Source organism: Saccopteryx bilineata, chromosome 1 (assembly GCF_036850765.1).
Source record: "Saccopteryx bilineata isolate mSacBil1 chromosome 1, mSacBil1_pri_phased_curated, whole genome shotgun sequence".
Lineage (NCBI taxonomy): Eukaryota > Metazoa > Chordata > Mammalia > Chiroptera > Emballonuridae > Saccopteryx > Saccopteryx bilineata.
Window position 1 is genome coordinate 114,554,378 of NC_089490.1, and position 139,681 is coordinate 114,694,058.

The 139,681-nt window shown below is 40.5% G+C and overlaps 2 protein-coding genes, 1 long non-coding RNA gene and 1 pseudogene across 6 annotated transcripts; 3 read left to right on the forward strand and 1 right to left on the reverse strand.

Moving 5' to 3' along the window:
- Nucleotides 1-785: 785 nt before the first annotated feature.
- GUCY2C (guanylate cyclase 2C) lies at nucleotides 786-90,355 on the reverse strand. Of its 3 annotated transcripts, none has more exons than XM_066264533.1 (27): nucleotides 89,996-90,355; nucleotides 81,605-81,720; nucleotides 79,421-79,485; nucleotides 75,657-75,872; nucleotides 74,468-74,589; nucleotides 72,975-73,071; nucleotides 70,446-70,563; nucleotides 68,506-68,641; nucleotides 64,042-64,127; nucleotides 60,159-60,270; nucleotides 44,686-44,767; nucleotides 39,727-39,832; nucleotides 38,724-38,786; nucleotides 38,034-38,105; nucleotides 37,478-37,582; nucleotides 31,541-31,627; nucleotides 30,332-30,464; nucleotides 27,472-27,609; nucleotides 26,247-26,335; nucleotides 23,358-23,449; nucleotides 19,591-19,749; nucleotides 14,918-15,110; nucleotides 12,560-12,734; nucleotides 9,019-9,117; nucleotides 7,122-7,216; nucleotides 5,168-5,244; nucleotides 787-4,073 (listed from the first exon to the last, which is right to left on the reverse strand). In XM_066264533.1, the coding sequence occupies exons 1-27, from the start codon at nucleotides 90,207-90,209 to the stop codon at nucleotides 3,899-3,901; spliced, it is 3,222 nt and encodes a 1,073-aa protein (XP_066120630.1). In that variant the 5' UTR covers nucleotides 90,210-90,355; the 3' UTR covers nucleotides 787-3,898. The 3 variants fall into 3 exon arrangements, with proteins under 3 accessions (XP_066120631.1, XP_066120630.1, XP_066120632.1); XM_066264535.1 differs by having other exon boundaries at nucleotides 90,222-90,353; XM_066264534.1 differs by lacking the exon at nucleotides 81,605-81,720 and having other exon boundaries at nucleotides 786-4,073; nucleotides 89,996-90,128.
- Nucleotides 33,233-38,668, forward strand: LOC136327696 (uncharacterized). Of its 2 annotated transcripts, none has more exons than XR_010729859.1 (3): nucleotides 33,233-33,323; nucleotides 36,302-36,530; nucleotides 38,552-38,668. It is a non-coding gene; the product is annotated as an uncharacterized lncRNA (long non-coding RNA). The 2 variants fall into 2 exon arrangements; XR_010729858.1 differs by lacking the exon at nucleotides 33,233-33,323 and adding an exon at nucleotides 33,324-33,411.
- Nucleotides 90,356-103,349: 12,994 nt separating the features above from the next.
- Nucleotides 103,350-105,060, forward strand: LOC136320060 (pre-mRNA-splicing factor SLU7 pseudogene; annotated as a pseudogene).
- A 26,370-nt stretch (nucleotides 105,061-131,430) lies between these two features.
- H2AJ (H2A.J histone) lies at nucleotides 131,431-132,102 on the forward strand. Its single transcript, XM_066264537.1, has one exon. It carries the CDS (start codon nucleotides 131,545-131,547, stop codon nucleotides 131,932-131,934), a length of 390 nt encoding a protein of 129 aa, XP_066120634.1. The 5' UTR covers nucleotides 131,431-131,544; the 3' UTR covers nucleotides 131,935-132,102.
- The last annotated feature ends 7,579 nt before the right edge of the window (nucleotides 132,103-139,681 follow it).

Consider the following 139,681-nt stretch of genomic DNA (forward strand, 5'->3'; position numbering starts at 1 on the left):
AGCAACTGAGCTTTTCTTAATGCCTGAAGCGAGGCCATGGAGCCATCTTCAGCATTTGGGGCCAACTTGCTCCAATCCAGCTATGGCTGTGGGAAGGGAAGAGAGTGGGGGAGTGAGAGGAGAAGGGGTGGAGAAGCAGATAGTCTCTTCTCCTGTGTGCCCTGATTGGGAATCGAACCCGGGACATCCACATGCTGTGTTGATGCTTTACCACTGAGCCAACTGGCCAGGGCCAAACTGTAATTGCAAGATAAGGTACATTTTATCTTGGGACAGATGCATTAAACTGAGATTGCATTGTATGGTATAGGTATAAGCAAGTGCATAAAATTTTATATTCTATCAAAGTACAGAAAAATTCCCCTTTATCCATGGTATAACTTTCTGTGGTTTCAGTTATCCACAGTCAACTATAGTCCAAAAATATTAAATGAAAAATTCCAGAAATGAATAATTCATAGTTTTAAATTGTGTGTTGTTCTAAGTAGCATGATAAAATCTCTCGCGGCCCCACTTCATCCACCTGGAATGTGACATATCCCTTTGTTAGCTGTCCATGTAGCATGCCTATTAGTCACTTAGTAGCCATCTTGTTTATCAGATCTACTCTCATGGTTTGTATTCAAGTAACCCTTGTTCTAGTCTAATGTTGTGTCACAGTGCCTATGTCATTCATCTCACTTCATTTTATCACATAGGCATTGAGTCATCTCATATCATCATAAGAAGGGTGAATACAGTACAATAATATATTTTGAGAGAGAGAAAGAAAAAGACCACATTCACATAACTTTTATTACAATATATTGTTACAGTTGTTCTATTTTATTATTAGTTGTTGTTCATCTCTTACAATGCTTAATTTATAAATTAAACTGTCATAACTATATATGTATATGAAAAAAAACAACATGATATATAAGGTTTGGCATCCACTAGGTGTGTTGGAACAAATCCCCTGTAGGTAATAAGGGGGACTACTATGATGGCATTTTTGGCAACTGAGTTGACCCTTGAACAGCATGGGTTTGAACTGCATGGGCCCACTTATATGTGGATTTTAAAAAATAAATATTGGAGAGTATTTTCAAGATTTCCTTACTACAATGAGGCAATTGTATCAATTATACTAGATCACCATAAAGTAATTATATTGCTTCTTCTTCATTATCAATGCCTGTAATACCTGTAAATAAACATCAATTTCTTTTTCATATATATTTTTGTGTTTGATAATTCTTGAAACTGATGATGACTACACATTTGAAAAATTCTATAATCAATTGTCAAATATGGGCCCTGGCCGGTTGGCTCAGTGGTAGAGCATTGGCCTGGCATGTGGAAGTCCCAGATTCGATTCGCCACCAGGGCACACAGGAGAAGCGCCCATCTGTTTCTCTACCCTTCCCTCTCTCCTTCCTCTTTTTCTCTCTCTTCCCCTCCCACAGCTAAAGCTCCATTGGAGCAAAATTAGCCCGGGTGCTGAAGATGGCTCCATGGTCTCCACCTCAGGCACTAGAATGTCTCTGGTTGCAACAGAGCAATGCCCCAGATGGGCAGAGCATTGCCCCCTAGTGTGCATGCCAGGTGGATCCCAGTCAGGTGCATGTGGGAGTCTGTCTCTCTGCCTCCCGTTTCTCACTTCAGAAAAATACAAAAATAAAATTGTTAAATATAAATCATGCATACTTCATGTACATGGACATCCTGGGTTTGAATTTTTAAAATTGTGATAAAGCAGGTTGAGAGAGGGTATAATTTGAAGGCAGAGGTCACTTGTTAGAACCTGACAGGCAGTGCTAGGTGGAGAGTGCTTGGAGCACTCTAGCACTGTGCTAGGTGCTTGACAAAGTTCAATTAAAAAAAAAAACAACTATGTAACAACTATTTGAGATGGGTATTATGATTCATGGGTTATTAGTAAAACATCAAGAGCTTAGAAGCATTAATTAATTCATTAATTCACAGTTAGAAAAGAACAGAGCAAGAATTTGACCCTTGCTTGGGTCCCATTCTTAGTCACTGTCATTGCTGGTATCACATAATCACATGGCTAAGTGGACAAGCTGAAGCCCACACCTGTTGAAAGGTGTAAAAATGTTTCACAACCATATATATTCTGTAACAGAAGACAAACACACGACCCATCACTTGAGCTGTTTTATCAGAGCCCTGTGGCATCAAAGATGATTTCGAGTTTTTCTGGTTGATGATAAAGTTGCTAAATTTGCCTGCTGTCCAACATTGATTTGTAGCGAAACCCACTTATCTCTTTACATTTCTCTCTCCCTTGTAAGATTCAAAGGTTGGTAGAGATCATGTTTCTATAATTCCCTCAGCATACCCAGTTTCTATAAAATGAGGGGATGTTCAATATACATTTGTTTTAGAAGAGGGAGAGATAGAGAGACAAGGACAAACAGGCAGGAAAGGAGAGATGAGAAGCATTAACTCAGAGTTGCGGCACCTTAGTTGTTCATTAACTGCTTTCTCATACGAGCCTTGATGGGACGGGGGAGGGGGGGCTCCAGCTGAGCCAGTGACCCCTTGCTCAAGCCAGCAACCTTGGGTTTCAAGCCAGCGACCCTGAGCTCAAGCTGGATGAGCCCGCACTCAAGCTAGAGACTTCGGGATTTCGAACCTGGATCCTCAGCATCTCAGGCTGACACTGTATCCATTGTGCCATAGCTTGGTCAGGCTATATATACTTTTACTAAACAAATGACCAGGGAACTTTTATGTCACAACCTTGTTTCTATGCAGAAAGTCTCTTTGTACTGGACACGAAGACACAGATAGATTACAAACATTCAGATTCCAAAGAAGGACACTTGTTGCATATTAAATTCTCAACCTGTACATTAGGAGATAATTTATTTTATTATGTTTTGATTTTCTGTTTTTCTAGGTGATGGACAAGAAATAACATGTTTTGTAATCTCTGAGTGTTTTCATGGCGGAGGCCTGGGAAGGGGAATGTTTTCAAAGCAGTTGTTTTAGTTCGGAAGGTTAACACCAGAAGTGTCACATGCTTGTCTTGCTTTTGCTGATTCTAGTCTACTCAACACCAGAGATTTCAATCAACTGAGTCACACTGGAGTGCCATGAGGAAGGTCAGCAGATGGCCGCTGGAAAGCAGGATGGGGTGTGGGCAGAGTGCGAAGTTCTGTCTTTACAGCTAAATAGGATTTGACTTTATTTCAGACCTGAGATAGCTGCAGGCTCTGCCTCCCACAGTAGAGGGCTAGATACAAAATCACTGCACGGGCAGCAGGCGGTACTGAATGTCAAGGTCCTTAGCTCTCAGCACCAAGGTTCTTTGCCCCCCTTCAGTGTGGGTGAATTTAGTCCGCTTCTCAGCGAGCACACGATGGGGCTGGTGCATTTCAGGAAAATGGGAGGGACAGTTGGAAACACATACACAGGCTCAGTGACCTTTTAACTTTTATTCTTGACTAACATATAGCATATTTTCTGCAAAAATTATGAGTTAAATATAATTTAATGGAGAAAAGATACTTAAAATATAATTGTGACAATTAAAAAAAATCCTATCATGAATATAGAAGGAAAAAGAGCCAGTACACAAAACAAAATAAAAACAAAATAAATGAAATGAGAACAAAACCTCCTCAGCTTTGAGATAGTACATTCATTCCTCCTCTTTCCCAGGTTGACGCTCCTGAGACCAACTGTTGAGATCAGGCTCCAGAGTAAAAAGTAATTTACTTTTCCAGAATGTTCCAGAATATTCTCCAAAAATGTCCCACACTGGGCAGCCAAGGCTTAGTAGAAGGCATTTGAGTCTTCTGTTCTACTGAGGTCTTGGGGACCCCTTAGGCCACTGCCTAACTGTAGCTGTACTTCATTTGCATGCGTCCTTATACCTCATTCAGGTTCAGAAGTAGGTGCTCTCCCTGTCTGATGTGTTCAGCTGCATGTATTCCAGAGTGCCTTTTTTGTAGCTGGCTACCCGTGCGGGTCTTCGGTTTCTTATCCCGGAAGCCTGTCTTTTCTGCAAAGAGTTGGCAATCATGTCTGAAAATTCGGCTTGCAAGCGCTGTTGATTCTCCCTGGAAAATGAGTGGGGAGGGAAAATTGAACTTCTCAGCACTTCATACAGAATATTTCTTAGCTCCAGAACAACCAGTTCACTTTACCAAGCATTTATTGGAGACTTCTTCTGTGCGAAACACAGGAAGTCCAGAGAATACAAAATGAGCCTTGCCTCAGATGAGCTTAAGGCATTGTCATCCTGCTCTGTGTAGGCGCAGAAAAAGCAGAGTATATTTCAAACTGAAAATTATGTTTCAATTTCAAAGTGAAACACCATGCTGCTAGAGTTTGGAAGAGCTGTTTAGTTTACTCGTGCCACTGCAGGGAGGAGAAAGGAAGCCAGGGCAATGCAAGTTCCCTGCAACATAGCCCTGAAAACTTATTGGTCCCACATATTCCTAAGAGTGTGGATCTTGTCTGGAGAGAACTCAGAATGCAGGGAGGGTTTCAAGAATTTGGAACAGACTTGGAGCATTCCTAGTAAGAGGCCATATCTCCTGTGCTCCAGGGAAGATCTGTGTTGTTCTGGCATCTCTACAGGTTTGCCATCTGTCTGGGTCCAGCATCGAGGAGTCTGCAAGACAGTGCTTCTCTACCATAGCAAATGCGACCGCCAGCTGCAAGACTGACTGCAGCAACCAATGTGCAACTGGACAACCATTTGGATCCCCTTTAAGGGAACTGAAATCTGTCAGTTAGATCTGAAACTTTGTCTTCCTCATTTCAGGGAGAACAGAAATTCTATGGGAAAGCCTAAAACCACAGTCCTGGGTTTGGAGGAGGTCCCGTTCAACTCGTGGCCCAGCAGAGAGCTGTAGCAGAGGTGGAGAGGCAGAGTGCCTCTGTGCCTCTGGCATGCGTTACTCTAACCAGAACCAGACACACCTCAGGAGGTGAGCTCTCCACTGTCCTCTGTCATGGGCATGCCTGGAACACCTAGTTTCTAACAGGCAGAGAAGGGAGCTTTCTAAACGTCTCGCATAGGTAGTTCTCATACTCAATATAACATTGCCACTGGCAGAGCACTCGCCAACAATGAAACTGGATGTATGTAGCACGACCTGCCAAGCCACGACCTCCACTCCCCTCCCCCAGCACACCCGCCGCTTACACAGTGGGAGGGGTTGGCAGGTTGTACTCCTGGTCCTTCATCCCGGTCAGCCAGTAGGTGGTCTCAGTTCCTCTTCCCTAGTGAGACAAGAGAGGTGTGTACCAGGGAGGCCAGTGAGACAATTTAGTTCTAGCCCGCTGTTCTGACAAGTGTTTGTTTCCAAGCAACATTTCACTTCTGAGTTTCTGATCCGTGTTTATTTCAGTGCAGCACACATTCCTGATATGATCTGCATTACTCTGGACAGATTTTTATTTCCAAGAGCTTTTTTAAAAACAAGTCTCTTGCCCTGGCGGGGTAGCTCAGTTGGTTAGAGTGTTGCCCCCATACACCATGGTTGCAGGTTTGATCCCCGTTCAGGGCACATATAAGAATTAATTAACCAATGAATGGATAAATAAGTAGAACGGCAAATCAATGTCTTTTTTTTCTCTCTCTCCCTTCCTCTTTCTCTAAAATCAATTACAAATTTTTTTTTAAAGTCTCTCAATCACCAGACATGACTTTTCAAAGTAGAGTTTTCTTTTCCTCCCACAAGACATTTCAAAATATCACTATTAGCAACGTTACAAGAACTCGAAATTAAAAAGGAAGAAAATTGATCTATAGTCTTGTTACGTCAACAAATCCAACTGGTTTTCATTGTTCACATTTCCTTCTTGTCCTTTCTTTCCACAAAGTTTGCTGCAAACATTTTGCCACAGTTTTCCCACCTTGTGTGTAAATTATAAACACATGTACATAATAATAAACATTTATTAAGTGACATTTTTTGGCCTAATTGGGAGGTGATAAAATGAATGGAAACTTACTGGTACTCCTGTTTTTTGCTAGACCTAGTATTTGAAAAGGTGAGTGGATGAATATGTATATTTTTTAAAACCACATCTTTAAAATAGTGATTTCTTTTGTTTGTTTTCTGTATGTGTGTAGTTTTTTTTTCTTCCTCTGTTTGAACTGCAGTAATCCATAAATTTCTCTCACTTCTATTGAGAGAAATGCTCTGTGCAGAAAATGTACTTACAGAGGATTCAAAATGTGAGTGTGATGTTAGGACCCGACTCCATGAAAGGAGGCTTTTCCAAGTTGCAGTCACAGTGTAAAGGCTGGAAGCACTATGGCTACTGGAGGCAGATAATCTTACTGTCAACAGCTGGCTTCTGACCGATTGTGAAAAGATTGTAATGACCTTCAAAAGAAGCCTGAGAGCCAAGTGGAGGCATTTGGTAGCTTCAGAAAGCAGCTGTTGTCAATGTGAGGAACAGCATAGAGAGTCTGGAGCACCTATTCTCAAACTTCAGTGTGTATCACAATCACTTAGAATACTTATTAAAAATATAGATTCCCAGTCTATACCTATAGAGAATCTTACTCAGTCAGCTTAGTGGGAAAGCAGGCACCTGCCTTTTAACAAGCACCCAGATGATGCTGCGTCAAGTCTGGGGCCACACCTTGTGATTCTCTTGTCCAGAACTTCAGAAGGATAAAGCAACTGGTTGAGAGGTGGCCTTCGAGAGTGGCAGCATCTTGCAGTAAAAGCAAGGGTGTAAGGCAATGGGGACCTTGACTTAAGTTAAATTAGTCCTGGACCACGCTGCAGCTCTTATGCAGTGTACATGTGGGAGAAATGGAGGCAGCATTTTATAATATAGCAGTCATAGTGCAAATTTCAAAAGGGCTCTTTGAAGTAAACATTCTTTGAGTTTACATTCTTTGGTGGTGGTTTCTCCTACATGGGATTGTGGGTGATAGTCACAGGGATGGTGGGTGATCATCATGGTGCTAGTTGATGATTATCGTGGGGATAGGGGGTGATTAATTCAGGGCGTCCAGAAAAGGATTCTTCATCTTCTGTTCCCCACCATTACTGACCACTGGGTGTTCAGTTTCAAAGGAGGTGGCCCACAGGCATCTCTGAGTGTTTTATTGGATGCTGTCTCTATGGGTATCTTACCTTTAAATACGTTTCCCCTCTCACTTCATACAAGAACTGGCACTCAGTTCTCCTCAAGATGGCTATGGTGGAGCCACTCACATGAATTCTTAAGGCTGGGAAAGCAAAATAGAGCAATGAAAATCTTGTCTACGTATTTTGAAATCCATTATATAGTCACATTTCTTTCTCTTGATTCAGGAAATTTATTTCAGGTGTGTTCTTGAGAGCTTGGATATTATAGCAAAAGAACACTTAAAAATCCATTCAGTGAGATAAGAAATATTAACACACATGGGCATAAGGAGGTCAGTAAACAGCCAAAATACTGTTCTAACCTGCATTTTTGCAACTTGTGCCCACATCTACCAATGTTTTCATCCTCTCTTGTATGTATTTCTATCACCATCATTGTCATCAATATTTACTGAGCACCTACTACATGCAATACATAGTACCTTTACCTTGCCAAGCAAATGCAATATAGGTTTCTGCATATAAAAAATTCTTATACTTTTCTTTTTTTTTTTTTTTTTTTTTTTTTGTATTTTTCTGAAGCTGGAAAGGGAGATAGACAGTCAGACAGACTCCCGCATGCGCCTGACCGGGATCCACCCAGCACGCCCACCAGGGGGCGACGCTCTGCCCCGACCAGAGCCATTCTAGCGCCTGGGGCAGAGGCCAAGGAGCCATCCCCAGCTCCCGGGCGATCCTTGCTCCAATGGAGCCTTGGCTGCGGGAGGGGAAGAGAGAGACAGAGAGGAAGGAGAGGGGGAGGGGTGGAGAAGCAGATGGGCGCTTCTCCTGTGTGCCCTGGCCGGGAATTGAACCCGGGACCTCTGCACGCCAGGCCGACGCTCTACCACTGAGCCAACTGGCCAGGGCCTACTTTTCTTTACTAAAACTGATTACCAGGAAAATCAAATAAAAGAGGAATAAGGAAGTGAACCAGGTTGAATACCATACCTTAGCCTACTGGATTATTATTATTATTATTATTATTTTTACAGAGACAGAGAGAGTCAGAGAGAGGGATAGATAGGGACAGACAGACAGGAACAGAGAGAGATGAGAAGCATCAATCATTAGCTTTTTGTGTGACACCTTAGTTGTTCATTGATTACTTGCTCATATGTGCCTTGACAACGGGCCTTCAGCAGACCAAGTAACCCCTTGCTCAAGTCCATGACCTTAGGTCCAAGCTGGTGGGCTTTGATCAAACCAGATGAGCCTGCGCTCAAGCTGGCGACCTCGGGGTCTCGAACCTGGGTCCTCCGCATCCCAGTCCGACACTCTATCCACTGCGCCACCACCTGGTCAGGCAGCCTACTGGATTATTTTTAAATTATATGGGTCTACATTAAATTTCATGATTACTCCAAGTAGACCATGCCTAAATGCATTGCAAATGAACCCTAGCAATAGAAACAATTTGAAAGTGAGTCAAAAAATAATAATTATCAGTAAATAGTATGCCTCTCACATACAGGTTGAATTTTAATAATAAAATAAAACACTTAAGTAATAAAAAAAAAATCATCAGGACCCTGGCCAGTTGGCTCAGTGGTAGAGCTTAATGGCTCCATGGCCTCTGCCTCAGGCACTAAGAAGATCTCTGCTGTTGAGCAATGGAGCAACACCCTGGATAGGCAGAGCATCGTCCTCTCATGGGATTGCCGTGTGCATGGCGGAGTCTGTCTCTATGTCTCCCCTCCTCTTACTGAATAAAGAAAAATGCATTGGTAAACCACCACAACAAGCGCAAATGTAGCAAGACCTGGAATGACACAGGCTCACATTCAGTCAATGTGAAGGAGGGTCGTTCTTCATCTCACTGGCACTTATGCATTTTACCCTACAGTTCCCTCCTGCTGGATCAGAATCCTTGTCCTCTAAGAAAAACAATCTCCCTTCTTACGGAGGCCAGTGGATTCCATCCTTGAGGCTGTGTTGACAGTATCTCCAAATAGGCAATAACGAGGCATCTTGATCCCCACGACTCCAGCGGCACAGGGACCTGAAAAAGGCAGAAAGCAGGAAGTAAAGGCAATGGAAATCACAGCGTGGAGGTCAAGTGGCTCAGACTCTCCTCACGGCCACAATGCTGAATACCTCATTTTATGGAGAACTGTCTGAGGGTGTGAATAGTGAGCTTTAAATTTTGCTTTAAATAAATGTATTCAGTGAGGGAGCTGCATTATTCAATGCATGCTTTGAAAGTATTTTTGCTCTGGCACAAAAAAGTACATTTTCACAAAACAAACGGGTATCAGAGATCAGATTGAAAGGTGGGAAGCCACTCTCTGCATTTGAAATAGAAGCAGTCACGAAGGGTAAAGACAATCCCGTTGCTTGCTCACTGTGCTGAGCCACACAGCCCTGAGTGACCTCCTGGAAGCCATAGTACTTGAAGGCTCAATGGCCCAAGTTCGTTTTATTTTATTTTTATTTAGTAGGGTAACATTTCTGGGATTAATAGCAAGATAATGGAAGACTCAGAAGACAAGAATTTGGCATACTCTTCCCTGAACACATCACGTGCTATGTGAATGCAGAGAAGTTGGGGAGCACAAGAACATTTTAACAACAACAAAAGCCAAGGCAAGACTGTGCATGTGGTACACCAGGCCGAGAGGAAGGGTTGTTTCATCATGTATTTGTGTGGAACGACTGAATACAAGGAGTCAAAGATTTTAGAAGTTAAAGATTAACTCAGAAACTGCAAAACCAGGTTTTAGATAGAGTAACTATTGATTTTGGCTGATTTCTAGTTGGGTTTTGATCTTTATGGGTTGAGTTTCTTTATAGGTTTATCCTATGAATACTCTGTGTTTATGAACATTGAAAAAAATCAAAACACTGGATCTTCCCCTGAGTACTGAGCTTTTCCCTTTTAGGTTTGGCACAAAATAATACAAAATAAACAAAAAAGAAGCAAACAAAAAACAAAAAAAGGAAAAAAAAAGCCTATAGCAGGGAAGATGCAGTAGAGACAGCTATTTGATCAGAGGATCTCTTCATTTCCAATATGGAGGAACAGCCTGGCCAGAGGTCTCTGTGGATAGACCACTGTCCCCAGTGCTGGCACGGGTTTGACCCCCAGGCAGGGCACGCAGGAGAAACAGTCGATGAGTGCACAGCTGGATGAAGCAACTGGGTGGAACAATGAGTTGATGCTTCGCTCTCCTTCCCTTTTCCTTCTCCCTTCTTCTCTTTCTTTCTTTCCCCCTCTCTCAAATCAATGGAAAAATTAAAAAAAGAATTGAAGACATTTAAAAAAAGGGGGGGAGATAAAGCTAGGAAGGGCCTGGAAGTGGAAAGTCCCTGCAGATATTATGTCTGTGTTCAACTATCACTATTTAACTCCAACCTTTTAATTTCTTAGGGCTAAACCTATAACACCTAGATATTAGGTATGTGTCCCTAATCTCTATTCTTATTCTAGCCCAATATGGTAGCTCTGGGGCCCTGGTGGTCAACTTAGACATTGAATAGGTCACAGGGAAAGAGATAGGGCGACAACCCGGAGCTCCATTCTCTCTGACTCGGTTCAGTCAGCCCTGTTGCTGTCCCTTCCTCTGGCAATTTGCTGCCAGGAAACAGATGGTATGCTCCTGCCAGCTAGAGTAATGCCCAGAGGTTCCCTTTCCCTCACGTGTGCATGGAAACATCTGTGATGTTTGGCTGTGGACATGATTGGGGAAGGCCACAGCCATGTTCCTGGCAGGGAAAGATGTGGCAGCAGTTTTTGTATTTACTGTCACTTTGAGAATTTCACTGATTTCTTAATCAATAAATATCGACTGTCAGGCTTTGGGATAGGCACTGTGGGCACAGGATGACTTCTGTAAATGCAGTTTGGTCTTTGCCACAAAGCCCAGAGAGATCTCTCTGGTTTTCTATACTCAGGCTCTTCTGTGAAGCTTGGAAGGCAGAAAGAGAAGCAATGACAAGAAATTATACTGAGATGTGATTTAATTTAACATGGGGAAATACTGCCTTATGATTACAACTATATATTTAAAAATGAAGTGAGCTGGCTTCAGAAACAGTGAGTTTTCCGGAAATCCTGGGATTGTTTTAAAAGTGGCTATGTAATTACTTATCTTAGAACCTGTAAAGATAATTTATGTTTTTTTTTCTTTTCTTTTTTAATTCAGTGAGAAGAGAGAAGGCAGGGAAACAGATTCCTGCATGTGCCCCAACTGGCATCTACCCAGCAAGCCCATCTGAATGTTGCTCAGCAACTGAGCTCTTCTTAGCACCTGAGGAGGAGGCCATGGAGCCTTCCTTAGAGCCTGGGGCCAACTCACTACAGTTGAGCCACGGCTGCAAGAGCAGGGAGAGAGAGAGAGAGAAGTGAGAGGGAGAAGGATGGAGAAGCAGATTGTTGCTCCTGTGTACCCTGGCTAGGAATTGAATCTGGGACTTCCACACGCCAGACCAATGCTCTACCATTGAGCCAACTGGCCATGACTAATTTATGTCATATAAAGAATTCATCTAGATGATTTCTGAGTTCCTCTCCAACTATGTTTTTCTCTAACAATTATAACTCATCTTCTCAAATCTCTATGTTCAAGGTTAATTAATTTGTATGGTTTAAAGTGACCCATGTATTTTCTATATCAATGAGGGGGAGATAAATACCCTTTCATTATAAGAATTGGCTAGCTATTTCCCTCCCTTTAGATAATCTAATACATTTGAGATGTCATAATATTTCAGTGAAAAAAAATACAGAAATTAGGAGTAGAGGACAGGGAGGGAACGGGGAGGAGATAAATGAAACAGTAAATACATGTGACTTAAACAGGAAATCTGGAGCTTGTTCTTTTTTTTTTTCTGAGGCTGGAAACGGGGAGGCAGTCAGACAGACTCCTGCATGCGCCCGACCGGGATCCACCCGGCACGCCTACCAGGGGGCGATGCTCTGCCCATCTGGGGCATTGCTCTGCTGCAACCAGAGCCATTCTAGCGCCTGAGGCAGAGGCCATGGAGCCATCCCCAGTGCCCGGGCCATCTTTGCTCCAATGGAGCCTTGGCTGCGGGAGGGGAAGAGAGAGACAGAGAGGAAGGAGGGGGGAGGGGTGGAGAAGCAGATGAGCGCTTCTCCTGTGTGCCCTGGCCGGGAATCAAACCCGGGACTTTCGCACGCCAGGCCGATGCTTTACCACTGAGCCAACCGGCCAGGGCCTGGAGCTTGTTCTTTTAGTAAGTGGTTGGTGTTTATCATTCCAAGCTTCATCAAAGGTGCTGTCAAGGTGTTTCCTAGAACTCTCTGGGGATGGGCCTAATTGTGTCAGGATGTGTAAGGGGAACTCATCTTTGGCAGACAAACTCAAGAGCAAACCTCATGTGAAAATAATCACATTTTTGAAGAGTTTTTATCCTTTCTGACTTAGTTGGTGCACAGAGCTACATATGGCTCCCATTTGCTACAATGCACAACTCCATACCAGAGTGAACTCCAATGCGAATCCATATCGGGAGGCCGGGAAGGTGCTCCAGCTCGAAGGTCCCCATGAAGCTGAGAATATCCAAGGCCATCTTGGCAATGTCTACTGCGTGCCGATTGCCATTTCTCTTAGGCAAACCACTAGCGACCATGTAGGCATCACCAATGGTTTCCACCTGCGGAAATAAATTCTCATCAATAAATCTGCTCCTTCAAAAGGCACAAGAATTAAATAGAAGGGAGTTAATCACATATTGAATGCAAAAGAGAAACACTAAGAGCATACTTCTGTACACTTTTGGGGGGACCAGTTCAAGACCAGCTCTATGCTAATTTCTTCCGGGGTTTTATGGTCTAGTAAAAATGGATGATAGAACAGTTATAAAAGATTATAACAATATGCAAGTACCTCATAATAATGTAAATCAGGGGTCTCAAACTCGCGGGCCGCATGCGGCCCGCCAAACAATTTTGTGCGGCCCGCAGACTAATCCACGAAGTTCAAAATATTTTGGATAAAATTAAGTAAGCCTAGGGGCCTACTTGTATTTTTCATTTCTCTAGCATCCTAGCTAGATATTAGCTTAGTTAACAGCAGTTGTGATGCGAACTACAGTTTCTGGTCGTTTTGTGATACTGAGTAAACTGCATGTACGATTGTGCTTGTTGTACTGATTTTTTTTTGTTTTCAACTGCAGTGAGAAAAGTGTTGCATAACAGTTGCCTTTTGTAGACCTAGTGCGGCCCGCCAAACGGCTGTGATCTTGCTCTGCGGCCCACATGCTGAGTTGAGTTTGAGATCCCTGATGTAAATCATCCAGATATGTTGAAAATTCTACAAATGTTTAAATAACCTGAAGAGCTTTACATAATTTCAGAAATACCTTTAATTACCAGAAAAGTCATTTTCAGCATTTACCATTTTCCACATACTACTTGAAAAAAATTATTATAAGGTCCTCTAATATATAATACACATTCTTGTAGTATGGTGTCTCCACAGACTTCTCTTATAATAAGTAGTAGATTTTTATATGAATAGAACTGCAGAAACATTATTTTTTAAATAAATGTCCTCCCTTTTAATTTTATTTTCACAATCATATGCATAGTTTACATTTATTTGTTATCTAACTTCTTATTGTCTACTATCTCTAAAAAGCATAATTATTTTCTTTCCAACAAGAACTATTGTTAATATGGCTTTCTGACTCACACAGGGAGAGGATTGGGCTAAGGCAAATCCTAAAAGAAAAGTCCTTTCTGTGAGTAAGAACCATTACTATGGAGTGTTCTATGAATGACTTTTGAGCTTTACTTAAGGATACAGTGTTTCAGGCATATTGTTTATCGAAGTAATCTTCACAATAACCCAGTGAGGTAGGTATTATTATCTACCCATTTTACATATAAGCAAACTGAAACTTGATGAAGTTAAATATATTTTATGAGGTCACATGGTTAGTTAGGGGTAACTTTAGGATTTGAATGAAGAGTTCTGTTTCTAAAGTTACTTGTTCTATATGGTGTACTGCTTTTCGACATGAAAATGTGTGAGTTCAGTTCTCCTTTGCTCTTTTGACTCAGACTTATTAGTTTAGAATCCAGTTCTAAACTTACAGAAAGCTCTCCCTATTTTCTTTAGTCTGCTTCAAATGATGGATGCTTGCTTTTTTTAAAATTTTTTTTTTAATTTTATTTATTCATTTTAGAGAGGAGAGAGGGAGAGAGACAGAGAGAGAGAGAGAGGACAGAGACAGGAGAGAGACAGGAGGGAGGAGCTGGAAGCATCAACTCCCATATGTGCCTTGACTAGGCAAGCCCAGGGTTTCGACCCGGCAACCTCAGCATTTCCAGGTCGACGCTTTATCCACTGAGCCACCACAGATCAGGCGGATGCTTGCTATTTTAACAACAACAAGATAGTCCTATTGTATTTTTTTTTAAAGGTTTTATTTATTCATTTTAGAGAAGGGGGAGGGGGGAGGAGCAGGAAGCATCAACTCCCATATGTGCCTTGACTGGGCAAGCCCAGGGTTTCGAACCAGCGACCTCAGCATTCCAGGTCGACGCTTTATCCACTGCGCCACCACAGGTCAGGCCTATTGTATTTATTATCTGGTGTCTTCTCTGCTTCACTGGCCATCAGCCTAAACACTATCTGGTTTTTGAAGATGATTTGAGAATGTCATTTTCTCTAACTTTATTACTTAAAATTCATTTCTGCTGAACTCTATATTGTTTCTTTCAAACACTTCAATTAGGAAGGACAAGACCTTAGAAATAATAGGAAAAACTAGTCTGGGTTTGCTGACCTGGGGCTGTAAAATCATCTTAGCCCACTAGGTGAAGTGGTTACCTTATACACATCGTGGTGATCAACAATCTGGTCAAAACTCTTATAGATGTCATTCAGCATGTCCACCACTTCCATGGGGGTGCTGTACTTGCAGATGGTCGTGAAACCCACAATGTCACTGAAGTAGATTGTAACTTCCTCATATAGTTCGGGCTCCACAATGCCTTTCTCCTTCAGGGACTTGACCACTAGCCTAGATGGAAGTAAAAAAATGTCATCAACTTCAGTAAAGAGACAGTAGTAATTACCCACCAGAAAGTCTAGAATTTGGGATTTCCAAAGAACAGGGTGGCCTAAGACAAAGGTAAGTGCATATACAATATTTATGTACAAATTACACATATAAACTGAAATATATGTGCTTAAACAAAGATGATTATAAGCAGGTGCAGCGTTACTTAGCACTGACTGTTGAACTTAATAAACATATACACATAATTCTAATTTTACATAACTTTAATACATATACAGGGGTGAGCAAAAGAAGGTTTATAGTTGTGAGCACATGGAACACAGTTTATTCTATTATTATTGAGTAATTGTATTATTTCCATACAAACAACTGTACACCTAGTTTTGCCCACCTCTGAACTCACTTCCTCACGTTTTACCTCTCTATTCATGGCTTCTTCTTGATGTAAGAGCTGGAATGACTATAGTTATCTAGACTTTCTCATCTGAGCCAGTGGTTTTACCTCCCTGACATATTTAACATGGCATTGCTTTTATCACTCTGAAGGAATATGCATTTAAAATGAATTCTGATATAGTTTAAACCAGAATTTATCTGATATATTTTGAACCAGATTTGGGTTCTTTAAAAAGCAAAGTCAAAGCAATAAATAAGTAAGAAAACAAATAAAATTTGAAAAATAATTTGAAAAAAATGAAAACAAAACAAAACAAAAAGCCAATGACCATGGAAACAAGTTAAAATTATGCTAAAACTGAAGAACTCAAATAGAAGTAACTTAGACTATCTTCACGCAAGAGATACAAAAGCAGCACATTAGACTCCGAGTCAGGAGAGAAGAACCACGAGAAGGGACCCACATCCCTTTATGTGCCACGTTGTCTTCCCATTTCCCCCAACCCAGCAGGAGGTGCATGCCCCTGTCTGCCTTTGGGGTCACCCTGGAAAGGGTCTGAGTATGGATCCACTAGAATCCGAACCTGAAACCTGGGCAGTATCATGGAGGTCACTGAGAATAAATCCCTTATTTTTACAGACGAGAAAGCTGAGGCTTAAAAGAAAGTATGTCTTTTACAAGGTCCCACAGCTACTAAGAGCAGCTCCAGTCCTAGAACTCAGCGACTTCCCACCCTTGGTCTTTTTGCTGCACAGCACTGCCCCCCCCCATGACCCAGGCCTGGCCAGTCAGGGGGCTGGGGAGATCTGGAAGTGTGCAGACTGTGGCAGAGGGAGAGTGATGGGCACTTCCCTGGAAAACAACCGGTCAACCACAAAAAGTATTTAGAGAACTCCAGAGTTTGGAGGGAAGATGGTTTTTCAACTGGGGCAATGACGGAATTCAGGACCTTTGAAAACATTTGGAAAACACTCCTTTGGTGCGGCCAATTGGATCAGCAAGGACAGTCCTGGGGTGATTGTTCCTGACCTGTCCAGCATCAGCATGCAGATTGTTTTGGAAGCTACCTGGGTATAATGATAAAACTGGATATTTCGATCTTGACCCTTCATTTTACTGATTACATCTGAAGAGTCTTATGAGCTTGGAGAATAGTGAGTGAGAGAGAAACTAATATAGGTAGATAAATGGAAGAAGGGCCAGGATTTCACATGATAAGCTTTCATACAGGTGGTTGCTGACACAGATAGAATTAGTAGTGTACAGAGTAGATGTTTTAGAAGGGCTTCCCAAAGAAGAAAAGAACTTTGATAATTAATCAATTATTTAATTAATTTTTTATTTTGAGAGTATGTTTATTAAAACTGGGGGAAGTATAACAAGGGAGGGCTTAGAGTATAAACAGAAAGCACAGAGAGCCTAGGCGGGTTGCTCTGGTTCACTAAGTCAGAGAAAAGGGGACCTTGGAGACACGTTCAAGGGATTAGCCCCAGCCAAGCTGCCACTGCCCATTGCTTCCCTGGAAGCAAGACTTGTGGGGACCCTTAGAGTTTAGGAGATGCCTGCCTGTGGGGGAAGAAGAGGGAGAAAGGAAGCATGTGCTCCCAGGAAGGAGAATATGCCAAGAAAGTTCTATTTTAATCTGTTTAAAAATCCCAAAGAGGGCTCTGGCTAGTGGCTCAGTGGTAGAGTATCTGCCTGGCATGTGGATGTTCTGGGTTTGATTCTTGATCAGCGTACACAGGAGAAGTGACCATCTATTTCTTCTTCTCTCTCTCCCCCTTCTCTCGCCTCCCACAGTCAGTAGTTCAGCTGGTTTGAGCATTGGGTCTGGACACTGAGGATAGCTTAGCTGGTCTGAGCATCAGCCTCAAGCACTAAAAATAGCTCAGTACTCAAGCATCAGCCCTAGACTGGGTTGCCAGGTGGACCGTGGTCAGGGCACATGTAGGAATCTGCCTCATTATCTCCCCTCCTCTCACCTAAAACAAAAGAAAACAAAACAAAACCCAAAGATAACTATTCAAATAAGCATTTAAGTAGTATCTGCTTTCTATATGTGCTCTTAGGTTTACTAATAATTTTGCTGTAAATATTTATTAATTCTTCTATTTACATAAATTGTCAAAGTGAGTTGCAGCTACTGAAGACATCTGTGTCCTACAATCCAATAAAAACATTTACCACCTACTGGTCAAGGCGACACATTGAACCAAAGGGAAGAATAAAAATCTGAGGTGGTGAACCAGCTGTTTGAAATTATTTGAGTGACATTCTTGGTTTAAACAACTAAAGATGACACCCTCGAAAGGCAGCCAGATAATCAAGATATTATTTTTTGTCACAGTTTAGTGTTGAAGACCCGGCAGGAAATTATGCATTATGTAACTAACATTTATGGAGCGCTGACAGAAATGGACTAATCAGTTCCAGCCTATTTCACGGACACCAGTGCCAGTATGTTCCTAGGCTCTCTGAGGACACATGGGGTCTATGTTAGGCTCTCCTGAAGTCCAGATGACAGAGTAGAGCATCTGCATAGCTCTTACCTCTTCATTAAGTCTTGTAGAAGAGAAACTATTTCTCTACTTAGAAAATAGCTCATACAATTTGAAAATAATTTCTTTACTAATGTAGAACTGATATTCTAAATAATGCATGGGTTCAAAATAAAATAACTGACACAAGCTATATATAAAAGTTGTAGTTACTAAATATGTACAAAAATAACAATCATGGATGTTCCAGGCATTGTGCTAAGTAAGTACCTTTAATCCTGCACATTTCAGGGAGTTTTGGAGCCAGCCTGTGCTACCGATACATGGGAAACTGAGGTGGGAGCATTCAGGTAGCTTGCCCAAGGTCGCACATCCACAGTAGGTGGTGGAACCATGGTTCGAAGTCAGGCCTGGCTGATCTCAATTTCCATTGTTTCATCCAGAGCTAGATTGCTTAGATTATCCTTAATCTAATTGGACTTTATTATATTTTAATGAGAAGAGAGTATCACTTCTCATCGTGACAGTTGTGGATGTCCTTGGCTTCCTCTTCTTTCCTAGCTCTTCATATTTTAATTTCTTGCTTATCTAACATTCCTTAGTTATCACCTGAGTACCAACACTTAACAGAACTTTAAACTTGTTTCCTTTCATTTCTATCATGGCTGTCATATTGTTTCAAATGGTGGTCAAGGTCAGCATCTACATGCTCCTGAGAATAGATATCTGACGTGTGGTCTCACCTCCTTCACTAAAACCACTTATACTTCGCCTGACCAGGTGGTGGCGCAGTGGATAGAGTGATGGACTGGGATGTGGAGGATCCAGGTTCGAGACCCTGAGGTCGCCAGCTTGAGCGCAGGCTCATCTGGTTTGAGCAAAGCTCACCAGCTTGGACCTAAGGTCACTGGCTCGAGCAGGGGTTACTCGGTCTCCTGCAGCCCCACGGTCAAGGCACATATGAGAAAGCAATCAATGAACAACTAAGGTGTCGCAACAAAAAACTAATGATTGATGCTTCTCATCTCTCTCAGTTCCTGTCTGTCTCTCCCTATCTATTCCTCGCTCTGACTCTCTCTCTGTCTCTGTAAAAATATAAATAAAAAAAATAAAACCACTTATACTTCTTGACATTTGGCTTCTACTTTGAGGTAGAAAGGAGAAAGCAGAGAAACTAACACTTAGTGCCTAAAAGTGCCTCATAGCTCATCGATTCCAGGGGAAAACTAATTTCTATTTTGAGACTGAGGAGAAACAGTAACTTGCCTATGGTCCCAGACTTAGTAAAAGTGGCACAGAGATGTTGGGACCCCAGTCCTTCCATGGCACCATGTGACCACTTGAAAATAACCTTTTTATTTTTTTTGGGGGGGGGAAGTATTTAGAGTACAAACCAGAAGAAGGTATAGGAAAGGTCCATGCATTTTTAAACTCACTCTTGTTAAAGAATATGCAAAAGGGAACAACCGTACATAGATACAAAGAAATACAATGCTGCACAAATATGTTGATGCTTTCAGCTTTAAGTGTGAGGCATAGCTTTGTTGTTTGTGGGAAAGTACATCAGCTGGACGACCCGCCTTACCTTGGGAGCAACATAAAGTTAAGTCTGTCAGCTCTGTCCCTCTCTGCCTTGTACAGCTGTGTCCTCTCCTCCACCAGATGTTCCAGGTTTCGAGAATATAGCTGTAGGCGCCGGATCAAGGTATCCATATAACTTTCGCTTTTCTGGTCATGAAAGAGGCTGTGGGTAGTAATAGATAAAGAGCTCTTCCACTTTGTTAGGAAAACATGAGCATGTATATTGCCAATGGACAAATATGATGAACAGGTAATTAAAAAAAATGGCTGATAACATAACAAATAAAATAACTCCAGGAAAAAATTAAAGAAATAGAAATAAGATTAAAAAAACACACAAATGTTAGAATGATAGCAATTGATGTGGGTAAGAAGGAGAAATATATACATATAAGCTCCCTGGAGGGCAATCTGGAGACATGTGTCATAAGCTTTAAGAACACACATACCAATCACCCTTGCTTGTAAAGATTACCCTGAGGAAACAGTTATGAATGTGCTGAAAGTTGGCTACAAAGAAAGTCACAGTATTTTTTCAACAGCAAACATTTCAAATAATCTAAATGGGTACCAAAAATATAGTTAAAATAGTATGATATGGAGTATTACTGTAGCATTAAATATGAATTAGAATAAACACAGAAAAATATAGCTCTACCACTCAGTGAAAAAAGCTAATTCATAAAAGAGCAAAAATTATAACCTGATTTTTAATTTTTGAAAACTGGTGGTCATCTACTTACTAACAGGGGATGTTTGTACTTTGTTTGCATATCCATTTTCCAAAAATTTAATAATGAATAATTTGAAATAAAAGGAGAAACTTAAAAAAAATAAAGCTCTAGTGGTGATAAATGGAAGTATATGAGAAGAAACAAGAAGAGCCAAGCTGAGCCTGACATTATCTCTTTAGAATGGAGAGCCAGGGACAAAAAACCTAACTCTGGATTATTTTGTTGGACCAAGGAGACTCAGATGAGATGCCAGTTTTCTGAGACACAAAGGTGTACATAGGACAAGCCTTGGTGCAAAGTTGTGTCAAAGACAAACTGAGTTCCTGTTGAGCTGCTGTGGGGATCAGAGATTGTGTTTATAACACACATGGTACAATGGAAGGGTCTGAATAAATCATACCATTTCATTTTTACAACAACAGTTATAAGGTACCACTTCCACACTCCAAGAGAAGATGGCCTACATCATAATTCCTGGGGTGAGGAGGGAGGTTTGTTAAACATTCAGCCATTCCTGAGTCTTACTGCAGATTTGTAAGACTGAAAACCGCTAGCCTTGGAATTAAGAAACAGAACTTTTTAACAAGTTCCCCAGGGGATTCTTACTAGAAACACTTAGTAGAGAGTTGAGTCTAGATGGTAGAAAGGGTGAGGGGGCTGGTATAAGGGATGAAGTTGGATATCTTACTTTGTGATGCATTTATTCAATTAAGTTTCCTCAGTCCTGGCTGCATATTTTAATCACCTAGCAGGGGTCCCCAAACTTTTTACACAGGGAGCCAGTTCACTGTCCCTCAGACTGTTGGAGGGCCGCCACATACAGTGCTTCTCTCACTGACCACCAATGAAAGAGGTGCCCGTACAGGAAGTGCGGTGGGGGCCAGATAAGTGGCCTCAGGGGGGCCACATGCGGCCCATGGGCCGTAGTTTGGGGATGCCTGAAAGGGGTTATTACAACTCGTGATGCCAGCCTGCTCCCCAGATGGGTTACACCAAAGTCTCTAGGGTGGAGTGTCAAGGGCCCCATTCATCCTCAAACGTTTACCTTTCTTTTTTAATTTTTAATTTTTTTTAATTTTTTAATTTTATTTATTCATTTTAGAGAGGAGAGAGAGAGGGAGAGAGAGAGACAGAGAGAGAGAGAGGAGAGAGAGAGAAGGGGGAGGAGCAGGAAGCATCAACTCCCATATGTGCCTTGACCAGGCAAGCCCAAGGTTTCGAACGGGTGACCTCAGCATTTCCAGGTCAACGCTTTATCCACAGGTCAGGCAAAGCGTTTACCTTTTGTCTGTCACCATACAAGCTTATCTGCTCTTAGTAACAGCTTTGCGGAGGAATGAAAAGTGGGCAACAATTAAATGGCTTATTATTTCCTGCTCCTTTCTCACAAATGACAGTTTAGCTCTACCAAATCAATAGCCTCACTTTTATTAACTTCACTCTACTCTATCTCCAGCCCTGGGCTTTGGCCTTGTTAAGTATCCGATCAATAACTTAACAAGAACTACAGAAAGTTAGAGCTGGAAGGAATTGTAAAAATGATCTTGTTCAGTTATTTTTTAAATTATTATTTTTAATTTAAATATAGTCCATTTTAGTAGCAAGGAACGGACACCGCATTAGGAAGAGGCGCCCAGTGTCCCGCAGCAAGCTGTTGTTAGACCTAGTGTAGAACCTGGATCTCCTCTCTTATTCTAGTGTTGTTTTCTCCTCTGCCCCATATCAAACAGAAACATGAGAAATCTAGAATTCAATCTTACTGGATAAGTATGTTACCTTTTTTTTTTATCCTGAACTATAACCTGGTTTACGGCTCAAGTCTTAAGTACTTAGTGCAAAAGTTGCTGATCTTAAGATTCAAAATATTTAAGAAACTTGCCGATTTTAAGAATTATCCAGGGACTTTAAAGATGTTCAGGACCCATAATAGACTTTTAAATTCTAATTACTTGCAGAAGGGTCAGGGAAGTATATATTTTTTATTTTATTTATTCATTTTAGAAAGGAGAGAGAGAGAGAGAGAGAGAGAGAAGAGGGGAGGAGCTGGAAGCATCAACTCCCATATGTGCCTTGACCAGGCAAGCCCAGGGTTTCAAACCGGCGACCTCAGCATTTCCAGGTCGACACTTTATCCACTGCGCCACCACAGGTCAGGTCCAGGGAAGTATATTTTTAACAGACATATTTATGATTAGTCAGAATATAGTTTTTAATGAGGCAATTTTGTCCATGAGTATCTAACTTTTGAAGAGATTATTTCCCTGAGAAAATAGTCTGTTAGTCTCCATACCATTTTAATTTTTTGAGACAAGGTGTTGTTCTCTGGGGTTTGTCCTCTCTTTTTTTCCTTTTCCTTTTCCTTTTCCTTTTCCTTTTCCTTTTCCTTTTCCTTTTCCTTTTCCTTTTCCTTTCCTTTCCTTTCCTCTCTCTCTCCCTCCCTCTTTCTTTCTTTCTTTCTTTCTTTCTTTCTTTCTTTCTTTCTTTCTCTCCCTCTCTTTCTCTCTCTTTCTTCTTCTTACTTTTTATTGAATTTATTGGTGTAACAGGTTTTTTGTTTGTATTTTTTCTGAAGTGAGAAGCTGGGAGACAGAGAGACAGACTCTCACATGTGCTCGACCGGAATCTACCTGGCACACCCACCAGTGTGCAATGCTCTGCCCATCTAGGGTGCTGCTCCATTGCAACCAGAGCCATTCTAGCACCTGAGGTGGAGACCATGGAGCCATCCTCAGCGCCTGGGCCAATTTTGCTCCAATGGAGCCTTGGCTGAGGGAGGGAAAGGGAGAGATAGAGAGAAAGGAGAGGGGGAAGGGTGGAGAAGCAGATGGGTGCTTCTCCTGTGTGCTCTGGCTGGGAATTGAACCCAGGACTCCTGCATGCCAAGCCGATGCTCTACCACTGAGCCAACCGGCCAGGGCCTGGGGTAACAGGTTTTTTTTTATTAGAATAGGAATTCTCATTCTTAGGTGCCACTGAATGTCCACTATTGTTAGAAAAATCTGAAATCAGTGAGCAAAAGTAAAAATTCCAGCAATACCAAAATATCTTGGCCAGTGTAGTTTCAATTTTCTTGAAATCTGGTCTCTTTTCTGGATCTTCCTCCCAGCAGTGCTTCACAAGCAGGTATACCTGGAAGAAAGAAGGGGTGGATTAGCCAAGGGGGTAGTATTCCAGTTTATTCTCTTCCCTGATGGGAGCAAGGAGACAGGGAATATTTTTAAAACATCTCCACTCTGACAACGAGGATGAGATCACCCAGTTAGTTGTCAGCGGTGTGTCCCAGGCCTTGCCGCCTGCACTGCCTTGCCCATGCCCGTCCCTTGGACACGGAATTAATGCTAAAAGTTCATACTGATTTGGACAAGGCTGGATAGATGAGAGAGACAAAATGCCTTACAGGCATGTGCAGGGTGCATGTTGGGGCGAACAGGAAATAGTGGGGTTCAGGGAGTGGGACAGAGACTGGAGATGGAAGCGAGGCACCTCCGCAGCGGGTTCTAACCACGGCTGACGGTGGAATCGCCCGGGAAAGTTGACAGAATTTCTTTTCCCAGGCCCCACCCACGGAGATTCTGATTGCTAGGTTTGTGAAGCGGAGCCGTAGGGTTCTCAGGTTTAGCAAATACATATACAGGACACCAGTTAAACTCGAATTTCAGATAAACAGTGAATACTTTCTTGAGCATAAGTATGTCCCAGAGATTGCAAGGGCAAAGGGCAATAACACCTACGGGGTGGGGCAAAAGTAGATTTACAGTTGTTTGTATGAAAAATAATATAGTGATAAATAATATTACAGGAATAAGCTGTTTTGCATACTCACAGCTGTAAACCTAATTTTGCCCCACACTATATATTTATTGTCATTACATATTATATAATTATATATAATAATATTATAATAGTAACAACTATATTATAATTACATATAATACCATAATTATAATATAATAACTATAATAATATAATTATCACGCCACATATTATATATATTATTAATACATATATACAAGAGAGATGAGAAGGGGAGGTTCAGAGGAAGAGGGAGATATAAGGAAGCCCATGGAATCATCATCTCATTTACTACCACTTGTTTGCAGCTATTGTTGGATCAAAAAGCATGGTGAAAACCATTTGTTTTATATAAAGTTTGTTCTTTACTCTTGCCAAAAATAGGATCACAAATGGTACTAGAACCCGTTCCTGCCCATGCTCTGGGCCTTGGCAAGTCCACGGGAAGGACTGGGTGCACGGGGTAGCAGCCAGTTGCCTGTAATCGCCACTAGATGGCGTCCCCACCTTGGTACATTATCTACAGGCGGCTTCAGAGAGGCGTGGGCAGAATCAATCCACAACAGGCTGATACAAGCACCGTGAAGTGTAATAGTGGGTGTTCTAGGGGTACCGTCAAGCTTTCTAATTTCAGGTCTGTATTTTATTGGAACGAACAGTAGATATTAAATCTTATTTCTGACTTGCAGTTCCAGAACCATCCAACTACATGAGTGAATTGAGGAGGAGAATGCTTTGGTGAGAAAGGTTGTAAGCAACACATAGATATAAACTCAGACTAGAAAGCAGTATTAAGAAAGGATATGTCTACTTATAGGGACGACTTGCAGGATCTAGAAAACCAGGTTTTGGGATGGGGGGTGAGTCAGGGGTAGAATAAGACAAAAATAGTTTTATTTTAGAGCTTTGGGGCTACAGCCTGCCTTTAATGTTGTAAGAAAGAAGAGGAGAGATAAAAATGACCCATTCATGTTCAGCTAGGCTGGCCAAAAATCTCATCTGGAAGGGTGCTTATAACTTGAAGGAAAATATTTTTATCTTTATCCCACAAAGGGTAAACAAAAATTTCTTCATTTTTAAGACCATAAAAATTTCTTATAAAAGAAAACTTTATTTACTATCTTTGGGGATTATAAAACCTTAGATAAAATTCTAAAAAAAAATAATAAATTAAAATCTTTCCCCATAGGATTTAAAGGGATTATTAAAAAACAGAGTAAATGCAGAAAGAAAAGCTCAATTTCCTTTAATGAAGGATAAAAGGATGAAAGTACACATCTCTGTTGTTTCTACACGGCTCACAAAAATTAGGGGACCAGGGAACGTGCAGAGATATTCCAGTACTTTCAGCCTTTTGTATAGTGCATTTTCACCAATGAAATAAAAGTTGGCTTTACATCTGATTTGCATAATCAAACAACTTCTTTTGACTTGTCATTTGCTTTTCTGATGTTCTTGTTTAGTAAAAAAAAATCAAATGTTTCTTTTTTTATAGCTTCATATTCATTTTGAAATATTCCCTAACTTTTGTGAGCTGTATAGATGTTGGCTCAGTTTTTTTCAATACTGGTTCGTGTATCACATGGACATCTTGCTCTGTTAGCTCCTAAAAATTGAGAATGTGATGTGTGCTTAAGGAATTGGCTTTTTCCTGACTTGAGAGAAGTGGAAATAGACAAAGGCAGGGTGGTGGGCTCCCAAAGGTATGTCAGTGTCCCAACCCCTGGACCCTCTGGATGTTACCTTACTTGAAAAAAGCATCTTTTGCAGGTCTGATTAAATTAAAAATATTGAGCTGGGGAAATAATTCTGGATTATCTTGGTGGGCCCAAATGTAGTCATATGCGTCTATATATAAGAAGGAGGTAGAGGAAAATTAGACAGAAGAGGGGAGGAGAGAAGAATGTGTCCACAACCAAATCAGAGATTGGAGTGATTGGGCCACAAGCCAAAGAATGTCAGCCAGCAGAAGCTTCTGGAAGTAGCAAGGAATGGATTCTTCCCTAGGGCCTTTAGAGGGAGCATGATTTTGCTGACAATATATTTCAGACTTCCTGTCTCCAGCAGATACATTTCTGGTGTTGTCATCCCTAAAGTTTGTGGTCATTTGCTACAGTGGTCCAAAGCAACTCACTTCCAGCTCTTTTTCGTCGGCTGTTTCCAGGAACAAGTCTGGGCGGAAGGGCTTCAATCCTTTTGAATTCTCCACTCTGAAAATCTTCTCTGATGGGACAAGAATAATTCAAATGACAAGAAAGAATGCAGCATGAAGAAACTTTAGCAGTGGTCAGATTCTACTCATTAACTACATGTGGGTGCCCAGTAAGAGTGTGCAAATACTAGACGACTGAATGAGCCGTCTTGTTAAGGGTATCCTATCCATTTACACCCAGGAAAGCTACTTTCAGTGGAGGCTACTAACCCTATAAAACTCAACCCAGATACCACTGCCTTCAGTGGGCTTCCTCTGACCAAGACTCTAGCCTGCAATCCTGATGTCCTTAAGTCACCCCTCCCCGCAGACAGTGAAGAGCTGGCACAAGTAAGTGCTCAGTAAATTAGGACTGAATGACTGGAAACATTGAAATATCCCTCCCACCTGCCCCAAGAGGACATGTGGCAAAAAGTATAGATCTTAGTAAGAATTAAAATATGTATTTTGTCCCACTTGGGTGATCTAGTTCAGGTGTTAGGTGACACATAACAGTTTGGAATCAAAAGGAAAGGAAATTTTTTTTTCTTTTTTTTGTATTTTTCTGAAGTAAGAAGTGGGGAGGCAGAGAGACAGACTCCTGCATGGGCCCGACTGGGATCCACCCAACAAACCCACCAGGGGCGATGCTCTGCCCATCTGGGGCATTGCTCTGCTGCAACAGGAGCTATTCTAGTGCCTAAGGCAGAGGCCATGGATTCATCCTCAGTGCCCAGGCCAACTTTGCTCCAATGGAGCCTTGGCTGTGGGAAGGGAAGAGAGAGAGAGAAAGGAGAGGGGGTAGGGTGGAGAAGCAGATGGGTACTTCTCCTGTGTGCCCTGGCCAGGAATCAAACCTGAGACTTCCACATGCCGAACCAACGCTCTACCAATGAGCCAACCAGCCAGAGATCAATAGGAAATTTTTAAGAAAAGATTCTTTAACAGTAACACTGACAGTCATGACACCTGGCAGTGGTGCTTTGTGGAACAGTCTAACACTCATGCCATCATCTAATCCCTCCAAAACCCTCGTGATATGTGTAGTACAGATATGCCATTGTTTTGCAGCTGAGGGACAGAGATGTGGTCACACAGGCCAGGGTCTCTGTCAGCATAGAATGCAGGTTGGCGGCTCTCAGAAGAGGCAGAAGAAGTGGGCTGTTACCATTCTGGTCCCGGCAGCACAGCGTGTAGAAGGTCTCCTTCCGCAGGATGATCTCCTGAGCGATGATCCCATAGCTGTAAACGTCTCCTTTCTGGGAGATGCTGGCTTGGCGGAGGTGCTCCGGGGCTGTCCACAGGTCTGCGCATTCAGCATAGAGATTGAAAAGTTAAGGGAGTAAGTGGCTCATAGTCTCCAACATGCTTTTGTTCTTTAAGTCCCTATACCACTGACCTCTAATATGAATGGCCTTGTGCTTAAATAGTCCCAGACTTTTGAGTTTATGTTAATAATAATATCAAGGGTGGAACACACACTTACCCTTTAAGCTATATAATGCCAGAATTTGGGTGAGGTCATATGGCAATGTCTTCCCTAAAACTGCGAGGATCATAGTCCTGAACATGCTCAAGGTCTACCTAGAATAGTGCCTGGTGTCTAAGAAGTGTTCATAAAGATTTGTGGGATGAATGTACTAGAATATGAAGGGCTGAGAGGTCTTAACAGCTTATGGGACATATGGCATAAATTTAGGGACACCTTTGTAAATATTAAAATATTTATTTATTTATTTATTGTATTTTTCTAAAGCTGGAAACGGGGAGAGACAGTCAGACAGACTTCCGCATGCGCCTGACCGGGATCCACCCGGCACGCCCACCAGGGGCTACGCTCTGCCCACCAGGGGGCGATGCTCTGCCCCTTCGGGGCGTCGCTCTGCCGCGACTAGAGCCACTCTAGCGCCTGAGGCAGAGGCCAAGGAGCCATCCCCAGCGCCCGGGCCATCTTTGCTCCAATGGAGCCTTGGCTGCGGGAGGGAAGAGAGAGATAGAGAGGAAGGGTGGGGGGTGGAGAAGCAAATGGGCGCTTCTCCTATGTGCCCTGGCCGGGAATCGAACCCCGGTCCCCCGCACTCCAGGCCGACGCTTTACCACTGAGCCAACAGGCCAGGGCCTAAAATATTTATATTTTTATATAATAAAATTTGTTTATATATTTTATGTTATATGGAATATATATATTTACTAAAAGAAAATAAAAGATAGTACATTTAAACAAAGAGACTATCACTGATGTTTTCTAGCTATGACATACAAGCAGCCATTGCCCATGGATGTGTTTTCTTTGGAACCCAAAATGGTCTTTAAAACATAATGCATATAATTTACTCATTTTACTACTGTGCCTGGTACTCCCTAATGCTTCCCATCTAGTCCACTTCACACAAGTGTGCTCCTGTGTTCTGTGTTTGGCTCCTTCTGACACTTGGGTTCTAGACTTGCATCATATATCTCATTTAGTAATAACAGAGCATACAGTTTTTCTCCAACATCTCTTGAAAGTTTTGCAGGAGCACTCAGCTCCTTGTAAAGTTTCTGAGGTTTGTATATTCAACAGTTGCGATGAAAAATCTATAGATTCATGTTGTTGGGTAAGGCAACCTCATGTGGTTTTTCATCCAAATCTTCATTGCTTTTTTGAATTTATGTCTTGTGACTTTATGTGACTTGTGATTCCTGTACAACCGATCCTAATGGTGTGGGGCTGTAGAAAAGTAGGTACATTTACTTATGTTAAAACTCAGGTGACCGACAGCATAGATAGGTAGCTGTAACTGAGTGATGTTTAGGAAGATGGGATTTGACCTGTAATAATTTTCTGTCATGGTGAGTCATCTAGTGAAGGAGATTTGTTCCACTACCTGAAGAACCATGCTTGGAACACAATAGGGCTTCAACAGGCATTTAGTGGGTCTGAATCCAATATCTAGCATGCTTGATGTGTCTGAATAGGGCAAGAATTGCAATTTCCTTCTATTAAGATAAAATTAGAGGAATGCAAAATAGAATTAGAAATTGAATTTACTGTTTGGAGCTAGGTGAAATTTTGAGTCATATGAGTGCTAGATTTCTGAGTCCGTAACCCTGAGTTATAGTAAAGAATGGGTAAATGTTCAACACAAAAACTCTTTATACTTTGAAAATCATTTCTCTTTGTATTACTTTTTTTTTACCCTTATCACAATCTTAAAAGAGATAAGAACATATTTTACTGATAAGAGTGTTTTCTTTATTATCACAGATAAATCAATGGTGTCTAGAATTTGAAAATGGGTCTTCTACCTTGTGTCCTACTGACCTGGGCAAATCTGTTTGACTCTCTAAATTTTAATTCCATCCTTTATAAAGAAAGCACGCTAGACTAGATTTCTTTTTTTCTTCCTTTACTGAGACAGAGAGAGAGGGATAGGTAGGGACAGACAGACAGGAACAGAGAGAGATGAGAAGCATCAATCATCAGTTTTTGTTGCGACGCCTTACTTGTTCGTTGATTGCTTTCTCATATGTGCTCTGACCGTGGGTCTTCAGCAGACTGAGTAACCCCTTGCTTGAGCCAGCGACCTTGGGTCCAAGCTGGTGAGCTTTGCTCAAACCAGATGAGCCCGCGCTCAAGCTGGCGACCTCAAGGTCTCGAACCTGGGTCCTCCACATCCCAGTCCGACGCTTTATCCACTGCGCCACTGCCTGGTCAGGCTAGACTAGATTTCTAAGGTCTGTTAGTACTCTGACCATCTCTATTTTTCACCCAGTTCTGCTTTCAGAAGCTAATCAGTTTTTCATGATTTCGCACTGATATTAAGGGACATGGATGAAGGAAATCAAAGACATTTGTTCAGCTTAAGCAGCACTTGTTGAAAACTGACAAGGGTGAAGTGCTGGAGAACAGTCCTCAGTTGCCTCTCCTGGCTCCAAGTGTTAATTTTCTGACCAGTATCATTGTTTCCTGACCTATTGTGAAGCTTGTGAGAAAATTTTTTAAAAAGACCAGTGGGAAACTGGTTAAAGTCTCATTCTTTACAGACCTTTTCTTGGAGGTAAAATAGAATTGCAGCCGAAATCAGTGATCTTCACCACCATTCTACTGTCCACCACACAGTTGGTGGATTTCAGACGACCATGGACTTCTGTCTTACTTGAGTGCAAATATGACATCCCCTGCAATTTTTCAGATGACAAGAAAACAAAGATATGACAATCTGCATCTGCTTGGTTATTTTAAAGAAAGAAATGGTATTTTGAAATCATTTTAGCATGCAGACAGTATCACACTATCAGAGTTTAAACGTAGCTCCATTCATTTTACTTTAAAAATGTTAAGGCCCTAACATCTGCCTGAGTATTACATCTGTTTAGGTGACCCAGTAACAGGCAATTGTCTGAAGACTCTGATGAAGTAGTTATATATAATAGAAAGCAAAGGGTTGACCCTATTTTCTTATAGTGTTACCGCTTACCACTTATTTGGTCTGTGACCTTGGACATGTTTGGTCCCGTTTCTTCAATTCAAAAATATGCACAATAAGGCCTTGCATCTTGGAAGGGAGGGGTCTGAATAGATTAGTTCTTAAAATTTAATGGTCTTCATTCTATTTTGAATGGAGAAGCCTGTTTTTTGCTGGTATGCTTTCCTCTGCTGGCCAAAGGTAACATTGCAAGCACTGGTGTTCAGCCTGGATCCCAGCAGTTACATGTGGCCAAATGGGCCATCACATAACATTTTCCAAACTGGTTCTGAGCCTATGTGGAGGGAGATTTAAGGCTATCAAATATCTCACTCTCAGAACTGACTTTTTTATCCTTGAACAAGGTTTTGGTTACCGGTATTCCCATGTATGGGACCATACATGTCCAAATTTATGATTGCCTCAGGCAGGATGGTTGCCTGACCTTCATATTTCCTCTTATAAAGTTGAAGATTAACTTGTTCTCCCTGCAGCTTGATATGATTTTGATTTCCAGTAAATCTATGAAAATATGTGCCTCAAAACCAGGGTAGAAACAACATAATAAGAAGACCAATAAGAACCAGTACATATTGAACTTTTATTGTACCAGGCCTTACGTGAAGCATACACATTATTTCATAAAATACAACAATCCTATGACATAAGTACTACTTTTATTATCATTTTACAGATGAAGACACCAATGCACAGAGAAGTCAAACAGCTTACTAGATGTTTTCCTATATTTAATTTTTTAGATGATTTTTGTGTTTATAGGTCTCTTACCTTAGCAATGTCATACAAGACGGAGATCTTAAACTCCCAATCCATGAATGTACCATCAGGGTAGGAAATTGTGTCATTTAAAACTTCCTGAACAGGAGAAAAGAGAAAAGGAGAAGATGAGTTGTCACAGGGAGAGATAGTGTGGAAAGGCTATTGACGATTTTGATGCAGGAACATGTTGGAACGCTGTTGTCCTAGCTTTCCTGAATGTACAGGCAGGGGCAAAAGTAGGTTTACAGTTATGAGTACATGAAATAGAGTTTATTCTTGTAGTATTATTTATTTATTATTGTATTTTTTCCATACAAACAACTGTAAACCTACTTTTGCCTCACGTTGTCTTTCTTTTCTTTCTTACTTAAGAAACACTAGGTGGTTTTCACTATGACGACATGAGCAGGAGATAATCATAGCATCCCAAATCCTGGTTCTTCCACCTGGCAGGGGTGAAGGAACAGGCAGATGAGCAGGCGTCTGCCTGAAGAGTGAGCCTGAATCACAAGTCACTGGGCTGTGGAGCCAGTCTCATCAAAAGTATACCAGTGTTTTTAAATGAGGAACTGCTGCTAGAAAATTCAATCACTAGGCTTATATTTTTATTCACATCCATTGGCATCCATTGACTTTCTGCACTAAGTTTTTTGTTTTGTTTTGTATTTTTCTGAAGCTGGAAACGGAGAGAGACAGTCAAACAGACTCCTGCATTGCCCTACCGGGATCCACCCGGCACGCCCACCAGGGGGCGACGCTCTGCCCCTCTGGGGTGTCGCTCTGTCACGACCAGAGCCACTCTAGCACCTGGGGCAGAGGCCAAGGAGCCATCCCCAGCGCCGGGGCCATCTTTGCTCCAATGGAGCCTTAGCTGTGGGAGGGGAAGAGGGAGACAGAGGAAGGAGAGGGGGTGGGGTGGAGAAACAGATGGGCGCTTCTCCTGTGTGCCCTGGCCGGGAATTGAACCCGGGACTTCTGCACTCCAGGCTGACGCTCTACCACTGAGCCAATCGGTCAGGGCCAAGTTTTTTGTTTTTTAAGTTTACTAAATCCTCTGTCAATAAGACAGAGTTCCTGGATTTTGTGTGAATTTTATGACTTAGAATTTTGAACTCATTATTTTAACATGGTGATGGTTCTAACAAGATGATGGTTCTCAGATAACAACTATTCTTCATAGTAAAATTCTAAAAATGGAACAACAGTTTTTTATTTTGAGAAAGAGGTCAATGTGACCTTTCATTTTAACTCAGGCACTGTGCGGATAATTTCTAGTGAAGGACCAAAGTCTCAGTTTGTTTCAGATAAGGCTGGCTGGACTGTGGGTACCAGGCCAAGGTAAGCAAAGGGAGTTATGAGTAGACATACTCTAAAATAATTCTTTTCCTCAGCACTTGACATGTTTTATATTTTGTTTATATTTATTATCTCTTCACTTCATGAACACGTAAACTCTGTGATAATTTTTGTTCACCGTTATCTCTGTGATATCTTGTTCTGTGTCTGGCTTGGAATAAATATTTATTTAATAGATATTTGTTGCACGAATGAATCAATTGTTCCTAAACAATATTAGTCAAGGTTACTGCATATTTATAAGATGGGAAGCATATTGTCTTTACCCCATCTAGGCAGAAACTTTCTCTTTGTTTTCCAACAAAAGTAGGTTCTGATGGGATTTGCCATGGTTGAAGGATGACACAAGAAGGGGACTGTCATTGTCCTTTGCTTTGAGGTCCATAGTACAAAGGAGTGATTTTTGTAGGAGCGTCTGTTGTTATGTGCGCCCAAGGTGAGTAAGTAATGTCAGAATGGGCTGAGGACCACTAAGGTAACAGAAGTCTCCTACCTGAGGATAGAGTGAGAAGAAAAAACTGTGGGTATGATATCTAAATGTTCACTGGGAATTTTAGAGAATAAAGGATTCTGTGAAACCCTTTGACCAGGCTTTGTTAACTGGTATTCTAAAATTGCTGTCTTATTGAAATTAAATGAATCAGACAACGGTACAGTGCTCATATAATTGTTATCATTAGAAAAATTTAATTTAAATGATAAACTTTTTATTTAAATAATCATTTTCAGCCTCAGCTAAAATGTTCATATGGTCTTTTTCTTCTATGGTCTTTTGATGTGATGCATTAGAGCAGCAATTTTTAACCTTTTTAATCTCGTGGCACACATGAAGTAATTACTAAAAGTCTGTGGTACAAAAAAAAATATTTCTTTTTTGCCAATTTGACAAAAAATAGATATAATTTTGATTTATGCACACCAGACAGCTATGGTTGTGTGGACTGTTGTCATTTTTTTAATTGACATTCTAAAGCAGGGGTAGTCAACTTTTTTATACCTACCGCCCACTTTTGTATCTCTGTTAGTAGTAAAATTTTCTAACTGCCCACCGGTTCCACAGTAATGGTGATTTATAAAGTAGAGAAATAACTTTACTTTATAAAATTTATAAAGTAGAGTTACAGCAAGTTAAAGCATATAATAATAATTACTTACCAAGTACTTTATGTCGAATTTTCACTAAATTTGGCAGAATAAATCTTTATAAAACAACTTACTATAGTTAAATCTATTTTTTTATTTAAACTTTGGTTGCTCCGCTACCACCCACCATGAAAGCTGGAACACCCACTAGTGGGCAGTAGGGACCAGGTTGACTACCACTGCTCTAAAGGAAAAGAGGTTAGTACTCCTGACTAAATAGTCAGTTATTGCATGTTTCAGAGATTCTTGTGGCATGCTGGTGGAAAATCACTGCATTAAAGTAATATTATTTTCCATTAATAGAATTAACCTTATCTGATTGTATACTGCTCACAAAAATTAGAAGATATTTCAAAATGAATATGAAGCAATAAAAAAAAAGAAGCATTTGACTTTTTTTTTTCTTTTCTGTATTTTTCCAAAGCTGGAAACAGGGAGGCAGTCAGACAGACTCCCACATGCGCCCGACTGGGATCCACCCGGCATGCCCACCAGAAGGTGATGCTCTGCCCATCTGTGGCGTCGCTCTGTTGCAACCAGAGCCATTCTAGCGCCTGAGGCAGAGGCCACAGAGCCATCCTCAGCGCCTGGGCCAACTTTGCTCCAATGGAGCAAAGTTGCGGGTGGGGAAGAGAGAGACAGAGAGGAAGGAGAGGGGGAGGGGTGGAGAAGCAGATGGGTGCTTCTCCTGTGTGCCCTGGCTGGGAATTGAACCCGGGACTCCTGCACGCCAGGACAACACTCTACCACTGAGCCAATCGGCCAGGGCACTTTTTTTTTTTTATTAAACAAGAACATCAGAAAAGCAAACAACTCAAAGAAAGTTGTTCAATTATGCATATGAGATACAAAACTAACTTATTTCATTGGTGAAAATACACTGTACAAAAGGCTGAAAGTACTAGAATATCTGCACGTTCTCTGATGCCTTAATTTTTGTGAGCACGTTTCTGATCCCTTAATTTTTGTATGCTCCTTATATGCAACTGGCTTAGAATTAATAGTACTCTATCTATAATTTTTCATCAATATTGATAAATATAGTTTTTAATCATATTTTATTATTAACTTTATGCTAGCTTTGTTGAATGTTAAATGAATTTAGATGTTCATGTTTTTGCTTATCTTTAGAACAGTATTTATATAGACACAGAGAATTATTCATTGAAGCTTAGATTATTAAGCCAAAAATGATATTCTTTGTAATGGAAATTACTATTCCTTCTATTGTTATTAGCCTACTAAAGTTTTTACTTTTTGAGTCAAATTTTCATGACTATATTCTTTCTATTTTTATTTTATAATTTAATAATCTATTCTTTCACAATTGAAAACATTTTTTCATAACTTTATATTTTATTTTCACTTTTGTTTATTTTAATATGTTTTAAGCTTTAATTAGAACTATGAGAGGCTTGTATGCCTTTTAGTTTTTAATAAAGTAAGCAACTCATAAGTGCATTTAAAAATTTTACCTATTTCATAATGTGAATTGTGAAAGTTTCTTTTTCTTAGGCCATAGTTATTCTTCTAAATTTTGTATTAAATATTTATTTTATTTTATTTTTTTGTGACAGAGACAGAGAGATAGACAGAGAGAGGGACAGGTAGAGATAGGCAGACAGAAAGGGAGAGAGTTGAGAAGCATCAATTCTTTGTTGCAGCTCCTTAGTTGTTCATTGATTGCTTTCTCATATGTGCCCTGATGGGGGATGAGGGGGTAGAAGGCTGGTTACAGCAGAGCAAGTGACCCCTTGCTTAAGCCAGTGACCTTAGGCTCAAGCCAGCAACCTTGGGCTTCAAGCCATTGACCATGGGGTCATGCCTATGATCCCACACTCAAGCCAGTGACCCTGCACTAAAGCTAGTGAGCCCGTGCTCAAGCCAGTGACCTCGGGGTTTCAAACCTGGGTCCTCTGTATCCCAATCTGATGCTCTACTTACTGTGCCACCGCCTGGTCAGGCTAGATTATTTTATTTTTAAAAAGAGAGAGAGTAGCATTTAGGGCTATGGCTTTTATTCTTTGAAGATAAAGTTGAATTTATGCCATAAAATTTTGAAAGCTACTATTCTTGTTTTTTTTATTTTTTTGATGGAAAATTATTAAAAATTAAGCACTCACTTTTGCAGCATATATATTAAAAAGTTAAACATTTCTAAGACATTCATTTAAATTTTAAAAATTATTTTAAAATGTTAATGAATTATGAATATTTGAACCTCTTTGAAGCCGCTATTGCCCCTAATCCTAGATTCTGCTTTTGTTACAGGGGAGAATATTGAAGTTACAAAGAAATACTAGGTCTGAAAATAGTCTAAAGGGGGGGTGACCACACAGCCTGGTTTGCCTGAAGTCAGTTGCAATCTATTATGTCTGCTGTTCCAACAATTATAGTACCTTCTTTACCCTCAATTATCCTGATAAATTATATAGTCAACTACCCAAAGGTTTTTAAAAGGTGGAAAGTCCTCAAAACACATGCCTAGAAATTGCTCAAGGTGAGGTTCAAATATTTCAATGCTCCTTGAAACCACTGTCCTTGATTCCTTTCTTCCCCTTTCTTTCCTGCTGTTTCTGCTTTATTAACACCTGATTTTGTTTCTTGCAAATGATTGTTTCTCGTATATGCCTGCCCTTCTGAACTATTTAATGACTTGATATTCCTACTTGATACTTGGTTCTTTCCAAAAACTTGACTTCATTCTCACTTACTTTCTCTTTCTGCTTGGAACTTGCTCAGCCAGAGTACCTGACCCCATCAGGGACTACTTGGGCTATCCCCAACCCCCCACAAGGGAAAGAATGCCAGAAACTTACACAGTAGCTGAGCCAAGACTTATGAATAAGTTTCTTAATGCTTATTTAGAACTATCGTAATGACCATTCATTTTTCTTTTAACACATATCAAGTAAATATGCAAGTTTAAAATAAATTTAGAGGTAATTGATCACTTTTCCATGTCTATTTTTCAAGTCTGCACTTCTATGTATTCATTTTACTTTATTATTTTTTGGTAAAGGTATAATGAGACTGACAAAATCTGAGTAATCTAGTTAGTAATGTATGGACCCACCAACTTTTCCTGATAACTCTCTGATATTGGTTCACTGGCTGAACATCTAAAACTTCTACTAGATTTTTTTTTGAGACAGACAGACAGACAGGGAAAAACAAATAAGAAAAGAAAGAGATGAGAAGCATCAACTGGTAGTTTTGGCACTTACATTGTTCATTGATTGCTTTCTCATATATGCCTTGACCAGAGGGCTCCAGCTGAGTCAGCAACCCCACACTCAAACCAGCGACCTTGGGGTTTCAAACCTGGGTCTTCAGCATCCCAGGCTGAAGCTTTATCCACGGCGCCACTGCCTGGTCAGACTCTACTAGATATATTTTTCCCTATGGTTGACCAGTTAAGAAATAGGAAATGATCACGCTCCTTACCCTGAGGGATCCTCTCTCGCAGTATTCGATCACCCCGAAGATCATGGTGTCAAGCTTCACTGTCCCGTAGAATTTGGTTAGGTTGTAATAGTCAATCTGAAGCAACTAAGATAACATGTTTATTTACAAAGCAAGTCAGCCAGAGTAAAAATTAACGTGCTAATAAAAACGTGTTTTAGATCTTTGCAAAGATGCATTGCTTTTGATAGACTGGATGTCAGTACAGCCCTTACTACACACTGAGTTGCATCTTACTGAATAGTCCTTTTGTCAGCAAGGAGACTTGAGTACAAACCTTTAACTATTCTTAAATAATATCAGGATGATTTTGTAGGACACGCCAGTGGATTTCAACATGTTTTACACCATCAAACATCACTCTTTAACATCTGTTGGGAGAATTTTTAACAGGAAAACGTATAGACACACATTTCTTTGCCTGAAGGCTTCTCTAGCACATCCCAAATAATGCCTTGCTCCACCAGGGACCTCAGTGCTTAGGGAAAACACAATGAAACTATGTTTCAGTTAAGGGTTTTAAGCAAGGGACACATACCTTGTTCAGTTCTATCTTCTGTTCCTCAGTGAAATTGCCATCATTGTGCTTGAGATCCTTTAGAATCACTCTCTACAAAGATCAGTTGAAGAAGATAATGTTGCAGCATGGCTATTTATATGCATATTATAATATTGTGTGTGTGTGTGTGTGTGTGTGTGTGTGTGTGTGTGTGTGTTCCTCCTCCCACTGTACTGTAAGCTCTTGAGAGCAGCAGCATTTGGTCCACATTCCTGGTGCAGAGTAGCTGGGATACAAGGAACTCAGATTCAAGTATTTCCTTAAGAATAACTAAATGAAAGGAAGGCAGGAAGGTTGAAAGGAGGAAGGGCAGGAAGAAAGGAAAGTGGGATGGAAGGAATAAATCCCCATGTGGAATTGTCGCATTCTTACTTAATGAGCCAAAGTGTAATACTAGCATTGCCTGGATTGCTCTAAATCTCTTTTATTTTTCCCTTCGCTTCCTACACTTCACCTATCTTAAAAATATTATGTGTTTTTTTTTTTAATTTCCCCAGGATTGTCAGTTTATAACCTTTAAAGAAGAGCTTCAAGAACAGCCCATGGGAGCAGCTCGGGCTCCCACCCCACCGTGGCACTGCCAGCATCAGAAGTAGGCAATGAAGAGTTGGAACGCCCAGAACATTCCCCTAACCGAGAGGTCAGAGGAGCAGGGGAGACCATAGTTACCTTTTTGTCGTATTTGCACTGTCGCTGTCTCTGAATTGTATCTCGTCTCTTATCATCATCGATCTGGCACAAAAAAAGGCTGATTATTCCAGAAGCCTCACATCTTGTCCCATCCACTGCCAGGCAAAGGCTCAGAGGCTCTGCGAGGTGGAGTAGCTATTCACTCACAGCATGCTGGCGGGCTCCCAGAGAATCCGTTACAATGGTCTGTGTTTCTCTTTCACCACTCGCCTTTCCTCGCCAACATATCTTCTTTACAGGCATCCACTCCTCTCATGCTTCACTCTGGGTTTTCTCCCTTCCTCTCAGAGTTCCACTGTCCCTCTCCTTCTTGTGGCCTACTCCAGCCAGGGGTTTTCTGGCCCCTTTGTCCCCATCCCTCCTACTAGGAATCATTGCCTACAGCTACACAGTTATTCTTCGGGGAACATGTTGCATGTGAGTTGCAAACTCACACCTAAAGGCCCAAGTGGCAACGCAAGCGAGGGCCCTGGACCCGGTGCCTGAGGGGGCCTGAGGGGGCAGCCCATCCGTTCCGGTGCAGCCTCGACTTCCCGGATCATCTGAATTGTCAGAAGAAGCTGATAAAATGAATTTTTTATGCCCTTTCAAGATTTTTGTAAATCTGGCCATTAATTTTATTTTTATTTTTTTGCCATTAATTTTAAAAGATGATAAATATGAACACACATACACACACATGCTTGCAGGCCAGATATGGCCCTTCATCTGCCACACTTCTGGTGTAAAGGCAGAAGAAAGGTTGAGAACTGTTGTATCTCTCCATTTCACTCTCATAAAAACCTGTGCTTTATTAGAATATTGGTTAAAATTGACCTCTGGGGGCCATTTCAAACTGAGCCAAATAACATCTAAGTCTTGGATTCTGAAACAAGTGATCTCTGCTTGACACATTTTCCTCCACGCTACCAATGTTTTGTCAAATACCTGGCAAGTAGCACCCGCTCCTGATAGAATTCTTTGAAACTAAGGTGTGCCTTACCTTCAGGCTGACATGATTGGTCTCATTGGTCTCCAGAGGATAGATGTTTTCAGGAGGAATGTGGGACCATTTTTTTTGACGAAGTTCATAATCTTTTTTATATTTTCTGTGATAGGAATTGAACCAGTCAATAGGTTTTGACAGTATTCATGCCATTCAGTTTCTGAACACTGGGAGAAGTTTACAACCTTGATACTCTCAGGTAGATACATGGTGAGTGAGGCTAGCCCAATTATAACTCTGTTTTCCAATCTGGCCAGTGTTGCTATTAGCGAACTTATAAAGATTTCTGAAGGCCCTTTTTTTTTTTTTTGTATTTTTCTGAAGTTGGAAACAGGGAGGCAGTCAGACAGACTCCGGCATGCGCCCGACCGGGATCCACCCGGCATGCCCACCAGGGGGCAATGCTCTGCCCATCTGGCGCGTTGCTCTGTTGCAACCAGAGCCATTCTAGCGCCTGAGGCAGAGGCCACAAGGCCATCCTCAGCGCCTGAGGCAACTTTGCTCCAATGGAGCCTTGACTGCGGGAGGGGAAGAGAGAGACAGAGAGGAAGGAGAGGGGGAGGGGTGGAGAAGCAGAAGGGTGCTTCTCCTGTGTGCCCTGGCCGGAAATCGAACCCAGGACTCCTGCATGCCAGGCCGATGTTCTACTACTGAGCCAACCGGCCAGGGCCTCTGAAGGCATTTTATATTCCCTTTTGTTTCTTTTCATTTCACTATTATGGGTCCTTCGATAATACAGTCCTTCACTATAATAAGGAACCTGAATTGATCTCATGAAAAGAGTCGGGTAGGAAAAGGAGAGAAAAAGATTTTAAACTGAAAACTTTGAAAGGCAAAACATTGATTTTTAAACCTACTGAGAATATATGATATTCTTAAATAAGCCTGTTCCTCTTATGCATCTGTGCCTTTTAAAACATATTTATAAAGAATATACAAGAGACAGAGAAATTGTAATGACAGGCATCCCAACATTCAAAATGTCAGTTTTTAATTGTTTTCCCTGGAAAGTATGGATAAAATAGAACCTTTGGGTTGCAGGAGATGCTCACTTTCACATTTACAGATATTACCAAACTGTTGCCAAAGGTAACCTCCCACTGTAAGAATTCCTGTTTCCTCCATATTTTAAACAACACTTGATGGTGTTAAATATTTTTTTGAACACTATGATGTATGTGAAATGGTGTTTAATTGTTGCTTTGCATTTTATTTTCTTGATCACTAAAGAGATTATTTTTTAAAATATTTTCTAGCTATTTTATAGATTGTATGGGATTATATAGAATTTTTTATTCATAATTTAACCTGTTTTTTCCATTGAATTGTCTTTTCATTCTCTTTTAAATAAACTCTTTCTAAAAAACTGATTTGAGAGAGAGAAACATTGATTTGTTGTTCCACTTATTCACACACTCATTGGTTGACTCTTGTATGTGCCCTGACTAGGAATCAAACCTATAACTTTGGTGTATTAGGAAAATGCTCTACCAACTGAGCTACCTGGTCAGAGCTATCTTCTTCTTATTAATTTATGTGAGTTCCTTATATAGTCTGCATAACAAATCCATCTCCCTGTTGTGTGTTGCAAATACTTTCTGGTTTGTTAATTCTAACTTTGTTGTACAGAAAGTTTTGATTTTGTTATGTCCTTGGTTATATTTTTTCTTTTATGAATTTCTTTTTTATCTTGACTGAGAAATACTTTCCTAACCTGAGATCATAAAATCATTTCTTATTAATTTTGTTCTAAGTTTTGAAGTTTGATTTTCACATTTTGGTCCTTATCTAATTAAAAATCTATATAGAATTGACTTCATCTCTGTATATTGTTTCAGGTAGTGTTTTATTTAATTTTTTCATGTTGGAATCCTACTGCCCAATGTCACTTCCCAAATGACTTGTAATGTCACCTCTAAAATATTCCAAATTCTCATGCTTGTTTGTGTCTGATTCTAGAATCTATATTCTTCTCCACTGACCTATTTATATGGCCATGAATTTGCCTTTGCTTGTGGTCATTTGATAAAGTCCTACTCACCTTCTCAAGGTCATTCATGATACCTTTCTTAATGTGCCTTAAACAGAAATTACTATTCCCTTCCTAAAGCTTCCATTTAATTCTGAGTAATTTCCTATTAAATACATATAAAATAGCACATTATTGACCAATAATTGTGACTCTAAGACTCAAAGAAAAGTAGGATAACTATCAAGGCCTTGAAGGTTACCAAGCTTTCATCTGTCTACCCCAGGAAACTCTTGGGACTCAACAGGGCCAACTGTCATTCATATAGGATTAAGGGATGCCATAAATTGTCGCTGCTTTTCTTGTAGAGGCTATCGTAATGGAAAGCTAGAAAACTAACATCTGTATTTCAAATTTCCTAATGGACACACTATTACTATAGTTATTAGGAAGCCCATGGACACACTATTACTATAGCTATTAGGAAGCCCATGGACACACTATTACTATAGCTATTAGGAAGCCCATGGACACACTATTACTATAGCTATTAGGAAGCCCATGGACACACTATTACTATAGCTATTAGGTAGCCCATGGACACACTATTACTATAGCTATTAGGAAGCCCATGGACACACTATTACTATAGCTATTAGGTAGCCCATGGACACACTATTACTATAGCTATTAGGTAGCCCATGGACACACTATTACTATAGCTATTAGGTAGCCCATGGACACACTATTACTATAGCTATTAGGAAGCCCATGGACACACTATTACTATAGCTATTAGGTAGCCCATGGACACACTATTACTATAGCTATTAGGAAGCCCATGGACACACTATTACTATAGCTATTAGGTAGCCCATGGACACACTATTACTATAGCTATTAGGTAGCCCATGGACACACTATTACTATAGCTATTAGGAAGCCCATGGACACACTATTACTATAGCTATTAGGTAGCCCATGGACACACTATTACTATAGCTATTAGGTAGCCCATGGACATACTATTACTATAGCTATTAGGTAGCCCATGGACACACTATTACTATAGCTATTAGGGAGCCCATGGACACACTATTACTATAGCTATTAGGAAGCCCATGGACACACTATTACTATAGCTATTAGGAAGCCCATGGACACACTATTACTATAGCTATTAGGTAGCCCATGGACACACTATTACTATAGCTATTAGGAAGCCCATGGACACACTATTACTATAGCTATTAGGAAGCCCATGGACACACTATTACTATAGCTATTAGGAAGCCCATGGACACACTATTACTATAGCTATTAGGTAGCCCATGGACACACTATTAGTATAGCTATTAGGTAGCCCATGAACACGCTATTACTATAGCTATTAGGAAGCCCATGGACACGCTATTACTATAGCTATTAGGAAGCGCATGGACACACTATTACTATAGCTATTAGAAGCCTATGGACACACTATTACTATAGCTATTAGGAAGCCCATGGACACACTATTACTATAGCTATTAGGAAGTCCATGGACACACTATTACTATAGCTATTAGGAAGCCCATGGACACACTATTACTATAGCTATTAGGAAGCCCATGGACATACTATTACTATAGCTAATAGGTAGCCCATGGACACACTATTACTATAGCTATTAGGAAGCCCATGGACACACTATTACTATAGCTATTAGGAAGCCCATGGACACACTATTACTATAGCTATTAGGAAGCCCATGGACACACTATTACTATAGCTATTAGGAAGCCCATGGACACACTATTACTATAGCTATTAGGAAGCTCATGGACACACTATTACTATAGCTATTTGGAAGCCCTATCTCTGCCTCTCATGCTTAGAGAAAATGGAAAATGCCTATTTACACCTGCTGCTGTCTCCTACCTTGTGATCTACCCTTATCTTAAGCCGATACCTACTTACACTTGGTTTCCAGGTCACATCTGTGACCCTACTATTGACTGGATTTACTTTTTCCAAATTTTGATTTGTGGTCACTCTCAACTGAATGGTCACCACACACTGTAGATTATCTCTTAAATTTCTAAGCAACACAGAATTGGAGAAACTTTCAGACTGAAGAGAATAACCTACTTCCTTTCTTGGTGCTGGCTGGACTCTCATTATGAGAAAGTATAGTGACACAGACCAAAACATATGATGTATAGAGAAAATTGTTGTCTGATTTGGTTAGGAAGTGGAGTGACCCTTATAATGTCATAGGATAGAAAGTTCTGTGTGTTTAACATACATACAGATTAAGATGTTGTGTGGTTTTCATTCATTAATTTATATATACTACAAATACTCCTGAGTACACACTATGTCTCCGGCACTATGCTAGGCACTTCATATGTCCAAGTTAAGTAGAACGATCATGGAACTGCTGGTCAGAAGGCCTGAATGTTAGTTTTGGCTCTACATACTACCTAGAGATGTGATTCTCCCTTAGTTATATGGCTCCCTCTCTTACCCCATGTAAATAGGAAGTTTGGAATAGATGATTTATAAGGCTTCTTCTAGCATAAACATTATGCAATATAGAAACTTTGATATTTCCCACAATATAGCAATAAAGCAGCAAAGGTAACTATTTCCACTTATAAAATGCCAACTATATGATTGTCACTATCCATACTTTAATTCAACTCCTTAAAGAGTACAGATAATGTTAATGAAGCTTAGTAATATGTTTGAGTTGCTAAGTAATATGCTTAGTACACCACAACTGATAAGTCACAGAACTTGGATTTGAGTTCAGGTGTCTTTTACACCAAAACTCCAATCTATCCACTCAGTAATATTCTGCCCTTGATTTCATCATTGAAACAGAATGCCTTCATGATCTTACAACTGTCTGGAGACCTCTTTGTTACCTACATGATCACCGACAGACATTAGAAGCCCCCCCCCCCCAGTGATGAACACAGCAGGAGAGGGGCGGTAGGTACCTCAGCACCAGGAAAGCAATGAACAGGAGCACCACCACAGTGCCGGTGAGAGTGAAGACTGCGATCATCAAGATTTGAGGTCCTGTCACAAAAAAAGACAGGGACAAATCCATAGTAAGGCTCATTGAAAAGAGAATAAAAACATTTCAAAAATTCTAGTTGTGGAATGTAATTGGGGAAAGGAAGGGACCCCTTTAAAAAATATTTATCCGTGACTCATCTCATCATTGATAATACAAGTCCTTTGTTCGTGGTTTCTGAAGAAAACTGTCTGGAATGTGCCCAGGAGAAGTAGTTTAATTTGAGCTCTCCTTATAGTTTATATATCTTGTTTCTTTCTTACAAGAACTGCCAAATGTTATAAGACGTAAAATAGTTTCCAGCACATGAACAATTTTAGTGGTAGAACTCCACTGGTGTTCTTGAAACCAATACACCAAAAGAGAATTCAAAGAGGAAGACAGAGACAAGTATTTTTTTAATACAGAGCACTAGTCAGAAGAAGAGTAAGCCGGTGCTGGAATAGTAAATTACCGAGTTGCTGGCTGGTTTTTTCAAGCTCTACTAGGTCACTGTGGGAAGTCAATGAAGAATATAAGCAATTTTATTAATTAGAACACTAGTAAGTGGGTGCAGTCATGGTGGTGGGGTAATGTGAGAGACTCACAGAAGAGTTAAGTGGAACCCAGAAAAATGTAGCTCCAACCCAAAGAAACACTGAAGCAGAATCGGAGTATGCAGAGGAATAAGCTGAACTGAGCCGGACGACAGCAATAACAAACTACACGGAAGCTGCAGTGCATTTAAGCCACGATGAGTCTCTATTAGATTAAAAAGTCAGTGGGTTGAAGAAGAAAAAAAAATAGGATTGATCGCAAGCAGTAGACAAGAGTGTGTAAGAAGCAGGAAGATAATAGCAATATGGTAAAAGATACGTGTTTCTTCTTACAGCAAAAATAAAAGAGACCCAGTCAGAAATTTTAGGGGAAGATGTTCAAGGAAGGTGAGGTCTGCAAATGAAACAAAGTAAAATTTGACCTGATTGTGAGAATTTGGAATTTATTTGAAAAGTTCATGGGGTTTGTTTTGTTATGTTTGTTTGTTTGTTTTGTATGTGTGGCACAGAAGGGAGACACTGGACTTATACAGAAAGACATGATATTGTGGAATGCTGTTTGGCTTCATATAACTAGTAATAATAATGATGAAAATGTTTTCAACTTACAGAATATCAGCTTATAGGTAAATGACAGAATGCTTCATTATGATTAAAATTCTACCAGCCCCGACAAAAGAAAAATGCAAGAGAATTTGGGAGCTGAGAAGGAGGTTGAAAGACAAATGTGGGAAAATTAACGACCTCATCTTACAAAGTTGGGAAGCAAGAAGTTTTACATATAGTTGATAAAACAACCTTAGAAGCTTATCTATATTAATTAAAATTACGAAGATACCCAATATATAAATGTACTGACAAAAGAGATGACTAAATTGAAAAGAGGGTACAGAAAAGCAGCAGTAGTGGAGACACAAAATCTTCATTTAACAATGCAAGAAATAAATAGATAATATCTAAAGCCTATGAATCAAGAAATATACATACACTATTTAAAAACAGGCAAAGAACTAAAAGCAGAAGTGACTGAGAGACCAGGAATGCACAGAGGCAGGACCAGGTACACTCACTTTTCATTAGGAATGTTTCTGCTATTGGGTTTTATCACCAAGTGCATGAATTTTTATTCACTCAAAGCATAATTAATAAAGGTGGCCCTGGAAAGGTGAGAGATGCCAAGACCTCATTATTAAAATAGCACCTTAACATGCTCACACTGTTCTTCTCATGGCACCATAATATAGACCCATAAGGGCAAGGTCCATTTCCTCCCTGTTCATCTGGGTACAATTAGCACCCAGCAGTAGAGCTGGCCCCTGGTAATGAATCAATAAAAAATGGTTGAAGAGATAAATAACTAAATAAAAACTGAGCCTCACTCCTCTGTCTGAGAAGAGGCAAGGAAACAGTGGCTGAATGTTAAAATATGTAAAACAAATTCATATTAATGAAAACTTCTTGTGCTATATTAAACTTACCTCACACATCACATGTATTTTTCTTTGAAGTGAGAAGTAGGGTGGCAGAGAGACAGACTCCCTCATGCACCCAACCAGGATCCACCCAGCATGCCCACCAGGGGGTGATGTTCTACCCATCTGGGGCATTGTTCATTGCAACCAGAGCCATTCTAGCACCTGAGGTGGAGGCCATGGAGCCGTCCTCAGTGCCCGGGCCAACATTGTTCCAATGGGGCCTTGGCTGCGGGAAGGGAAGAGAGAGATAGAGAGAAAGGAGAGGGGGAAGGTTGGAGAAGCAGACAGGTGCTCTCCTATGTGCCTTGGCCAGGAATCAAACCCAGGACTTCCACATACCCAGCTGACGCTCTACTGCTGAACCAACTGGTGAGGGCCCATCACATGTATTTTTAAACTGTTTTTGTTTCATCACATTATATACTTCCAATGAACTAATTATTTTTTTTCTTTTCTTTTTTTTCTGAGGCAGAGGGTTTAGCTTTCTCTAAGGGATAAACTTGAAGGATTTCTGCTTTGCTAACATATGACTTTGCCTCTGCTTCTTATCTTGTTTTGTGCTAAGGGGAAACGTTTTAACAGGGACATTGTGAGCTCTGGGTTTCCATTCTCATCAGGGCAAAAATACATCAATAGGTTGGAATTGGAGTTGCATTGTGGGCATATCTGACTTTAGTGAATTCTGTTTATTATGTAATTACCATTTCCATCACCACCACACTGCCACAACCATCACTCTCATACCCCCAGCCAGAAAACAAAAATGAGTATGAGATGGACACCTGAAACTAACATAATATTGTACGTCAACTGTAATTGAAAAATATTTACAAAATCTGTACACTATTACAAGTTAAGATTTGCTTATTTTAAAGTAAATTCTTATACTTATGTTTATTTTATTTTAAAAAGTGAGTATGAGAAATACAATTTTAACAGGGCAGGTAATTCTATTCATCAGTTTACTAAAACTACAGACCCAGAGCATAAGTTGGAAGGAATATGGGGTGTCCCATCTGCTGGGTCCTCAACCCATCTCAGTTGCTATCTGCTTCTCATAGCGTGAACATCTCACTACACTAAATATAACTATAATCTTTAAATATACTAAATGCTAATTAAAATAGTATTTAAATTTTATTTAAAAATTGTTTGACAACTGGCAAAATGAAATATATTCTTATTCCATTTTAAAATTTATCAATAAGACAAATAATAACAAGTGTTGGAGAGGTTGTAGAGAAAAAGGAACTCTCATTTACTACTGGTGGGAATGTTAACTGATATAGCCACTGTGGAAAACAGTATGGAGATTCCCCCCAAAATTAAGAATAGAGTTACCATATGACCTAGCAATTCCTCTTCTGGACATCTACCAAAAAAAAAAAAACAAAACCTTGAAAACGTTTATTTGCAAAGATATATGCCTTTTTGTTCATTGCAGCATTATTGATGGTAGCCAAGACATGGAGATAACTAAAGTATCCTTCAATAGAGGATTAGATAAAGAAGATGTTATCGGTGACGTCCAAGAAATGGCGCTGTGAGGAGCGCTCTTGATACCTCTCCCCAAAATTTCAACAAGTTCTATAACCAATGACAGAAAAATCTATCCTTGGAGCATCTGGAAGTCCTACACACTGAACACGAAGGTATGATGGAGCGAAAAATTAACTAAGTATATAATCAACCCTGTAGGAAATAAGATGGAGAACGGAACACTCCGCCTTCCTCACTAACCTGAGCAAGGGCTGCTTTCACTTGGAACTGAGAGAGAGTGGGGGCTGGGAGTGTGGAAGGAGCCAGGCTGTGCACAGACGTCCAAGCCGAGGAAAGAGTGTGCCCTGCGGCGACTTAGCCCACGAGCTAACGCCCTCGCTGGACCCGGCAAAGGCGGGCAAGTGGCAGCTGCCATTATCTCTGATATCCTGGTGGGAGAGCGCAGACAGTGTGTGAGAGGTTCCTCCTAGCGCCCCGGGAGTGAGATCCCATGTTCCTGGACAGAGGGGCAAGGTCATAGGCCCCTGCGTGGGCTGCGACCAGAGTCTTGGTGTGATCCCTGTATCCCCAACAGCGCACAGGGAGTGCGCGAAAGTGAACTTCCCTACGCCCGAACTTCTCCGGGCGGGCAGGGTGCCTCACCCAGCCATTCAAGCTAACATCTTGGGGAAGAAAAAATACAGAAGCACTAGGGGGAGAGGCGGGCAAGCAGTTTGCAATCTGTCTCTGGAGCAGATCTGCGGATCCAATCACTGAAATTAGCTTAACCCACAGTCTGCTCACCTCCCAACTGGCTTATGTGGCTCTAATTGACAAGGTCTCTCTCACATCAGCAATCTAAGGCAAGAGATGTGATATTTTTTAGTGTCTCTTGCTATGCATGTAGGGGCGGGGCTACTTCCTGTCAGCCGATACAGGATGAAAAACACAGTCCTACAGAACAAACCTCAGAAAACACTGCAGAAGTTAGACAGGATAGGCTGTAGGCTTTTTAACAAGGAAGAAGCATGCAGGAAACAATCCCACAGAATGCTAAGGCCAATTTAACTAGATATACCTGGAGAAATGAACAGAAGTCAACACGCCCCCCTACCTGCTTAAGCTGGTGGCTCTGATTGGCAGAGCTTACATACTCAGGGCTGTACATTAAAAAGAGGGACTTGGCAGCTTTTAAGACCTCCTGTTCTACAGGTAGCGACTACGGCATCTTCTTCCCAGCCAAAACAGTTACAAAGTGCAAAAAGCCTGGGGAGAGTGGTCCCACAGAGTGCTGAGGAATACTGGACATGCCATGCTCATAGAAAGGCACCTTGAAAACAATTGGCTCCCAGCCCTGCCTGATTACACTGGTGGCTCTGACTTACAAAGCCTTACCCAGAGCCCTGCACTGAGTGGGGATAGAGTGGGTATTTGCCAGCTCTTTGAGCCTCTTATTCTCCAGGTGGAGGCAGCAGCAACCTCATAGCTGGATCATCAGGCTGCTAATTCAAGAAGGAGAGACTAAGAGAGAGGCTCTGGGAAAATGGACTCTCCCATTGTTGGAGCCTGCAAATGCTAACAAGCCCCGACTACCAACAAGACTGAAGCCTAGTATATGACATCACCATAGAGACTCATCAACTACAAATCTCTGCCTAAGCGTGCCACAGGGGCAGAGCCTGGGGTACAGAGCCACTGACCAGGAAGAGGGAGAGGAAAGAAAAAGGAAGAAGATAACTTCTCAAAATAAAAAAAAATCCACAGACTTTATAACTTTTTCCACTTTTTTTTTTCTTTCATCTTCTTGTCTTTATTATTATTTTTCTTCCACCTTGGTCCTTTTATTCTCTGCTCATCTTATTCTTTTCTCTTCATCTTTAACTACATTACCCATAAGTGTTACATTTTCCTTTTTTTTCTTTTCTTCTTCTTTTCTCTCTATGAGGGTAACATTCCAAAACCCTTAACTCTCTCTTTTTTTCCTTTTTTCTTCTTTTCTTTTTTCTCCTTTTCTCTTAGTTTATTCTTTTCTCCTTTAGTTTTCCTCTCATTTGATCCTCACTCATAAACAAATTATTTTATTTGGGACTCAAATTTTTTCTTTGTGGCATTTTGGGTGCTTTTTATTTTGCTTTTTAACTCATTAGCATTCCCCCCAACCCTGGATCTCCATTCTATCTAGTTTTTGTTCCACTTAATACAATAGTAATTTTTTTTCCTTTTTCCTGTTTCCTTCTTATCCCTCTCATTATATCTCTTAGTCGACTATCACTTACAAGCAAATCATTTTATTCTTGACCCCAATTTTTTCCTTTTTTGCATTTTCTGGGTCCCTACCTCTTTTTTTTTTGCCCCTTTATCACTTCTCCCCAACTCAGGCCCTCCATTTTAGGTAGTTTTTGTTTCATTTAGCACAATATAATTCACATTTTTTCACGGTATTTTCTCAAGGAGGAAGGGAAAAAAGGAATAAAAAGAAATAATAAAAAATTTTTCTTTTTCTTCTTTATAAATTCTTATTAGTGTTATTAACAAAACCACCTTCAGATGCCATTAAGGAAAAGGAAATTGAATATCATGGATACAAAAGTGATGTAGCACAGATAGATGAGGAAAAATCTATGGAGAAAAAATTTAATAGATTGGAAACCCTGGAGTTAAATGACAGAGAATTTAAAATAGAAATCTTAAAAATACTCAGAGATATAGAGAAAACACAGAAAGGCAATTTAGGGAGTTCAAAAAACAACTCAACGAACACAAAGAATATATTACCAAGGAAATTGAAACTATGAAAACAAATCAAACAGAGATGAAAAATTTAATTCATGAACTGAACAATGAGGTAACAAGCTTAGCTAATAGAACAGGCCAGATAGAAGATAGGATTAGTGACATAAAAGACAAGCAACTTGCACAACAGAGAGAAGAGAGAGACTCAAAAATTTTATTTTTTTTGATTAATTTATTTACTTATTCATTTTTAGAGAGGAGAGAGAGAGAGAGAGAAAGACAGAGAAAGAGAAGGGGGGAGGAGCTGGAAGCATGAACTCCCATATGTGCCTTGACCAGGCAAGCCCAGGGTTTCAAACCAGCGACCTCAGCATTTCCAGGTCGACACTTTATCCACTGCACCACCACAGGTCAGGCCGAGACTCAAAAATTTTAAAAAGACCTGTGGTGGCGCAGTGGATAAAGCATTAACCTGAAAATGCTGAGGTCACCGGTTCGAAACCCTGGGCTTGCCTGGTCAAGGCACATATGGGAGTTGATGCTTCCAGCTCCTCCCCCCCCCCCTTCTGTCTCTCCTCTGTCTTTCCCTCTCCTCTCTAAAATCAATTAAAAAAATTTTTTTTTAAAAAAGAGAAAGCCCTACAGGAATTGTCTGACTCCATTAAAAAGACTAACATAAGAATAATAGGTATATCAGAAGGAGAAGAGAGAGAAAATGGAATGTATAACATATTCAAACAAATAATAGATGAGAACTTCCCAAGCCCGTGGAAAGAATTAAAGCCTCAAATTCAAGAAGCAAACAGAACACTGAATTTTCTTAACCCAAACAAACCTACTCCAAGGCAATATAATAAAATTGGCACAAACCAACAACAAAGAAAAAATTCTCAAGGCAGCCACGGCAAAGAAGAATACAACATATAAAGGAAGACCTATTAGATTATCATCAGATTTCTCAGCAGAAAATCTACAAGCAAGAAGAGAGTAGACCCCAATATTCAAAGTTCTGAAAGAGAGGAACTTCCAGCCAAGAATACTATACCCATTAAAGCTATCCTTCAAATACAAAGGAGAAATTAAACATTCACAGATACAGAAAAGATGAGGGAATTTATCATCAGAAAACCCCCACTTCAGGAAATAGTAAGGAAGGGTTTCCAACCAGATACAAAGAACAAAACAAAAAAAAAACCCAAGAAAATCTCCACCAAGAACACAATAAAACCAATTTAAACTGTGACAACAAAAACAAAAAAACAAAAGGGGGAGAGGACAGAGATTAACAGTAGCAAAGGACGATAAAGTGCAGAAGCACTCATAAGATAGTATACTACAATGAACATGGTAGGTACCCTTTTCATTACTTAATTGTAACCACTCCTGAAAAAACCACCACAGAAGAACATGACTTGGCCCTGGCCAGTTGGCTCAGTGGTAGAGCGTCGGCCTAGCGTGCGGAGGACCCGGGTTCGATTCCCAGCCAGGGCACATAGGAGAAGCGCCCATTTGCTTCTCCACCCCTCCGCCGCGCTTTCCTCTCTGTCTCTCTCTTCCCCTCCTGCAGCCAAGGCTCCATTGGAGCAAAGATGGCCCGGGTGCTGGGCATGGCTCTGTGGCCTCTGCCTCAGGCGCTAGAGTGGCTCTGGTCGCAATATGGCGACACCCAGGATGGGCAGAGCATCGCCCCCTGGGGGGCAGAGCACCGCCCCTGGTGGGCGTGCCAGGTGGATCCCGGTCGGGCGCATGCGGGAGTCTGTCTGACTGTCTCTCCCTGTTTCCAGCTTCAGAAAAATGAAGAAGAAGAAAAAAAAAAAAAGAAGAACATGACTTAAAAAAGGTAGTAACAGAGAAAAGAAGTATGGATTACAACCAAACAAAAACAAATGATAGAAAAACAAAAGAGAAGAATCAAACAAGATACAAAACTAACAGAAAGCAATTTATAAAATAGCAATAGGAAACCCTCAAGTGTTAATAATTACACTAAATGTAAATGAATTAAATTTACCAATAAAAAGACACAGAGTAGCAGAACGAATTAAAAAAGAAAATCCAACTGTATGCTGCCCTCAAGAAACACATCTAAGCAACAAGGATAAAAACAAATTCAAAGTGAAAGGCTGGAAAACAATACTCCAAGCAAATAACATCCAAAAAAAAGCAGGTGTAGCAAAACTCATATCTAATAATGCTGACTACAAGACAGCAAAAGTAATCAGAGACAAAAATGATCCATTTTATAATGATTAAGGGGACACTGAATCAAGAAGACATAACAATTCTTAATATATATATACCAAACCAAGGAGCACCAAAATATTTAAGACAGCCATTGATTGACCTAATAACAAAAACTGACAAAAATAAAATCATACTTGGAGACCTCAATACATGATCTGATGGCGGACGGCTCTAGATCATTCATCCAAACAGAAAATCAATAAAAATATATTGGCCTTAAATGAAACACTAGAGCAATTGGATATTATAGACATCTTCAGGACATTTCATCCCAAAGCGACAATGTATATATTTTTCTCTAGTGTGCATGGAACATTCTCAAGAATTGACCATATGTTGGGCCACAAAAATAACATCAGCAAATTCAGAAAAATTGAAATTCTACCAAGCATATTTTCTGATTAGAAAGCCTTAAAACTAGAATTCAACTGCAAAAAAAAGGTTAAGAAACCCCACAAAAATGTGGAAACTAAACAACATACTTTTAAAAAATGAGTGGGTCAAAGAAGAAATAAGCACAGAGATCAAAAGATATATATAGACAAATGAAAATGACAATATGACATATCAGAATCTCTGGGATGCAGCAAAAGCAGTAATAAGAGGGAAGTTCATATCACTTCAGGCCTATATGAACAAACAAGAGACGGCCCAAGTAAACCACTTAACTTCACACCTTAAGGAAGTAGAAAAAGAAGAACAAAGACAACCCAAAACCAGCCGAAGAAAGGAAATAATAAAAATTAGAGCAGAAATAAATGAAATACAGAATAAACAAACTATAGAAAAAAATTAGTAAAACAAGGAGCTGGTTCTTTGAAAAGATCAACAAAATTGACAAACCCTTGGCAAGACTCACCAAGGAAAAAAGAGAAAAAACTTATATAAACAAAAATCCAAAATGAAAGAGGAGAAATCACAACAGACATTATAGATATACAAAGAATTATTGTAGACTACTATGAAAAACTATATGCCACCAAATTCAACAATCTAGAAGAAATGGATAAATTTCTAGAACAATGCAACCTTCCTAGACTGAGCCATGAAGAAGCAGAAAACCTAAACAGACCAATTAGCAGGGAAGAAATAGAAAAAACTATTAAAAACCTCCCCTAAAATAAAAGTCCAGGCCCAGACAATTATACTAGTAAATGCTATCAAACATTCAAAGAAGACTTGGTTCCTATTCGACTCAAAGTCTTCCAAAAATTGAAGAAGAAGCAATACTTCCAAACATATTTTATGAGGCCAACATAACCCTCATACCGAAACCTGGCAAGGATGGCACAAAAAAAGAAAACTACAGTGTGCGGGGGACCCGGGTTCAATTCCCGGCCAGGGCACACAGGAGAAGCGCCCATTTGCTTCTCCACTCCCACCCCCTCCTTCCTCTCTGTCTCTCTCTTCCCCTCCCGCAGCCAAGGCTCCATTGGAGCAAAGATGGCCTGGGCGCTGGGGATGGCTCCTTGGCCTCTGCCCCAGGCGCTAGAGTGGCTCTGGTCGCGGCAGAGCAACGCCTCGGAGGGGCAGAGCATCGCCCCCTGGTGGGCAGAGCATCGCCCCTGGTGGGTGTGCCGGGTGGATCCCGGTCGGGTGCATGCAGGAGTCTGTCTGACTGTCTCTCCCTGTTTCCAGCTTCAGAAAAGTACAAAAAAAAAAAAAAAAAAAGAAAAAAAAAAAGAAAAAAGAAAACTACAGACCAATATCTCTAATGAATACAGATGCTAAAATACTAAACAAAATACTAGCAAATCGAATACAACAACATATTAAAAAAAATAATACATCATGATCAAGTGGGATTCATCCCAGAATCTCAATACGTAAAACAGTTAACGTAATACACCATATCAACAAAACAAAGAACAAAAACCACATGATCTTATCAATAGATGCAGAAAAGGCATTTGATAAAATGCAACACAACTTTATGTTTAAAACACTCAACAAAATGGGTATAGAAGGAAAATATCTCAACATGATAAAGACCATATATGATAAACCATCAGCTAACATCATATTAAATGGCATAAAACTGAGGACTTTCCCCCTTAAATCAGGAATAAGACAGGGTTGTCCACTCTCTCTATTCTTATTTAACATGGTGCTAGAAGTTCTAGCCCGAGCAATCAGACAAGATAAAGAAATAAAGGCATCCATATTGGAAAAGAAGAAGTAAAGGTTTCACTTTTTGCAGGTGATATGATCCTATGCATGGAAAACCCCGAAGACTCCACAAAAAGATTACTAGAAACAATAAATCAATACAGTAAGGTCACAGGATACAAAATTAATATACAAAAGTCCATAGCCTTTCTATATGCCAACAATGAAACATTAGAAAATGAACTCAAAAAAATAATCTTTTTCATGATTGCAACAACAACAACAAAAAATACCTAGGAATAAACATAACAAAGAATGTAAAGGACCTATATAATGAAAACTACAAAGCATTATTAAGGGAAATTGAAAAAGACACAGTGAGATGGAAAAATATTCCTTGTTCTTGGATAGGAATAATAAATCTAATCAAAATGACCATATTACCCAAAGCAATATACAAATTTAATGCAATTCCCATCAAAATTCCAATGACATTTTTTAAAGAAATGGAACAAAAAATCATCAGATTTATATGGAACTATGAAAAACCCCAAATAACCAAAGCAATCCTAAGGCAAAAGAACAAAGCTGAGGGCATTACAATACCTGACTTCAAATTATATTACAGAGCCACGACAATCAAAACAGCATGGTATTGGCAGAAAAATAAACACTCAGACCAATGGAACAGAATAGAAAGTCCAGAAATAAAACCACATATCTATGGCCAAATAATTTTTGATAAAGGGGCCAACAACGCACAATGGAGAAAAGAAAGCCTTTTTAACAAACAGTGCTGGGAAAACTGAAAAGCCACATGCAAAAGAATGAAACTCGACTACAGTTTGTCCCCTTGTACTAAAATTAATTCAAAATGGATCAAAGACCTAAATATAAGACCTGAAACAATAAAGTACATAGAAGAAGACATAGGTTCTAAACTCATGGACCTTGGTTTTAAAGAGCATTTTATGAATTTGACTCCAAAGGCAAGAGAAGTGAAGGGAAAGATAAATGAATAGGATTACATCAGACTAAGAAGTTTTTGCTCAGCAAGAGAAACTGACAACAAAATAAACAGACAGCTAACTAAATAGGAAATGATATTTTCAAACAAAAGCTCAGATAAGGGCCTAATATTCAAAATATACAAAGAACTCATAAAACTCAACAATAAACAAAGAAACAATCCAATAAAAAAGTGGGAAGAGGACATGAACAGATACTTCTTTCTCCCAGGAAGAAATACAAATGGCCAACAGATATATGTAAAGATGCTCAGCTTCATTAGTTATTAGAGAAATGCAAATCAAAACTATAATGAGATACCACCTCACACTTGTTAGATTAGCTATTATCAACAAGACAGGTAATAGCAAGTGTTGGAGAGGCTGTGGAGAAAAAGGAACCCTCATCCATTGTTGGTGGGAATGTAAAGTAATACAACCATTATGGAAGAAAGTATGGTTGTTCCTCAAAAAACTGAAAATGGAACTACCTTATGACCCAGCAATCCCTCTACTGGGTATATACCCCCAAAATTCAGAAACATTGATACGTAAAGACAACATGTAGCCCCATGTTCATTGCAGCATTGTTCACAGTGGCGAAGACATGGAAATAACCAAAAAGACCTTCAATAGATGACTGGATAAAGATGTGGCACATATACACTATGGACTACTACTCAGCCATAAGAAATGATGACATCGGATCACTTACAATAAAATGGATGGATCTTGATAACATTATACGGAGTGAAATAAATAAATCAGAAAAAACTAAGAACTGCATGATTTCATACATAGGTGGAACAAAAAACGAGACTAAGAGATATGAACAAGAGTGTAGTTGTTGGGGGGGGAGGAGAGGGAGGGAGAGGGGGAAGGGGAGGGGGAGGGGCACAAGGAAAATCAGATAGAAGGTGACGGAGGACAATCTGACTTTGGGTGATGAATATGCAACATAATTGAATGACAAGATAACCTGGAGATGTTTTCTTTGAACATATGTACACTGATTTATTGATGTTACCCCATTAAAATTAATAAAAATTTATTTAAAAAAATAAATAAAAATAATAAAAAAGATGTTATATACAATAGAATATTAATCAGCCATAAGAAATAATGAAATACTGCCATTTGTGACAAATTGATGGACTTTGAGTATATTATGCTAAGCAAAATTAAGTCAGATAGAAAAACTAAGAACCATATGATTTTACTCATATATGAGATATAACACTGAAACTCATAGACACAAACAGTATGGTGGTTACGAGGAGTGGAGGGGTTAGTAAAAGGTAAAGAGAGGTATAGATATTGTGATGAAGATGATTTGATTTTGGGTGGTGGGTACACATGTATCAAAGAAATCTAAACAATCTTGTTAACCACTGTCAGTTCAATAAATTTAATAAAAAAATTAAAATCTAGTTGAAAAAATTGTTTAGAAAATTTATTTTTAGATTAAAGATGACATAAAATATTATATTAGTTTCAGGTGCACAACATAGTGATTAGATATTTATGTAACTTACAAAGTGATCAACCGTCAGACATCATTCATAGTTATTATAATATTATTGCCTATATTCCCTATGCTGTACTTTAAATCTCCATATCTATTTTTATAATTTGCAATCTGTAATTTTTAATTCAACATACTTTTTTGTTTTGCTTGTTAGATAAGTCACCAAATCACATTAATACTAAGGTTGAGCTTCTGCTGCCTCCTGGTGGCTGCTGGGGTTATCACATTTTTTTTAACTTGATCACAATGAATGTAGATTGAGTTTATAACCCTAAGGTCATAAAACATGATAGTTGTAGGGAACCTTGGATTTGTTAAATCCAATCTAAAAGGAAGGTATTCATGCTTAGAAAAGTATAGATTATGCTGATTAGAAACACTTTATAGTATTCTCCTTCCTTCCTTCCTTCCTTCCTTCCTTCCTTCCTTCCTTCCTTCCTTCCTTCCTTCCTCCCCAAAGTATTGTGTTGAGGCAAGGAGATAGAAATAAAGAATGGACCCTACACATATACCACATGGCATAAAAAGATGTGTAAATAAGTAAATGTGATATAAGTACCCCATATTATGTTAGAAGTCTGTTAGGATAAAAGCAAGATTAATATATTCCTGATATTGAGGTGCTAAGAAAAAGCTTAGGAAAGATGAAATTCAAGTTAAATATTAAGGATAAGTGGTTGTGTTCCAGGTGTATCGGGTAGTGATGACTTCTGTCATAGGGAGAAGAATCAATAAGGACACAGGGCATACCATTACAAGACCCTTTCTTAAGGAAGTAGGAGGAAGTTGAGAGACAGGGGAAGTGATTTCAGATAAAATGAAAAATATGGCTGGAGATGTAGGGAGATCGTAGAGAGTTTGTACAATAATAAGTCATTCAAACTTTGTTCTGCAGGTAAGGTGGAGTTTCCGATTGAAGTGTTAGCAATACTGCAGTAATATGATTGAACTCATCTGTTATTCTGGTGATAGTGTTGGTTGGTGGAAGGTGGGCAGGAGGGACTGAAGCAGGAAGTCTGTCAATGTTATTATAACTCACGAGGCAGAAAATAAAGACTTGGACAAGAACAGAAACCTAATCCGTGTTGTCCATTGCTGTGTCCCAAGAGTTTAGAACATTGCCTTGCACTAAGTAAATCTTTGTTGAACAAATGAAAAGACAGTGATGCTGTAATCTCCATTTATAATTATATCATAATTTTATTAATCATTTTATTGGTGGTTTTTCTACTTTTTTCTTTCTTTTTTTTGTGTGTGACAGAGAGAGACAGAGAGAGGGACAGATAGGAACAGACAGGAAGGAAGGGAGATAGATGAGAAGCATCAATTCTTTGTTGTGGCACCTTAGTTGTTCATTGATTGCTTTCTTATATGTGTCCTGATGTGGGGGGGGGGTTCAACAGAGCGAGTGACCCCTTGCTCAAGCCAGTGACCCTGCACTCAAGCCAAGTGAGCCCTCACTCAAGCTGGTGACCATGGGGTTTCGAACCTGTCCCAGTCTGACAATCTACCCATGGTGCCACTGCCTGGCCAGGCTCTACTTCTTTTTTTTTTTTTGCATCTTGGGACATAAATATTTGTCTAAATTTAAACATTTTTTCCTTAAAATATATCAGTTACATGGAATTACTTATTATTTATTGTGGTAAGCCTTGGCCAACTCTACCAAGAACAGACTGTTCTAAGAGCCCAGGACATACTTGGTCAGCCGTCTAGAGATGGCCAATGTCATACAGTTGCACCGAAACCTACATGGATGCAGGTCTGGTCATGTTAGGGTTTTCCATAACATGATAAGACCTCACCTTAAGTGGGTTGGTAACCGTCATTATAACCCAAGTATATGTCCTATGAGAGAACAGGGGGACTTTAGAGGTCCTGCTCCTTGACCTCCTCCCAGCCTGATGACATCAAGTATTCCTTGCTGAAATATGTATTCTCTGAGTTTACTGTAGTAGAATATAAAAGCAGTAAAAATATATTTTGTTGTTCCAATTATCAAAACTAGTTTCCTATAGAATTATAGGTCAGAGGGTGGGTAGAACACATATTTAAAATAGGTATGTTAAGTGAGAATAAGAATATATTCCACATTTGATCGAAACTGTAATATCATTCATTGTACAGAGAAGTAAAGTTCACATTTACAAACCTGGCAAATACAATTCAGACAATAAACAAGACAAAACAAAAATCACAGACCAATTGCATAAACCATAGAATTTACTTTCTTTATCGGAAAAACAACTTTAGAAAAAGAAAATTCACTAAGGATACCTTACCTTGGCCTGGAATGTCATTAGGAAGTTTGTGATTCTTCCAGATGAATGTGGGCCTCATGTCCACCGGTTTAGTGAAATTTTTGTGAGTGTCATAAGTCAAAAGAAGCTTGTACTGTGTCAGGGCATGAAAAAAAAAATGAACAGAAAAAGATTTTTAGAATGACTTTTAATGAAATGACTGTCCTGTCAAATGATTATTTGAATTTCATAGTAACAGTTCTCAGTGAAACAAGATAGTGTTAACCAGCTGTAGGGAAGCTTGTTAGGATCCATTTATTGCTTCATAGAATGAATGCAGATTTAAGCTCCATGTGGGTCATTTAGTTTTCTGGGGTTTTTTTGTTTGTTTGTTTAATTATCATACACTATGTCTTTGGGTTTTTAGAGAACTGGTTCAAGTCTTTCATTTTATAAATTTTAAAATAGAGACCAAGACCAATAGACCATTGAGCATCTATGAAAAGATGATCAATGTCACAAATCATCGGAGAAATGCAAATTAAAACCACAATGAGGTATCACCTCACAACTGTCAGAATGGAGCTCATCAATAAATCAATAAACAACAAGTGTTATTGAGAATATGAAGAATGAACCCACACGCACTGCGGCTGGGAATGAATACGGTGCAGCCACTGTGGAAAGTAGTATAGAAGTTCTTCAAAAACTTGAAAACAGAACTGTATGATGACTCAGTGATTCCACTTTGGGGTATATATTTGAAGAAATCCCAAACAATAAATTTGAAAGAATATATACACCCTTATGTCCATTGCACTGTTTTTTTGCAAAAGCCAAGATATGGTAACAACCCAAGAGTCCATCAGTAGATGAATGGATAAAAAAAAAGCTGTACGTTTTTGTACAGCTTTTTTTGTACGTTTATACAATGAAATATTACTTGGCCATAACAAAGAAGGAAATCTTATCATTTGTGATAGCATGGACCTAGAGTGCATTATCCAAAATGAAATAAGTCAGTCAGAGAAAAGACAGTACCACATGATTTCATTTATATGTAAAATCTAAAGAACAAAAGAAATAAACAAAATAGAAACAGATTTACAGATACAGAGAACAGACATGATGGTTGTCAGAGGGGAGGAGGGGTTAGAGAACTAGATGTAAAAGGTGAAGGAATTTAGAAGTACAGATTGGTAGTCACAAAATAGTCACAGGATGTAAAGTACAGCATAGGGGATAGAGTCAATAATATTGTAATAACTATGTATGGTGCCAGATAGGTATTTGAAACATCTAGGGAATCACTATGTAAAGTATATGATTATCTTACCACAATGCTGTGCATATGAAACTAACATAAAATAATATTGGGTATAAACTGTCATTGAAAATTTAAAAATGTAAAAAACAGTAAAGATAAAACAGAAGCTAAGAGAAACTAAATTATTATTTCCAAGTTTCTTGAGAAGTGAAGCACCAAAATTTTCCACAATATTAAGTTGCCATTCAAAATGATGTCTTGAGAAAATGCACCACAGCTAAATATTTAATATAAATTTCCATTTGGATACATGTCAAGGGGCTCTGAAATAATTCTACATTTCTTAGGTTCTGTCAACTACAAAATTTACAAATCTTTTCTATTCCTTTCCTCTAATGCATTTTCTTATACATAATACTAGGTTTTTAAGATGAAAGTCTTTTTTTTTTCAAGTAACCTGACAATGGGAATAATAATGTATCTTTAAATTACTGCTATGCACATTGCATCAGCTTTTAAGAGGCATCTAAAAAATAATCCTCTTTCTAAATTCACCACCATTCCCTTAAAACATTCTGTACAAAAATGTTACATCCTGAAAAACACACTCTTACCTTGACAGCAGAATCTATAATTGCACACATTGAGGGTAAGAAATATCCTATATATTAGGGTATGATGCAGTGAATCTCTACTGAGACTTACTCTAGATACAGAATAATAATATACCTGTAGACCTGTGCTTTGAAAATTAATCTCTGGTTTTTCCATATACACATATTAGAAAGCACAATTGGTGGCATTAGATTATTGAAAAATTTAGCTATATTTGCCTTCAGAGAGAATAAATGCACAGAACAACATTTTGTGTTTTGAAGAGCAGCCACCATGCTGACATAGAATCTTATCACAAGTATTTGCTTCTCATCCCGAGTGCAAATAACCTAGAGGGGAGTGTATTTATCTTTGTTGTACTATGAGTAACTGAAGCATGAAGGGGTCTTATTTTAAGGTATTTCCATCAAATGTATGCTAAATATAGCATATTAAAATCCAATATTGTAACTGAAAACTTTGGATTATGTTTTGAAATTCTGCTCCTAAATTTCTGGCTTAACTTTCTTTAGCTTTCCACATTTTCCATTACTGATATCTTTGACAAACGTGGCTCAATATGTACATTCATAAGAATGCCATAATGTGCACACTGGAAAAGTACATGAAAACAAATAATTTTTTTCTCTTATAGTCTCAGTTAAGCAAGGACACAATCTATTAAACACAAAAAGCTTCCACTGATAATTTGGTTGGCTACAACGGGGGTTTTCATAGTTTGGATAGGCACTTCTTAGGGTGACATAAAGGTAGGCATTTTGTTCTCAAATTAAATAATCAGCCATTAACTATGTGCCAGATAATAAGCTAAGCATTGAAAACATGTAGAGGTAAGACCCATTTCTTTTCTTTTAAGAACCTACTAAAGTGGAGAGAAGAAAAGGCATATATAATGTGAATAAAAGCATAGCATTATAGGGCTGTTTATACATGCCAGAGAGATTACACAGTGATCGTTATGAGCATTCAGGTGGAGAGAACAGGAAATGTTTCATTGAAAAAAATTTTTTTTGTATTGTTTTGAAGTGAGAAGCAAGGAGGCAGAGAGATACACTCCTGCATGCACCTGACCGGGATTCACCAGGCATGCCCACCAGAGTGTGATGCTCTGCCCATCTGGGGCATCGCTCCATTGCAACCAGAGCCATTCTAGTGCCTGAGGTGGAGGCTATGGATCCATCCTTAGCACACAGGCCAACTTTGCTCCAATGGAGCCTTGGCTATGGGAGGGAAAGAGAGAGATAGAGAGAGAGGAGAGGGGAAAGGATGGAGAAGCAGATGGGCACCTTTCCTGTGTACCCTGACCAGTAATCAAACTCAGGACTTCCACACACTGGGCCAATGCTCTACCACTGAGCCAGCTGGCCAGGGCTCATTGAAATTTTTAGTTGTGGAAATGAATAAATAATTTTTACAAGAGAACTGTCACCTCTGATTGATATCCCATTAAAAGTTTGGACATTTTTTCTTCTTTTTTTTACAGAGACAGAGAGAGGGATAGATAGGGACAGACAGACAGGAACAGAGAGAGATGAGAAACATCAATCATCAGTTTTTTGTTGCGACACCTTAGTTGTTCATTGATTGCTTTCTCATATGTGCCTTGACTGTGGGCCTTCAGCAGACCAAGTAACCCATTGCTCAAGCCAGTGACCTTGGGTCCAAGCTGGTGAGCTTTTGCTCAAACTAGATGAGCCCGTGCTCAAGCTGGCGACCTCAGGTCTCGAACCTGGGTCCTCCACATCCCAGTCTGACGCTCTATCCACTGCGCCATCACCTGGTCAGGCTAGTTTGGTCTTTATACCAATTTATTCTACGTGGTATTTTTTAATATAGTAAATAGAGTGGATATTCTGAATAAAAACTTTCATGGGTCAAAAGTTTCATGGGTCAAAATGAGCATAACTGTGATCTAATATAAACTGACTTCCAGAAGTTATGTTTATGTAACTTCTTTAATTCCTTCACTATTACTTACCTCCCAAGTTACCCCTCCTCAGCCAATCACTTCAACCCAAATTCTCGATAAGAAGTCACACATACCTTGTTGGTATCCACAGAGGTATACAGAAGTGCCATAATATTATCAATATCACCAAAGTCGTCCAAAGTCACAGGACCCATATACCCTAGAGCAAAATCAGAGAGTTAGACGTCTTTGTTAACTTGCTGACTGAAAGACCAGTTAGATTCTGATGGATTGGTTCTTGGCCCTGAGATTTCTGAAGAATATTTTAATTAGAGATGCTATTTAGTTAAAAGAAAAAGCCTGACCGGGCAGTGGCGCAGTGGATAGAGTATCGGACTGGGATGCGGAAGACCCAGGTTTGAGACCCTGAGGTCGTCAGCTTGAGCGAGGGCTCATCTGGTTTGAGCAAAAGCTCACCAGCTTGAGCCCAAGGTCGCTGGCTCGAGCAAGGGGTTACTCGGTCTGCTGAAGACCCGCGGTCAAGGCAATCAATGAACAATTAAGGTGTTGCAATGTGCAACAAAAAACTAATGATTGATGCTTCTCATCTCTCCATTCCTGTCTGTCTGTCCCTGTCTATCCCTCTCTCTGACTCTCTCTCTGTCTCTGTAAAAAAAAAAAAAAAAAAAAAGGAAAAATCTTTTTTATTGTATTTAGGGTGGCACTAAATGTAATAGGTTCCTCCTGATTATTAGTGAGAAGTTTTTGCTAAGAATATTTATTAATCTAGTATCACAGTGTGTATGTCACTGTGCAATCTCAGATTGTAAGAAGATTAAAATCCCTTCACTATCACTTACTGGTTGAAAACATTGAAAAAAATAAGTTCTCTATGTCTCAGTTTTTTATCTATGAAGTAATAGCAGTGCAACAAACTAATGAAGTGGCTGTTTAGGTAAAAAATATGATCAAATATCAGCAGTTTCATGTGGTTCAATATACTAGCTAGTATTTATTTTGTGTCTATTATACCAGCCTCTGGGCTAAGTGTTTTATATGCATTTATCATTTTATTTTTCTTAAAATATCATGATACAGAAACTATTACCTCTATTTTATTTGATGAGAAATCTGAGGTGAGAGATTTAAATAACTTGCTCCAGGTTGTACAGTTAGTGGATGGCTAATTTAGGACATAAATAAATGTTTCCTGGCTCTAAGCCTGTGTTAGTGGCCATTAAGATGCTTGGCCGAGATCACAAATATGATCAAATTAACTAAAAATGCACAGAGGAGGATTTTGAGAAGATGGTAGAGACGGAAGCATCAGAAATCTATCTCCCCACTTAGATAACAGTTGCACTGGCAGAATCTGTCTGGTGTAACTATTCTGGAACTCTGAAGTCTATCAAAAGTTTGCAACTTCCAGGGGAAGTCTTAGAGAGTATGTTGTGATTAACTTTTGTCCATTTCTGCTTTTAGCACAGCAGCTACTTATTACCCTATTCCTCATTTCTGTGGCAGATAGCTGTGCATGTGTTCTTAGAGCAGCTCATACGCAGCTTGCAGGAGCCAGGGTAAGCAAAAAAGAAAGACCTGTTTTCTAAGAATTGGGGATCTGTGCTCTGATTGCTGTTTGTTGCTTATCATCACAGAGGTGCAGACAAAGAGGTGGTGGCCACTGTTGCTGCACCTCCTGCTATTGCTACTAACCCCACCCCTCTGCTGATACGACTTTCAAGGGGCTTAAAGGGTTGCTGCCATTGCCATTCCCTTTGTTTTTCTTTCTTTTCTCTTTGAGAGATATGCCTACAGGAAATCAGAAGACATACCTAGGGGAAGACATGAGAAAGATGCCTAGGGGAAGTCAGAAACTCAGAAAAGAACTGAGAAGGTCTTAAGTTTACTTCTCAGCATAGAGATAGCTTTAAACACTTAGGACAGAAAGGAAAAACAAAACCCAGCAGACCCTGGGGAATGGAGAATTCCTTAGGAGAGAATTTCTCATTCCCCATGTGGTTTCCAGAATTAGCACATTATTATATTCAAATGTTCAATTTTCAACAACAAAAACAAAATAACAAGGCCTACACAGGAAAACATGGCCCATTCAAAATAAAATAAAATAAGATAACAGAACTGTCCTTGAAAAAGACCTAATGGTGGATCTACTAGACAAAGGCTTTAAAACGGTTTTCTTAAAGATGGTCAAAGAACTAAAAGAAAACGTGGATAAAGTATGCAAAAAATAATGCATAAACAAAATGAAAATAGCAATAATGAGACCAAAAATCTAAACAACAACAACAAAACCAAAGAGAAATTCTGGAAGTAAAAAGTACAATAACTAAAATGAAAAAATTCACTAGAAGATTCAAAGGCATATTTGAGTAGGCAGAAGAAAGAATCAGCAAACATGAATATAGAACAATGGCAATTATTGAGTCTGAGGAATAGAAAGAGAAGGATTGAGGAAAACAGAACAGAACCTAAAGGACCTGTGGAACATTATCAAGCAGATCGTCCTATGCATTGTGGAAGTCCCAGAAGGAGAAGAAAGAGAGAATGAGGTAGAGAGAATATTAGTAAGAATGTCCAAATCTTCCTAAATCTAACCAAAGACATGAATATAAACGTACACGAAACTCAATAAACTTCAAGTAAAATAAATTCAGAGACTCACACCAGATACATTATAGTTAAACTGTCAAGAAACAAAGACAAAGAAAATTCTGAAAGCAGTAAAAGAAGTGATTTGTTACATACAAAGGCTACTTAATAAAATTGTTAGCTGATTTCGCATTAGAAACTTGGAAGGCTTCTATAGTCAAAGAGCTAAAAGAAAAAATTATCAATCAATAATATCTTGTGACATTTTACAACATGGATTGAACTTTGAGGAATGAGGCTCATAAGTGAAATTAGACAGTCACACACACACAAAAGATGCTATATGATTCCACTTATATAAGGTATGTAGAATAAAGTTACAGGGACAAAACGTAGAATAGTGGTAGCCGGGGGCTAGGGCTAGGGGGATATGTGTAACTATTGTTTAATAACTGGAATTGAAGTTTAAAAGATGGAAAGAGTTCTGCAGATGGATGGTGGTGATAGTTGCATGATGATAAGAATAAACTTAATGACATTGAATTACACTTAAAAATGATTAAGGTAGTACATTTTATATTATGTGTTTTACCACAATTTAAAAAATTGGAGAGGGTTAAGAATGTACATAAAGAGTCTGGAAGAACTTGAGACACTGGAGAATATATATATATATATATATATATATATATATATATATATATATATATTTTTTTTTTTTTTTTTTTTTTTTTTTTTTTTTTTGCATTTTTCTGAAGCTGGAAACAGGGAGAGACAGTCAGACAGACTCCCGCATGCGCCCGACCGGATTCCACCCGGCACGCCCACCAGGGGCGACGCTCTGCCCACCAGGGGGCGATGCTCTGCCCATCCTGGGCGTCGCCATGTTGCGACCCTCCTGGGTGTCGCCATGTTGCGACCAGAGCCACTCTAGCGCCTGGGGCAGAGGCCACAGAGCCATCCCCAGCGCCCGGGCCATCTTTGCTCCAATGGAGCCTTGGCTGCGGGAGGGGAAGAGAGAGACAGAGAGGAAGGCGCGGCGGAGGGGTGGAGAAGCAAATGGGTGCTTCTCCTATGTGCCCTGGCCGGGAATCGAACCCGGGTCCTCCGCACGCTAGGCCGACGCTCTACCGCTGAGCCAACCGGCCAGGGCCGAGACACTGGAGAATATTAACGAAACTTTGTCCCTGCCTCCCTCCCTTTCTATTATATTTCTTCAGGGGAGCAGGAGCGATCTCTTCCTATTGTTGTCATACACTGTGGACATTGAAGCAGCTCTTCAGCTTTGGTGCTGCCTTGTCTACCACCTTCTGAAGCCAACAAAAGACTCACTCTGCAGTAGGATAAAGATTTTTCAGAGTAAAGATGTATGGCAAGTTAGAGAACTCAACTATCATTTGTCTTTTATTTAATATACATTAACCTAAAAAAAATTTTTTTTCATAGTATCTGGTTGAGACCTGGAAAATAAAAGGGGTTTCAGTAGGAGCTTGTGTGGAAAGGAAACGCTGATCCTGTGGTTCAGAAGGACATGTGTTGAGAAGTTTTAGCTGGCAGCATTGTGAAAGGCTGAGTCAGAGGGGTCCCACAGGGTCCCTGCCCTCCAAAGGATAGAAAGAGAGATAGGGAAGAACCAAGACCAAACCACAGATATTTTTCTTCTTGCTCATCTCCTAGAACAGTCAGGACATCACAGCCCAGAATAACCTGTGATGAGCTTGTTTATAACTACAGGGCTTGAGCTACATGTTCTTTCTTTGATATTCATAGATTCTGAAATTCTAAAGCATAAACTGGGGCCTAGTTATTGATCAGAGCACACCCAAATCTATAAAATGTTTGCCTCCAACTAAGTTCAAAGGTATTTATTTATCTATTGCCAACCACCCTCTTTGCTTCCCAAAGTCTACCCACTAAGTCCATATTTCTGTGGCTTTCTATAGAAAGTGTTAGTTAAGTGTTGTTGTTTGCTATTACGTCACCAGTACCGTCAAAAGTGAGGTTCTTGAAAGCATGTGCAAATTTGAGGTCGGTCACATCCTCTCCATTTTCAAGAAATATCTTTAGCATATGTCCAAAGAGCAAGATTCCATTCAAATAGGCAAGAGAAAAGTCAGTTAAAACCTGAATAAGAAAGAAAAAATTTTAAATGAATTCCAAAAAAGAGATTCTGGTCTTGAACCTGAAGCAACATGTTCTTAGGGTCAGTAGGATCATGGGAAAGGTAAATGAATATTAGGGGAATTGTAGAAATAATATTACAGGAGAATTTTGGAAAATATTTTATTAATCCTGTGTCACAATTCTGTCTTCTCTTGGGATCAATAGAATGAGACACTGCCTCTAGGAAAGTAACTAAAAGTAGTTGTACTTACTTTTCACGAGGATAAAATATATCATTTTAACCAGGAAAGTCAACATAAAGCATTTACATAATTCTTATAAGATTTTATACAAAAATAATGCTTGTAGTTTAATATTTTCATTAAAGAATAAAGGAGCACAACCACAAAAACATACCCCTGCCTTTGAGTATCCTGAATGGGCAGGAGGAGTTTTGAATGGATGATACCACTAAACTTGCTTTGAAGATTCTGATTGGGTGTTTCCTCAGGCCACAAATGTTTGCCCAGAAGAACAAAAAAGAGAGGGTCAAAACTCCCCTGCAATAGTTGTACGCTGGTCCTCACATAGCTAGGCTATGGGTTAAAAGTTCCGTGTCCCTCTGAGACCAAGTGAGTTCTGTTAGTTGGGAATTCTGGACTGCCCACCTATGAAGAATCACACTTTTTCCAGAACCTAGAAGCTATGCAAGTGATATCTGAATACTACACCTGCAAGTTTGTATATATGCTAGAAAATATAAAAAGGAAAAAATAAAACACCTCCCATTGGTTTTAGGGTCTTTTACTGAAATCATCATTTTATGAGATGCAAAAAATCTAGTTAAGATCCAGACCCATCCAAAAAAGGGCATAGCCCCTAATTTTGGCAAGGTTGTGAATCAGAAGGCATAGAACTACTACCAGTCTAAGAAAAACTGTGAAACTCCTAAAGGTACCCAGCTTTCCTTTTAGAGCTCTTTGCGCCTGGCCTTTGCTCACTATCCCAAAACTGTTCAGGGTCCTCACGACTGCTCCTTCCCTCCTCTTCCCACTCCAAACCTGCTCTCAGCTGTCTTTGACAGCAGACTGCGTCTAATGAATGTGATCACATTAATGTGCAGTGACCAAGCCCACTGTGATGTTAGAGTCAATTGATGTTAGATCACGCTCAATTGAAGCATCCTTTTTGGGAGACAAATATTAAACCAGATGGGAGGCTGGGATAAGAGGAATAAACAAGGACTCTCCTGAACAAATGTGGACAATGTTATTCTAATTACAACAGAGGACAACATCTTTACTTAGGAATGCAGGATAGGCAAATGTAAGTTTACAGTTTTGAGTATGCAAAACACAGTTTATTCTTGTATTTTTATTGATTAATTATTATATTTTCCATATAAACAACCGTAAACCTACCTTTTCTCACCCTTGTATATATCTCTAAAGGTATAATTTTGTTATTGTTATCAGCAGAAAGTTGTTTTAAGATGTAGAAAACTTCATTTATTTAATATTGTTTAATTTCTACCTCCCCTAAGTTACAGGGCTTCTTCTGTCTTCCCACACCGTCACTTTCATTCTTATGTGACAGGAGTGTGAACGGTAGTGCTGCTCCGGCCTGCACACTGACTCACTGTAAGAGTTTTAATAGCAGAATTCCTGCTACTACGCACAGCTGGTCTCAGTTCATACTTGTTGAGTAAATTGGAATAAGTGAAGATAATAATAATAATTGTTCATCTTAGAATTTGAGTCCCATAGAGTAGAATAATATCTTAACCTTGACAAAGAAGATAATGGTATGACTATATAAAACTTACCAGTGACAAATTCTGGGAGAAAGAGGTATTTGAGATGGAATTGTTCGGATACAGTGTCAAAACAAGGACGTTTTTCATATAGTCAGGGGCTGTGACATTGTCCATGAAGTAGTCGTTACTGCAATAAAAGCACAAGTCTCTCAGGAAAATTAGGATGCTCCAAAATAAAGATGGAGCTTCTAGAATTTACACAAACTATAGCATCAGCTTTGCAATAGTTTAAAACATTTTATATTTCCCAGTAACCTGTAAAACTTTCTGCTTTTCCCAGACAGGCTTATTTTCTTCTACACCCGCTAAGCTGAGTAAGAGAACATAGGCAGCTGTACTTAATGTACACAAAGGGAGAAGAAGATCAGAAGACAGATACCACTTTGGGGGAGATTTTTCTGGGTTCTGGACATGTGAGCTCGAGCTTCCTTTCAAGACTTAATGACCCTTGATTTATTATACCTGTCTTTTTCTTAAGTGCTCATAGCAATTTAGAGATATTAAAATATGATATAGAGAAATTTTATGAAAATTACTTTTCAGATGGTGAAACTTAAGAATAGAAAGGCTAAATGTTTTTTTCTAACACTGTAAACTTCTAGACATTTGCTTATATCCTTGTATCCTCCACTCCAAGATAATACTTGACACACGGTGAACTCTTAATAATGTCTGAGATCGCACTGTAAATGGTATCTAAGCTTCTTAATCATTTAAATGAATCTAACATGTTTGAACTGCTATACCTGGGCTGACCATCATTTAATATTCAAACAGTAGGTGAACACATCCAAGAACTGAGAACCTTGTCAAAATTTTTGGTCATATTATCATATCTAATTTTAAAAGTACCCCTACAAAGTGGACATTTTTTGTGTGTGACAGAGACAGAGAGAGACAGAGAGAGGGATGGACAGACAGGAAGGGAGAGAGATGAGAAGCACAATTCTTTGTTGCAGCTCCTTAGTCTCCTTAGTTGTTCATTGATTGCTTTCTCATAGTGCCTTACCAGGGGGCTGCAGCAGCGCTAGTGACCCCTTGCTCAAGCCAGCAACCTTGGGCTCACGCCAGCGACCTTGGGCTTCAAGCCAGTGACCTTTGGGCTCAAGCCAGTGACCAGGGGGTTATGTCTATAATCCCATCCTCAAGCCATTAACCCCACACTCAAGCTGGTGAGCCCACGCTCAAGCCAGTGAGCCCGCACTCAAGCCAGATGAGCCCGTGCTCAAGCCAGCGACCTTGGGGTTTTGAACCTAGGTCCTCTGCATCCCAGTCCAACACTCTATCAAAGTGGACATTTTTATTTTCACTTCACAAATAAACAGATTTAATCTCAAAATACTAACACTCGAGTGTCAAGGGAACTAGAAGTGTCAGAATTAGAATTACAACCCAAGTATGTCTAGTTTCAAAGAAATCTCATGATTTTCCCAAAACATAGCCAGGTGTCCTTTGGGAATAGTGACAAAGGATTGCCAACACCTTGGAGGCTGACTGAGGATTGGCTAAGAGTAAAATTACAACCCAGATACATTGAAGATTCTTTCTAGAGGGCAAAACAATTACTAAAAGCAGCTATCAATGTGGTTGTAGGAATAAAATGTTGATAAGTTGCCTCCTTCCTTCTTATATTCTGCAGCAAAAAGTTAAATTGGTTGATTAAATTATCATCATGAACAACTTGTGGTCAAACAGGCCTGTGGCTCCCATGTGAACTCTCTTACCACTGTGAAAAGTATGTTTAGTGTGGGTTAAATAACTAGGCAAGTATGGGAAAGAGCTAACGCAGTAATAACTTCTGGTCTGAATACAGACAGGTAATAATTAATGATCAAGTCAGATAAGTGAAGCCATGTGATCTAGCTGATGGGGCAAAGGGCACAGCCACAGCAGTGACACCCGCAATAAGCTTAATCTGACTCAAACATGACCTTGGCCCAGTGAGTTTGTGGGTCTCCACATTAGAAGATAAGTGGTAAAATGAGGGATGTGATAAAAAGTGATTTCCGTTTTCTAGAATTTTCTCTCCTTAGTTCCAGTGATTGCTACAGCAGGCAAAGAATAACTGTATAAATCAGATTTGTTTAACTGGAACTTTTTCTATACCAAAAGTGGCTGAAGTAAAAATAACCTAGGATCAAAGGCCATTAGCAATTGAAGGCACAAATAGGACACACATTTTCATAAATAATATTATTGGGTTACAAAATGATTTATCACTGCCTGGGAAAAGACCTTAAAAATGAAGCTGAATACCAGGATAAATATACATGGGGGTTTAATGGGATTTTCAAAAAACTTTGGTATTTAGACATGATAGTGTTATCAAAGGAATACATCTCTACTGGCCATGATTAATTAAATGAGAATGAGGGTATAATATCAAAAGAATGAAACATAGGTTGAAATATATAATATCATCATATTAAACCCTGTATGAGGCTGTGTGAAGCAGAAGAAAAGAGAATGCATCTTCTGGAAATCTTTGGAGTATTTTCTTTCTGAAAGGAGAAGAGTCCTTCCAAATAGTACACCTACTTGAATAGGTCCACTAGAATAATGACAGTGTCTTCAGCCACTGCTCGGTCACCCTTGAGGGAGTGGATGATGTCTGGTTTACCACACGTAACAATCACTGGAGGAGAGAGAGCAAGATAAGGAGAGAAATATACAATGGTCTACACATAAACAGCGAAGGAAGCAGGTTCCTGAATTTGAACCCAGTATGTCTATGCTATGTTGTTTTAAAATTAACACCAACTCCTCAAATTCTACTGCTCCTTTTCTTAAATTTTAGTCATCGAGTCAGATAGAATCTTAGAGCTAAATAGAATCCTAAAAAGAATGATCTAGTTCATGTCCTTAATTTTATTGGTTTTGGGAGATCAACGCTAAGAGTCACAGGGTTAAAGAACTAGTAGATGTCAGAGGTAACTCTAATATTCAAGTTTTATGAGTCTGGTTCAGTGCTTGTTCCATTACACCATTACAAAAACTATTTTCATTGATAACTACTTTCACCTCACCATTTTTAGAGTGGTTGGAAAAAATATAGTATAAGTTAATGTAAGAATTGATGAAGCTTTCCTAAGCAACTTTCCTTGTGGGCTTTGTAGCTTCCTAACTCAGAACTTAGTGATTTCAGTGATAGAGGCCACTCAGATTCTATAATTGCAGCTAGAATTTCAAAATGCATGACTTTATGAGTAAAAGGAGTTGGGGGATACTTCATTAGATTTTTTTAATGTATTATGTTGCCCAGTTGAATTTTAAACCCTTTAGGGACATCAGTAACTTAATACTTTTTTTTCTCATATCTTGGTCAATGTTTAGCAAATATTAATTTCTTAATTTGGTAAATGCTTAATAATGACAGTAGATAATGATTTGAGTGTACCAAAAAATCCTGCCAAGCAAGCATTTTCCCAAAGCAAGTTCCCACAGTTGATTCCTTTACTCATGATATATTCTTATTTATAAAAAGAATTCTATGGGAAGTGAAGCAAATCACCTAATAATTTAGGAGGATGACTTTATCCCATTAGCCTTTCACACTTGACCTGTAACTCAGAGATGGGAGATTGTTGGGCAGATGAGATACTTTGCTTACTTTTGTAATTTCGCCTGAGGCTAGATATCAGTAAACATATCCTTTTAGTCACGAAGGGAGCAGAGTTCAGACTCTGTTTGAAGAATTGTCACAAACCCAATAAAATATTGGATGATGGGTCGTGATATCATTTTGGTTTATAAAAGTTGGATTTTAACATTGCCATTACTTTCTTAAAGTTAATATATTTGCTCAACATTAATTTTAAAATTTTTCTCAGAGGATAAAGTTTTAATCAACAACAACAAAAAAAAAAAACAATGCAATGGAGCTGAATGTAACCACAGATCTCCCAAAAGATAAAAAAAATAAGTCGAGATAATGATGACAACTCTGTTTGGTAGATTTGTCAAAATGACACATAAGGAAGTGGTAGTTGTGGATAAAAAGCTGGTCTAAAGTGATTCTTATATCTTCTTACCATTGCTTTTCCTATTGTGCTTCATTAAAATATCCCTAAACTCCTCCTCTTTTCTTAACATATTCTTGAAGCTAAGTTGCTGAGAAAAGTAGGAAACTCCAGCCTCCAGAGCATTGAGGTACCTAGAACAACAACAACAAATACATAAATAAATAAATTTAAATAAAAGAGAGAGAGAGAGAGAGAGACTATGAGAAACCAGCTTGTTCATTGTGCAATTTGCTCATTGTTTACAGATCTGTCCTGGGACTTGTTCATCTAAAATTTATTTCCACTGTTAACATAATAGATAACAAACCTCATGATTATGGACATCTGATTTAGTGAAAGTATCAAGGAAGTTTTAGGAATCTTCATGTATATGTATACCTAGTAGAGATTTGGCTAGTCCTTTATAATGGTTTCTGGCTATTTGCAGAAGGAAGATTCTACTCTGCTCTATACACCAGCCCCATTAACACAGATAAGTTGAAACCTTTGAATCTATACTACAAAAATTTAAAGATGATAGGAATAATTTCTCCTTCTGTGTGAGATGAACTTATGTGTGGTCTAAATTCACTACAAAGTTTCTAGGATGAGGCCTTTGGGTTGATTCTTGTGGGTGTGCAATCTCAGTGGTGCCCCATTTCAGTCTGCTCCATACTTATGTGGAGAGGACTACAGCACTCTGGAGGTACAAACAATAACCCAACCCTTTGCTGAAGGTGAGTGCACCTTGCAATTTTATTTTAGCAATGTTGTCTCTTACTTTGTTCTCTGTCCACCCCCACCTCCAGCTTATTCCTTTGAAAAACTATGAAATTATTTCTAACTAATGGTAGGTATAGGCAGAATGCACATTCTCTGGTTTTATATCTTTCACCATTTTCATTTTCCTTATCTGTAAAATGGGGATCATAATTACCTGTTCTCTTTTCTTCAGAGGGTTTACTGTGGGAAATCAATAAAACCACCTTGAAGGTACTTTGAAAACTAGGAAGAGTGTTGAAAATGCAATATATGTGATTATATTTATGATACTGTGTTTCCTTTGACACTGCTTTTATTTATGTGTAAGAAAGTGGGCTGGTGTCTACTCTTGATATTGTAGCAGAAGGAAGGTGCATCTGATAATAACCAGTGGCCTGCCTGAGTCAATGGCATCTCTCCGTAGCAAGTTCCAGAGAATGTAAATAATTCTACTTACCATAAACAGTCCTCAGTCTCATTATTATTCTTGTAAACATATGCAGTGTTCCAGGAAAATGTTTTGAATGGCAAATGATTGGCCTTCCAAAAGTTAACCAAGAAGTACATCAACTTCCTAGCTGGAGACATCATCCTGGTTAAAGTGTCTTTGTAGTCACATGTCAATCCAAAACTTCCCACTGAAATCATGGGATAGTCCATATGTGTGTCAAGGCTATGCCAAGAGGGAATAAAAAAAGTCAATATCAAGATTAACTTAAGTAGCACAAATAAGATCCCTCCTTAACCTGTTTCAGCATGTGGGTATAAATGGTAGGAGAGAAGTAGGATCATGCAAGCAGGTGTGCTATATAGATAGGTGACCCTCGCCCTGGCCGGTTGGCTCAGCGGTAGAGCGTCAGCCTAGCGTGCGGAGGACCCGGGTTTGATTCCCGGCCAGGGCACACAGGAGAAGCGCCCATTTGTTTCTCCACCCCTCCGTGGCGTCTTCCTCTCTGTCTCTCTCTTCCCCTCCCGCAGCCAAGGCTCCATTGGAGCAAGGATGGCCCGGGCGCTGGGGATGGCTCCTTGGCCTCTGCCCCAGGCGCTAGAGTGGCTCTGGTCGCAACATGGCAACGCCCAGGATGGGCAGAGCATCGCCCCCTGGTGGGCAGAGCGTGGCCCCATGGTGGGCGAGCCGGGTGGATCCCGGTCGGGCACATGCGGGAGTCTGTCTGACTGTCTCTCCCTGTTTCCAGCTTCAGAAAAAAAAAAAAAAAAAAAAAAAAAAGATAGGTGACCCTCTCACACTGGTGAGCTTCCAAACATTTACTGAGCATATGCTATGTTCTAAGAATGCTCTAGGTGTCTTCATGTTTTTGTGGGTTGGTTACTTTGACTTATTTTAAAATGAGTTGTCATATGGGATGTCATAACATCCAGGCTGGGACAAGTGATCTTTGGGGAGTGGGGATAAGAAAATAGAAGATATGGGCCTCTACAGCTACCACAATTAGAAAGTCCAAAGAGTGTCCTCTACACTTTTTTTCTCTCTTCATTGCATTGTTTCTGACTCTTCCATGAACTACCTTTGAGCGGAGGCGAATTTAACAGTGGACACACTTGGGTGCACCCTGGGCCCCGACTTCTGAAGGACTCTGCAAAACCCCAACTTCACACTTTTTTCTGATGACACCAAGTTTGGTTTCATATGTGCAATTTTAACATTAATAGTATATAGTATTTTCTATTATTTAAAAATATGGTTAACGTGTATTTTTATTTTCCCTCTCTCTCTCTCTCTCTCTCTCTCTCTCTCTCTCTCTCTCTCTCTCTTTTAAGGAGCCCAATATTTTCTTCTGTGCCTGGGGGCCTCAACCGACCTTAATCCGCCTCTGCCTTTGAGCAGACATCAGAGGAAGATTTTAGAGTTTTCCTTCCTTCCCTTAGCATGGGGCCTTCTTGTAGTTCCTTAAACAGATTGGGCTTCATTCTCAATCAGGGCCTCACATACCGGGGAAGCTGTGGCCCTGCCCCCTTTGCCTGGCTGGCTGTTACTCATCCATTGGGTCCTAGATTAAACATCTCTTTATCTGTCAGGAAACTTTTCCTTGATACCTAAGACCAGGCAATTATTTGGGAGAGTACTTGTCTCCTTCACTAGACTGCAAGCTTCAAGTCAAGGATCATGTCTTGCTTGTTCACCTCCATATCTCCAGCCGACCTGGTTCACACGCATTTGATAAAGGGGGTCCCCTTCCATCTGCCGTGCTCCACGGAGAGATTTCACTGAGAGTTCTGCTTCACCTCAAATATGCCATGTCTACAGCCCAATTTCTCTTCTATTTTCACTCTCAAAGTTGTTTCTTATCCTGATTTTTCCATTTCTTTTAGTGTTTTGAGATCACAAAGCCTTTTTGACTGCTTTCCATTGCTCACCCCAACCCCCGGTTACCAAATACTATTGAGTCTACCTTTACGTATCATTAAAAGCAAAATAAATAAATAAACAAACAAATAAATAAGTGTCTTTAAAAGCTCTTCTCCCTGTCCACGTCAGCTGCTTTCATGCTGAACAGGCCTTTCTCCCCCCTGCTGACTTCCCTGTTAGCAGTTTCTCCTTATGTGTTCTGGTCTTTTTTATATACTGTTGTCAATTATTCTTCCCAAAGTTGAGCTGCTTCTTATGGTACTTCCCAGTTCAACCTTAATGGTTGGTGAAATACAACTATATCTAATTAAATACAACAAATTACATATAACTAATAATCTAATTAAATAGAACTCTTTTACCTGGAACTCATGACCTCCCCATATGGCCCTACTGAAGTTTTCTAGTTTTATCTTTATTATTCTCCTACACAGCCCTTGCACACCAGTTAGTACAGACTTTAACAAATTTTCTGTACTTTACTGTTTCTTTGTTTTTATACTTACTTCTCCCTCTGCCTGGCTGGGATACTTACCCTCTCATCTTTAGCCATTAAAATGTTACCTATTCTTCAACATGCAACTTGTATACCACTGCCTTTGGGAAGTCGTCCCCTTCTTGAAGAGTAACTCTCCCAACCAGAGGTGACCCTTTCTTCCTGTGCATCCAGACCATCTGGATAAACTTCTCTGATGAAACTCATTTCACTCAGACTTGTATTGATCAGCAGTGTCCTTGTCATCTTCACTAGGTCACCAGGTAGGGGCTGTGTTTTTCCTTATTCTCTCTATTCCAATACAACTAAAATGCTTCTTTGCACATGGAAAATCCTCATAAGTAGAGAGTCGATTTTCTTAATCCTCCTTTTCCTTTGGGTGCACTCCACAGCATTATCAAGAAGGGATTGTACAAGATGACAATAGAGAATGAGTGAAAGAAAGTAAGATTCTGTATTTGTCTGCATTTTGGTATGAAGATGGGCTCAAAAGTGCTTCTGTGGTGTGTTTATGGTGAGCATCTGAGTCGGTTTGTAGAGCTGGGTGTGAGGTATGAGAAACACACTTTGCAATGGAAATTTCAGAGGTCTAACAGTTACCCTCCAAAATCTATTGCAAGGGCCTCTTCAGCACAGTTTTCTCTGTGTAGGTAACGGAGGATCCTTGATTCAGGGGAAGATTGTATGTAACACATGAGAGGGATCTTGTTTGGGAGAAGGTATAATCTGGCAGAACAAAGTGTTTGTAGTGATGAAATGTAATGATTGCAAGGAATGAGGGCAATTGTCCCAAAGACAGAGAAGTGTTTTCATTCTAGAATATATTGAAAGCTCCTTTCTAAGCTGATAAGAGCACTGGGCAAAGTACTTTAACATGTTATTTCTATCCTCAAATAATGTTATGAAATGAGTAACCTTGGTACTTTTCTTACTTTTATAAACCCAGGGCTAACAAAGAGCCCTGCCAATACCTAAGGGTGCTGTCCTTTTCTTTGTGTTTCTATATGTTCTGCTTATACTTTTGTGACTGTTTCTTTGATTAGGCTTCTCAGATTATCCAAATGCGCTTGCCGGTTTTCCAGCTAGGACTCTCTGACTTTTTACCTTTACTGTGTTTTCTCTCCAGCTCAGTCTCTGTACCTAAACAGCTATTATCATCCTCCCCACAATGCAAAGGTGGAGTTACCTGGATAAAGGAATGATGGTTAGAAGGCATGTGGCAAAATATGAGGGCCTGGACACTCCTGATTGTATTGCCTTGGCTAGACTGATGTTTAATGAACCATTAAAACATCGACATCACATCTGGACTTCAATTCACAGTGGCATTAAAACAACAACAAAACAAACAACTTACTACATCTGGAAGGTGGAATATGTACACGAGGGTCCCACGAGGGCACAGCCCATTGTTTTTTTATTCTGTAGAGAAATAAAAATAAAAAACTAATCTCTAAAACTAAAATTAAAAAAAAAAAATCAAAGGACAAGAAGAGAAATGGCAAGAGGAAGGCTCCCAGAAAGTGAAAAAGTGGACCACTTAAGATTTTAGGCCCTGGCCAGGTAGCTCAGTTGATCAGAGCATCATCTCCATGCACCATGGTTGCAGATTTGATCCCCAGTCTAGGCACATACAAGAATCAACCAACAAATGCATAAATAAGTGAAACAACAAATTGATGTTTCTCTCTTTCTCTCTTCCTTTCTCTCTCACTCTCAAATCATTTTTTTTATAAAAGATATTAGAATTCAAAGCAGAAAGAAGCAGCAAATGGTGCTTTGGGCTGGGCAAGGGGTAGCCAAGGGATACAGAAGTCTGAAAGAGGCAATTTTGTGGGTGGAAAGAAGGGTATTACATGGCTCTGGCCAGTTGGCTCAGTGGTAGAGCATCAGACCAGTGTGTAGATGTTCCAAGTTCAATTACTGGTCAGGGGTCAGGGCACAGAGGAGAAGCACCACTGCTTCTTTACTCCTTCTCCCTCCCTCTCTCTTTCTTCCCCTCCTGCAGCCATGGTTCAGTTGGAGCAAGTTGGCCCAGGAGCTGAGGATGGCTTCATAACCTCCACCTCATGTGCTGAGAAGAGTTTGATTGCTGAGCAATGGAGCAACACCCCAGATGGGCAGAACATTGTTCTCTAGTGGGCTTGTTGGGTGGATCCCAGTCAGAGTGCATGTGGGAGTCTGTCTCTCTGCCTCCCCTTCTCTAACTGAATAAAAAAATAAAAGAAAGGTATTTTTTATTTTCCTCTATTAACTCATTGCTCAACTTAGTTGTGCACTGATTGCTTCTTGGAGGTGCCTTGATGGGAGACTGAACTGGCAGCCTTGGGCTCAAGTCAAGCCAGTGACCCTGTGTTCAAGCCAACACCCCAGATCAAGCCAGCAACCTTGGGATTATATCCACGATCCCATGCTCAAGCTAGTGACTCCATGTTCAAGCCAGTGACCCCATGCTCAAGCCAGCAACCTCAGGTTTTAAACCAGTGACCTCAGCATTCTAGGTTGACATTCTATCCACTGCACCACCACCAGTCAGGGAAACCTGGATTCTTCATCAAGAGGGGGATGCAGAATGGAGGAGGGACTGGAAGATGAGCATATAGTGGTTCTGTAGGCCGCATTAGAGAGAAACTAAATCTGAAGGTACTTTGGAGGGAGTGGGCAAATTTTAGGGAGACCTACATAGTAGGGCTAAAAGAGAGCAAGTGCAATGTGACCAGCTGACTGATGATAAATGTTATTTTTTTTACTATCTCTCAAGGGGAATGTGATTAGAAACATCCTGTCCTTGGTTTTAGAGAATCAGGTTATATCTCCCTCTGTATACCTTGTTTACCCCCTGCCCTCCCAAGATTGAGGATGATTACTGTCATCAGCCACTCCTCCTGGCATGGGTACAGCCTATTGTATCGCTGTGATGTTATTCATTAAAGCTTCAGAGCCAAGGCTCTGTGCCCAGGGCCCTGCTTCACGGAAAGCCCTTTCTAAGATTTCTGTAGTAAAGGAGGCGTCTCACACCCCTACTTGCTTCTAGAGAGCTTGGAACACACTTTAGTTCCATAAAGCTCTTGGTGGGTTTGGGAGTTATATATATATCATTTGACATTACAGTTATTACTTTAAAGTTAAGTTTCAGATTCAGACCTTATATCACCTTACATATGGTGATGACTTGAAACAGAGATCTTGGCTATAGGGCTTTAGAATATATTTTTAACAGGGTATCTCAGGTATTTCTTGAGGAACACAAACCAACATTCAAATTTATAAAACTTTCTGAAATAAAATAATTCCCTTCCATACCACTGAAAGTGTACAGATAGTGCATAGCGAAGGTTCTGCCCACTTTCCTGGATTCCTGGGAAGGCCCTATCACTTGGGAAATATATAGGGATAAAGTTAGAGAACCCTATGTTTATATCACTCGGCTGCAAGGCTAGTGATGACATGAGAGAGGCTCATGGACAGGTGCCCAAGTTTCAGACGATGGCTGTCCTGTGACAAAAAGATGTGAGCACTATCTACAGAGGCAAGCACTTACTAAAATGATCCTGAGTAGGTCGAGGCCTTCACAGGTGCTACTCCGACAGTCACCACTAGCATTATAAATCCCATCCTCCGAAGAGATATAATCTGCCTTCACAGTCACGTTTATGTCTGTTATCCAGGAATGAGGAAAAAGAGAAAGCCAGTGTTATTTTTTAGTAGTTTATATCAGACATAAAATGTATCTTTTGCCAAATGATCCTGGGAAATAATGAAAATCCATTTTCAAGAAGAGGAATATTTGAGTCCTGAGTTTTTACATTACTCTCTGTCACTTCTTTTTTCCTCTCTCTGTCTCTGACCCTCTCTCAACAGCTTTATAATTTACCCCCATAAAAATCACTCATTTTAAGTGTGCAATTCAATGACTTTTAGTCTCTCTCTCTCTCTCTCTCTCTATATATATATATATATATACACACACACACACATACACACATATATATCTGTGCAACCATCCCATAATGCAGTTTTAGAACATTTTTATTTTCTTCATCCTCTTTTCATAACTCTCAACTTAGCAAGTTTCCTATACATGTCTGTGGAAGGTTAGAAAAACAATGACATTGGCATTATTATATCTATTCTTTTATGTTCCCAAGATGCCGGTTCTGTTTGCTGCCAATGTACACAATGGCACCTTTGTGGTTTGTCTTCAAAGCCATAGTGAACCGTGCCCACCCACACTGGCCCAAGCTCTTTGGATAATGGGTCATCTTCAGATGCAGGCAAGAGCATCAATGCTAATATGCCTGGGTATTGGTAGGCATCACATTTTGGAAGGCAATAAAGAGAGAGCAGACCATTTGACCAAACTCTTTTTCTTGCATGTTGTTTTTCTTCCAATAAAAGTATTCAGGACAAATCCTTGATTCCAAAGCAAAGATGTTCCATATTCTGTGAAGCCCTTATACAGGAAACCTGGAAACCTCACTTGCTAGTCTGGCAGTAAGAGTGACTTTCTATGTGTTCTTGCACAAGCCATTTTAATTTCTCTACTAGGTTCACTCACATGTAAAATGGGATTAAAACCAGGTTTGTCGGCCCTGACCAGTTGGCTCAGTGGTAGAGTGTTGGCCCCACGTGTGGATGTCCTGGGTTTGATCCCCAGTCAGGGCACACAAGAAAAGCACTCATCTGCTTCTCCATCCTTCTCCCCTCTTCTTTCTCTCTCTCACTTGTCCCCTCCCGCAGCCAAGGCTCTACTGGAGCAAATGTGTCCTAGATACTGAGGATGGCTCCATGGTCTCTGCCTCAGGTGCTAGAATGTCTCCAGTTGCAATACAGCAATGGCCCCTGATAGGTAGACAATCTTTCCCTAGGGGGCTTCCCGGGTGGATCCCTGTCAGGGATATGCAGGAGTCTGTCCCTCTGCTCCCCACTTCTCACTTCAGAGAAATACAAAAATAAACAAACAAAAAAAACCAGGTTTGTCAAATGTACCATATTTCCCCATGTATAAGACGCACCCTTTTTGGAAAAATTTGGGGTCTAAAACTGGATGTGTCTTATACAGTGGTTATAGACTTTTTTACTTGCATTTCCCACTTTTTCGCACTTGTTTTTGCACTCATTGTTGAAGACAGTGATTTGTCATCAGACACAGCTGAGGACAAGCTAATGGATGGGAGTTTTGACAGTGATGAGGAATTGTATGCATTTTATGATGAATTAAACTTGAGTTCAATAACTTTATGTAATACATTCTTTTTTTCAAATTTCAGGCCCCAAAATTAAGGTATGTCTTATACATCAGAACGTCTTATATATGGGGAAATACGGTAATAATTTTTAATTCTTTTAAAAGAAACTATCAACAACAGAAGGTATTGTTCTTCTGAACATCCAAATTAGGATATTTTAAAAGATAAAGACTTGGCCCTGGCCAGTGGCTCAGTGGATAGAGCATCGGCCCGGCAAATGGTCCACACACATAGGAGAAGTGACCATCTGCATCTCTCCTCTCCCTCTCTCCTTCTCTTCCTCTTTGCCTCCCGCAGCAAGTGGCTCTGTTTGAGCATGGACCCGAGTGCTGAGGATACGTCAGCCTCTGGAGCTAAAAATAGCTCAGTACTCTAGCATCAGCCTCAGACGGGGTTGCCTGGTGGATCCGGTCAGGGTACATGTGGGAGTCTGCCTCACTATCTCCCCTTGCTCTCACCTAAAAATAAATAATAAATAAAAGACATAGACTTGCTTTTTCAGAAAACGGAAATGGCTTTGCACTTCTATAGCCAGCCACTTCAGAGATGTGTCTACCAACTAGGAACATTCTAGCTTTTGCTTTTATTTGGAGGGGGCGGTGTAATTCAAGGATACTCATTCTGATACTTCGTTTAGTAAGAGATCTAAATAAGAAATGACAGTACTTTGCTCAGTAAGACTAGCCAAATAGGGGAGATCAATTCAATAAGACCAGTCAGAGAAAATTAATGGAAGATATGGGATCAATGACCCATGTGCCAACCCTTTATATTCTTTATCTTATTTAATTCTCCTAACAGTAAGGAGAATATAGGTTACATGAAGCCAGAAGAATAGTGTGTGTGAGGCTGTGGCAGACCTGGAGGAGGGAGAGTGCATGTGGGGAATAGTAGAAAATTGGGGTGGAAAAGGGGTTGGAGGCCCTGGCTGGCTGGCTCAGTGGTAGAGCGTCGGCCTGGCATGCAGGAATCCCAGGTTCGTTCCCGGCCAGGGCACACAGGAGAAGCGCCCATCTGCTTCTCCATCCCTCCCCCTCTCCTTCCTCTCTGTCTCTCTCTTCCCCTCCCACAGCCAAGGCTCCATGGGAGCAAAGTTTGCCCAGGCGCTGAGGATGGCTCTGTGGCCTCTGCCTCAGGCACTGGAATGGCTCTGGTTGCTACAGAGCTACGCCCCAGATGGGCAGAGCATCGCCCCCTGGTGTACATGTCGGGTGGATCCTGGTCAGGCGCATGCGGAAATCTGTCTGATTGCCTCCCTGTTTCCAACTTCAGAAAAATACAAAAAAAGAAAAAAAAAAAGGAAAAGAAAAGGGGTTGGAAAGTAGCAAGAGGAGTCAGAAAGTGAAGTGGAGGTCAGTATACAGTCACGTGATGAAAACAGGACATTGGCAAGATGGCCACACTTTTGCTGGTAATATATCATATAAGTTAGCTCTTTCCCCCTCAACCACCTGTTGCTGCAATGAAGATGACCCACTTAAAAATCCTAGGGTCAAGGTAGGCCATGAAGGACAAACAAAACCCAAGTATAAATACTGCACAGGGTCTGGGAGAAGGGAAATGGACATCTATTGAATGAGAGCTAGGACCAGTGATTTCACGTCTGGAAACTCAGTTTCTCACCCATTTATTCATAATATAGAACTGGATGATTTTTATTACTAAATATATGCGTAGCATTGGGTTGTGGATTTTTGCATGCATTATTTCAACTAAATTTCCCCCTGAATCCTATGAGGTTAATTAATAATTTACCTTCCTAATTTAAATATGAGAAAATAGAGTTCTATAGAAATGGAGCTGGGTTTTGAACCTGGAACAGTCTGATTCTAGAACCTGATTAATATGCTATAGAACAGCAGTTCTCCAAGTGTGGGCCATTGACTGCTGAGGTATCTTGAGACTCCTTCAGGAAGTCCAGGAACCTATTCTCATAATTATGTTTAGACATTTTTTGCTTTTCCACTCTCCTTCAATCATGAGCATATAGCAGAGTTTTCCAGAGCCCACATAATATATATTATTGCAACAAAGTACAGAAACAGATATGAAAATCCAGCCCTTTTCTATTAATCTCACTTTAAAGATTTGCAAAAACGTAAATCAATACTTTTCCCACCTACTTTGATTTTTTTCGTTTTGATATATATAGTTTTTTTTTCACTAAGAAATTTTATTTACGTTAACCGATAAAGTGTCTATAGTTGTTATTTAAATGAATCAGCAAGCAAATATTTACAACACTTCTCAGTTTTAATTTCCAATAGAGTAAATGCTGATAAGTGTAACTACATACACAAAGCTCTTCAGATTCCACAATTCTTTTTAAAAATGTAAAGAGGTATTTAGACCAAAAAGTTTGAGAGCCACTTCTGTAGAACACACTATAGTAAGCTGCTGTCTCTCTACATTTTATGGTTATGTGAACTGGTTTTTTTATTAACCCTTTTATCACCCTGAATTCCAAATGGTCTCTAGAGAAAATGCTAAACATTTTTCAAACAGTGGAATGGCTTCCATGGAATAACAAATCAAAGCTTAACTTTTAAAATAAGCAATTACTTAAAAATTTATTTTATTTATTTTAGAGAGAGAGGAAAAGAGAGAGACAGAAACATTGATCTGTTCCTGTATGTGCCCTGACCAGGGATCAAACTCACAACCTTTGGTATGGGGACAATGCTCCAACCAACTGAGCTTTCCTGCCAGGCTGAAACCTATGTGTTCCTATGGAACAATGCCACCCCATTAAATTTAATTTTTAAATAATATTAGGCCCTGGCCAGTTGGCTCAGCAGTAGAGTGTCAGCCCGGTGTGTGGAGGTTCGGGGTTCGATTCCTGGTCAGGGCACACAGGAGAAGCACCCATCTGCTTCTCCACCCCTCCCCCTCTCCTTCCTCTCTATCTCTCTCTTCCCCTCCCACAGCCAAGGCTCCATTGGAGCAAAGTTGGCCCTGGCATTGAGGACAGCTCCATGGCCTCCGCCTCAGGTGCTAGAATGGCTGCAGTTGCAATGAAGCAATGCCCCAAATGGGCAGAGCACCAACCCCTAATAGGCATGCCGGGTGGATCCCGGTCAGGCGCATGGGGGAGTCTGACTGCTTCCCCACTTCTAACTTCGGAAAAATACAAAAACAAAACAAAACAAAAAAAACAATTACAACAAGCATTATTTCTTATTCCTCTCTGGTCTGTACTCTCACCCTAACATGGTATCTCAGGCCTGATACAATGAGTGGAATGCCATAAAATACAGGTTGAGCTCAGAATTCTCTATCTTCTATCTAGGGCTTTGAGAATGGGATTGTACTAAAGTGAATCTGGATACAGTGCTTGAGTCTAGGAAAGCGACACCCTCAGCACATAACAGCACATGGAGGGCATGTACCCAGTAGTTTAGCCATGGAACTTACATTCTTTTTTTTTTTTTTTAATAAATTTTTATTAATGGTAATGGGATGACATTAATAAATCAGGGTACATATATTCAAAGAAAACATGTCTAGGTTATTTTGTCATTAAATTATGTTGCATACCCCTCGCCCAAAGTCAGATTGTCCTCCGCCACCCTCTATCTAGTTCTCTGTGCCCCTCCCCCTCCCCCTAATTCTCTCCCTCCCTCCCTCCCATGTCCTCCCTCCCCCCACCCTTGGTAACCACCACACTCTTGTCCATGTCTCTTAGCCTCGTTTTTAGGAACATACATTCTTAAGGAATTATTGTTCTAAGGTTGAAAAAATCTTTTTCCATGTTTCCCATCAACTCTTACCTATTCTTCAAAATCCACAAAGGTTTCCTAAGTGTTAAGAAAAAAAGATTGATCTCTTCCATTTGGACCTCACCCACATTTGAAGTCTTAATTTTCTTCTAATTAGCCCTTAAGTATATTGTTTTAGAATTTTTTCCAAATAATAAAATGTTTCACCAAATGCAAAAATTGGGGCATTATTGTCTATTCTTTCTTCTTCCTAAAGTTTTCTACTTATTTAATCCATTCAACAACCTCACCATTTATAACTCTATTTCACAAATGAGATGAGTGAAATTTTGAGAGAATAAACAACTTATTCAATTAGTAAATGATGGAGCAATAATTCAAATTCAGGTAATATGAGTTCAGAGATGAAGATCTTACACACTATACTGTTTATTTTATATGCCTGGAAACTTATTCACCTAACAGCAGCAACAGCCTAGCAACAACTACAGCATTAACATCCCAAGAACAACAATACCAGTGATAACAACCAAAATAACCTCCATTTATTGAGTACTTACTATTTTCAGTCAGTGTATTAGGTTCTTTATGTGAACTTTCCCATTTAATTCATACTGTAGCCACATGAGGTAACTACTATCTATAATAATTTTATAGATGAGGGAATTAGGAACAGAAAACTTAAATAATTTCCCTGAGTTTACTGGTGGTAAATGATTGGATAAAAGGCTAAAGTAGAAACCAAGATCTATTTGATTCCAAATCTCTCTTTCTAACCACAATGTTCCATTGCCTTATTTTAATAAGAGAATTAGTTCACGGTGGGTAAAGAGCTTACAGTAGCAAGACACAGTCTTCGGAATTAGATATGAGTTTAAATCTAATTTCAAACTGACAACCTATATGACTTCTGCAAAGATATTAAACTCTGCCAGGAAAGTGTCAACAATGCCAACCTTACAGAGCTGTGATTAAAGAGGTTATACACCTTACTTAGCGAGCACATGATAGGTATTTGATAAACAATAAAACCAAGGCTTGCCTGACCGGGCGGTGGTGCAGTGGATAGAGCATTGGACTGGGATGCGGAAGACCCAGGTTCGAGACCCCAAGGTCGCCAGCTTGAGGGAGGGCTCATCTGGTTTGAGCAAAATCTCACCAGCTTGAGCCCAAGGTCGCTGGCTCGCGCAAGGGGTTACTCGGTCTGCTGAAGGCCCGCAGTCAAGGCACATATGAGAAAGCAATCAATGAACAACTAAGGTGTTGCAACGTGCAACAAAAAACTAATGATTGATGCTTCTCCTCTCTCTCCATTCCTGTCTGTCTGTCCCTGTCTATCCCTCTCTCTGACTCTCTCTGTCTCTGTTAAAAAAAAAACCTAACAAAACAAACAAACAAACAAAAAAAACCCCAAGGCTTGAGGAGATGAAGGAAAATCATTCATCCAGGGTCACAGAGAGAAAGCTCTGAGACAGGGACTCCCATCCAGGTCTTCAGACTTTAAATCAAATGTTCTTTTCATTGATATATTCTGCCTTGGTAAAAAGGGGATTTTATTAAGTGACCTCAAATTTCTTTATTTACATCTGAATCTGGTCTCAGACAAGATTGAAGAAATACATATTGCACAGAAGCAACTTATTACACATGTATGATGTATAATACTGGCTGTCATTATTACCAGTTTTAAATAGAGAAAATTAAAACATACCCTTTTCAAAACCATAAATAACCATTAAGATGTATCAAATAGGACCAACTTGGTAGTTTTACTTCTGGTAATCTAGTTTCAAAGAATGAAAAAAAAACTATATACATGAAAATGTTTAGTATATTATTTTAAAAATAATCATGAAAAATTAAGAATAATGGAATATCTTATAATAAGAAATTTTTAAATAATTTGAGAGAATATTTACTCCAAAGAAGTAAATACATCTAGTAAACACATCTAGTCTCATGATGCTGTGAAAATTCTGCAGCTATAGAAAAGACACTTGTAGAATAATGTAAAGTGAAATTAGAAGGTTAGAAAATTATTTCTATGCCACAGTGATCCCAACCATGTTCTTAAAAATAAGAATCCAAGAAGCATATAAAAAGACCCTGGAAAAATCCAAGTGGCTAGAAATAATCAAGGGTGATTTTTTTCTCATATCTTATATTTTATTCTACAAATTTTATCTAATGTTTTAAAGTTTATTTTAATAATTAAAAGATACAGTGAAAAACTGCAACACTGAATTCTATTAGAAATTTACTATATTGACTATGTCTTATAATAATAGTCACAGGAGAAGTAAAGAGTAAACAGATGGATTAAAAATTCCAGAGAAGCCCTGGCCAGATAGTTAAGTGGTTAGAGCACTGTTCCCATACACCAATGTTGTAAGTTCGATTCCTAGTCAGTGCACATACAAGAATCAACCAATAAATGCATATATAAGTGTAACAGCAAAACCAATCTCTCTGTCTCTCTCTTCTCAAATCAATCAATAAGTTAAAAAATTTTCTTTTAAATTCCAGAGAAAGATTGAGCATCGGTATGAATTTTATTCTTTTAACTCATCTTCTTGACTGGTAACCCTGTGAAATCTTAGGCCTAGACCAAATCTTGCCTCTGAGCAGCTACAAGAGGAAACATGATGCTTCCCTGAAAGAAAGCAATAAATCTGTTTTTTATTGAAATGCTATCTGGGGCATTTCATTGCTGTGAACACCTGGCATTTCCTGAGTTGGGCCATTCCCAGAGCAGGGTGGATTATGAGTCATGTCACTGTGGTAGGGCTCAAATCCTTCTGTCTCAGGATCGGAGGCCTTGAAACAGAAAGGGGTTGCGGAACAGGACCTTAGAGAAGGTTGGTGATCAAGCTAAGAATGCACGGCTTTGACTTAACAACCCTCCCTTTGACCCCAGAGATTGGAACAGGGAGGAGGAGAAGGATTCTGTTACCATATTCTTACCATCCTCATTCAGACGCTTTGTCACTATCTTCACTCCATGTTCCACCACATTTTGCAAGTTATTCAGAGGCTCTAAGAAGGCTGAGTTTTTCATCATCAGGACGCTGATTTCGTAGCTGCCATTGCTGCACTTCTTACTCACCTCAGTGGTTGGAAACATCAGCCCTGGACGGAGGAGCAGTGACCACAAAGCTAAGCCCAACAGTGTCTTCATGACCTTGCTCACCTCAGAACCATACTCCTTCTGCTCAGTTGCATTCCTCTGGGCTTTTAGGGAGATAGAAACACCAGCTGGACAGCCTCTAGCTGGGTCCCTCTGTCCACTTTTCCACACGTTCCTTTTCTGGTCATAACCCACTGGTCACGTGGACCATAGAATACAGCCTGTTTGCCAGTAATTAGCAGCTACATTATGGTACAAGATAAACCAAAGTTCGCTTTGTGTGTTTGTTCACAGAAAGGTCAGAGTTATAAACAAGGAGATTACATAGGCCTCACCCAATAAAAATATATGACACATCACTGAGAAGAGGGAAAAGAGGAAGAGGGAAATATAGTATGTACATGAAAAGCTTTATAATATGGAAAATAACAGCCAAAAGGCTTAACAAAAGCATGGATATGATGGACTACTAGTGTTTATGTTATAACTATGCATTGAAACTGAACCTTTAACTAGGAAGAGCTGTTTTTCAAGAACTCAACTGGCAACTATTTATAATTGAGACTTGATTATCTTTTGGGCATTGACAAGGACACTGGGCATACAGCCATGAATGATATGGGTACATTAATGTCCTTATGATACATGCATTTTAGTAGGGAAGATAAACATTAAATAAATAATTATGAATAACTAAATTCAACAATGAAAAAAGGGCACAGTGTTGTGGGAGCACATGACAGCTTAACATAACCTACTCTAGAAAGTCAGTGAAGCATACCTGGGAAAATATTCGTTAAGCTGAGTTCTAAAGTATGGACAGGAGTTAGCTAGGTGGACAGAGAGGGGGCATGTGAAGAACGGAAGATGTGGGAAGTGGCGTTGATGTTTGAGGAACTGAAAGAAATATGGAGTAGCTAGAGTGGAGAGAACTAGGAGTCCAGTGGCCATAAAAAATGCCAGAAGAGTAGGTAGGGTGGACTATGGGGTTTCTTGCAAGCCATTAAGGATTTGGGACTTTATCATAAGACTCAAATAAAGGATGTGATCAGATGAAAAATTTAAAGCCCACTTAGGCTGCTAGGGAAAGAATAACCTGGAGAGAAGCAAAAGTGGGAACATGGTATAAGTTAGGGGGCTGTTTCCACCATCCAATTCAGAGGTAAAGGAGGCCTGTATGAGGGCAGTAGCAGTGGAGAGGGGTTCAAGACTCATTGAAAAGGTAAAACGGGTTATACTTGATATTGTGTTAGATTTGGAACATTAGAGACAGAGAAGAGTCCATGGTGACCACTGATATACTCAGCTGGGTAGATGGAAAAACTGTTGACTAAGTTCTAGAACTTTGAAGGGGAGCAGCTTTGAGAGAGAAGATCATGCCGTCTGTTTTTGTACATGTTAATTTTAAAGAGACTGTGCAGATGTGAGAATAGTCTCCTTGGAGTTTTGGGAACAGGCCCTGAATCTAAACAGGGATTTGGAATTAAAGTCACATGTGTAGTATGATTGACCAAATAATGGCATTATTTGCATTATTGATTTGATGACCACGTATGGTAAAATTTACAGCAAAAGTAAATGACATCAAAAAGATGGAGGACTAGGAGGTCCCAGACTTCATCCCTCCACAAAAACAATGAATTTACAATTACTCACTGATGAAAATAGCTCTGGGAGAGCTTTGGAGTACAATGAAGAAGCTGCAGCAATGTGTGGAACACAAAACCAAGATGGCCCTGGCAGTTTGAACCGTAATTTGAAATAGTGGTGGAGGGATCTCTCTGTGTGTCTGATTAGTCTTTTCTCTACCTTTCTTGTTTGAAGTTTGGCTGAATTGGCTGGTAGTAAAGCTGGGAAGGACTCAGCTTTCTCACTAGTAGAGAGCCAGTTATGGTTTCTGGTGGGCTGTCTTTATCAACACCTACAGGAAGATCCCAGAAGTCTTTGCCAATGAGAACTAGAGCAGCCCTCACCACACCATGCTTACCCGCAGTGTTAGTGCCAAGGATGCTTGTAGTCTTCACCAATGCTGACTGCTCCCTGAAGCTGACAGAGCTACCTAAAGTCCATACGACTGTGATCCCCCAGAACCAGAGTCACTACATCCTAACATCCACCCAGAGCAGAAGGTCATTTTCCACTGAAAAGTCTGGAAGAAGTGATTGCTCCTTCAAATGCATAGACACTAATGCAAGATTACAAGAAACAGAAAATCAAGGTAACATGACACCGCCAAAGGAAAATAATAAACTTCTAGTAACTGATCCCATAGAATAGAGATCTGTGAAACTGCTTGACAAAGAATTCAAAAAATTGTCAAAGAATTTTAGCAAGCTACAAAAGAACAAAGATATACAACTCAATAAGAAACAATACATGAACAAAAAGAGAAGTTTGAAAATGAAAGAAATATGGGGGAAAAAAAGAAATTCTGTGACTGAAGAATACAATGAATAAAATGAAAATATGCAATAGAAAGTTTCAAACAGCAGACTCCAACAAGCAGAGAATCTGTGAACTTGAAGATAGGCAAAATTATCCAGTCAGAGGAGAAAAAAGAAAAAGAATGAAAAAGAGTGCAGAAAGCCTACAGGCTTTGCGGGACATCATCAACAAACAAAGTTACTCACTATGGAATCCCAGAGGAGAAAAGAGAGGAAAATGAGAAGAAAGCTTATTTAAAAAAATTAATGGCTGGCCTGACCAGGCATTGATTCAGTGGATAGAGCATCAGCCTGGGACACAGAAGATAAAGAATCAAATAAAAAAATGGGCAAAAGAAATGAATAGATACTTCTCCAAAGAGGATATACAGATAGCCAATAGGCATATGGAAAAATGCTCAACATCACTAATCATTAGAGAAATGCAAATTAAAACCACAATGAGATATCACCTCACACCAGTCAGAATGGCGCTCATCAACAAAACAACACCGAATAAGTGCTGGCGAGGATGTGGAGAAAAGGGAACCCTCCTGCACTGCTGGTGGGAATGCAGACTGGTACAGCCTCTGTGGAAAACAGTATGGAGATTCCTCAAAAAATTGAAAATCAAACTGCCTTTTGACTCAGCTATCCTACTGTTAGGAATATACCCTAAGAACACCAAAGCACTGTTCCAAAAGGAGAAATGTACCCCCATGTTTATGGCAGCATTGTTCACAATAGTGAAGATCTGGAAACAGCCCAAGTGTCCATCAGTGGACGAGTGGATTAAAAAGCTTTGGTACATATATACTATGGAATACTACTCAGCCATAAGAAATGATGACATCGGATCATTTACAATAACATGGATGGAACTTGATAACATTATACTGAGTGAAATAAGTAAATCAGAAAAAACTAAGAACTATATGATTCCATACATAGGTGGGACATAAAAATGAGACTCAGAGACATGGGCAAGAATGTGATGGTAATGGGGGGGGAGCAAAGGGTGGGGGTTAGGGGAGGAGAGGGGCACAAAGAAAACCAGATAGAAGGTGACAGAAGACAATTTGACTTTGGGTGAGGGGTATGCAACATAATCAAATGTCAAAATAATCTGGAGAGGTTTTCTCTGAACATATGTACCCTGATTACCAATGTCACTCCATTAAAATTAAAAAAAAAAAAAAAGCTGCCTGACCAGGCGGTGGCACAGTGGATAGAGCATCAACCTGGAAACACTGAGGTCGCCAGTTTGAAACCCTGGGCTTGCCTGGTCAAGGCACATATGGGAATTGATGCTTCCTGCTCCTCCCCTCTGCTCTCTCACTCTCTCTCCTCTCTAAAATGAATAAATAAAAAATATTTAAAAAAAAAAAAGTAAAAAGCTATGGTACATATACTATATATACAATGGAATACTATGGGGTCATGAAAAGAAGGAAATCTTACCTTTTGCAACAACATGGATGGACATGGAAACTATTATGTTAAGTGAAATAAGCCAAGCAAAAAAGAAAAATATCATATGACCTCACTCATTTGAGGAATCCAATGAACAATGTGAACTGAGGAACGGAATTGAGACAGAGGAGAGATCAAAGGGACCAGAGGGAAAGAGAACAGAGGGAAAGGGGATGATAGGATGGGATAAACCTGAAGGGAAGGGGGGAGGGTGCTTTGGGGAGGGGAGCAAGGGAGATGTTGAGGGGAATATGGGGAAGGGGGGATGCATTTGGGGCAACACTAGAATCTATGTAAACACAATAAATTAAAATCAATTAAGAAAATTGGAAAGCTTGAAGAAGTTGTCCTTTTGAAATACATGGGTGACCTTGGCTGTAGACAAAGTCCAAGACAGAGGTAACAGATGAGAGATCAAGAAAGAGATGTCCAGCCTGACCGGGTGGTGGCTCAGTGGATAGAGCGTTGGACTGGGATGCAAAAGACCCAGATTTGAAACCCCGAGGTTGCCAGCTTGAGCACAGGCTCATCTGGTTTGAACAAAGCTCACCAGCTTGGATCCAAGGTCACTGGCTTGAGCAAGGGGTTACTCAGTCTGCTATAGCCCCACGGTCAAGGCACATATGAGAAAGCAATCCATGAACAACTAAGGTGTATCAATGAAAAACTAATGATTGATGCTTCTCATCTCTCTCCATTTCTGCCTGTTTGTCCCTATCTGTCCCTCTCTCTGACTCTCTCTCTATCACTGAAGAAAAAAAAAAAAAAGAAAGAGATGTCCAGCAGGTAGCAGGAAATACAGACTGGGGATTCCTGAGAGAAGGCAGGTATTGAAGTGGAGACTGGAGAGTCATCTGCTGGGAGAAGATCTTCAAAAGCAAAGAATGAAGAGGAAAGAATGGGAAACTATGAACTGAGACTTTAGATTCACCTCCTCTTAGGCATGAGGAAGAGAAAGAGAAAGGAAGAAAGCCAGCCTGGGGTGTTAGGAGGAGAACCAGCACAAGGACTAAGAAGCAAACAGTAGAGAGGTACGTGTCATCGGGTATGAATGTAAGTTTGTATTACATTTGTTTTGTGTGCAATGGAAGAAGTGTGAAAGGACACACACCGAATTATTAGGATTGGTCACTTCTAAGTGAAAAAGAGGACTTTCCCTGTTGTTGTGCACTAAGTTCTACTATTAACTGGCGTTGCTTTTATAATTACTACTCCCCCGCACTTCAGCTACAAAGTAGTAGTGATAAACCACTTCTCTCTCCCACATATTTTCACCTCCCTCTCCAGCCATCCCTCTTAGCTCCTTCTCAGCCAGTGTCCCCGTCTCTCCCTAGCACTGCCCTAATCTCCTCACTCCAGCCCTTTAAACTCTCTGCTCTAACTTCCTCAAAGTGTTGGTCAGCTACTTCTTGCGGAAGAGGGTAAACTGTCCCAGAGCCCATATAAAAAGAAAGTTTGGTACACTTTCTAGGATTTTATTTATGGCGACTCCAGGTTTCTTCCCACCTAGTTATTGTTTCTACCATCAATGACATCTCTACAGGAAGACCTCCAAGATTACCACTATCTGGCTTTGATTGAGGCTTTACTCTGACCTAAAAAAAATTAATGACTGGCCTGACTAGGCATTGACACAGTGGATAGAGCATCAGCCTGGGACACAGAAGACTCGGGTTCAAAACTCTGAAGTTGCCGCTTTGAGTGTGGGCTTGTCAGGCTGGAGCACATGCTCACCAGCTTTTGTGTGGGGTTGCTGGCTGGAGCATGAAATCATAGACATTACCCCATGGTCATTGGCTTGAGCCCAAAGGTCATCATTGGCTTGAAGCTCAAGGTCGTTGGCTTGAGCCCAAGGTCGCTGACTTGAGCAAGGGCTCACTTGCTCTGCTGTAGCCCCCCCCCCCCAGTCAAGGCACATATGAGAAAGCAATAAATGAACAACTATGGTGCTGCAATGAATTGATGCTTCTCCTCTCTCTCCCTTCTTACCTGTCTGTCCCTATCTATCTCTCTTGCTAAAAATAAATAAATAAATAAATAAAAATTCATGGCTGAAACCTTCCCAAATTTTGGGATGAAAATGCCTGAAGCTCAAAAAGCTCCAAACAGAATTGACCCTCCTCCCCCCCAAAAAGACTAAACTGAGACATGTTATTATTATTCAATTTTCAAAAATTAAAAAAAGAAATCAAGGATAAGTGGAGGTGGGCAAAGGGAGGGGGACAAAAAGGGACTTTGCTTGGGTCTCTGGGTGCATGATGCAGTCAGTGTGAAGATGATGTTTTTATTGATTTGTATGCTTAAAACGCCTATGGTTTTGTGAAGCAATGTCACCACAATAAATTCTAATAAAAAAATAGAGAGAGAGATTTTTGTTTAGAAAAAGAAAATTTTGAAAGCAGCAAGAGAATAGTGACTATAAGGGAACCCTTAAAGACTATCAGCAAATCTCTCATCATGAATCTTGTAGGTCAGAAAAAAATGAGGATGATATATTCAAAAAACTGAAAGGAAAAACCTTGCCAACAAAGAATACTATTGTATATCTGGCAAAATTATGCTTGAAAACAAAGAAGGCAAGATCAAGTCTTTCTTAGAAAATAAAAAATGAGTTAGTTTATCTAGACCTGTCTTACAGAAGGGCTTAAAAGAGCTTTTTAAGTTAAAATGAAAACTTGCTAACCTGCAATACAAAAGTGTAAGAAAGCGTAAGTCTCACAGGCAAAATAAATATATAGGCAAATAAAGAATAAAATAACAGTGTAGTGGTGGTACATAAGTTGCATTTAACCTTAATATATTAATAAAAGTTAAAAGGTAAAAACTTGTTAATGGGTACACAATATAAAAAGAAGCACTCTGACTATAAGAACACAAAGTTTGAGAATAGGAGAGTAAAAGTGTAAAGTTTGTATGAAATTGAAATTGTTATTACCTTAAAATAAATGGTTATAACTACAAGATATTTTATACCAGCCTCAAGCTAATCCGAAAGAAAAAAATTATAATAGATACGAGAGAGAGAGAGAGAGAGAGAGAAATCAAAACAAATAATTACAAAATTCATCAAATGGTCAAAGAAGACAGGAAGAAAGGAAGAGAGGAAAAAAACAATAGCAAAGCAGACAGTAAACAATTAACAAAATGACAATAGTAAATCCTCACATATCAATAATTACTTTAAATGTAAATGAATTAAGCTCACCAATCAAAAGGTATAGACTGGCTGAATGAATTTTAAAAACACCAGTTCCAGTGATATGTTGTCTATAAGAGATTTAATTTAAATTTAAAGACACCGGCTAAAGTGAAGAGATAGAAAAAGGTAACCAAAGCCTTAGCCGGTGACTCAGTGGATAGAGCATCAACTCGGCTTATGGATGTCCCAGGGTTTATTTCCAGTCAGGGCACACAGAAGCAACCATCTCCTTCTACCCCTCACTCTCTTCTCTTCCTCTTCCCCTCCTTCAGCCAGTGTTTTGATTGGCTTGAGCATTGGCACTGGGTGCTGTGCATAGTTTAGTTGGTCCCAACATCAACCTCAAGCACTGAAGATAGATCAGTTGATTCAAGCATTGGTCGGCTTCAGATGGGGGTTGCCAGGTGGATGAGTTGAGGTCCATGTGGGAGTCTGTCTCTCTATCTCCCCTCCTCTCAGTTAAAAAAAAAAAAAGACGAATTAATACCAATCCTTCTTAAACTCTTCCGAATAAGAAGGAGAAGAAGGAGGAGGAGGAGGAGGAGGAGAAGGAGGAGAGCGAGCACTGCCAAACTCATTTTTATGAGGCTAGCATCACCCTAATACCCTTTAATACCAAAGCTAGATAAAGAGATCAAAAAAGAAAACTACTGGCAAATATCCTTGATGAAATAAACCCAAAAATTTTCAATAAAATACTAGCAAACTGAATTTAATAGCACAATAAAGATATCTTACACCATGATCAAGTGGGATCTTTCTCTGAGATGAATGGATAGTTCAATATATTCACATCAATGTGTGATACACATTAACACAATGAAAGAAAAAACCACAAGATCATCTTAATAGATGAAGAAAAGGCATTTGACAAAATTCAGCACCCATTTGTGATTAAAACTCTTAACAAGATAGGTATAGAAAGAACTTAACTCAATATAACAAAGATCATCTATGGAAATCTCACAGCTAACATCACCATCAATGGGGGAAATTAAACTATTCTGCCAAGATCCAGTACAAGGCAAGAATGCTTACTCTTGCCACTTCTCTTCAATATAACACTGAAAGTCCTAGCTAGAGCAATTAGGCAAGAAAAAGAAAGAAAAGTCATCTGTAAAAGAAAAAACTTCCTTGTGTTTCTCTTTCATTCTCACACTATTACTATACTTCACTTCTGACAACAGATGTGTAGGTTTTCCATGAGTCAAATAATTCTCTGATACTATATAGGTGAATGTTCTCAATTTAATTCAATTGCGGCACCATATACCCGGAGACAGTGTTAGATCCCACAGGTTAAAAGTTCAGTCCCACAGACTGCTGCCCCCAACTTCTTATGCACATTTGGTGGCCAGTTTGGATTCAAATCTAATTTTCTAACTGTTAATTTGTTGCTATTCTCACTTCCTGAGGTAGGAGAAAGAGTAAATTATTTTTGTTGTGTTTTAATTTGGTCTGGGGATTGCAAATATGAAAGGGGTGGGCGAGGTGGAAAACTGCCAGGTGCTTTTTAGTTCAGATATAAAGAAAGAAGGGAATTGTAGTTCTGGGAATCCCTTGTTGTAGTATGCAACCAGGAAAAAGATTTTCAAATATGAAGGACCAAAGTAACAGTCCTTCCTGGATCCTTTAATGTAAAAATTATGTCTTCTTTATGTTGTAAAACTACTAGCATGTAGGTTATAATTAAAGGGAGACAGGCTCTGCTGGGAAAGTTTCAAGGGTCAAAAGCAAATAGTGGAACACCTGGGTTAGCAGATTTATGAGACACAGTCTTCAGCAGAACACAAAACCTTTAAAGATATGAGAGAAGAAGGGACGGGGCAGCTGACAAGTCACCTTCATGTGCCACTCCCTTGGTTTTGGCAACATTTTGGGTCTCTTTTGTTTCTTACTAAGAGTCCTTCCTCATCTTCTCCAGGACAGGAGCACACTGCACCTCTACACTCTATAGCAGTCTCTTATTTCATTGAAGATGCCCAAATATGAATTTTTCAAAAGGACTTTTACCCTGTAACTGGAACTAAAATATGAAAAGTTGTTTTGGTTTTTTTTTACACTAAGCACAAGGTAAAGGTTCTGATCTAAATTCACTGAGGAAGAGTGGCTTCAATAAAGTATTTCCTAACTCAGCAGATTGACTGAAATACACCCTGAATCACGGAATGCCTGTTGCTCCCCCCAGTCAAGCTGTTTGCTTACGAGGGGCCTCTTGTGTTTGTGTGTAAATTTGCCACATTTTTTTTTATTAGCTTATGTCCTTAATGAAATGTTATGTAATCCGATAAAATATATATGACAACTTCCAGAAATATTAAACAAAGGCAAATTACTAAGAAATATGTTGTGGCAAAATGGCTACAAAACACTGAGAGATAAAAAAAAATTTTACCCTTAGACAGCGTGTCAGTTGCCTTAAAATATCAAACACTAAAAATAGCAGAAGATGCACTAGGGATGGGGTTTACTTAAGAAAACTGAGTCAGAGCTGAAATCTGGAGTCTCAAAGAAAATTTCTTGCCCTGACACCAACCAATTGGTGAATCAATGAACATTAATATGTTTTGAGATAAAGTAAAACATTTAAGTTATAAGTAAATAATTTGTAATGATTCCTGCTTTAACTGATTTTTTTTTTCTGTGAAGGAAACACTGGTCCTATTTGCAGAGAGTAACCTAATACCGGGTGGAGTCCAATAACTAAAAGGCCTCGGTGTTGTTAAGCACTCAATAGGTTTGGAGATGAAAACCCTCTAGTTAGGCAGAGAGTAACATAAATTGCTTTATATAAATGAGGAAGAGTTGAAGTTCCCAGGGCAAATCAGGAGGGAGGGAGAGAGGAGGGGTGGAAAGAGAAAATGGGAAAGAGGACCAGTGAGATGGCAGAAGGCTGGGAGCTGCAGAGAAAGAAATGGCCAGTGACTAAGGCTTTGTGGAATGGGGGCTGAAGACTTCTAAGAACAAAGATGTACAAAATAAATATGAAGTTACTTGTATTTTCCTTGAGGAAAGTATGCCTTACTTAATTTCTTTTATTGAGTGCCCTTTAACTGTTCTCAGCATTTGAGTTATAACACTAGTGAACAAATTTCTGCCTTTAAAATTGTATCCTACTGGGAATTTAAAACTGATAAAACTTGTTAATTCTTCCCAAACCTTCAATCAAGTCTGTGCCATCTACCACCTGCCTGATTTGTAGGAAAGACACCCAGATCTGTGTCAGACTGATGGGGTGAGAACAGAAACAGGGCAGCTAGATGAGTTGCAGAAGCAGGAGTTTCAAATCAGAGATGATAATGGTAACTCAAGACTTCAGAACTTGATAAAATATTGAGGAGGGCCTTTCTTTCTTTCTTTCTTTCTTTCTTTCTTTCTTTCTTTCTTTCTCTCTTTCTTTCCTTCTCTTTCCTTTTTTTCTTTCTGGTTTTGGACTTTCTACAGGTATGTAATGAGAGTCAAGGTAATCTGATCTAGATCACAAGATAAGGTGACCCTATTGACACCCAAATCACTATTGTAGACTAGAGCTGCCTCTCTTGATCTAGCACCAGTGCCTGTGATGCTTACTTAAGGCTGACAGGTTTATTTCTTTTTCTTAAGATACGTACCAGTTCCCTGGAGTCTTCCCCTCCCTCCTTCCTGAATTCATTTTATACAGCATTCCTATGTGCTCCAGGAAGGGCTAGTGCAGGTGATGGTTATATAGTTGCCAGAGGTAGCTGGAAATCTATTAAATTTCCTGGTGACTCTTGGATTAGTAGTCAGTGGTTTCAAACTTTTTAAAGTTGGGGCACATTTAAAATCCTACAAGTAATTGTGGCGCCCTATATACAAATTTCTGAGAAATATGTTATAATAATTAAGTCAAATATTAAGGAAAAAATATAAAGTCCAAATGTGCTTTTATGGTAATTAAATGAAATAAAGATGACAAAATTAAATTTATTCTGACATTAAAAAACATTTTTATGTTACATTTTTTAGTTATGCCTTTTAGAACTCATAAAAAAGGGGTTAAAAAATAAAAAAAGTTATATTTTTATATATATAGATACATTCTTAGGAAGATTTAGTAAATTCAGCAGATCTGGAGCAAATATGTTAAGTTTTCTCATTCTTGTGTTTATGAGAAACATGAGCCTGATGTGTCCTAGTGATTTCTACAATGTTTGTGCATATATTTGAAAGGCAAACTCTCATTTCCTCATCAATACATTGAAAAATTCCTCTCTTTTTACTCTTAATTGTGTTGAATGCAGAAAACCCCCACCATACATATCATCTTAACTTTACATCAAACAAAAGATAGAAGAAACTTGCCAGAAGAAACTTGTCTTTCCGGGAAACATGAGGAGTAGTGTAAACAATCCAGCACCACAGCTTAACAGCCTTTTGCAACCTAATCAGGCAAGTGAGGTGAGAGTTGGGCAGACTATCAGCTCACAGCCAATTCCCCATACCTCTGTCCCCCAAAAATCTAAACTCCAAAAACCCTGTTGTTTTTTGGTCCCCAACAGGCACATATTTCTCTGGAATATCATAGGGCGCACCTGGAAATCTTCTAGGGCACATCAGATTACCCTGGCGCACACTTTGAGAACCACTGGATTGCTTTTCTGTCCAGGTGGCTGTGTTTACATACTCTGGGAAGTATGTGTTGTAGATTATAAGTGACATATTGCAGCTATAATAAAGTTCATTGTGCTCTGGTGTTGCAAGAAAATGACCCCAATGAAGGAGACACTCAGACAACTTAATTAATAAAGGAAGGAGAATTTATTAGTAGCTGGTGGAGCACCTGGGCCTAGTAGCACCAAAGCACGGGCTCCCCGAATTAGATTTCCTTATGGGTTATATAGCTTTCTAGTATCCAAGCAATGGACACATGATTCTTTTGTTTAAGGTTTCCCAGGACTCAAGTGGGGAGGGAGTTTTGGTGGAGTCAGCAAGGAAAAAGGGGTTTCTGGATCACTGGTCTTAACTACATACAGATCCTGCTCTTCTTGCTTTGTGCTGCAAGTGGCTCTAAGCAACCATTTAGAGAACTATGAGATATAGTTAATTTATAACTGGCTGACTCAGTTATCCCTGTTGGCTCTTTTTCCTTGTATTCTTTTGGTTTCTCTCCTCTCAAAGCAGGAGGGAGGCTTTCTCCCTCCTCACTGGGCATAGCTTTATTTGTCTTCCCTTACTTCTAAAACAACAGAAGGAAACAGGCAGTCCATTATCTAGACTTGTCAAAGAGTGGTTAGTTGGGCTGATAGTCCAATCCTGAAAAATGAACTCTATATTATTCCTGTTTCCTGCTCCCCCCTCCCCTTGCTCCTAGGGTGGCTGAAGGATTACTTCCTCACACTCTAGTAATTCAGGTTAAAGTGACAGCTTGAGAAAGAAGGAAAGAGGTCAATGATCAGTTAGTTCCTTGGAGTGTAAACTCCTCATGAACAGACTGTCAGTTTTGTTCATTGATACATTTTTAGCAGGTAGCTGGAAAGGCAGGGCAAGCATTAAAGACTGGTATATCTTGAGATAAAGAAGAGTTTGAGGATTGCAGGCAGCCCGCAGCTGGGCTTGACCACTTTTGCACATCCCTTCCTCCCCAGCCGGGCAAGACTGAGCTCACACCTGGGCCTCAGTGGTGGCCAGCCAGATTCCGCCCTTGCTGACAGAACCGGGCTTCCTCGTCCCACAACCCCCCACCCTCGGGCAAACCCTCAGCCGTGTGGGTGTGGGCGCTGCAGCTCAGACCCTAACACTCACTACTGTAGTCTCGAAAGCTCCCTCCTTCTAAGTGACTCTGCTCTGAGTGCCGCGGGAGAGCTAGTTTGGCTGGTGTCCTGTTTGGCTGGTGTCCTGCTTCACTTTGCTGGGAGTCGGAAGACTGGCAAAACTCACAAGATCTCTCGAGACCCAAAGAGTTTTAGTGCACGTTTCCTGTGGTGGCTGCCGGGAATGCTAAAACAGAAAATAAAAGTGGACGGGTTGGTTTTGTTTCTATCCAGTGGTATTGTGACCCCCCCAAAGACAAAACTGAGAGGAGGCCCGATAACAATATCAGCTGCAGCCGTAGATACCATTAATACTGCCCCTCTGTCGGGGTCCAAAGGAATGAGTTTGGAGGAACCGAAGAAGATGACCAGAGAGGACTGGCGAAAGAAGAAGGAGCTAGAAGAACAGCGAAAACTGGGTAATGCTCCTGCCGAAGTTGATGAAGAAGGAAAAGACATCAACCCTCATATTCCTCAGTATATTTCTTCAGTGCTATGGTATATCAATCCTTCAAAAAGGCCTACTTTAAGCATCAGAGACCACAACCAGAAAAATAAAAACAGTACAGCTCGTCTGAAGAATGGTACAACAGGGGTGTAAAAGAGAATTCTGTAACTACTAAGTACCACAAAGGAGTGTGTGAAAATTGTGGGGCCATGACACACAAAAAGAAAGACTGCTTTGAGAGACCTAGGTGAGTTAGAGCAAAATTTACCGGAACTAACATAGCTCCTGACGAACATGTCCAACCTCAGCTGATGTTTGACTATGACAGGAAGAGGGATCGGTGGAATGGCTACAATCCAGAAGAACACATGAAAATTGTAGAAGAATATGCCAAAGTTGATTTGGCAAAACAAACACTGAAAGCCCAGAAACTCCAAGAAGAATTAGCCTCAGGAAAATTAGTGGAACAGGCTAATTCTACAAAACACCAGTGGGGAGAAGATGAACCAAATTCTCAGATGGAAAAAGATCATAATAGTGAAGATGAGGATGAAGATAAATATGCCAATGATATTGACATACCTGGACAGAACTTTGACTCAAAGGGATGGATTACCATTCGGAATCCCAGGATTCGAGAAGATATTGCAAAATATTTGTGGAATTTAGATCCAAATTCTGCTTACTATGATCCCAAAACGAGAGTGATGAGAGAGAATCCCTAGGCCAATGCAGGAAAGAATCCCGATGAAGTGAGCTACGCAGGAGATAACTTTGTTAGATATATGGGAGATACCATTTCAAAGGCTCAGACACAGTTGTTTGCGTGGGAAGCCTATGACAAGGGATCTGAGGTGCATCTGCAGGCCGATCCTACCAAACTAGAGCTGTTGTATAAGTCCTTCAAAGTAAAAAAAGAAGACTTCAAAAAACAGCAGAAAGAAAGCATCCTGGAAAAGTAGGGTGGCCAAGAACATTTGAATGCCCCTCCAGCTGAATTGCTTCTAGCTCAGACGGGAGACTATGTGGAGTATTCAAGACATGGGGTGGTCATCAAAGGGCAGGAGCGGGCTGTCACCTGCTCTAAGTATGAGGAGGACGTGAAGATCCACAATCACACGCATATCTGGGGATCTTACTGGAAGGAAGGCCGATGGGGATACAAATGCTGTCACTCTTTCTTCAAGTATTCCTATTGTACTGGAGAAGCTGGGAAGGAGAGTGCTAATTCAGAGGAATGTATAGTAAATGATACAACCAGAGAAGAAGCCATGAAGAAACCTCAAACCCTCATGGAGATGCATCAGGAAATACTAAAAGAGGAGAAGAAGAAAAAGAAGAAGAAGAAGCATCGAAAGAGCAGCTCAGATAGTGATGGCGAAGAGAAGAAACACGAGAAACTGAAAAAGGCACTGAATGCAAGGAGGCCTGCCTTCTTCACATCCAGGAGCTCATGCAGGTTGATGAGAGGAAGCGGCCTTACAACTGCATCTATAAAATGCAGGAACCCACCGAGGAGGAAATGGAGGCTTACAGGATGAAGCGTCAGAGGCCAGATGACCCCATGGCCTCTTTCCTTGGACGGTAGGGCCAGTCACAGACGGTTGCCCACAATAAACACAATAGATTAAAAAAAAAAGAAGAAGAGTTTGAGTTACAGAAGACACTTTGATATTCTTTAAAAATAAAAAAATACAAAACTTAGAGCTAGTTTGGAATTTTGTTTGAGCCATTTGCTAAGAATATGGACTTGGGCAGATTACCTAAATTTGTTGTTGTTCAGTTTTTTGATTTATAAAATAAATTTAATTTCTATTCTAACCAATAAGCTTGAGCTATAACCCTCGTTGAAGCTTGAACATAGATAGATGTGTCAGACGATTGATAAGATTTGCCCAGACAATATCCACTTACTTGGGTTTGAAGAGCCATACTGGAGACAATTCATTCTTAGGGAAATAGCCAAGCATTCCACTGTGGAATCCTGTTGCTATGCTACTCAAAGCTGGCATCAGTCCAACCCATCTACCCATCTATACATGTCTTAGTTCAAGGGAGAAAAAGACTTTGGATAAAAACTGAAGGAACAACTCAATATTCAGAAGACTATTAAGCCATAGTCATCATTGCCGAGGAGCCCTCTAACAGGCTCCATCACATAAAGGAGAGGGATGTTGTTCCCCACTTGATCAAAGATTGATATCTGCTCTGGCAGTTTGAGGGGCCTCCATGGTGGTGACAGGGCTTGCTGGAGCTGTGGCAGCACCAGGGGGGTGGGGGGCAGGATGGGACTTTGGTGTATTGATTAATTGTACCTGGCAGGAAGCAGAACCTGCTGAAGACCTTCATGCTCAGTGGGGCCATAACAGTATCCAATCCAATATGCTTAATGGACAATATTTGACATGCCTAATAACTTCTAGAATTACATACTCACAGGAGCAACAACTAATGAAACTTAATTTCTTACTGTTGCTGTGAACTTTGCAGATTCCTGTATGGGGAAGTTTGGGTTAATGAAAATAGAAATGGTCCTATAAATTTCCTGGCACCTAGTACGTGCACAACAACTGTTATTTATTGTTATTCCTTGACATCATTCTCTAAACAGTAGCATTGATTACTCTTTCCTTAGTGCAGAGTAGTATGTTTTTTCTAACTTTAACTGAGAATTTATTTAACTGAAATTAATTTAACTGAAAAATTTAGGCATATGCCAATATCACTATTTTAGAAAAGAATGGTAGTGGAAAAAAATGTCACCTGTATTCAAGAAATATTGATAATTACATGGTTCTAAAACAAATACTTGGAACCTACCACAGGAACAAAAATTTTAAATATATTTATCTAGATATATATTTTGTCTTTATTATCTGAAATATATTTATAGTGAGGCAGATATATTTGAAAGATATATTTGAAAGAATATATCTTTGAAAGAAAGAACAAATTTATATATTTGAAAGAAAGAACAAATTTTGAAATGTAGGGTTTGTAGAGATATTCCTTTTTACATTATATATAATTTAGAAAAAGTTAATTTTTCAAATGCTTGTCAAAATTATTTGAAAGATAAATAAATGTCTAATAAAACAGAATTAGATTTTAACTGATAACTGGGAGAAGAACTTTCTTAACCCTTCAAGGTTGCAAAAACTACCCAAAGCTACATCATATCAAATGCATTCAATGGAGACATGTTTCACACATATCACTCTTCTTTTAAAACTGAAAGGGGTTTGCCTGACCAGGTGGTGGCACAGTGGATAGAGCGTTGGACTGGGATGCGGAGGACTCAGGTTTGAGACCCTGAGGTCGCCAGCTTGAACGTGGGCTCATCTGGTTTGAGCAAAAGTTCACCAGCTTGGACTCAAGGTCACTGGCTCGAGCAAGGGGTCACTTGGTCGGCTGAAGACCACGGTCAAGGCACATATGAGAGAGCAATCAATGAACAACTAAGGCGTCACAACAAAAAACTAATGATTGATGCTTCTCATCTCTCTCCATTCCTGTCTGTCTGTCCCTATCTATCCCTCTCTCTGACTCTCTGTCTCTATAAAAAAAAACACCCCAAAAACAAACAAACAAAAAAACTGAAAGGGGTTTTATAATTTTGCTGAAGTAATAATATATCTATTTTGTCTTTGTAGTTATCTTTTTGTATTTTGGAGCTAAGACTTTTTTCTTTCAGATCTCAAACATCTACATAGGCTTTTTGTCAGAGATCTAGACAGTGACAGAATGACCCCAATTAATAAAAATTTATAAAATAGTAAAAAAGAAGCCAAGCCCATTCACAGCCTGTACCCACAACATCCCTGTGAAATAAAAGTCGAGAGGATTTAAATTAAGGTGTTTGCCAGAAAAGCAGAAGCTAATAGTCAACAAAACAAAGCACAAAGCTGTAAATTCATCAGGAAGAAAATGCAATTAACACTGAAGATGTGAATGTGGAGGATAGTGAGAGCACTTCACAAAAACGTAGGGAGAAAGCTGCCAGGAGACTGCAGCAAACATAAAATTAGCAGAAATAATAACAATGATGCAAGAGGTTTGGACTCTGTCATGACAAATAGCAGGAATTGAGATCAAGAAGTTTCTAGTCTCATTTTCCTGCTGTATAACTGCCACTCAGGATATATGGATCTACTATTGGGGGCTTTGTACATGACCCCTGTAGACAGACTGGAGACTTAAAAATAAAACAGATTATGTTTGTTCTTGAAAGCAAAATGGGGCCCTGGCCGGTTTGCTCAGTGGTAGAGCGTTGGCCTGGCGTGCAGGGATCCCAGGTTCGATTCCCGGCCAGGGCACACAGGAGAAGCACCCATCTGCTTCTCCACCCCTCCCCCTCTCCTTCCTCTCTGTCTCTCTCTTCCCCTCCTGCAGCCAAGGCTCCATTGGAGCAAAGATGGCCCAGGCGCTGAGGATGGCTCTATGGCCTCTGCCTCAGGTGCTAGAATGGCTCTGGTTGCAACAGAGCGACGCCCCAGATGGGCAGAGCATCGTCCCCTGGTGGGCGTGCCGGGTGGATCCCAGTCAGGCGCATGCGGGAGTCTGTCTGACTGCCTCCCTGTTTCCAACTTCAGAAAAATACAAAAAAAAAAAAAAAAGAGAAAGCAGAATGGTAGGAATAACAAAATAGTTTTAAAATTGAATGCTTTTGAGTTTAACTTTAAGAAGGGAGGAAAAGATGACAGTAGTTGAAATGTTTCAAATTCTCCCTCCATTTGAAGGGTTCTTACAATGTTCTTAGATGAAAACTGTCAAAGTAAGAATGTCCAAACCTATAGAGAACTTTTGAGTTTATCTGAGCTAAACTGACGACATGCTGGTACACAAGATCTCAGTGATGCTTCCCAGAATGACAGTTTGAGGGTTTTTTATGCATTTGTAATTAAAAAACGAAAGTAAGGAAGATTTCATGAATGGGGGAAAAGGAAGGCAGGGAAATCTCTATGTTTGGACTACAAGAGAGTTAACAAAACCATGTGTCCTGAGGGTGGATCTGCTTCTGAAGATCTGAAATAACTTTCCCTCTACCCTCTGAGTTCTTAGCCGAGACTCCTGTCATAAAAGACAGATTAACAAGAGAAAAACAAACAGAACAGAAGTTTATTAACATGGATATCTTATGTAGACAAGGGAGATAACCAGAGAAAAATGAGTAATTTTTGAAGTGGCTTAGAATTCAGGATTAAATACCATCTTGACAGGGAAAGGAAAGGGGTGTGGAACCACGGAGAGAAGAGGAAGTGGTTTTTAGGAAAGATGAATGGGCCCTTAAGAGAACAGATGGGAGGTGTGACAGTTGTGACAAAGTTTGTGTGGGTGTGGTATTGACTTCCAGTCTCCTATCCTGTGATAAGAGTTATCTTCCCTGGTTGATGAAACTCCCGTGGAGGGGGCTATGACAATTGAGTTACTTTTGGAATATCCGTTTTTGGGTAGAGAAGAGGAGAACAGAGAAAGCCACTCCCTGCATTTGTTGTTTTTCAAGTGCCTACAGCTCTAAATAATTAATATACCACAGCAGCATGTTTTGGAGAGGCATATTCTGCTACTCACCTCTGTCTACACTTTCTTCCCAAGGAGATCTCAACTGTGGTGTTATATCACCCCTAATTGAACTTAAGTTTCTATCTTGAATTCTGATCTCTTCCTGAACTCCAGATTAAAAACCCAACAATATTGAAATTTCTATTGGGACATGGGATAGAAGTCTTGAACACAACATGTCTAGAACAGAACTCCAGATTGCAACCGCTCTAGCTTGTTCCACTTCCAGTCTTCTCCACCCTAGGAAACGGTGTCCTCCTCCACCCTGCTCTTCATTCAAAATCCTAGGAGCCACCCTTGATTCTTTTCTTCTTTCATCCTTCTCCTCCAATAAGAAACCAAATTCTATCAGCCATGCTGCTACATTTCTAAAACAGGTGCACTCTCTCCATCTCCATTGTTGGTCAAATAAGTTTGTAAACATGATATATATGTTTGCTCGCTTGTGACTTGTATTGGGTGTGGGGGACAGGCTGTGGGCAGGCCAGGTTGTTGTAGCCTGAGGTTTGGTTTTGGGACTGAGCTTTTCCCCACACCCTTGACTGATTGTATGATCTGGGTGGTGCACTCTCATGAGGAATCCAATTATGCCTTGGATAAGTGACTTTGTATCAGAGACTTCCTTGTTTGTATATTGGATTAGGGGTTTTTGGTTTTCTACACTATAAAGTGGGACAGACCAGGAGCTCAGACACACAGTTCCTGCGATCACAATTGCAGGGGCTCCCCTGATCCCTTGCCCTTCATGGGAAGAGCTGGTTTTCTGCTTTTCCCTTGTCTTCTTTTGTGGTTTGCCTGTCTTGGTGAGACACCAATAAATAGGATGGCCCCCCATCCTCTGACTCTGCCATTTCTTTACCGTCTGCCCGAATCCAATGGGAACCTGCATGTGAATGGCCACAATGGCGGCTCCTGGCCTTACAACTGGCATAGTCGGCAGGATTCAGAGATTGGTATGGAGCCACCATCCTTGATGGGTGGGATAGAGTACTGGTTGCTGCTCTGGCTCCCCATGGCTGTCCTTTTAGGGGCCATGGGCTACATGTTTTTTACTCAAGAGGAAACTGCCCGAGGTCAAAAGCTTCAGCATGAATTACAAACAGAATGGCAGAAAAGGCTGGAACTGGAGCGAGCACTGGAGAAGGAATTACGGGTTCAAGAGTTGCAGTTTACCTTGGAAGCTGAACGTCTTCACCGGCAGTTGTTGGAGAAACAACTGTGGATTCAAGAGCTTGAGTCTCAGCTTCTGGCCAAAAGCCAGCAGCCACAGGAGCCTAAACGGTCACCAAAGGAGCAGCAGCATCCGTGCCGGTGGATTGGCTTTGAGTCAGCGGGAGCAGGCGCTTGCGACTCCTCTTCTGAGGATGAGAAGGCTCAGGCTGAAGCTGCCATACGCACACTGAGAGCCCGACCAGTTGTCGCCAAGAAGGTAAAAACCCAGCAACAAAGAGTCCCTCAGGGGCAGCCACAGCCTCCTGCCCAGGTAATGGAACACTCTGTGGTCCGGCCCTATACCCAGGCAGAGCTGATGGAGTTGGGGGCACAATTTAGGCAGAAACCTACTGAATCCCTGGTAGCCTGGTTACTACGATTATGGGATATAGGGGTGGATGGCATCATGCTCTCTGGAACAGAGATGGAGAAATTGGCCGCCATTACCACACACTCTTCCTTGAGGCAGCGTCTTCAGAACTGCCATGGCAACCCAGGAGACCATACCCTATTAGAATGGGTGATGGCTGCCATTCGTATGGTCTGGCAGAATGCTGGAGAACTGCCGGGGGCAATGAGTCGGTGGCAGTGCTACAGTGAGTTAGTAAAGGTCCTTCGAGAACTAGGTATGAAGAATGCTGTTTTCAACCCTGGGTCTCGTGGGCCAGACGAAGAAGTGTTTACGGCCAAAATGAGGGAATTTGTCCTTGCTAGCGCCCCGTCAGCCCTTTTTGGGTCACTTGTGGCTATCTTGGGCCCCTATGTGGGGCAGCCCATCAATGCAGTTACACAGATGGTAGCAGATTTGGGAGAGCTGGAGGCCGCTCAGGATCATAAAGCAGTGAGGGCTGCTGCCTATGTTTCCCCCCCAACTAACAAGGGAAACGGGCCTGTAAAGGTTACCCGAACGCAGATGTGGGTAGACTTGATTGCGGCTGGAGCAGATAAGGGGAAATTGGATGGCCAGTCTAATAAAATTCTTTTGGAGCTTTGGCGGCAGCTTAAACCAGAACAGAAGTTCCAGCCACTGAGACGAAAGGCCCCAGCAGCTACCAATAAAACTTTTGGTGCGCGCACAGCTCGGTTACAAGATTATATGATAGAGACAGCCGAGGGAGAGGGGAACTCCCAAGACCCATTGTACCAGTTTGAATAGGAAAAAGGCCAAGGGACCCGTCTAACAGGGATGGGTGGGGACCGGAGGCCACATGTGGAACTGGCTATCCACTGGTCCCCTTCCAACGTACAACAGGTGTTGGCCTTGGTGGATACAGGTGCAGAATGTTCCCTTCTCTATGGAAACCCAGAGCGGTTTGCTGGGACCCCAGTGGCCATTGACAGTTATGGGGGCCAAACTGTTCAAGTGAAGCCAATAACTATTCCATTGGGGATAGGGAGACTGCCTCCTAAGCCATATAAGGTGTATGTATCTCCTATTCCTGAATATATTTTGGGGGTAGATGTCTTGCAAGGACTGTGGTTGGAAACTACAGCTGGGGAGTTCCGGCTGCGGATCAGGGTTGTGAAGGCAGTATTGTGGGGACATGCATCACATTCCCCTTTGCAATTACCCATCCCTCGGCGTGTGACTAACACCAAGCAGTACCGCCTGCCAGGTGGTTATGAAGAAGTCACAGGGACAATCCTTGAACTAGAAAAGGTGGGGATCATCCGGCCAGCACACAGTCCTTACAACTCCCCAGTATGGCCTGTGCGCAAAGCGGATGGAACCTGGAGAATGACAGTAGATTACAGGGAACTTAATAAAGTTGTTCCCCCTTTGCACGCTGCTGTTCCCTCGATAGCTAACATGATGGATCGGCTAAGCCATGAGTTGGGGACATACCACTTTGTGGCAGACTTGGCCAATGCTTTTTTCTCTATTGATATAGCCGCAGAGAGTCAAGACCAATTTGCCTTCAGTTGGGAAGGGAGACAATGGACCTTTACAGTGTTACCCCAGGGCTATTTGCATAGCCCCACCTTGTGCCATGGGCTGGTGGCTGCTGACCTGGCTAAATGGAAACAGCCAGAGGTAGTCCGCATGTACCATTATATTGATGATATTATGCTAACTAGTGATTCTTTTTCAGAATTGGAGCAAGCAGTCCCTGCCCTGCTATCCCATTTGAAAGCATGTGGCTGGGCAGTTAACGAGAACAAATTACAAGGACCTGGGTTATCTGTTAAATTCTTGGGAGTTGTCTGGTCGGGTAAGACAAAAGTTATCCCTGACGCAGTTATAGATAAGATTCAAGCATACCCCGTGCCCACTACGGTAAAACAGTTACAGGAATTCTTAGGTTTGTTGGGGTATTGGCGAGCATTTATACCGCATTTGGCTCAGTTACTACGCCCCTTGTACAACCTTATTCGAAAGGGGGTTCGCTGGGATTGGACTGAGCAGGCGCAAGGTTCATTTGCAGCTGCTAAGAGAGCTGTCAAGGTGGCACAGGCCTTGAATGTGTTTGATCCTGCCAGGCCCTGTGAGCTGGATGTTCATGTAACCTCGGAGGGGTTTGGATGGGGCTTGTGGCAGCGGACAGAGCGCCTACGGCAACCTATTGGATTTTGGTCCCAATTGTGGAAAGGTGCTGAAGTTCGTTACTCATTAGTAGAGAAGCAGCTGGCAGCTGTGTATGCTGCCCTCCTGGCAACTGAGAGTATTACAAGCACAACACCAGTTACAGTCAAAACAACATACCCTATAGCTGGATGGGTGAGAGATTGGGCAACTAAACCACATAGTGGTATGGCCCAAATGTCTACCCTGGCCAAGTGGGGTGCCTATCTGCAACAACGCTGTGCTCTTAGCACCAGCCCATTGAGGGCAGAACTGCAGGAGGTCTTGGGTCCAGTCACCTATGCGACCTTAGAGTCAGGTGCAACTGGGGCTCAGGAGGCAGAACCTGAGGTCAGTCCTTACCAGGAGGGGCGGGTGCCCATCCCCGAAGATGCCTGGTATACTGATGGTTCCAGCAGGGGCCAACCTGCCAAATGGACGGCTATCGCCTTCCATCTGGCCACTGAGACTATTTGGATGGACACGGGTACAGGCCAAAGCAGCCAATGGGCAGAATTAAGAGCTGTTTGGCTAGTTGCCCATAATGAACCTTCACCTCTGGTGATCTGTACTGACAGTTGGGCTGTCTATCGTGGACTGACCCTTTGGATTGCTACTTGGCACATTAACCAGTGGATGGTAATGCACCGTCCATTATGGGGTCAGGCCATGTGGCAGGACTTATGGGAAATAGGACACCAGAAGCAGGTGACAGTATATCATGTCACAGGGCATGCCCCTCTAGCCCATCCTGGGAATGATGAGGCAGATACGTTGGCAAGGGTGCGATGGTTGGAGACTGCACCTGCAGGTGATGTGGCACAGTGGCTCCACCGGTGCCTGCTCCATGCAGGACAGAAAACTATGTGGGCTACGGTTAAGGCTTGGAACTTGCCTGTGTCCTATGCAGAGGTACTTGCAGCCTGTGAGCAATGTGCAGTATGTTCCAAGGAACATCCTCGGAGACCACTGGTGTCACCTGGACAGATCCAGAGGGGTCATGTCCCACTGACACGATGGCAGATAGACATCATTGGACCCTTACCAAAGTCAGAAGGGTACCAGTATGCAGTCACTAGTGTAGATACTGCCACCGGGCTGCTTGCTGCTTACCCCGCTCGTAACCCTGACCAGAGGGCAGTCATACAGGCTCTGGACCGCCTGAGTGCTGCATACGGGCGACCGCTGGTCCTTGAAAGTGACAATGGTACCCACTTCACTGGTTCAACGGTGAGACAATGGGCTCAAAAGCTGGGGGTGGACTGGAAGTACCATGTTCCCTACCACCCCCAGGCTGCTGGTATCATTGAGCGTTATAATGGACTCTTAAAGCAGGGACTGCGACAGGAGGGGGGCACCGGCTCTCTTACTGGATGGACACGCCGCTTATGGACAGTACTCCGGATTTTGAATGAGCGACCTCGACGGGGAAGCCCAGCTCCAGTAGAGGCCCTCCTGCATCGGACAGCTGCCCCTATTCAGTTGCAGATACGCACTAAGGACATTTTACTCAAGCCAGGTTTCGGACAGCAGGGCAACGTGCTCTTGCCTGCTCCAACAGCCCTTCTTAAAGGACAACGGCTTCAATGGACTTGGCCCTGGACTGTACAGGCCCCCCATCTGAGATGGGTGGCCTTGTTGGCACCATGGGGAAAGGGGTTAGAGGTGGACCTCCAGTTAACTCCTTGGGCAACCAGCACCTGGCCACCTAAGGTAGAAGTGTATTATCCCTTGAGTGCTCAAGGGGACAGCATTTTGAAGGGCACCTTTGTAATTTCTTTATGGCCAATAATGAGTTCCCCTATTTTACTACACATAGAACCAGCAGATGCTGGTGTATTGGCCAATAAGGTTTGGTACGCCTGCTCAGAGCGGCCTCTGGTGCCAGCTACAGTGCTGTCTGCAGATAAAACTCTGGCCTGTATTCTGCCAGAGGGAAAAGATTTGCCTCTCTTGGTGCCACTGACAGCTCTCTCATTTCGCCCATAGTTTTTGATCTGTTAATCCTATTGCTGTAGTTGGTACTATTTCTGTTTATGCAATGTATCCTACTCTTTGTTCAGTGACCATCATGGAAGATGCCTGTGGTTTAGATTGTAAAGCGAGCAAAAGGGGTGGAATGTTGGTCAAATAAGTTTGTAAACATGATATATATGTTTGCTCGCTTGTGACTTGTATTGGGTGTGGGGGACAGGCTGTGGGCAGGCCAGGTTGTTGTAGCCTGAGGTTTGGTTTTGGGACTGAGCTTTTCCCCACACCCTTGACTGATTGTATGATCTGGGTGGTGCACTATCATGAGAAATCCAATTATGCCTTGGATGAGTGACTTTGTATCGGAGACTTCCTTGTTTGTATATTGGATTAAGGGATTTTGGTTTTCTACACTATAAAGTGGGACAGACCTGGATTAAGGGATTTTGGTTTTCTACACTATAAAGTGGGACAGACCAGGAGCTCAGACACACAGTTCCTGCGATCACAATTGCAGGGGCTCCCCTGATCCCTTGCCCTTCATGGGAAGAGCTGGTTTTCTGCTTTTCCCTTGTCTTCTTTTGTGGTTTGCCTGTCTTGGTGAGACACCAATAAATAGGATGGCCCCCCATCCTCTGACTCCACCATTTCTTTATCGTCTGCCCGAATCCAATGGGAACCTGCATGTGAATGGTCACGATGACGGCTCCTGGCCTTACATCCATCATTGCCACCCTAGTCCAAACCATCATCTCTTGCTTCACAGCCTGTCAGAACCTCTATACTGGTCTTCTCTCCGTATAAAGCTGGTAGCCACAGCCATCATCATAGCCGCCCAGCCCATGCAGGTTCCCATTGGATTCAGACAGTCGGTAAAGAAACAACAGAGCCAAAAACTGATGGGCCATTGTTGGGCGGATAAAATGTATTATGCTCACTTTGTTAAAGTTAACGCTGCCCATGTGAGGCTGTCGCCCAGGTGATATTAATGTGTGTTGGGGGCAGGCAGGATCGTTGTAGCCTAGGGCTTGGTTTTGGGATTAAGCCTTTCCCACCCTTTTTGATATGGGGTGGTACAATCCAATCATGCCTCAGAGAAGTAACTTTGTATTGGAGACTTCCCTATTTTGTATATTGGCTTAAGGGTTTGGATTTCTACACTATAAAATGGGGTCAGAGCCTGACCTCTGGTGGCTCAGTGGATAAAGCGTCGACCTGGAAATGCTGAGGTCGCTGGTTCGAAACCCTGGGCTTGCCTGGTCAAGGCACATATGGGAGTTGATGCTTCCAGCTCCTCTACCCCTTCTCTCTCTGTCTCTCTTCTCTCTCTCTATCTCTCCCTCCTCTCTCTAAAATGAATAAATAAAAATAAATAAATTAAAAAAAAAAAAAAAATGGGGTCAGAGCGGGAGCTTGCACTCTTGGTTTCTGAGGTTAGCATGAGAGAGCAGAGAGAGTAGAGCCAGCAGCGGGAGGAGGCCACGTGGAGGAGGCCAGGAAAAGCAGCCAAGATGGCAGAGTGCTGAGTGAGATGCCAGTTCGTACAGAGTATCTGGGATAAGGAAGGAGATGGGGAACAGAGGTGAATAAGTCTGGTGAGCTAGAAACCTTTGATTCTAGGAAATTCGGATAAGTCAGTGGCTTTGTGAGCCCTGAATGTGATTGGGTTTTGGAGCCCAGTGTGTATGTTTTTACTTGCCCGCCGGGTGCAAGCTAGGATTAAAAAGACTATGGCCCATCAGTTTGTGGCTCTGTTGTTTCTTTACTGACTGTCCGAATCCAATGCGAACCTGCAAGGGCCGGGCTGCTGTGATAGTGGCTCTGGCCGTGCCTACTTGCTTTACAAACATGATACAAGACAATATTAAAATAAGAGGACTAATCGCCTCAGATAATAGGATTGCTAGCTAGGGTGACTAATTAAACATTCTTTGAAAACCAGTTTTCTGACTGTTCAAATTCTTTTTTCTCTGTACAAACCTCCTACAACCTGCACAAACCTTCTGCAACTTACATAAACCTTTCAACTTTCATGAACTTTCTTATCCAGAAATAACTGGCTTTCATAACAACTTGTTTTTCCTTTTTCTTTCAAAAGTATTTCTATACCTTATACCTTCTATTATCAAAACCATACAATTCCTTTCTAGTCAGAACTCTTAATTTTAAAACCTTTAACCTTTAGTGACAATTAAGCTGGCTTTTGTTTTACTCTAGTTTCCCTTTTCCCAAAGTCTGATAAAAAGGAGTCCTTAGTGAGTTTCTTCATATATTTGCCATACGTAGATCAACTAGTTTCCCATTTGTGGTTGGAGTAGGGCACGCCAGTTTTTCTACCTTAGCAGCAGTGAGAGTTGTCAGAATCATGGTGTGTGGACCTGTCCATGTGTAAGTCAGTCCTTGGGTGATGTACTTGATCTCCTGGTAATGCTGAAAGCACCTCTTGGACAGTCTTTGAACAGTTTGCTGAGTAACCTGTAAATCCTGCAAGTACTTAGAGAAAGGGTTGTTATGTTTCTTTTACTATTTGATTCATGTAATTTATTTGCCTTGAACCTTTGAGTACCTGTGGGTACAATGTAGCTTTAAATTAGTTTCTAATTAATATTGGGTTTCTTTCCTACTGCTTAGAAACTGTGGACAGAAATGCATGTCCAATACTAGAATGGGCAAACTAAACCTGGAAAGAATTCTATATAGCAATTTCCTAACAATTGTCAATTATTTTATTAAAGTCTATTTTAAACATTTACTGAGAAATTTCCTCTTTTCCCTGTTTTTTCTATAATTTTCTTATTTTGCTTAGTATTCACTTGAACATAAACTAAACATTCAGATATTATGCCTTCTGTAATAGATTCTAAGTTTGGCTTTTCTAATTATATTCCTTTCCTGTTGGTCAAATCCTTTTTCTAATTGGAAACCTTTACCAGTAAGGGTCCTAAGACTCCACTGGTTCTGGGTGGCGTCTATTCATTTGAATTACTATGTTCTGATTTTGAGGCAGACTGGAAAAATATACAATTAACAATAAAATTCAATAGCTAATGTTAACAAATACTATAACAAGCGTCTTAATACAATAAAGTGACTAAAGCTACTAGATTATTAAACAAAAATAAAATTCTAACTAATATAACAGGATTCAAAATAAAATTATTACAGTCACAAATGTTCTTAACATGTTAACGTAATTTCATTAAGTTTATGTTGACACTATTAGTGCTTTATATTATTTGCAAATGTAGCCTAATTTCTATTTCAGTCTGAGAAATGTCCTAAAGAACAGGAGTTACACATATTCAGGAAAAGTCCACAAGGCATTGGAGTTGTGGTCACATTCTACACTTTGCAGCTAGAGTCCAAGTCCTAATGATCACTCCTTCTAGCAGGAATTAGAAGCAGGTCCCAGCCTATAATAGGCATGGGGCATTGAAACAAGAAGAATAAAGGAGACACTATACATTAAATAAAGCAATAAAATCAGACTGTCAATTCCCACAGTAGAGATCTTTGAGGGATAAATAAAACTCATGTATTCAGGCAAGGCATAGTAAATGGCCCTTGTGTTCACAAGAAATGACATCAGTTTACCTGCTACTTGGAAGAAATACCTTAGGCTCGTGAACAATGTTGTGAGATGGGGCCAATGGCCGGCCTTGGGCACCTTTTAGCCTTTAGTGGCAAATCCCAGTATGCTGGGCAATGTCAGGTCACAGGCAGTTGGAGCAGGACTGAACCCTCCCTCCATAGAGCAAAAGGGCAGTTTACCTTCTCATGTCCCTTTTTCCACAGCAAAGACATGTTCCCCAGTGGGGCTGAGAAGCCTGTCAGGCCTCAGTTCAATGACCTTTCTTTCCACTCTTGAAGCAGGGCCCCGATGGAATCTTATGAGCCCCTTTTGGGGCATTGGAGCCTTTTAAAGGGTATATGCCAATAGCTGGTATTTTCCTGATCTCTTTTGGGCCTATTTGCCTTTTCTGTTGCTACCTTGGTCATTATAGACCTTAAAAGCCATGCTCAGAAGATCTTGCTGAGGTGCTTGAGAGCCCTTTTCTGTTTATATAAACTTTTGGAAAAAGACAAAAGCAATGTTATTAGCTGGATCAATTCAAGAAAAACAGGTTTGGGTGTCTCCTTTAGAATTCCAGAGTCTCTTTGCTGCTAAATGATTCAGTACATTAGCATTCAAAAGAAATTTTAACAAAAGCATGATAAAATAGATTTGCAGGAATTCCAAGATATGACTTAGTACTGAACAATATTGTTTCAAAATAATAATAAACTAAACATTACATAGAAGACATTATTAACAATTCCTAACATTTAAATTAAGACTCCAATATTACAGGGCTATAAAACAGCAAATAGAAAAATTAACAAAAAACCTTAGAAACAATATATACATTTTAACACAGAAAATATTTTTACAGAATAAGGGATTCTTGGTATAAACTACCCAGCTGGTAATGAGATATTAACTTTCTTTTGCATGAGGGGCAGGTGGATGCCTGAGGGAGAGGCAGACTCCAAGAACTGAGAGCTTGCTGCTTTTACCTTTTTTTTTTCCTGCAGTTTTTCCTGTAGCCCAGTGGTCCCCAACCCCGGGCTGCGGATCGGTTCCGGTCCGCAGAGAAAGAATAAATAACTTACATTATTTCCATTTTATTTATATTTAAGTCTGAATGATGTTTTATTTTTTAAAAATGACCAAATTCCCTCTGTTACATCCATCTAAGACTCACTCTTGATGCTTGTCTCCGTCATGTGATACATTTATTCGCTCCACCTTGACATTGCCCAAAAAAGGTTGGGGACCACTGCAGTGTAGCCAAGCCTCTTAGCAAGACAATGGGGCTTCTCCTAAGCAGGACTTGAACCAATTTGCCACCTATAAACTAACTGCCTTTCTTTGAGCAGCTAAATACAATTTTCACAAAATTACTTTCCCAATAGTGAGTTGCTTTAGCTTATATGAGGTTTCCAATATTTCCTGCAATTAAATTACTATTCTATTACTTATGATTCTATCACTCCTTCTGGAGCTGCAATTTAATTTAAGAAACTGCCAATTAACTAGCAAGGTCCACACCTATGGTTTGTTAATTTCTAAATTCTGTTTTCTCTCCTTAGAGATTTTTTTTAAAAGCAAAGATCTAATTTTTAATTCTATTCCTACCCTGTAATTTCTAAATGGGCAAAACCTCTTTTGGTCAGTAGGCAGATATTTGAAATTAATTTTTATTCTATATTTTAGTTATTTTATCCTTACTTCATTGTTCTTTCCAGTCACCCCGCACACAGCAAGCTGAATCCTAACCTTATGGTCCGCCTGAAGGTGACGGGGCTTTTCTCTTGGTTTGCTGTTTACTGTTTGCCTTCTGCTCACTCGGGTGCAGAACCTGCAGAGACCGGAGAAGGATGAAGAGGGGAGGGGGCATGTATACGTTTACCTCTCCTCGGCCGTGGCCCCACCCCATCCATCCACATACCGGCGCGTCCCTGCTTGACTTTTCTGTCACTCAAACTGCTTACTTGCTAGTCCTTTTGCTTCAGAGTTTGGAGAAACACTTTCAATTTGTGGGCTCCGCTTTGTATTGAGCATGTCTTAAGCCACTGTGATGGATTCATTATTAAATTTAGCCACTGGTCAATGTATGGAAACTGATCGGGACAACTTGGGTTCCCAATTACTATATTTCAGACTGTCCTTATTATCTGGGGATTAAAATTGCCGGTTGCTATTACTTATTACAAAACTGAAACTTGTTTCAGGAGAATCTAAGAATTAGTGCACCAATAAAACAAAAATATAAGACAGATAGTAACTAGCACCCAGAATAAGAGGGTGTTTGACTATAGAGATATTAATTATTACACACGACAAGGGGAAGAAGCCAACCAAAGAGAATAATTTCCTTCTTAGGAGAAGTCAGATAGAGTGCCCTGAAGGTAGATTTTGAGAAGAAAGTCACTTAGCATAGCCTTTAGTCAGAAGCTTTCATTCTTGACACCAAAGACTCAAACAGACACATTTAGACATTGAACAAAGGACTTATACACAAACAATGTGCACCTATTTCAATGAAATAATACCAGATAATTTGATAAACAAAGAGAAAGCCTCATAGACAAGGGAAGAGCTCCCCTTGTGGCCTCTAAGGTGCACACAGGTCTCTGCAACAGAGATTTCTTAACCAGGGGTTTTAGAAACAGACACATTAAAATAAAGACTGAGCTTGACCAGGCGGTGGTGCAATGGATAGAGCATCAGACTGGGATGCAGAGGACCCAGATTCGAGACCCCGAGGTCGCCAGCTTGAGCACGGGCTCATCTGGTTTGAGCAAAAAGCTCAAGGTTGCTGGCTCGAGCAAGGGGTTACTTGATCTGCTGAAGGTCTGCTGAAGGCCCATGGTCAAGGCACATATGAGAAAGCAATCAATGAACAACTAAGGTCTTGCAACAAAAAACTGATGATTGATGCTTCTCATCTCTCTCTGTTTCTGTCTGTCTGTCCCTGTCTATCCCTCTCTCTGTCCCTGTAAAAAAAAGAGAAAAATAAAATAAAATAAAGACAGATCTTGGCAAAGTGCTCAGAGACTGGTGAAATGTACCTTTGTAATTGTTGAAACTGTATGATTTGTGCTGTTGTTATAATTTGTGTAATGTGCCTAAGTTCCTTGTGCAGAAATAACTGTGCTTTAAATTGTAAGCAAGTAAAAGGAGTGGAATGTGGGTCAAATATATTTGCAAATATGATGTATATGTTTGCTCACTTATAGTTTGCATTGGGTGTGGGAACATGCTGTAAGAAGGCAGGGTCATTATAGCCTAAGGCTTAGTTTTAAGACTAAGCCTTTCCTAACCTTTTGAGGAATCCTGTTATGCCTCAGATAAGTGACTTTGTATTAGAGACTTCTTTGTTTGCATATTGGATTAAAGGTTTTGATTTCTACACTACAAAATGGGGCAGAGGAGCCCATGTTGGAGGAGAGTAGAGAAAGGCCACGTTGAGGAGAGGAGAAGCAGTCAAGATGGCGGAGTGCTGAAGGAGAAGCCAGTTTGTGCAGAGTTTGTGCAGAGAGAAGGAGATGGAAACAGAGGTAAATAAGGCTGGTGAGGTACAAACCTTTGATCCTGGGAAAACTTGGGTAAGTCAGTGGCTTTGGGAGCCCTGAATGGAAAGGGAAGTGTTTTCCCACGATGTGTATTTCTTGCCTGCCATGTGCAAGCTAAGATTAAAGCTAATGGTCCACCAGTTCTTGGCTCCGTTAATTCATTACTTTCAGTCCAAATCAAATGCGAACCTGCATTGGCCAGGCAGCTGTGATAGTGGCCATGGGTACTAGCTTTACACCCTCCCACAGCCAAGGCTCCATTAGAACAAAATTGGCTTTGGTGCTGAGGACGGCTCCATGGCCTCTGCCTCAGGTGCTACAATGGTTTTGCTCACAATGGAGCAATGCCCCAGAGGGGCCGAGCATTGCCCCCTGGTGGGCATGCCAGGTGGATCCCAGTTGGGCACATGCAGGAGTCTGTCTGGCTCCTCCTCCCCACTTCAAAAATATACAAAATAAAACCCCAAAGCTGCTAATAGAAGATACTGTTTTACTGAGTTATGCAGATATTTTAAATATTAACACATTTCATTACTCACTATCAAAATATCACATTTGTTTATCACTGTTGATCGCATTAAAAAAGTCTTTAAGTCAGGAAGATGTTAAGTTCATGGAAGCAGATCGAAAATATAGTTTTCACTTGTGTGTTTGAATTTTACCATTGGTAGCAAATAATGTTGCTTGTATTACTTGAAATGACAGGCTTGATATACTTTGAGAAAATGTCTGCCTAAAACCCAAGTCTGAATAACCATAATCTGTCTTTCAAGGAAAAATAGTTTCCATACAAAAGTGACTAGTTCAGTTTACAACTCAAGCAATCATAGCAATCATACAAATGATATGTGGTGGGTGAATATAATGGCTATTAGTATATTTTGGTACCACTACCTTGATATGTGGCTGAGGTCATAGTAGTTTTACCCCACCATTGCTTTTAAACTATTAACATTAATGTCAACATAGAGAGTAAGGCAAATATTGTACTATTTTAATATTCTTGTGAAAATAGTTTGACTTTGCTGACCCCTTAAAGTGTCTTGCAGACCCTCACCCAAAAAGTTTCTATGGACCACAGATTAGAATCTATGGACCACATTTTAAGAACCACACTATACGTGATAATTACCTTGCCCAATTGAAGATATTATCTCCCATTACTCTGCTTTGCTCACAGTTCCACCCACGTAAGGACTTTGCCTTAACTGTTCTTTCTGCCAGCAACTCTCTGTCATTTGGTGTCTTTATTGTTATCAGATTTCAGCTCAAATGGCACCTCCTAGAGGCATTTCTTGTGATAATCCAGTTTAAAGAACACTCCTCTAGTTCTTCAATGAGATTACCCTGCTTTATTTTCTTTATAAAAGTTACCATCATTTTGATACTACTTTGTTTATTAATTAATTTGCTTGCCCCATTAAAATTTAAGCTCTATCATTTCAAGGAATTGAATTGTCTTCTTCATTTCTGTATTTATATCTCCTAGAATAGTGCAGTCAAAATTCAATAAATATTTATTGAATTGATGAATTTTTAAAAGGACCTTGAGGAATTAAAAGAAAAAGTGAATGTAATTTCTTCTATATTATTTTTAGAGAATAGTGTAAAAGTTAAAATCTATGAAGATGATCAATTTGGAGATATTTGACATCTTTACTATATTGAGTCTTCTTATTCAGGAACATGGTAAGTCTGTCCTTTATTAATATATCTAAATAAAGTTTTGTGGGGTTTTTTTTTGTATTTTTCTGAAGTTGGAAACGGAGAAGCAGTCAGACGGACTCCCACATGCGCCCGACCAGGATCCACCCGGCATGCCCACCAGGGGGCGATGCTCTGCCCATCTGGGGCATCGCTCTGCTGCATTCAGAGCCATTCTAGCGCCTGAGGCAGAGGCCACAGAGCCATCCTCAGCGCCGGGCCAACTTTGCTCCAATGGAGCCTTGGCTGCAGGAGGGGAAGAGAGAGACAGAGAGGAAGGAGAGGGGGAGGGGTGGAGAAGCAGATGGGCGCTTCTCCTGTGTGCCCTGGCCGGGAATCGAACCCAGGACTCCTGCACGCCAGGCCCACGCTCTACCACTGAGCGAACCAGCCAGGACCGTAAATAAAGTTTTTGTATTATCTACGTAAGTATATTGTACATTACTTATTAGAATTACTCACAACTACTACATATTTACATATGTGTAGGTTATTGTAAGTAAACTATAAGCTATATTTAAAAAATCCCTTCTTGTTTATGGATAGAAATTTATTCCTTTTTATATTAACCTTGCATTTGGTAATCTTGTTAATCTCTTATTACATACTAATAATTTATAGATAAAATGTTTTTTTGTAAATGAAAACATATCTACTAATTTTTTCCCTCTTTTTATTGTATTGTTTTAAATAGGAGTGGTGAGATAGTGCATTTTAGTTTGCCTAGGTGGGAAGTAAGACAATCTTTTTTATACTTTTTTTTTAAAAGATTTTATTTATTCATTTTAGAGAGACGAGAGAGAGTAAAAGAAAGAGAGAGAGAGATAAGGGGGGAGGATTAGAAAGCATCAATTCCCATTTGTGCCTTGAATAGGCCACCCCAGGGTTTGAACTGGCCGCCTCAGTATCCAGGTCTATGCTTTATCTACTGTGCTGCCACAGGTCAGGCAGTAAAACAATTTTTATATTCTTATTTCTCCTTCTTTCTTATCTATTCTTTTCACCTAAAAGTAGGTATCTTATTTTTCTTATTTTAAAGGTAATTATTTTTCATATTTCATCATTAAGTATAATGTTTACTGTGGTGTTTAAGTTTTTATTTTATTTTTAGATTCTTTTATAATGTTAGTAATATTTTTTTCTAATATTTTGTTTTCCAAATTTTTAATCATAAAATAATGCTTTTATTGTATTGTTTTTCTGCATCTACTGAGATGATCAAATGCTTTTTCTAGTTTTCTTTTTCTTTTTTTAAATTCTATTTATTGATTTTATAGAGAAAAGGGGAGGTAGCAAGAAGTATCAACTCATAATTGCTTCACTTTATAGTTGTTCATTGATTACTTAGTGTATTGTGCCTTGATTGGGCAAGCCCGTGGTTTCAAACAGGTGACCTCAGCGTTTCAGGTCAATGGCTGTATCCACTGTGCCATCAAAGGGAGGCCATCAAACTGAGTTAGAAACCACCTGGCCTCACTACCAGTTCCAGCTGGCCTGCATGTTAGGAGGGTGTCGGGTCTCTAGCACTCCAGTGGCCTCCAGAAAACACCGTCAAACAGGCAGCCCCTGCACCGTACCTTTGATCACAATCTCCTGGCCACACAACTGGATCACTGGCAGGAGGACTCCGCTACTACACAGGTAAGGTGACCAATCGTTCTCCTTTAGGGAGGGCAGTCCTCCTTTTGTAAGTTCCATCCTCCCTGGAAAAGTGTCCTCCTACATGTCCTCCTTTTTGATATTAGAAGACTAATCTGTAAATGTCTGTATTCGATGGATGCAGAGTCAATGCATTGCATGTGACGTGATGTATTTGTATTCGCCATGGCAATTTGTCAAGGATCAGTACAGTGCCATAAGACACGATTATGAGACGCATGCACTCTGCGCGGGAGACCTTGAGAGAGCACGCGATATACCGAGTGGGTAAATGGCTTTGTGCACTTCTTACTGAAACAGGCACATACGACATTGTAGACTCATGATTATTTCTTTCTCAGTGAATATTCAATCATAGACAGGTAAGTAAGCACAATTCACATTTTATTAATTCATTATCTATATATTTAATAATTTCCAAATACATATAATTTTATTTACAAGTATTTTCCCAAAATTCAAGTTTTTTTTTTTTTTTTTTACAGAGGCAGAGATAGACAGGGACAGACAGACAGGAACGGAGAGAGATGAGAAGCATCAATTATCAGTTTCTCGTTGCGCGTTGCGACTTCTTAGTTGTTCATTGATTGCTTTCTCACATGTGCCTTGACCGTGGGCCTTCAGCAGACTGAGTAACCCCCTGCTGGAGCCAGCGACCTTGGGTCCAAGCTGGTGATTTCTTTGCTCAAGCCAGATGAGCCAGCGCTCAAGCTGGTGACCTCGGGGTCTCGAACCTGGGTCCTTCCGCATCCCAGTCCGACGCTCTATCCACTGCGCCACCACCTGGTCAGGCCCAAAATTCAAGTTTTAAAGTGGAAATCTAACCTCAAACCATATCTATTAATAATGCATTTTGATTAAATGGATGCATAAAACAGACATTTTTTAATTAGAAAATGATAAATACACCCAAATATCACTCCAAATTAGTGGTTTTGTTTGATATTTAGTTTTACTAAATGAGTACTTTTTTCTTGCGATTATTAAAAATTAATAGGCATGTAAGCATAATTACAATATAAACTATTGAATATTACCAATGTTTTTATTATGCATTTATCATATTATAGTGTATTATTGTTGCAATGAATAAAATATTTCTTTTATTTACGATATTGTTTTCTTCAATTTATTTTTGTCCTCCTCATTATAAAAAAGTTGGTCACCTTAACACAGTCTCTCTCCTACATCACTTTCACCCAATGTAGTAGAACCCAACTCCAGCCCATCTGCCTTCCTTACTCCCTCCAGCGGCTTTGAAGCTAGGGTTTAACTCCCAGTTGAACCGGGTCATATGATACAGTCCACTGAGCAACAGCTGGGCCTGATGTTGGGCAGAACAGGACGCTGTCCTTTGCCCCTGACCATACTGTGGGCTCATTCTTGCATTACTCCTCTGGGATTCAGCACCTGCTGCGGGCTACCCTGGAATAGGGACACCCACCGGCTCTGCGCTGCTAACATAGTGTGGACCGCCCACGCCTAGTGCAGGGGCCACGAGCTTGACCCGGCCGCGGACGTCGCCCACACTTGGCCACTTTGCCTTCAGCGTCTGAGCTTGATCACCTCTTATTCAAAGCGTCAGCGAAAAACTTAAACATGAACATTCGGCAGTACTCCAGCCAAGCACACTAGGACTGCATTTCTCGCTTTCTTATTGGATGCTGCAACGTCTTCAGCTCTACGAGGGCAGGCACCCCTGCGGCACAGGCAAAGAACCGCCCCGCCCCCACCCGCACCCCTTGACGCGTGGCTCTGGCCCGCAATCCCAGGCGGAAAGCCTGCCAGCCCTGATTTACATATAAGCCAGAGGCCTGGGCTACCTGGAAGCTGTTTCCCACTCCTCAAACGTGGAATTTGTAAAATAAAGATGCTTGCTTCTCCCAAACAGATTCCAAAGAAGTGAGGCATCCTAGACGAGGCGCTGGGTTCCCCATGCGGAGCTTGACGGCTCACACCAACCCTCCTCCCAAGCCCCAAACATTAAGCCTATAACTGAGGGACACTTTCCAGAGCCATTGCTTCGATGCAAACTTCACTACATTTAATGGCACCTGAAACGTTTCATCAAAACCATTTATCTGTATTCAGATCCGACACTCGCACCGTAGATAGTATTAACAACTCTTTTCTTGACGTTTTTGGGGGCCTTAAAAAGGGCCTTTTGGAGTCTGGAGGTAAGTCGTGGAAGCCACACAGATGGGAAATGGCGTTTCAGGGCATACGCTGCGTCCACTGCTCGGACCATCTTGTGCTTAGTATACTCACTGTCAGTCACCACGTGGCAGATCGCATTCTCCAGAAGCACACTGAGCTCCCCCAGGCTCCTCACAGGTGAACCCAGAGATACACTGACACTGCCTCCTTCAGCATGACCGTGAAGGTGAATAGCAGGCTTCACAATGCCCTGGATTTTTTCCCTACGACCTGCTTGTGGCGCTTGGCACCTCCCTTACCCAGACCTTTACCACCTTTACCTGGACCTTGCATCCTTACGGTAGTGACTCACCTAGACCAAAAAGGAAGCAGCCAACAGTTCTGTGAGATTAGACCAGGGCTTATAGTTCCTTGCAGCGGGATGTGTTTGAAAAACCTCAAGAAAGTGGGCTGAACTCTAGGCTTTGGGAAACCTTTCTTTTACCTCTACAATAGTGAGTCCAGTACACAGAACAAGACTGATTTTTTATTGTTCACTTGTTTGGAAAACTTTTTGTTATTTTTGCCATAAAATTGAGGACAGACTCAATAGAATGTATATTGCCTTTTCTCAATGCTTGAAACAAAGTAGGGCGGATTCTTTGCCTTGGTTTCCCTCCCTCCTTTCTCTGTCCTCCACCTGCTGGTGGGTCCTTCTCTCTAATTCTCATGCTCACTCAAATTCTAATTCTATATTTTTCAAATGGAATGCTTACTGTTATAATAACCATCCCCAGACGAATGTGAAAAGCCACAGGAACCAGCAAGGCTTTATATATCTTGCTAAAGTTTGAAACAATTGCTTTACACCTGTGGGTTTGTTTATTTTTAAGTCACTAGTGGAGAAAAAGGAAACTTTTAAATGGTTCTCTATTTTCTCTTTTGTGGCTCAGTGAAGAAGTAAATTTATTTCAAAAGAAATCTTCTAACCTTCTCCCTTGTCTCCTCCCCCCAAATTTTCCCTTGCAGCTTCTTCTGCACAATTTTTAATTTTTCTGACTTCTTCACTCCGTCACCCAGAGTGTGTACTTGCTTTTCAACCAAAGAACTATTTCTGTAGCTTTATTTAGTTGAATTACTGTAAATTTCTTATTTCTTCAAAATCCGAGGTTCTCACTTCCATTTAAAAATCCAAAGTTCTTGTAAAATAATAGATGCCACGATTGTGGCTATAAACAGTGATTTAGGAGGCTCTCAATTCTTTCTTAAGAGAATCCCTGAAAAAATTACAGAACTCAGTAATGTTACTGCTCTTGGAGACAGGACTCTGTCTTCCCAAAAGGTTTTATTGTGGGCCCTGGCCAGTTTGCTCAGTGGTAGAACATCGGCCTGGCATGCAGGAGTCCAGGGTTCGATTCCCGGCCAGGGCACACAGGAGAAGCGCCCATCTCTTCTCCACCCCTCCCCTTCTCCTTCTTCTCTGTCTCTCTCTTCCCCTCCTGCAGCCAAGGCTCCATGGGAGTTGGCCCGGGTGCTGAGGATGGCTCTATGTGGCCTCTGCCTCAGGCACTAGAATGGCTCTGGTTGCAACAGAGCAACGCCCCATATGGGCAGAGCATCGCCCCCTGGTGGGCATGCTGGTGGATCCTGGTCGGGTGCATGCGGGAGTCTGTCTGACTGCCTCCCCGTTTCCAACTTCAGAAAAATACAAAAAAAAAAAAAAAAAAGGAAAAGGTTTTATTGTGTATTTAAAGTGTGATTTAGAACTCTTTTTCAGGTACTTAACATCTTGAGGAATGAATATTTTTAGTAAATTGTGCTTCCTGTCCCTGGCCTTGAAGGATAAGACTTTAAGACAGAAAAGCTTTATGGTAAATATTTTTTATATATCTAACTGTATATAATTTATCTTTATCCATCCTTACCCATCTCCATAACATAAAAAGTACTTTTTGTTGTTGTTCTTAAAGATGGGTTTAAAAAGCCCTTGGAACACTAGATGGTTGGAAAAAATCCTGAATAGTTGAATTGTACTATATGATTTTAATCCTGGACTCACAGGGAAGAAGAAAAGTCTATCAAATCTTGAAGAGTCAGGATTCTTGTAATGGTAAAATAGGTTGATTTATTTATACTAACCATGACTAAGGAATCCAGGTTAGAACATTTTCAAGTAAAAAATCTCTTGCTTGCAAGAATAAAAAGAAAACATAATGCCAATAATAATAATAACCTGTTAACAAGTTTCCCATGATATAGGCAAAATTTAAACTAAATTTACAAAACTCATTCCAGGAACATCTTGTTAAAAACTGCATCAGAGACTTGTACGTCTATTAATTCAGCTTATCTAACAAGTTACTGGATGTTTGCTAATGTATTTAATCTTTAAAACACTTTGGAATAGATATAGAGAGGGAGGAGAGAGAGAGAGAGAGAGAGAGAGAGAGAGAGAGAGAGAGACAAACAGGAATAGAGAGACCTGAGAAGCATCAACTCATAGTTGGTGCACTTTAGTTATTTGTTGATTGCTTCTCACATGTGTCTTGACTGGGGAGCTCCAGTGGAGCCAGTGACCCCTTGCTCAAGCCAGTGACCTTGAGATCATATCTCTGATCTCACACTCAAGCCAGAGACCCAGTACTCAAGCTGGTGAGCCCATGCTCAAACTGAATGAGCAGGCGCTCCAGCCAGTGACCTCTGGGTTTCGAACCTGGGTCCTCAGCACCAAAGTTTGATGCTCTATCTACTGTGCCACCATTGGTCAGGTGAAAATAATTTCTAATAATAATAAAAAAAAGAATTTATTTTTTTCCAAATGCTATGGCTCTGCAAAGACAGTTGCCATTCTTTTTCCTTTAGTCTTTTCATGACATCTGAGCATCACCAGAATGTCTTACATGACCACATCTACCTCTGTGCTTGTCTACAAGGAGGCCCTCATTGTCTTCCTGCAGATGTGATCTGAGGTGCTCTGACCAAGTAGGCTAATGCCAAGGCCAAGATTTTCAGCCTCAGCAACTAAGCTGAGCCTGCATCCTCTGCGGAATCTAGAGGCTCTTTTCGGGCTCATAACCTCAAAAATAAGAGATGTTAAGTTTTGACTAATTGAGCTTATTTCTGCCCTCTGTGAAGGAAGAAGCATTCATGTCTATTCTAGCACTCTAGTTCCACAGCCCTTAAAAACCAAGATTGGCAGCCTGTGCAGTACAGAATTGTGCGGGAGCCCAGTATCATCTGGTCTAGTTCAAGTTCAGACAGCCAAGTCCATATGAAGCTTCTTTTGGAGCGGGCTCCTCACAGTGTTGGGTTATCAGCTGGAGCCTCTGGGTTTACCTGAGGCCAGGCACTTGGTAAAGGAACAAGCACTGTACACTGCACTGGGCAGGCAGAATTCAGTAAAGAGTGTGTTATTTCGCTTGAGGACCAGTGCTGACCATATATGCGGGCTCTAGACTAAGATAACTACTGGCTAGGATGCTGTATTATGGTGAGAAAATCGGCCTAGAGGACACAGCAATGTCTGACACACTGCACGCCAACTCAAGGGACATTTGTTTATGTATTTATTTATTAAGACAACTTATTTATTTAAAAAAATTAATTGCTTTTTGAGAGAAAGAGAAAGGGGAGAGAGAAACATGGATTTGTTGTTCCACTTCTTTATGCAGTCATTGGTTGATTCTTGAATGTGCCCTGACCCGGGTCAAGGGACATTCATTTCTTGAGCTCTTCGTACTTGTGGACCAAGTATTTCTTCTTCTGGATGTTTCTAACCGTGGCTCATTAATTCTTATGACTTTATTTTCCAGAGTGGTCGTTGAAATATCAGGATCCAATAAATTTCAAGGAGCCCTCAAAACAGAGCCTGACGGGCGGCTATGTAAATAAGAATGGAGGTATGCTCTTTTGATTGGAGAGAGCTGGAGAAGGCGGTCCCCCTGCCCGAGTGCTAATTGGGAGCGGAGTCTGTCTATCATTAGGTACCGGCGCCCAGAATGTTGCGGCGTCCAATGGTAAGGAACTGCCTGGTGGCAGCAAAGTGTTGGTAGAGGCAGTTCCGGTGTGTTACGTTGCATTCCTATACCCGGACCGGGATCGTTTGGGGTTATTTTCTGTCGCTGGAGTTTTAGGCGAGAGGTGAACATGTCTGGTCGCGGAAAGCAGGGCGGCAAAGTGCGGGCAAAGGCCAAGTCCCGGTCCTCCCGCGCAGGACTGCAGTTCCCGGTGGGCCGAGTGCATAGACTGCTGCGCAAAGGTAACTACGCGGAGCGAGTAGGCGCTGGGGCGCCGGTGTACCTGGCGGCGGTGTTGGAGTACCTGACCGCGGAGATACTGGAGTTGGCTGGCAACGCCGCGCGAGACAACAAGAAGACCAGGATAATCCCTCGCCACCTGCAGCTCGCCATCCGCAACGACGAGGAGCTAAACAAGCTGCTGGGAAAAGTGACCATCGCTCAGGGCGGCGTCTTGCCCAACATCCAGGCCGTGCTGCTGCCCAAGAAGACGGAGAGTCAGAAGGCGAAGAGCAAGTGACCCAGATGCCGCCACTGGGAGCTGGCTTCCCGATCAAAGGCTCTTTCCATCGCCTCCCCGCAGTGTTTTTGAATATGCTGGGTCGTGGAGGGTCGGCGTGACCTAGTAGGGAGGTGGGGTGCGAGGGGCCCACCAGGGTCGGGGGCCAATAAAGTCGGTCAAAATCCAGTGGTTGAGAGCGCTGTGTAGTCGCGGGGCCTGCCGAGACCTCTGGAGCAGGTACCAGCGAGTCGGCTTTGGTCCACAGGTCACTCTCACGGCGTTATGGGCAGATGAGGGCGACCAGAAGGAACACACTTGGCTTGGAGGTGAGCAAAGTTGGGATCTCGCCCTGCTTGCTTTAAGGCAAAGGAAAGGTAGATTAGGTTTGGGTGTGCGGGGTGGGGTTGGGGGCGTTATGTTTACAGCCTCTTCCCAGGGCTTTAGCTCTCCTTCCCTGCCTGGGCAGTTTAGAAACCAGTCTAGGAAGGAGACGATGGGACCCAGCTGGTCTGCGCAGAAAGTTGTCTCTGCGGCCATACTTTTCAAAAGGTGGAGTGACTTTCTGTTTTGGAAGAGTGGCTCTGAAACACGGTGACAACTTAGGTTTTTCTTAACCCATTCGCTGTTGTATTGGCATGTTTTGGATATCATATATTATATACACACACTTATGTTCACATTTCTTTAAAATGAAGGAAACGCCCAGTCTTAAGTGTAATACATAAACATGAGTCATGAGGTTGGAAATTTGTTCCCCTGACACTAAAGTTGCATAACAGTACAGTGCCTTTAATCATGAGTAACATGCTTATGAGCTTTTAAAATTATTTTCTCAAGTTTCTATCTTGATAATGGTCTTGTCTCCATCATGTTATACTTTGGAAATGTAGTAGGTTTGATTTTGCTTTATAATAACAAATAGCCTGTTTGACATCCTTTGTGTTCTTCCATTGGCCCAAGTAATGACCTCATTCCAACTCTACCTATCGGGATTGCACTGCTTAATGCCATGGCAATGCTTTAATGAACGTGTGACAAATGACTGAAGTGCAGGAAGGAACACATTTCAGATCAAGAATCCACATTTAAAAGTTAAACACTACCAACTTTATTCTGCTCTTGCTCGTCCCTTCCATTTCACCCTTTTCTGCCAGCTTCATTCTGGTCTACAGGGCCCACGAAAAAGATCCCAGTTTAAATTCATCTTTCCTGTGAGTCAGGGTTGAAGTCTTTCTGAAAAAAAAACAAAAACAAAAGGGTATGTCTTCATCCTTAGTAGTCTTTGATCTGTTTGCCCACCTGGACTCTATTTCTTCCCCAATATTTATTGAGCATCTCTAAATGACATGCTCAGTACTAGGTGATGGGTGAGGGGAGTACAACTATGAGTGAGACCAACTATGTAGATTGCTACTCTCATTGAGCTCCCTTTCTTTTCTTTCCTTTCCTTTTCTTTTTTCTTTTCTTTTCTCTTTTCTTTTCTTTTCCTTTCTTTTCTTTTCTTTTCTTTCTTTTCTGAAAGACAGGACAAGGAACAAATCAGTATCAGAGAAAAGGATTCCCCTTCAGCTTGTTAGTACTTGCGTCACTTCTTGATTTGTGGAATGAATGTTGGGATTACTTTTCCCATGTGGTCATCTTTGAGGTGTACAGAGGCCAGGCCATACACACTTTGGTTAGGCAGATGATTGCCCCCTAATTCCTGACTAGACAGACCCTAGGGGTACCATGGGCAGGTTCCAGGATGCCCAGCTATTTACCCCACTCCTACCTTTCATCCAGAAGGTTTCTTCATATGTATAACGGTCATAAAGTCCATCTTGAGGACTGAGATAGTTTATTTACTACATATATTAGGCACTCAGTAAATTATTTATTCATTTTAGAGAGGAGAGAGAGAGAGAGAGAGAAATAGGCACTCAATAAATTAAAAGGTAGTAAATGAGGCATTCAGTAAATTAAAAGAAATATCATTTCCTATTGGATAGGGGCTTACCCTTCTAGGTTGAAGAATTGGTAACCATACCGAATCAGATTATTTTTGTTTTGTTTTGTTTTTACTGCCCAATTGTTAGGATAATTCTCAGTATTACCACTTTGTGGACAGGGTAGGCAGTGGATAAAAAATACATAATCTAGTGCTGGTTGTGACATTTAAGTCTTAATTTCCTAAAATATTTGAGACTTATTACAAAAATGGTGAAGAAATAAGGACAAAGTCAATCAAGACATTTATAGGGAAAAAAACCTACCAACTTTTTATTTTCTCTCTGAAGATTCCCAGGAGTTTGTATCTACCCTGTTACCTGAAAGGTGAGATAGGTAAGATACAAGGTGTGGTAATGGCCACCCTACCTCCAATACCCTGACATTCTTAGATTCTCCTCAAATACTTCCCTTACTGCAAGATTCCATCCGTCTCTCATCATACTATTTTTGAGTCTTTTTTTAAACAATAATTTATTAACAATGAAAAATGCATACCTCCTGCAGAATCAGTTCAGCCTGTGATCCTTGATAAGCAAATGGTTCTTGACCATGTATGGCTGTTCATTTAAAAAGCCAATATTTCTTCAAGTACAAGACCATACGGAAGAAGACAGACAGTACAAAAACTGATGGGACCTAAATTCTGATGTTTAATAGACTTATAATCCATAGTTGTATTTATAGAGACACATTCTTTCCTGCAGAGGTAAGCCATTTAGTGTGACAGGTTGTGACTTGGGCAGAACTTATTTGTTTTTCTGCAGGGCCAGGCTTGTCTTTCCATCTCTGAGAGCTGGCCTGTTTAGGTTTCTCTGCCTGGAATCAAAAGGTTTAGTCTGGCCTGTAATTGGTGATGACTGGCCTACTACATGCAGACTCTTCAGAAATCCTTGTCCAGTGGTTGAAATGTCATCTGCCATGGTGTTGAAGAACTCAAGCTCTCTGAAATGAGATAGGTTCAAATTCACCCTGTTCCTTACTAGTTGGATGAGTTTGGAAATGTTAATCTCTTTCAACCTCAGTGTCATCTGTTAAGAGGGGATAATAATAGAGTTTACCTTTAGTGGGCTTTGGGGAGGAGTCAATGAGACAATGAGTTTCCCATATAGAGTTGCTTAGTAACTGTTTTTATATATAGACTTAGAGCTAGCAGCAGTAGTTATGGAACCTATTGCAATAGGTAAACATCATTCTAATAATCTGTGATTTTTCTGGTAGAAAATCATAAGTTTAGTGGCTGTTTTACTAATTACAGGATATCCATAACTCAATCTATAACAGAAAAAGGTATAATAAATAGTTAACACTTGTGAACCTTATTTTGCACTTTTTCCCCAAAACAATCTAGTTTAGAATTAATGGTTTGTTAAGTGCACCATGAAGATTAAAAATGGAATCTGTTTGTTCAATAACTTACTGCCCATATATTATGTGTTATACCTACGATCGATAACCACTGTCAAGAAAAATGGTTTTAATATAATCAAAAAGAATTATAATCTAGCAGGCTACGTGTAAAGAAAGGGAGATGCCCAGTGTGTTACAGTAACAGGGAATAGAGGCACCTGTGACCCTCAGCCTGTTAGGGAGAGTGACACTTGTGATCAGTTTAGGTATAAGGGTAGCCTGATAGGACAGGGTAGTCTGGACAGAGAAGCAGCATACACAAAAACAGGGATCAATATACAACACCTGCAACTGGATATGAATGAATCCAGGGGAAAAGACTTGGAAATAGGAGCTGGGGAGTCATGACTAAAACCGGTTAGAGTGGACACAATCATTCAGAGGGAATATATGTATATAAAGGTATGTGTGGATGTATAAGTAAATGTATAGAAAACAGCCACAACTCACAGGGGATGTGAGGATCTGTGAGAGCTAATCATGTGGCAGAGGAAGAGGAGCCGTTAAGGAGATGAGAGGACATGGCCCGAAACTGCTGCATTCTGTGGTAGACCCTGATTTGCTTATACTTTTACATACAACTAGAAAATGTTCTTTAAAGGTTGATGCATTTCCCACACAGCAAATGCTTACAAGCTGGCTCACTTTACTAATGGCCCTGGACCGGATATGCATTTTTACCTTTTTTTTTTTTTTTTCAGTGATCAGTATTTTCAAATGTTTGTATTTTTTAATTTTTAAAATATTTTAATTGAGCCTGGCCTGTGGTGGCACAGTGAATAGAGCACCAACTTGGAATGCTGAGGTCACCAGTTTGAAACCCTGGACTTGCCAGGTAAAGATGCCCTAATGACAAGCAACCAATGAACAGCTAGAATGAAGCAATGACTCCTTGTTCCTGCCCTCTCTAACATCAATAAATAAAATCTTTAGAAAAACTTAAATATTTTGATTGAATTTATTTGCATTTTACCCTTTGCAATTTTACACTGCACATATAGAAATTCAAGGTATGTTTGGTGACAACTGATATTGTCTTTTTAAAAATGAGTCTATTGGTAAAGCTATGTTAAATATATTGGTAAAATATATTCTTTATTATCATTCCATTTAGTTGAATAGTTTTTTTACATATTTTAATGAAGTTTAATTTTTTAAGTGTTACAGAAACAATTTATTCATTCATAAAGCAACATAGGTGTTTTAGAATGCTTAAAACAGTTTTTTATGATAATTGAAAATATTTATAATCATCCAGATGATATTTATTTTCCTAATAGAGAGAAATGGAGAGTAAGAGGAACAGAAAATATAAAAGAAGCAGAAAATGAAAGGGAGCCAGCCGGCTTCAGGCAGCTCTAAAATTGTCCCTGTAAAACTTTATTTTGTGTTTTTCTCCAAGGAAAGGAAGAAGAATTTAGGTGTTGAAAAACAGATTTTAACATATACATACATAAAAGAGAATGATAGTATATTTGCATAGTAACATGGGTCCTTGATAATTTTATCAAGTCATGCATTAAAGGCCAGCACTACTTAACTTCAAATTATGGAAATAAAGGGGGGGGGGGGATAAGCTTAACGATAAACAAAATTACCTTTTTTTTTAGACAAACCAGACAAGCAATCTGCTCATAAGGGTTTACTTGCTTTCGTTATAAAGTACTTTCAAATGAACTGTCTTGTTCATGTCAAAAGCTTAAGTGGCTGTTGCAATTCCAAGAACTCCCTGATGAAACTGCCTGCTAGAGGGTGAGGTGTACAAATTAGTGTCATGATGAGTAAAAACGGAGGAAGCAGGTGTTTTGGTCTGGAAGAGGTGCAGTTTTAGATTATGAGGAGAAATGCAGTGCTTTGTAAAGATGTGTAATTTCTGATCCCCAGAACTTGGCCAATAACCAGTCATCACCCAGGCAGATTAAACAAATCACTTCTCAGGGACACAGAGATGAGAGTGAGGAAGAAGTCTTGATCAGATTTAGAAATGGTGACCTGAAGCAGTTTGTCCTAAGATCACTGCTCTGAGAACTGAGCTCAGCCCTCGGAGGTCAGCTCAAAAGCAGACTTTTCAGTACTATGTCCACCCTCTCCCTACAGACTGTACCTCTTACAGACTAAATATATATTAAGCAAGCTAACGAACTATGAAAACAGGGTATTGAAGACTAAAAATTTTACCAAAGAATATTGATCTAATGAGAAAAACATTCCAAGAAATCTTATTCCTAGGGAGGCATAATAAACTCGGCACAAGTGCTTCAACAAAATAATTCAGCATGGACTTACCTCCCAGCCCTGAGCAGGCGGCACCTTATACAGAGGGAAGACCACCATGACCATACTGGGAGTTGAACAAGTCGAGTTCATTGCTCTTTGCAGTGAGGGAGAATACATACTGTGGGGAAATGTGGTGCATCTCACTATGAGGGTATTAGAAAGGATTTGTGGTAGGTTTGGGGTTTGCATACACTGACTTAAGGGTTTTGCCCAGGATTGCATGCCGTTGAGAATAGAGGTGAGTCTATGATTTGATTAGCTTAATACATCTAATAAGGTACAAGGAATGGAGTGAGGCTAAAGCTATAATTAGTGAATATGCTAATGCATGTTGGCCAGCACAGGGGTCTGTTTGGTCATTTTTGTGGTTTGGACAACTCTTGTGTTTTGTACAACGTATTGGTTCTGTTTTGATTTTTCACAGCCACAGAACGGCCTTGACTGGTGTTGGTGTTCTGTGAAATTTTCCACAATAAACAACTGTGTAGTTGTGTCAGGCCAACTCCTAGCAACACCAGGACCTGGCTGATGACAGTGCAGGCCAGTTCAGAGCTGTCACAGGCTGCTTTCTCTTTTCTCAGTAGCTAAAGAAAAAATGTGACCCTGAGAAGAGGGCTTGCCAAGCAGTGAAAGTAGACAGCCCATTCAAAGCAAGTGTTGCAGTGTCCAAGCACCGTGGATAGAGGGAGCTACTGTCCATGGGTATTTCAGTCCCACATTTACATCCACATCTTCTAAAGACATCCCTTTGTATTTTTTATTTTTTAATTTTTTCATGAAGTGAGAGGCAGGGAGGCAGAGAGACAGACCCTGCATGCTCCCGAACTGGAATCCACTGGGCAAGTCTCCTACCAGGTAATACTCTGCTCACTGCTCTGTTCCACTGCTCTGTTGCTCAGCAACTGAGCTATTTGAGCACCTGAGGCGCAGCCATGGAGCCATTCTCAGCGTCCAGGCCAACTTGGTAAAACCATTTGAGCCATGGCTGCAGGACTCGAAAAGAGAGAGACAGAGAGAAGGGAGGGGGGAAGGGTGGAGAAGCAGATGGTCACTTTCCTTGTGTACCCTGACTGGGAATTGAACCCAGGACTTTTACATGCTCGGCTGAACTCTTCTGCTGAGCCAACCAGCCAGGGCCACATCTTGTTTTCATGTTCATCAAGAAACTTTTTATCTTTATTTTATCTTTTTGTGTGTCTTCATATAGGGTAATAATGTTATGGTTTCTTTAACATAACCATGTATTTCTAATAATAAATTGTTTTAAATTTACATTTTTGTAAACTTATGTAATTTTTATATATTTAAATGTGTGTATCAAGTAAATACTATGACCGTTCTTTCTACCCTTCTTTCAATTCTCAGCTTCCCATTTGCCCATTCCAAATTAAAACCGATGTTATCCTGATTTGAACTTGTCAGAAAAAAATTCAACCCAATAAAAATCTAGGCATTTACTTATATGCTTGCTAAGCCTTGGTTTTCTTATTCATAAAAGTAGGATAATAATTTACTATAGAGCAGTTAGTGACTGGTGCATTGTAAGAGCTCATAAATGACTACTATTGTGATTATAATTTCTGCTTCAGTTTTCTTTCCTTTTGTTATTCTTGTCTCATTCAATGTTTATAACATCCTCTACCTCCTGAGCTTCATACTTCACTGGCCTACTTAAGATTTCCATGAAGTTCTCTCACAGGGATCTGAAGCACAGCCTGTTTTGAACTGGGTCAATTCCCTTCATTCTATACCCCTCTCCCCATCTACTACCTAGGTTAGAATTTCTGCTCCTTTAGTGTAAACCTGGGCAAGTTATATAATCATTCTATGCCTCAATCGACACATCTGTAAAATGAAAAAAATGATGATAGTGACCTCACAGGCTTGTGGTAAGGATCAAATAAATACATGTTACACACTGCGGGATGCCTGGCACATAGTAATCATCCTGTTAGCTGCAATCATCCTTTTCTTCCTCCACACCTTCACACCCTCTACTCCCTAAGCCCTAAATTCTTATTCCTCTTCTGCTTCGCCCCTACATCAAATTGATAACCCAATCCTGTGCTTTCTGAGACTTTTTTTTTAAGAT

Excerpts from the sequence above, each read along its gene's own strand:
- GUCY2C (XM_066264533.1), bottom strand. The coding sequence starts at position 90,209 with ATGAAGACACTGTTGGGCTTAGCTTTGTGGTCACTGCTCCTCCGTCCA. Across the intron at positions 81,721-89,995 it reads AAAGCGTCTGAATGAGGATG|ACATAAACGTGACTGTGAAG; the intron begins GTAAGAATATGG and ends CCTGGATAACAG. Across the intron at positions 44,768-60,158 it reads TAATGACATTCCAGGCCAAG|GACCTCAAATCTTGATGATC; the intron begins GTAAGGTATCCT and ends TTTTTGTGACAG.
- H2AJ (XM_066264537.1), top strand. The coding sequence starts at position 131,545 with ATGTCTGGTCGCGGAAAGCAGGGCGGCAAAGTGCGGGCAAAGGCCAAG.